Source organism: Sarcophilus harrisii, chromosome 1 (assembly GCF_902635505.1).
Source record: "Sarcophilus harrisii chromosome 1, mSarHar1.11, whole genome shotgun sequence".
Taxonomy (NCBI): Eukaryota; Metazoa; Chordata; class Mammalia; order Dasyuromorphia; family Dasyuridae; genus Sarcophilus; species Sarcophilus harrisii.
In genome coordinates, this window is record NC_045426.1 from 392863139 (window position 1) to 393007317 (window position 144179).

A 144179-nucleotide genomic window follows, 5' to 3' on the forward strand; every position below is an offset into this window, starting at 1 on the left:
AAAATAAAAAAATGAAAAAAATAGAAAAAAATGTTAAATATCTACTTGGAAAAACAACAGACCTGGAAAATAGATCTAGGAGAGATAATCTGAGGATTATTGAATTTCCTGAAAATTATAATGAAAAAAGAGCCTAGATACTATTTTACAAGAAATTACTGAATACATTGCCCAGATGTAATAGAATCAGAAGGTAAACTAGGCATTGAAAGAATTCATTGAGCACTTTCTGAAAAAGAACATAAAATAAAAACTTCAAGGAATATTGTGGCTAAATTTCAGAACTATTACACTAAGGAAAAAATATTACAAGGAGCCAGAAAAAAAATTCAAATATTGTAGTGCCACAATAAGGATCACTCAAGAGCTAGCTAGTTGTATCCACATTAAAAGATTGAAGGGCCTGGAATATGATATTCTGAAAGGCAAAAGAACTTGGAATAAAACCAAGAATAACTACCCAGCTAAGCTGAGCATTTTCTTCCAGGGAAGAAGAGGGACATCTAATGAAACAGATGAATTTCATCTGAAAAAAAAAAAAAATTGATCTCCAACTATAGGACTCAAGAGAAGCAGAAAAAGGTAAAAAAAACACCTCTAAACAATTGTATTTCTGTAGTGGATATAGATAAAGAGTACATGTATAATTTGACTTTACTGATATAACAAAAAGAGAAGTAGGAATGGAAAGGGAATAGTATCAGAAAAAGGGAAAAGGGGAAATGAAAAGAGGAAAACTACATCCTATGAAGAGGCAAAGGAAATCTATCATATCCGAAGGAATTTAGAGAGTGGGAGGAACATTGTGTGAATCTTACGCTCATCAGATTTGGCTTGAAGAGAAAATAATTTACATATTTGGTTTGCAGAGAAACTTCTCTCACCTCATTAAAGAGTGGGAGAGGAAAAGGGAAAAAGAAAAGAGTAATAAGGGAAAGGTACAAGACAGAGGAAGGGATTCAAAGGTGGTGGGAAGGATACTAAAGAGGGATAGCTGCGTGAAGTTAGTGGTGCCCATAAATTTAATACTGGGGAAGGAGGTAAGGGGGGGGCAGAAAAAGTAAAGCATACTCTGGGGATAATAAAATTGCAGGAAATACAGAATTAGTAATTTTAACCATAAATGAATGGGATGAACTGTCCCATAAAATGGAGGCAGATAGCAGACTGGATCAAAAGCCAGAACCCTACAGTGTTGTTTACAGGAAACACATTTAAAGCAGGGAGATACATACAGAGTAAAGGTAAAAGGCTGGAGCAGAATCTATTATGCTTCAAGTGGAGTCAAAAAAGCAGGGGTAGCCATCCTTATCTCAGATCAAGCAAAAGCAAAAATTGATCTAAATAAAAGAGATAAAGAAGGAAACTGTATCTTACTAAAGAGTAGCATAGACAATGAAGCAATATCAATACTAAACATATATGCACCAAGAGATATAGCATTTAACTTCCTAAAGGAGAAGTTAAGAAAGTTACAAGAAGAAATAGACAGCAAAACTATAATAGTGGGAAATTTCAATCTTGAACTCTCAGAATTAGATAAATCAAACCTCAAAACAAATAAGAACTAAATTAAAGCGGTAAATAGAATATTAGAAAAAAAATCGGTAAGATAGATCTTTAGAGAAAACTGAATGGAGACAGAAAGGAGTATACTTTCTTTTCAGCAGTTCATGGAACCCATACAAAAATTGACCATATATTAGGACATAAAGACCTCAAAATGAAATGCAGGAAGGCAGAGATAGTAAATGCATTCTTTTCAAATCATGATGCAATAAAATCAACATTCAACAAAAAGTTAGGGGTAAATAGACCAAAAAGTAATTGGAAACTAAATAATCTCATCTTAAAGAATGATTAGGTGAAACAGCAAATTTATAGACACAATTAATAATTTCATCCAAGAAAATGACAATGATGAGACATCATACCAAAATTTGTGGAATGCAGCCAAAGTGATAATAAGGGAAATTTTCTTTCTTTAGAGGCTTACTTGAATAAAATAGAGAAAGAGAAGATCAATGAATTAGGCTTGCAACTTAAAAAACTAGAAAAAAAACAAATTAAAAACCCTCAATCAAATACTAAACTTGAAATTCTAAAATTAAAAGGAGAAATTGATAAAATTGAAAGGAAAAAAACTATTGAAATAATAAATAAAACTTAAGAGTTGTTTTTATGAAAAAAAGCAATAAAATAGATAAACCTTTGGTAAATGTGATTAGATTTTAAAAAAGGAAAGTGGAAAATCAAATCATTAGTCGTAAAAATGAAAAGGGAAAATGTTATGGATTATTATTGTTCTATAAGAAATGACCAGCAGGATGATTTCAGAAAGGCCTGGAGAGACTTACATGAATTGAGGCTGAGTAAGATGAGCAGGACCAGGAGATCATTATATACTTCAACAACAATACTATATGATGATCAATTCTGATGAACCTGGCCCTCTTCAACAATGAGATGAACCAAATTAGTTCTATTTCTTCAATAATGAATAGAATTAGCTATCCCCAGCAAAAGAACTCTAGAAAATGAGTGTGAACAACTACATGGATTTCCCAATGCCTCTCTTTTTGTCCACCTGCATTTTTTATTTCCTTCACAGGTTAATTGTACACTATTTCAAAGTCTAATTCTTCTTGTTCAGCAAAATAAATGTATGGACATGTATATATAGATTGTTTTTAACATATACTTTAACATATTTAAAATGTGTTGGTCTTCCTGCCATCTGGGGTAGGTGGTGGAGGGAAGGAGAGGAAAAATTGAAACAAAAAGTTTTACAACTATCAACGCTGAAAAATTACCCATGCATATATCTTGTAAATAAAAAGCTATAATAAAAAAGAGTAGCTCTAAGGGGAGCTACAAGGTTATGGTAGGCCAAAGGGGGTGCAAAAAGTGGTGCCTAAAGAGGAACAATTTTGGCCAGGATCTCACTTTGTAGCAGGCCTACATGTGGGAAGAAAGATAGAACTCTGCTCTAGTGAGTAGAAAGTTAGGAAATGGGACAAATTATTGTGAGGATCCCAGACTAGGAGGTGCTAGGGAAAGAAGTTTATAGAATAGTAAAGCAAGAAGGATTGGAAATTTATTTTTAAAAGTGGGAGGCAGTAGGTAGTCAGATGTCTATCTATGATGAGGGAAATTCCAAGGGTTCCAGGAACAGCATCACCTCAATTATCAAGTGATTGGGGGCACTTTAAGAGGTGCAATCCGCAATCCATTAAAATTAGAAAATGAAATGCAAATGGAGAGTCATAAAACAAATAAGGGTCATAAAACAAATGAGTGTTGTAAACTGGCACTTACAGGGACCAGCTGTGCCCATAAAATGGAGCTGATGGAAGTTAGCTGTGAGAAAGAATGAGGAAGTAAACAAGAAGACAAAGGGGATGGATGTGAGAAAAAAGAAAGAGGTAGTTAGGAAGAAGTAGAAAGTGGATATGATGGAAAAGGAGGAGGCAAGGATGAGTAATGAGAAAGTAAACAGAGAGACATATGACCTTGAAGAAAAAGATGGTGATAAAATGAGGGAGGAGAAAGTTAGTAGAGGGAAGGTGGCCTCTGTCTCCAGTGCATGGCCTTCTCCATCATCCTCTGCCCTCCTTGAGGAGATATGTCTCCAGTCCGCTCCCTCTGTGCCCCTTTGTGAAGGCTTTGGAAATTCCCTGACAAGTTTAGGACAAATGATACAGAAAGCTCAAAATTATAAAAGAAATGAGGATTAAATGCAATATGATGCAGCAGTATATGCAGCTGTGTCCCAATATGCCCAATGAGAATTTAGCAAAATTCAAGCTTCTGGAAAGCAGAAGCCCTCAATGACTGGAATTATCCAGGGTTCAGATAAACCTTTTCCTGATTTTGTGGCCCGCCTACAAGCAGCTGTTGAGAGGTCAGTGGGCAGAGGAGAAGCATCCATCCTCATATAGAATTTGGCATGGGAGAAGGCTAATACTAACTGCCAGAAGGCCATGCCTATTTTAGATGGGGAAGTTGGCCTGGAAGAGATAATAAAAGAGATGTGAGAATGTTGGCTCCAGTGTCTTTCAAATGGATGTCTTTGGAGCTGCTATATCTAAAGGGGTTGCAGCAGAAGACCTGTCCTGGCAGTATGCAGACAAACAGGGGCTATTCTGACCTCTGGTGGTTGCAGGTTTCAGGTACAATCTATGGGACAGGGACATATTGAAGGTTTGTGGGACCTCAATTTATATACCACCTCCACAGAATTTTAATTGGGGTCATTTGGTGTTTGGGCACCACCTTTCATATCACACCCACACCATTAAATGAAAATCTAACACCCCGATTTGGGTGCCCCATTGGTCTTTCTCAGTTTATAAAGTCCAAGCCTTATATGAAATTATACAACAACTGTTGAAGAACCAATGTCCAGCCCATGGAATAGCCCTGAATTTATTATAAAGAAAAATCTGGAAAATTCAGAATGCTAATGGACCTTAGTGCCATTAGTGCTATTACTGAATCTGTGGTAGCCCTACAGCCTGGCAGTTGTCCAGTTACAGTAAGACATACAAGATTATTTCTTCTCCATCCCTCTGGCTCCAGAGGATAAGAAAATATTTGCTTTCACCATTCCCTCTATAAACAAGTCAGAACCTGATCTGCACTACCAATGAAAAGTTCTTCCAAGGGATGTGTTTTAGGCCCACTTTGTGTCAGGCATATGTAGCACAAGTTATAGAGCCAATTAGGAATGCGTGGCTTCATGCCATGATACTGCATTATATGAATGATATATTGTTATCATTGAGCAGTAGGAAAGATTTCTCTGCCTTGATGAAGGAAACCATAAGTGTTCTCACTCAACATGGATTGGTGGTAGCCCCAGAAAAGATCCAACATAAGTATCCCATCAATTATCTGGGACTCTGCAGGAGGACTTCTACAGTTACTAATCAGATAACTACCTTACAATTAGACAAGGTGAATACTTTGAACCAATTTCAGAAACTAGTTGGACAAATTCAGTGGTTAAGGGTTCATGATCCTATTCCTATTTCTTTGATGCAACCTCAAAAGAATGTAAGAGATACCCAGAGCCCAATAACATCATATCAGATAGCTTATATGCTGTCTGAGTGCTCAGAGGCATTGAGGATACTGTCTTACAACTTCAGAATTCTTCAATTGCTATCTTCTTGCTAAATTGCAGCTGATTTTACAGAGTAGGAAATGTCCCATTTATGTCCTGCATGTATACTTTCACCAATGCTGTGCAGGAGGCATATTTGATGGCAATGAGGTGGTGAACCATTCTCTACAATGCTCCCTTCTCATGGTCACCACACCCCCTGAACATGCCCATGAACTTCTCCCTAATTACATGCTAATTCTCTACATTGCCTTTATGGCCTCACCTGGGAACAAGCCTGACAGATAGTTAAGCAGTGTATTCAGTGTGTTCAGTTTCTCCCTCCTTTAACTAGTAAAGGAGTTAATCACCAGGCTTTATTCCCCAATGATTTGTGGCAAATGGATGTGACACATCTGTATTGACACTTTCTTTAAATTCCTTTGGATCACAGTGGCCTCCTGTGGGAATACTCCTTTGGTCATTAAACATTTGAATAGGGGCTTCTCCTCTCACAGAGATCCTAATACCATAAAGACTGACAATGATCCAGCTTATACTTCTAAGCAGATGGACACCTTCTTTGCCACATTAACCATTAAACATGTTACAAGGATTCCCTATAATCCACAGGATCAAGCTCTAGTGGAACGGGTTCTTAGTACTCTGAACCACCCTTGTTAAACAGAAAGGGGGAAAAAGTAGACAGAATCCCCAAAGACCCACACAGGTGGATGTGGCTAAGACCTTATATATTTATAAATTTTTGTGCCTGGGTAGGGATACCAGCCTCTCTCTAGGAATGATACATTTGACACAATCTTATAAACAGGACAGAAAACTAAGCTCCATGAAAACAGTGCTTCAAGTGCTGGAGAACATTCTAAAGGTCCTTTGGAAGGATGTGGAAGGACCTTGGCAAGGTCCATTCTTAATACTTTGGAAAGGGCTGGGATATTTATGTCTTACAGATCCTGATAGGGAAGACTGCTGGAGTCCAAAAAGAAGAACAAGGAAAGTTGCCCCTATTAAAACAGGGGCTGAAGAAGAAGAGAAGCAGATGACCCAAGAAACTCTTGGAACAACACCATAATGAAGAGATGACTACCCTTGCCAGACTGGCTTAGTGATTAGATACAACATACTTCCTTTTCCATCCCATTCTATTGTATCCCATAGGCTCTATGTAGCCATTTTTTATTGTTGCTTATTTTGGTTTTGTATACTTTGCTAGGATGCTTTATACATATTCTTAGAAAATTCTTTAGAGGTATTTATGGAAGAGCTTTTCATTCGTGAATATGAGAACCTTTGGTTTTATTAATAAAAGAGGGGGAGATATAAGGGTTAAAAAGCCTCTAGAAGCAAGGAATGCAGTTCAAGGCATGTAGGAGGACCTGAGGGATGAGAAGTACCTAGGCACACATGAGTCCTGTGTGGAGGTGGGGCATAGCTCCAGGAGGCAGTGTCTGACCCCAGGTACCACGTCTCCCTCCTTAGCTCTCAAAACCTAGCATACCTCCCTTCCCCTTCTCAGGCCAATCCCATTATGCCAGGTTCCTAGAAGACCTCCCCTTCCCTTTGATCCTTAGGGAGGTATAAATATGTGCTAGCTAAGCATAAAGTTCTTTTTCGCTTCACCCCTACCTCCTGGTGGTCTGTCTCTATGGGATCCAGTTTGATGCCTGAAGACGGGTAAATGTGGCCTAACCATGCTATTTATGGACAGGCATTAAGAATATCTTTAAGGGGAGCTACAAGGTTAGGGTAGCCCAAAGGGGATGCAACAGACTAGCATTGTCAAACTGGCTTTAATACCACAGAACTGAATATGATATCAGCAGCAAGCAGAATAAATAGGGTCAGAATATGACTGAGCATTGGAGCTCTGAGGCAAGAGTCTGCTCTATGTTCTTCCCTTTAGTTGCTCACATTCTGAATACCCAGGAAAAGTACATAAAGTTTATGAATGACTCCTCTTTTCTAACCTCTCTAAGCTTGGTAACTTGTTTTTGTTATAACTAATCCTTCTCCAAATTTATTTTCCTTTTTATAATCACTTCTCTTATTCCTGTTCTCACATACACATACACATAGGTATCTGTATATGTTTATATGTATGTATATGCCTATATATCTTATTGAGTTTAGAATTTTATCCCTTCTTCCCAGGCTTACAAACAATTCAGTGTTCTTTTCTTCCTTTACATACACCTTCACGTACTTCACTAATTCAGCAATTATTACATGTCTTAGCACAAACAAATGCTGTGGAAAGCTCTTTTGCCAAACTAACATAACTAGTTCGATTGCCATCAGTGACAAAGGAACTTGCTGAAACTTTTGAAGCCTAGGGCATAATTAGCTATGGTAGGCAGCTGTGCTTGCTTGCATGGCTGTCAGCTTTCCATAGGGATTCTCAGCCCTAATAAAAAAGAAAGCTCACATCGTCTACATTTTCCTTCACCTCAGGAATATTGTGGATCTCTACAACTTTCTCCTTATAAAATTAAGTGGCTAACTCATAATTGATAATATCTACTCATCAGTAGTCTTTGTCAATGGGATTTCCTGGGAAAGCTTTTCAAAGTTCTGTTTCTCTTGTTGATCTCCCTTTGACTTTCCTTAAGCTGCTATTACTTTCAATTTCTTTCCCTGCCTTTAAGCTCTTAGCCAATTAGCAAAGCTATTAGTAGAACAGTCTAAACTTACTTAACTGGATACTTGCCTTCACTAGCAATATGCCACAATGATTTGCTGGCTTCCTTTCACCTGCAGCTCATTATTATAAGAGATTACTACATTTTTAATGTTGTTTCTAGCTTATATTGTCTTTCAAGGTCCAAACGTTAGTCTTAGATCATGCTACATTCAATTTCTAATATGCAAATGTTTATTCTTGTGTTGCTGGAATGAATTATTTACTCTTGACATAGAATATAACTGACACTTAAGTCCTACTCTGATGTTCATTTTTGCATAGAGATGAATAACACCATGCTCTCCAAGACCATGCCAATGGAACACACAATCTGGTATGTCTGGCTAAGCTAGAAAGACTTCAGTATGGGCCCAGTGATGATCTGTAGACATTTTATCGGAAGGCCAGCCTAGCTAAGTTGGGAGAGGCCAGGTGGTAGAATATAGAGAGCACTGCATTAGAGCCAGGGGGACCTGAACTTGTATTCTACCTTTGATTAGGTGAATGACCCTGGATAAATCAATTTACTTCAGCCTCAGTTTTTAGCAAAATGAGGATAATAATAGCACCTACTTAACAAGGCTATTAATTGAAAGGTAAAATTTTTAGGGTACCTAGCACATAGGATGTACTATATAAATGCTTATTTCCTTTCCCTTTTCATTTCTACTCTAGCTCTATTTGTGAGGTTCAAGTGTAGTATGTAAAATGCCTTGCAAACCCACAAGTGCCATATGAAGGCCATCGTTGTTGTTTATTGTTAAACCACAGTAGTTCTCAGAAATGTCATCCTGACTGCAAGTTGCATTACTGGACAGAGTTCCTGTGCCAACCAGATCACAGATCCTTAAAATGCTGAATAGGATAAATGAGGTACAGTAGCAAATATGCTGGGTTTGGAGAGAAGATCTGGGCTAAAATCTTACCTCTGCTAGTTGCTAGTTATAGGTCCCTGAGCAAGTTACTAAACTTTTAGAGACATTGGTTCTTCTCATGTGTAAAATTTCAAGAGATGGACTAGGTTGTCTTTTAGGTCACTTCCAGTCTTAAATTCATTAGCCTATAAACAAAGTGAGATCTCAGTCAGTGTAACATTGATAGCAGTTAGAGTCTTTCTACTTTTTCCTCAAGGCTAGGCATGAGTGGAGTGAGTAGTCTTTTCATAAAAATAATGTTTGAGGAGCTTTGATTTACTAAAGGATAAATTTGTAGTGGTTACCATGACAACTCCACTACAGCACACATGGAAATTCCTGATGATTGTAAAGCCAAGTCTTTGACATTACCAGGTTAGCTTGATAATTTAATATCCGGATGTTTAAATGTTGATACTTTTCTAACTCATCTCTATGTGATCAAATAGTTTTTCTTTTTTTTTTAAATAATTATAACTTTTTATTGACAGAACCCATGCCAGGGTAATGTTTTACAACATTATCCCTTGCACTCACTTCTGTTCCAAGTTTTCCCGTTCTTCCCTCCACCCACTCCCCTAGATGGCAAGCAGTCCTATACATGTTAAATATGTCACAGTATATCCTAAATATAATATATGTGTGCAGAACCGAACAGTTCTCTTGTTGCACAGGAAGAATTGGACTCAGAAGGTAAAAATAACCTGGGAAGAAAAACAAAAATGCAAGTAGTCCACATTTATTTCCCAATGTTCTTTCTTTGGGTGTAGCTGATTCTGTCCATAATTGATCAATTGGAACTGAGTTAGATCTTCTCTTTGTCAAAGAAATCCACTTCCATCAGAATACATCCTCATACAGTATCGTTGAAGTATATAATGATCTCCTGGTTCTGCTCATTTCACTCAGCATTAGTTCATGTAAGTCTCTCCAGGCCTCTCTGTATTCATCCTGCTGGTCATTTCTTACAGAACAATAATATTCCATAACATTCATATACCACAATTTACCCAGCCATTCTCCAATTGATGGGCATCCACTTAGTTTCCAGTTCCTAGCCACTACAAACAGGGCCACCACAAACATTTTGGCACATACAGGTCCCTTTCCCTTTTTTAGTATCTCTTTGGGATATAAGCCCAGTAGTAGCACTGCTGGGTCAAAGGGTATACACAGTTTGATAACGTTTTGGGCATAATTCCAGATTGTTCTCCAGAATGGTTGGATTCATTTACAACTCCACTAACAATGTATCAGTGTCCCAGTTTTCCCGCATCCCCTCCAACATTCATCATTATTTTTTCCTGTCATCTTAGCCAATCTGACAGGTGTAGTGGTATTTCAGAGTTGTCTTAACTTGCATTTCTCTGATCAATAGTGATATCACTCTTTCATAGGACTGGAAGTAGTTTCAATTTCATCATCTGAAAATTGTCTGTTCATATCCTTTGACCATTTATTAATTGGAGAATGGCTTGATTTCTTATAAATTAGAGTCAATTCTCTCTATATTTTGGGAAATGAGGCTTTTATCAGAACCTTTAACTGTGAAAATGTTTTCCCAGTTTGTTGCATCCCTTCTAATCATGTTTCCATAAGTTTTGTTTAATTTGATATAGTCAAATTTTTCTATTTTGTGATCAATAATGATCTCTAGTTTATCTTTGGTCACAAATTCCTTCCTCTTCCACAAGTCTGAGAAGTAAACTATCCTATGCTCCTCTAATTTATTTATAATGTCATACTTTATGACAAAATCATGGACCCATTTTGATCTTATCTTGGTGTACGGTATTAAGTGTGAGTTCAGGCCTAATTTCTGCCATACTAATTTCCAATTTTCCCAGCAATTTTTGTCAAACAGTGAGTTTGTCAAACACTAAATTGCTATAGTTGACTATTTTGTCTTGTGAAACTAACCTATTCCATTGACCAACTAATTTATTTCTTAGCCAATATCAAATGGTTTTGGTGACTGCTGCTTTATAATATAGTTTTAGGTGATGAAATATTTTTTTAAAAAATTATTTGGATAACAATCTCTTTGAGAGATCAATATGGATCTCTCAAATGGAGGGGGTAAGGCTCAGTGCTGGAATCAAATGATCTGTCTTTGAATCCCATTTTTGACACTGCTTATGTCATAGTGGATAAATCACTCTTTGAGAGATTTGGTGGGATTTTTTTCTTTTTTTCTTTCTTTTTTTTTTTTTTTTTTGTTGTTTTTGACTTATAAAAGTTAAAGGATTTGCTAATTTGGTCCTGATTTCTTCAAGATCTATTGTCTAAGTGGTAATATAAATTGTTTATCTTTTTTACTCTGCATATAAATATTTAATAAAATCTTGTAAATTTTAAATGAAAGAAATGAAATCCGAGGGAAGTTATATGACTTGCAGAATTTAAAGGCAAAACTGCATTTGTGATTTTGTTAGTATAGGAAATACCTGATTTACAGTCTCTCTACTAGCTTTCATTGACATCTGCTTTGCAGATTACACATTTAGATAATGGATGACTCTTAGTAGTGTTTCTTTTTTTTTTTAAGTGAAAGAAGCAAAACTTTATTTTATTTTTTTAAATAACATTTTATTGACAGAACCCATGCCAGGGTAATTTTTTTTTGCAACATTATTCCTTGCACTCACTTCTGTTCCGATTTTTCCCCTCCCTCCCTCCACTCCTTCCCCCAGATGGCAAGCAGTCCTATACATGTTAAATAGGTTACAGTAAATCTTGGATACAATATATGTGTACAGAACTGAACAGTTCTCTTGTTGCTCAGGGAGAATGGGATTTAGAAGGTATAAATAACCTGGGAAGAAGAACAAAAATGCAAGCAGTTTACATTCATTTCCTAGTGTTCTTTCTTTGGGTGTAGCTGCTTCTGTCCATCCTTGATCAATTGAAACTAAGTTAGATCTTCTCTTTGACGAAGAAATCAACTTCCATCAGAATACATCCTTATACAGTATCGTTGTTGAGGTATATAATGATCTGGTTCTGCTCATTTCACTCAGCATCAGTTCATGTAAGTCTCACCAATCCTCTCTGTATTCATCCTGCTGGTCATTTCTTACAGAACAATAATATTCCAAAATATTCATATACCACAATTTGCTCAACCATTCTCCAATTGATGGGCATCTATTCATTTTCCAGCTTCTAGCCACTACAAACAGGGCTACCACAAACATTTTGGTGCATACAGGTCCCTTTCCCTTCTTTAGTATCTCTTTGGGATATAAGCCCAGTAGAAACATTGCTGGATCAAAGGGTATGCACAGTTTGATAACTTTTTGAGCATAGTTCCAAATTGCTCTCCAGAATGGCTGGATGTGTTCACAATTCCACCAACAATATATCAGTGTCCCCGTTTTCCCACATCCCCTCCAACATTCTGCGTTACCTTTCCCTGTCATTCTAGCCAATCTGACAAGTGTGTAGTGATATCTCAGAGTTGTCTTAATTTTCATTTCTCTGATGAATAGTGATTTGGAACACTCTTTCATATGAGTGGTAATAGTTTCAATTTTGTCATCTGAAAATTGTCTGTTCATATCCTTTGACCATTTATCAATTGGAGAATGGCTTGATATCTTATAAATTAGAGTCAATTCTCTATATATTTTGGAAATGAGCCCTTTTTCAGAACCTTTGACTGTAAGTGTTTTCCCAGTTTATTGTTTCCCTTCTAATCTTGCCTGCATTAGTTTTGTTTGTACAAAACTTTTCAATTTGATATAATCAAAATTTTCAATTTTGTAGTCAATAGTGATCTCTAGTTCTTCTTTGGTCATAAATTCCTTCCTCTTCCACAGGTCTTAGAGGTAAACTATCCTATGTTTTTCCAATTTATTTATAATCTCATTCTTTATGCCTAGATCATAACCCATTTTGACCTTATTTTGGTGTATGGTATTAGGTGGGGATCAATGCCTAGTTTTTAGTAGTGTTTCTTGACAAATTCTCCAACCTATTATTACTCTTCAGAAATGAAATTTTATTTTTTCTTATTTCATTTGTTATTTTAATATTAATTATTAATTATCTAATAATTAATTAATATTTAATATTGATAAAACTAATATTTTAATTTTGACCAATTCCATGCAAAAATAATTTAAACTCCATCTACCTCAAAAATTTGAGTTCCAAACACTCTTCCACCTTCCCCTTCTCTGTTATTGAGGTGGGAAGCAATATAATATAGGTTATACATTGCAATCTAGTAAAACATATTTCCATATTAATATTGTGAAAGAAAACACACACAAAATGAAAAATAAAGGAAATTGAGAAAACATGCTTCAATTTGTATTCAGACTCCACCAGTTCTTTCAATAGAGGTGGATAGTATTTTTCATCTTAACTCTTTGGAATTCTTTGGGATTGCTGACCATAGCTAAATCATTCACAATTGATCATGACATGAGATCTTTATCAGAGAATCTTACAGTAAAAAAAACCTGTTTTCTTCTTTCATTTGAATCTTTACTACAGTGTGTGTATGTGTGTCTTTGCGCATGTGTGCAAAATTTTTTTTAACCTTCATGTAATAAAAATGATCCATTTTATATTCCATAATTCTCTCTATTGCTCATTTGGTAATAAAATCTAGTATCAGTTTTTATGTCTAACTCATAATCCATTTTGATCTGATCTTTGTATATGGTGTATAGTGTTGGTCTATACCTAGTTTTTGTCAAACTGCTTTCCAATTTTCCCAGAAGTTTTTGTTGAAAGCTTTTATCTCAAAAGATTGTATCTTTGTAGTTATCAAAGACCATTTTAGTATGGTTGTTTCCAATTGTGTATCTGATCTATGCAACTGATCTAAACACTTACTTCTTAACCAACACCAAAACCAGATTTCTTTGAGGATTACTGCTTTTTAAAACAGTTTGAGATCTGATATGGCTAGGGCACATTTCCCCACATTTCTTTTTCATTAATTACCTTGACATTCTTGATAATTTGTTTTCTAGGTGAATTTTGTTATACTTTTTCTAGCTCTATAAAATAAATCTGATAGATTGATAGGTATGGATGGCACTGAATAAATTTATTTAGGTAGAATTATCATTTTTTTTATTAAATAGGCTTAACCTATCCATGAGCAATTAATATTTCTCCAAATGGTTAGGTCTGACTTTATTTATGTGAAAAGTGTTTTATAATTGTGTACACATAGTTACTGGGTTTATTTTAACAAATAATCTCCCAAGTATTTTAAATTGTCTACAGCTAATTTAATTCTAATTTATCTTTTTTTATGCAGCTACATATGATTTTTTTGCGTGATGATTTCATATCCTGTGATTTGGCCAAGTAAAATTGTTCATTTCAACTATTTTTTACTTGATTTCCTGGGATTCTATAAGCATAGCATCTTATTATCTGCAAAAAAGTGGTAGTTTTGCTTATTGATTATTCTAATTCTTTAAATTTCTTTTTCTTCTTTTATTGCTATGACTAGCATCTCTAATAAAATGTTGATAATGGACATCATTACTTCACTCCTGATCTTACTGGAAAAGGCTTCAAACTCCCCAGTTAAAGATAACACTTGATGCTTGTTTTAATTAAATACTATTTATCATTTTGAAGAAAGACTATTTTTTCTATCAATTCTTATAATGTTTGGGCTAGCTTTCTAAAGGTCTTCCTGAAGGGCCTTGGTCTAAGCACGATAGACTTAAGAGAATGAACAAGAATAGAGTTCAAAGTCTTTATTATTGTCTCTTACATGGTCTGTGTCTGTCTTGGTCTGACCAGTCTCCTCCAGCAGTCTGCCAGTCTGCCAGTCTGACTTCCTATCCCCAGTTCTTATATACCTTATTAAACATATATCATCACAGCATACTGATTATGTGTAAACTTAGAGAACCATTATATCACAATGCTAAATACTAAGCATATATGTGAACTAGAGAACAATCATCTCATCAATTCCACTGAGTTAACACCTTATTTCAAGTATACTTGTTTCAAGTATATTTCTCCAAAGTTCCACCCTCTACATCTCCCACTTTCTTTTGTTTTAGAACACAGTTGATTGCATCCTCCCCGTCTTCTCAGGACAGAAGGTAAAAATGCCAAAAAAAGATATTGTTAGCAGGTTTCCTCTGGATTAAAGGGTCTTACTTGAAACAGGTATACATAAATCCATCAGCATGAGAGGTATTACATAAGTACATAGTAATATAACACAGGTAGTAGTGATGTAACAAACAACATGAATCAACATAGTGATATAACAAACAATATGAATATATATGTCCATAGGTCCTAGAAGGAGGATATATAAATAACAATCACACATACACTTTCTTCAGCAGCCAAGAGATAGTCCAAAACCAATCTATTGTCCATTACTTCATGGGTCAGGGAATCCAATGATTCTTTCAAGTTTTGTAGTCCTGCAACAGGCTCATCATATGTCAAGAAATCCAATGATTCCTGCAAAATTTGAAGTATCATAATGTGTTAGGGAATCCAATGATTTCTACAGATTTTGAAGTCCTGCATCAGTTTCATTAACAATTTTTGATGTTCACTGTCATGCTTTTTTCAGTGGTGGGTACAGTCAGTGATGGAACCACCTGATGTTTCTTGAATCATCTCCTTTGTTTCAAGGGTCTTCTCTTTTTCTGTCTCTCTCTGAAAGACAAGGTGAATATGATTCATTGGCACCTATCTGATTCCTTCTCCATCTGTAGAGATGCAAGTAAACATCTTCCCCAAGCAATTAACCTATCTGGTCTCTTCCATTCACCACATTCTGGATCTCTCCACATCACCTGGCAATTATATTGAAGCTGCTCACACTGAACACTGCCCTTCTGTTGGGTTATAAAAACTGTATTCTCCTCAATTGTAATCCCTTTCTCCCATCAGATTGCTTCTCGACTGATTGATCATGTGTGAGTACTAAACTTCTTTTTAAAGACTCACTGGGGGTAACATTGGTTGCTATTATACTCCAAGTGTTTTTTGCATGGGACCCTGGAGGTGGGCCCTGCTTTCCATTTCCCTGAGTCATTCTACATTCTGATGCCCAATGGGGGCCTCTGTTGCATTTTGAATATAGGGTTTTGGGTCTTGTTCTCCCACCCTGTCTTCTCTGCAAACATTGAGCTTTCAGATGCCCTACTTTTCCACATTGAAAACATTGATTAGGCTCTCTGGAAGTCCCTTGCCATAAGGGACCTTGTCTTTGCATTTTCAGATCTTGGGAATTCTGTATCATAGCCTGAGTATAAAAGGTATTTGTGTCCACCGTGGCACAGTATTTTATGATCTCATTTAAAGGAGCATCCTTGTGTAGTCCTAGTATAATTCTTCTAAAAGCCTCATTAGTATTTTCTTTAGCAAGTTGTTTTATCATAATTTCTGTTGCTACATTTTCACCAATAGTCTGCAGACTTCCCATGAAATCAGCAAAGGGTTCATTTGGACCTTGTGTTATTTTAGTGAAGGCTTCTCCTATAGCTTGTCTTCCTGGGAGGATATCCCATGCTTTGATAGCAGCAGCAGCAATTTGCTCATATGCTATTATAGGGTAATTAATCTGTGCTAAAATGACTGCATAAAGACCTAAACTTGCTAATTGATCAGAAGTGACTAGTATACTAATTCCAGGTTGTCGATTTCATTGGGCTTGTATTCTACAGAGTTCACTATACTCAGAAACCCACAACAAGTTTTGTCAATGTTCTAAATATGTCCTTGCTATAGATTTCCAATGATTGGGGGTTAAAATTTCAAAAGCCAAATTCTCCAATAACATCTTAACATAAGACTATGTAGATCTATAAAGAGTACAAGCTTTTTTCATATCTTTGATAATTTCCAAATTAAATGGAGTGTATTTTCTTTTTTCTTGCATTGATTTTTTTTTATTTTTATATATTTTTTATTATAGCTCTTTATTTACAAGATATATATGCATGGGCAATTTTTTTTAGCACTGACCCTTGCAAAACCTTCTGTTCCAGCTTTTTCCCTCCTTCCCCCTATCCCCTCCCCTAGATGGCAGGTGGACCAATACATGTTATTAAATATGTTAAAGTATATGTTAAACTATCTATCTATCTATCTATATATATACATAAATATATACATATACATACAGTTATTTTGCTGCACAAGAAAAATTGGACTTAGAAATAAGGTAAAAATAACCTGAGAAGGAAATAAAAAATGTAAGTAGACAAAAACAGAAGGAGTTAAATGCTATGCTGTGGTTCACACTCATTTCCCATAGTTCTTTTGCTGGGTGTAGCTGGTTCTCTTCATTATTGAACAAATTGAACTGATTTAGTTCATCTCATTGTTGAAGAGAGCCACGTCTATTAGAATTGATCATCATATAGTATTGTTGAAGTTATAATGATCTCCTGGTTCTCTCCATTTCACTCAGCATCAGTTCATGTAAGTCTCTCCAGGCCTTTCTGAAATCATCCTGCTCATCATTTCTTCCAAAACAATAATATTCCATAACATTCATATACCACAGGTTATTCGGCCATTCTCTAATTGATGGACATCCCTTCAATTTCCAGTTTCTAGCCACTACAAAAAGGGCTGCCACACACATTTTTGCACATACAGGTTCCTTTCTCTTCTTTAAAATCTGTTTGGGATATAAGCCCAGTAATAATACTGCTGGATCAAAGGGTATGCACAATTTGATAACTTTTTGAGCATACTTCCAAATTGCTCTCCAGAATGGCTAAATGCATTCACAATTCCACAAAAAATGTATCAGTGTCCCAGTTTTCCCACATTCCCTTCAACATTTAGCATTATTTTTTCCTGTCATCCTAGCCAATCTGAGAGGTGTGTAAGTGGTATCTCAGAGTTGTCTTAATTTGCATTTCTCTGATCAATAATGATTTGGAGCACCTTTTCATATTACTAGAAATAGTTTCCATTTCTTCATCAGAAAATTGTTTGTTCACATCCTTTGACCATTTATCAATTGGAGAATGGCGTGATTCATAAATTAGAATCAATTCTCTATATATTTTGGAAATGAGGCCTTTATCAGAACCTTTGACTATAAAAATGTTTTCCCAGTTTATTGTTTCCCTTCTAATCTTGTCTGCATTAGTTTTGTTTTTACAAAAAAGTTTTTAATTTTATATGATCCAAATTTTCTATTTTGTGATCAATAATGAAGTCTAGTTCTTCTTTGGTCACAAATCCCTTCCTCCTCCACAGGTCTGAGAGGTAAACTATCCTATGTTCTTCTAATTTATTTATAATCTCATTCTTTACACCTAGATCATGAGCCCATTTTGATCTTATCTTGATGTATGGTGAAGTGTGGTTCAATGCCTAATTTCTGCCATACTAAGTCCCAATTTTTGTCACCAGTTTTTGTCAAACAGTGAATTCTTATCCCAAAAACTGGGGTCTTTGGGTTTGTCAAACATTAGATTATTATAGTTATTGACTATTTTGTCCTATGAACCTAATGTATTCCACTGATCAACTAGTCTATTTTGGTGACTGCTGTATAATATAGTGTTAGACCTAGTACAGCTAGGCCACCTTCCTTTAATTTTTTTCTCATTAATTCCCTTGAAAATCTTGACCTTTTGTTCTTCCAGATGAATTTTGTTATTATTTTGTCTAGGTCATTAAGAGAGTTTTTTGGGAGTCGGATTGGTATAGCACTAAATAAATAGATTAGGTAGTATTGTCATCTTTATTATATTTGCTCAATATATCTAAGAGCACTTAATATTTTTCTAATTGGTTAGATCTGACTTTATTTGTGCGGAGAGTGGTTTGTAGTTTTGCTCATATCATTCCTGACTTTCCCTTGGCAGATAGATTTCCAAATATTTTATACTATCGGCAGTTACTTTAAATGGAATTTCTCTTTGTATCTCTAGTTGTTGGATTTTGTTAGTGATATATAAGAATGCTGATAATTTATGTATACATTTCTATTTTTAAATCAGATGTATCTTGCCCTTCTTCTTTCACTTTAATTAGTGCCTTTTGTAAATGTGTCATAAGAAGTGGACAAAACTGCTGATGGATGGTGATGATTGTGTCACTGCTCCTCCCACTTCTCCTCCTCCTCCAGCCAAAAAGGGGAAATTGAGGGGAGGAGGATCATGAGATGGGTAATGCCTTAATGGCTCCTGCTGTGAAGTACCACACTCCTTAATTTCATCAGCATTGTACTTAACTTCTTTCTTGTCTAATACTTTATGTTTTTCAGCTGCTTTGCCAGTACTATCCTGCTCCTGATCTTTCTTCTTTTTCCTTATTCTAAAACATATGTAATTCCTTAAAGCCAGTTGTATTATGTTGTATATTTAGAATGTTTCTTCAGGAATTGAATCATCACCATTATCATTGTAATAGTCAATTAGTTGCTCTCCCACTAGTTCCCCCATATGTCTCTAATTTTTCTTCCTTAGATATGCCTTCTAATATATTTAAGAGTCTACTGATCTGCTTCCAGGTTACAATCAAACCTTTGCTTTTTATTAGCTTAACTATGCATTCTACACACTTTCTTTGGAGTGAAGGTTCTTTTCTAAGCATTTATCCCATTTCAGCTAAAACACTAGTTTAGCCCATACCAAAGTTTCCTGCTTGTCTATTTTTGTATATTCACCCTATTTCCAGGTCATGGGACTTCTCCACTGAACTTATGATCATGTCAGTCAAACTACTGAGTAAATCCTTACGTCCATGTTCAGTGGCCAAAATGAAATGTTCAGGACCTTTCTGGAGGTCCTCCGGAAGAGCCTTGGACTCAACAGGATAGACACCATGAGAATGGACTAGAGTTCACAGTCTTTATTATTGTCTCTTATACAGTCTGTGTCTGTCATAATCTGACCAGTCTCCTCCAGCCATCTGCCAGTCTGCCAGTCTGACTTCTATCTGACTTCCTGTCCTCAATTCTTATATTCCCTATTACAATTACATCATTACAGCACACTGATTATGTGTGAACTTAGAGAACCATTACATCACCATGCTAAGGACTAAGTTCACTAAATTCTCTGGTGAACTAGAGAACAATTATCTCATCAATTCCATTGAGTTAACACCTTGTTTCAAGTATATTTCTCCAAAGTTTGACCCTCTACAAGTTGTAAGTTTTTTTTTTTTTTTAATAGGAATGGATTCTGTGTTTTATCAAAAGATTTTTTTCTGCATCTATTGAGATAAATCATTTGATTTCTATTCTTTTTGTTACTGATATAGTCAATTATGCTGACATGGCTCCTAATATTCAACCAGTCCTACATTTCTGATATAAACCCCACCTTTTCATGATCTTTGTGATATATTGCTACAATCTATTTGCTAGCATTTTATTTAAATTTTTGCATCAACATTCATGAGAGAAATTGATGTATAATTTTCTCTCTTTCTCTGTCTCTGTCTCTCTATCTCTGTGTCTGTCTGTCTGTCTGTCTGTCTCTCTGTCTACTCCTCTTGATTTTTAAAAATCTTGTTTTCATTTCTTCCATTTCTTCCAGAAGTTCTTTTGGGGACTGAAACACATTTTTATTTTTCTTTGCAGGTTAATATCTAGCCATTTTGACACCATTATCCTCTTCTGAGTTTGTGTTTCAATATGCCTTGTCACTATAGTAACTATCTATGGTCAGGTTCTTTTCTGTTGCTTGTTCATCTTTGTAGCCTATTTCTTGATTTTTCACTTTGTGCTGTATATGGATTATATTCCTGTAGTATAATGAAAACTACAAAACTTTGTATTTTTTTCCTCCTGTTGCTTCCACAGTAAGTTCTAGAGGCTTGTGAATTTTTTATTCTTCCAAGGTTGTGTGAGGTTTTACGAAGAAATGTGGACACTGCTCTCATGGCCTGTACTGTGATCTGTAACCAATCACAAGTACTTTTTTCTTCTCTACAACTGTATCTAGGGTCCTTGCTCCCCTGTGGTTTGGACTTATAGTATGTCCCTATACCCTTGGTATAGAGCACCAAGTATAGGTAATGCAACTGACTCCTGGACCCAATGCCAATAAACAGTCCTTTGCAATCTCCTTTTGACCAGTCGTCTGACCCACTTATAGTATATGGGCTGGGGAGTTTGAAGCAGATTCAATTGCTCCCAAAGCCTGTTGCTGGCTTGTGTTGGACATGGTCCTTGTACAAGTCTAAGGAACTTTGTTGCTATTTTCTAACCACTGAATGGTACAATTTACAGTCCCTTACTTCATTGAGACAGACCTTTCCTGGTGACCTTCTAAATTGTCTTGGACTAGACTATTGTTTTACCCTCTTATTTTGTTAGTTTTGTTGTTCCTGTATTCACTTGGAGACAATACTTTAGAGTTGTTTAGAGGGGAATTTCTAAGAGATCAAATGAGTCCCTACCTTTACTTCTATATTTTGGCTCCCTTAAGACTTGGGAATCAGACTTTAATGTTAGCACTAACTTCCTGACTTCCTAATTTGTGTCTCATGCTTCCTTATTATACTGAAGTTTCATATGTGATAAATCCATTTTTAATCAAGTGTCTTAATATCCCTGTATCTTCCATTATAATTGCATAAGATTTTTTTTCATTTTTGAATGATCTTAAATTGGCAACTACACTCAAGTGTCACCTCAGTCTCTTTATTAATAACAGAATGGCAAACACCTATTAGGAGAACACCTATTTAAAATAACCTAGTGATGGATATTTATGCAATGGAAATAATTACTCTCATTCTATCAGTTAGTATATTCAACATCTTTTTAAACCAGGCCAATCTGTATGTATCTCAATGCCATATTTCTCACTACATACTTATGAGTCCTTTATGTCACCTAAGACTTTTGCAGATTCTGAATTTACCTGGTTAACATCAAGCATCTAACCTGGGACTTGTAATCTGTCAATCAATAAACATTTTCTAACCAACAAAGTAAATACTAGGCCTCTTGTTAGATGCTGAAGTATTGACCCATTTGTCTATGGAAAATTAAAAACAAATTTATGACCTGTCCAGGCAAACAAAAACTAATTGTTTTAAAAACTAATTCTAATTGGGAATTGTGACTGATTGATGAAAGTAATGAATTAGTTTATTTTTAAACAATCAGGTTAATTCATTTCTAAAGTCCTCTCAAGTTCCTTCTAGTTCTAGTAATCTGGTAATTTGGTTGACTCTCTGGCAGGATCCTATCCATCTTGACTTCTTTTTTTTAGTGTGCACAATCTCATTTCAGTTTTCTATCTATAAGTTAAATCTTTCTTTGAGCAAATGTGATTCCTATTTTAACTAATAACTTGGTTAGAGTTATCCACTTTTTCTCTGAGAATTAATATCTGGGTTCTCTTTGAGGCTTGATCTGATCCCATGCTTATCCTACATTCTATGTCCTTAACCGTGGATTAAATTTGTGTGCTCTGACTTCTCAGTAAAGATGATCTGCATATTTAATCCCCTACTGAAAATGCTGACATTAACACAACATGAAATAGATATGAATATCTCCTTAATTGAATTGGTTGTCATTTCTTTTCTTCCCTTGCGCCCTTTGGAGTATAATAGGGACCCTTGAATATAGCTTTTTTTAGAGTTAGCTTGTATGGGAGGCTTTAATATTTTGTTTATTTTTGTGATTGTATGTGTGTGAACACACATGCTATATATTACATAAATATATTTATATAATGGTATATGTTCATATTTCATAAATAAAATATATAATATATGGCATATCTTTGTGTATATGTACATATGTGTGTATATATAAGGTGTCTATATATACACATATCATACTTGTATATAAATATATGTATATATAATATATGTTAAATGCTCAAATAAATAAATACTAGAGCTTTTCTCAGATAGGGGGCATCTCCAAGGTATGTGAGCCCATGGCCTAGGAACTCCTTATAGGTGATTATGTCTTATAATCAGGCCCTTTTGGTACTTCACTGATAAACACCTTTATCTGAAGTCCAAGAAAAGTCGTCTGGTTCTGATTTATAATTTTTAGGAGACAGTGTCATAGCATTTTTTTCCCTCTCTGAAGTGAAGAACTCTGCATTTTATCATTGCCCACCTACTAATTATGAGAGGTTGGAAAGATTAGAGGAGTTGATTAGAATAAATCTGACAGAGGATGAATGTAATATTCTTTATGTGGCAAAAGATGTGAGGAATCAATCACTGGAGTGGAGACATAGTTCAGAAATAGACCTAGTAAGACATAATATAAGAATCTACTTCACAAAATACAATTTGCTTTGATTGATTTGTTAATATCATTAAGTAGAGATCTAGAATCACAGCTACATAAATACCCTTTAAATGAGCATAATACTGTTTCCTTCCTTATTTGGACATATTGAAGAAAAATAATTAACTAATTAATTGTGCTCTTATCTCCCAAGATAATATCTGCTTTTTATTTCAAGTGCTTTTAAAAATTCCATTATTCAATCATTCTAAATAAGCATTCAGATTTTTAAAATACTCCTAAACATTATCTTCATTTCATGAAAAATAATCATTTAACCATAATTTCTCATTTTAAAGTAGAATCACAAAAAAGGAAAAAATGTAATTAAGCATTATAACTGTTATTGGATTTAGCATTTTGTAAAAAATGCTAATTTATCTCTTATTCCCTCATAATACCTTCCTCACTATAACTTTTTTCTCCACCTATTTTACCATTATTATCTACTAACATTTTTTCTATTTAAAAAATATCCTTGAGTCTATAGATTAATTTATCTTAATAATATCTCTTGCTTTTTTAAAAATGTCTTATGGACAATATCCACATTTCTTTTTCAATTTTTTATAATATTATGGAAAATACTCCTTGTATAAGATATTTACATTTTTAAATAAGAGGAAAAAGTTCAAGTACCTTCAAGTTATCTTTCTTTTCTCTCATTCCTGTCTGGGATTGACATCTGGAAACAATTGGAAATAATAACAATAACTACAATAGTAACAAGAAGCATTAGCAACAACAACATCAATAAGCAATTGATAAGCAATTATCAATTAAGCAATTAAAGATTTTCAGAGTCTTTTCTATATGTTAATATATATTATATTATATATAGAATTATATTATATTATTTATATATATAATATAATTTAATATATAATATAATATAATACAAAGTTTTGTAGTTTTCATTATACTACAGGAATAGAATCCATATACAGCACAAAGTGAAAAATCAAGAAATAGGCTACAAAGATGAACAAGCAACAGAAAAGAACCTGACCATAATAATATAAATTATATATATAATATAATATATATTAATTATATATAGAAGATATATATATCAGCAGAAGATAACAATACTGTGCATGTGTTGTCCCATTTTAGAGTCCAAGTATTTTAGAAGATAATTTAGAAGAAAGATGAAATGATATTACATCATTAGATTTTTATAACAACTCTATGAGGGAGATGTTACTATTTTATAGATTAGGAAATTAAGGCTGAAAGATACTGTGACTTGTCCAGAGTCATTAAGTTAGTATCTGAAACAAGACTTCAACTTCTTAACCATAAACTCTATGCTCTATCCACTCTGCCCCCTAGCCAAGATTCCTTATTGCTTTGATTTTTAGAGTGGCCAATGCTGTGTTTTGTTTTGTTTTACTTTTCCCTGATGGGGATGAAATCTACTCTCATGAATGGATTACTATTCAACACAGAGCAAAAAAGAGAACTGAGTGGTTGTTGTTAAGTGATGAGCTGAGCTGGCATATGTCCTGTTGACATTCATGATTAAAATGGGTATCTGGGTGATAGAAAGCAATGCACTTTCAATTCACCAAGAATCACCTAATAATTCTCTTCACTATTAGGGATCAGGATTTATTTCCTGGGATTGTGGGAAACAGAATGTTTAATTGGATGTCTTGGATTGTTTTACAATATAAGAATGGTTTCACTAACTTCTTTTGAATTTCAGACAAAAAAAACAATACAACACCACTATCATAAAGTACTTCAAAATTTGAATGTCATAATTGGTTAGATTAGAACCCTAGGATGAGTGTGAAGGGCAGTTCATAACTTTTTCGCATTATGGGTTTTTTTTTTAGACATCTGGTCCATAGACTATGGACTCAGAGTAATGTTTTTAAATGCACAAAATAAAATACATAGAATTTTAAAAAAGAAACCAATTGTATTGAAGTACAAATATCAAAATATATTTTTTAAAACTTATAAGTTTATGGACCCCAGATAAAGAACCAAAATCTAAAATTTCCAGACTTGTTTTAGTGTGAAATTTTGATAGGATTGGGGAACCTTGAAGATTCAGCAAGCTTTAATTGGAAAGGAAGTCAGAGTGGACATTGTGGTGTAACAGAAAGGGAAAAACCTCAAATGCATCTTTACCAAACCCTTTCCATCTGTGTCTTGCCCTTAGAAAAAGAAACTGAGAAATATGGGAGACATCTAGTTTTGTCAAGTTGATACTTTTGCCTTTCAACTTCCTTCTCCACTAAATCTTTCCTTTGAGCTACTAAATAGACATTTTCTTTAAAAAATGAATATATATGCACACATATTCATGTATCTGTCTGCCTTTCTGTATATTGTTAAATACTTATCAATTACATGGAAAAGTTAATAATTTCTTTAAATTTTGATTTCTAAATACTGTTTCCCTCCTATCCCTCCACCCACCTCTTGGGAAGGTAAACACTATGAAATTAATTCACTTGTGGAATCACATAAAACATATTACTGATTTGATATTAAAAATATTACCTATTTTGAAAAAAAAACAAAAAAATAAACTAAAAAGGTATGCTTCATTTAGCTTTGGATTCATCTATTCTCTCTCTCTCACTTTGCTCTTTACATCTTTCTCTCTCTCAAGGTAGATACCCTTTTTCAACATAAATCATTTAGAACTCTCTTGGTTCAGAATAGATAAGTTTTTCATAATTGACTAACCATAGTAGTATGCAAAGAGCTTATTTCCATACATGCACAGTACTATGTTTTAGTATGTTTTGCACACTAAATAGGAGATAAAGTCATGACAATCCAGGTGCCTTTCTTTCATCTATTTCCTTCCAAAAATAATTTTTCAAAGCATTTAAGCAAATCAGAGATCAGTTTGCCATTGATAATGGAAACTATAAAACTAACTTCAAAAACAATCAAAAGGAAAGAAGAAATACATTTTGACACAGAAAGGAAGAATGAAAACCAGCTCTCCCAATGTGGTACTTGAACTCCTAATGAACTACTTAGGTCACCTGGTGGGTCAAGGAATGTCAACTAGAGAAGCAATGGGCAGAAGATAACAATACTGTGCATGTGTGGTCCCATTTTAGAGTCCAAGTATTTTAGAAGATAATTTAGAAGAAAGATGAAATGATATTACATCAGTTAAATTATAGTCTTCTTAGAACACTACCAGTTCAAGTTTAGCATTTTTAAGATCAATGGACCTTTGGAAATCTGGAAAAGACCACAGAGATCACCAAATCAAATTATTTCATTAGACAAAGAAACTGAGGCATAGAAAAGTCAATTGCCTCTCCCAGGCGAATATATTTAGTAAGTCTCTGAGATTTGAATCAAATTATATTCTTCCTGAATTCATATATTGTGTCCTATCCACCACACTAAACGTTCTTAACTAATTAATCATGAACTTGCTTTAAAATAGCTTCATTTCAATGTAATTGTTTTTCTTTGTAATCCTATGTGATTTTTAAAAATGTATATTTAAATGAGGTTCAGAGGCTTCACTACACTGGAAAAGGGATATATGACACAAACAATTCTTAAGAATTACTCTCTACCCTGATGACTCTCACATTAAATCACAGAATCAAAAAAAATCATAAAATTTTGAAATTGGAAAGTCATTTAAGACAAATCATATATAAAAGAGTTTCCTTTCTACAACTTCTCCAAGACTCTGCAGAATTTTAAAAAATATATTTAATAAGAAGGAACCTAAAGATGCTAGTCTATATATTATCTATATATTTATCTATAGAACAATTAATACTTGACAACATCTGACTATGTATGTCATTTTAGACCTTCAGTCCCCTACTCCTCTGGTAAAAGGATGAAGTATTATCTCATTTTTTTATGTCCAATATTGATTATGTTCAATAAATCATACATGTTCAGTTTAGTTTTAGAGCTCTCTCCATTAAAAACAATATCAGCAATAGCTAGCATTTTTGGTATTTAGGACCATTTTTTTGGTTAAATGTGGTTCTTGTTCTTATGAAAGCTTTGAAATATTTCTATTTCATTGAATGGTAATTTTACCTTGAAGTATTAGCCAGTACAAAGTTGTTTTAATAAATGCCACTTTATAATATGGTTTTATATCTAGTACACCTAGGTCATCTTTCTTTGCATTTTTCTATCAGTTCCCTGTTATCTTTGATCTTTGGTTCTTCCATATGAATTTTATCATTATTTTTAACTTTATAAAATGAACTTTGGCAGTTTGATTGGTATGCCACTGAATAAGTATATTAATGTAGGTAGAATTGGCATTTTCATTTTATTAGTTCAGCCTATCCATGAGCAATTGATGTTTTTCCAGATGTTTATATCTGATTTTATTTGTGAGAAAAGAGTTTTGTAATTTTCTTTATATAATTCCTGAATTTGTCTTGGCAGGTAGACTTCCAAATGTTTTATATTGTTTATAGTTATTCTAAATTGAATTTCTCTTTCTATCTCTTGCTCCTGGGTTTTGTTTCTAATATATGGAAATACTGATGAATTATGTAGGTGTATTTTACATTCTTCAAAGTTTCCTAAAGTTGTACATTATTTCAAATAGTTTGTAGTTCATTTTCTAGTATTCTTGAAGTATACCAACCCATCACCTGCAAATAAAAACTCAATAAAATAAAGGATAAAAACAAGACAATGAGATGTAGAACCAACTCAAAAATTGACCTACATTAAAAACCCCTTGATACAAAATGACAAATGCATAAAGGAATAGACATTGAAGTAGATTATTATTTTCTAAGGAAGTTTAACTTGAACATATCAGTCACCATAAAGAATATACCAAAAATTAAAGTCTAAAAACATAAGCCAAGAAACACTTGATCTCATATTAAATGCTCTTGTAAAATCTTGCAAAAGATCAAAAAGCTAAGTTATTTCATCTCATATAATAGTAAAAAATTGGATGGAAAATCAAATTTGCAGAAAATTTTAAGAATTATTCAGCTAAATCAGATCATATCATTTTAAAATGAAATTAGGACAATTATGAAAAAATTGAATAGAATTATATAAACTTTAATGAAAAATTCATTTTTTCTAACATAAGCAGCAAGGATAATACTTTTGGAGTAAAATCTCATAATCCTTAATATATTATATGAGGAAATAGAAAAGAAATAAGAAAACAAAACTAAGATGAATAGGGGAACTTGAAGAAGTCCAATAAATACAGTTTAAGGACATTCTGTAGATGACAGAAATTGGAAGACATTGATGAACAGGTTATCATGGTAGCAGAAAAAAATAAACATATACAAAATTCTTGGGGGGAAATTATGGACCTTACTATTACCTAAAAAGGCAACTAAAGAACTATCAAGAAAGATTGACCATACATCATTTTTTCAATCCAAACAAGTTTTAATGAGAACAATCTAAGAATGCATAAATGGCATATTTTATATTTTAGTAAAGATATGAGATGAATTTGACTTTTGTACAAGCTTTTGAAAATAATATCCCAAAGCAGACAACATTACTGCAATCATAGACAGACATAAAGGTGTAGTGAATATGATCTCATAGTATTTATTGTTTAGTAACTATCTAAAAAGTATTTGATTTGGTAGTGCAATATAGCACCCCAAAAAACTGTCCTTCAACAAGATGTCTGCTGTTCTTATATAGAAATCATATGATTCTTTTAAAAAGTAACTACAGAAATAGTATTGCTCAACCATCCTCAGATTATTGATATAGGTGAAGAATAAAAACAGATTTGTGAAAAATGTTTGCCATTATCTTGGAGGATCTTTAACTGTAAATGAAAATAATTCTTAATGAATAATGAGATATACCTTATTTATGGATACCATTGTGCTGACTGCACCAAGACATTACAGAGATTCCTAAATGAGATGCATAATCATTCAAAAGAGTTATGGAGGTATCACTGTGCAAAAGAAAGAAAATACTGGATTTGGGTTTCAAAGTCTTCAATTCTAATCTAAGACTCATCACTTAACCCTTGTATGACTTTAGGCATAACCTCCATAGGCCTCAATTTCACTATATGTAAAATGGACTAGATAACTCTAAAATTTCTTGCAATTCTAAAGCTTTAATCCTATGATCTGGTAAATTCTCATTTTTCACAGTAATTATCCATACAATGGATAGATGGCTTTTGTACAGATGATAATATACAATTAAATGGCAAAGTAGTCTGACAAAAATCTCTATCTGAAGTCTATCTGAAAATATGTCGTCCTATCACATTCTCTTCTTTTGTATAAAGACATAATGTGACTGTACCATTGATCCCATTCTTCATTTCATCCAAGTTTAGGATCCTACTCTCTTGTGAGATCTGGCTCTTCTTTGTACCTATAGGTAATTAATATCCTGAATCTATATTTCCCCTTCTCGTCATTGTTTCCTCTAAAAATGGTATCTAAAATAAAGGAATAAAGTAGTTAGTTTTTCAGTAAAAGCAATATAACTATAAATGACTGGAATAGGAAGTAGATGATCATATATTGAAAATAAAACATAACTTATCCTATTGGTATCCTTATGCTATCAAAACATCTAGAAGAAAGTCTATAGTGTTTTGTATAAATCCTTTGTGGCTGATATATAGGAGGGCATTTTTTTTAAAAAGCTGTAATAAGAAAGCTTTGATGAATTGCAATTTATGCTTTTAAAAGAAGTGTCCACGTTACTGATAGGTCCACTAAAACACTAAATTATTGCTTGATTACTTGACTATCAGTGTATAATGCACAAAATCACCTCATAACTGTAAAAAGTAATGGAAAAGAAAAGGAACCTACAAAAACTCAACCTGAAATACATTTAAACCAGTTAATACTAGGAAAAAATATGGATGAAACCAGAAGTGGGAGGGGAAAAACACACATAAAAAACATACAGATTTGCTATTGTTTTGGTAATGATTCATTCTCATAAATCTAGAATATTTGAACTCAGCATGTCCACGTGGATACTCAAAAAAGTAAAGGCTATCGTACATTAAGGTAATTGTTTTTCCCAATGTTTTTCCAACATTTGACAATTGTGTTTGTACAGGAAAACAAATTTTGTTATATCAGCAAATTATAAAAATAAGAAATTTTGAAAGACAAGAACTCTGAGTAGTCCATTGACCTATAATGACTCCAGAGGATTACTGATTAAAAAATGCTGCTACTTTGGGACAGAGAAATAATGGACTCAATATTCAAAATAAAACACAAATTTTGGTACCTGGCCAATGTTGGAATTTCTTTTTGCTTAATTACGAATTGCTTATAAGGATTTGTTTTCAATTAGTAGTTGAGATGAAGAGAGAAAATTAATGTTTATTAATTGGAAGAAAAAACATTTTAATGAAAAAAAGAAAAAGTCAGGAAAAAGACTAGCTAAACTTCATTAAACACGTATAGAAGAAATTACACAGTTTTAAAACATTTAGGGATTAAACTTTATTTAAAACTATTTTTCCAGTTACAAGTAAAAATAATTTTAATATTCTTTTTAAAATTTTAAATTCTCTCTTTCCATCCCCTAACCCCTCCCTGAAAGGCAAGCAGTTTGATGTAGCTTATTTACATGTGCACTCATGGTTGACAGATTTCTTTATTATTCACATAATGAAAGAAAACAAAAATAAGAAAAATACATAATAAAATATATAATATGCTTTGATCTGTATTTAGAGTCCACCAATTCTTTCTCTGTCAGTGAATATTTTTCATCAGGAGCCCTTAAAAATTGTCTCTGATCATTGAATTGCTGAGAATAGCTAAATCACTCATCTTCATATTTACAGGTATAAATGCAAGTTCTATATTTCCCTCAACCTAATGTTTTCTTATTTATCCTTTTTGGCTTCTGTCTGATCTATTTCTGTCTCTCTCTCTCTCTCTCTCTCTATTTCTCTCTCTCTCTCTCTCTCTCTTTCTCTTTGCCCCTTCTTTCTTTCTCCCCTTCTCCCTCTCTCTCAGCTTTCACCCTGTCCCTACTCATAAGTGTTTGCTTCTGAAGTCACTTTTCTCTACTTGATCTTTTCCTCCTCTCATTCCCTTTCCCTCTTAGGTAACATACATTTATATACCCGGTTGAGTGTGCATTTAATTTTTTCTTTGACTAATTCTGAGGAAAATAAGGTTCAAGCATTGCCCATAACCCCATAACTTTCCCTCTCTCCTTTAATACTTTGTTTATATGAGATAATTTAATTCCATTCTATCTCACTTCTCCCTTCTGCTAGAGCATCCATTTTTTCTTATTCCTTAATTTTTTTTGATAGTTTGGATAGTTGACCATAGTCAACTTATACCTTCCTTTGCTGTCTCTGTCAATGTACGCTCCTAGCTTCACTATAAAGAAAATGTTTTTAGGAGTTACAAACAGCATTTTTCCCATGTAGGAATGTAAACATTTTAATCTTATTGAATCTCTTATGATTTCTCTCTCTTATTTATCTATTTATGGTTTTTGCTTCAGAAATGCTCATAGTCATCAATTTCATTCAATATTCTTTTTCCCCTTCTGAAGGATTATACACAGCTTTGCTGAGTTGATGATTCTTGATTGCAATCCTATTTCCTTTGCACTCTCACCTATCATCTATCAAGTCCTCCACTCCTTTAATTTTTTTATTCTGAATGTGGATCCACAATATTTGAAATGTTTCTTCTTAGTCACTTGAAATATTTTCTTCATATTATGGGAACTCTGGTTTTGGCTACGATATTACTAAAAGTTTTTATTTTGAGATCTCTTTCAGGAGTTGAACAATGGATTCTTTCTACTTCTATCTTCCAGTTTTAGGATGTGACTTCTAAGCTTTTTTAAAATCATGGCTTTCAGTTATTATGTCTCCTTGATCTATTTTTAGGTCATTCATATTTTCTTCTTTTTCATTACTTTGATTTTATTTTATTGTTTCTTACTGTCTCAAAGAGTCATTAGCTTTCACTTGTTCAATTCCAATTTTTAAGAAATTGTTTTCATCAGTGAGCTTTTGTATCTCTTTTCCATTTGACCAATTCTACTTTCTAAGGAATTCTTTTCTTTAGTGAATTTATATTCCCTACTTCCATTTGGCCAATTCTGTGTTTTGAGAAATACTTTTTTCTACAGTAGATTTTTGTGTCTCTTAACTTTTTGGCTTGTTCTATTTTTAAGATATCATTTCCTTCAGGTGTGTGTGTGTGTGTGTGTGTGTGTGTGTGTGTGTGTGTTTCTTTTCTCAAGTTGTTGACTTTCTTACATCATTTTCATTCCTTCCCTCCATTTTCCCCTCTGCTTCTCTTATTTAATTTTTGAAATCCTGAACCAAATTATCACTCTTTGCTGATGATAGGATGGTATACTTAGAGAACCCCAGAGATTCTACTAAAAAGTTTTTAGAAATAATCCACAATTTTAGCAAAGTTGCTGGTTATAAAATAAACCCACATAAGTCATCAGCATTCTTATATATCACTAACAAAATCCAACAGTCAGTTACAAAGAGAAATTCCATTTAAAGAAACTACTGATAATATAAAATATTTAGGAATCTATCTACCAAGGGAAAATCACAAACTTTATGAGCAAAACTACAAAACAGTTTCCACACAAATTAAGTCTGATCTAACTAACTGGAAAAATATTAAATGCTCTTGGATTGGGCGAGCAAATATAATAAAGATGACAACACTACCTAAACTAATCTATTTATTTAGCGCTATACCAATCAGACTTCCCAAAAACTATTTTGATGACCTAGAAAAAATAACAACAAAGTTCATATGGAAAAACAAAGGTCAAAATTTCAAAGGGAATTAATGAAAAAAATTAAATAAGTGGCCTACTGTACCAGATCTAAAATTATATTATAAAAAGATTACTAAAAACTATTGGTATTGGCTAGAAATAGACTATTATCAATGGAATAGGTTAGGTTCTAAGGACAAAACCCAATAACTTTTTATCTAGTGTTTGACAAACCCAAAGTCCCCAGTTTTTGGATAAGAATGCATTATTTAAAAAATTGCTGGGAAAATTAAATTAGTATGCAGAAACTAGGCATTGACCCACTTAACACTGTACCCAAGATAAAAGGTCAAAATGGGTTCGTCTGGCATAAAGGATGAATCATAAATAAATTGGAAGACATAGGATATTTACCTCTCAGACCTGTGGAAGGAAGAATTTATAAAAAAGAACTAAATCCTTATCAAAATGAAATTTTGTTATATCAAATTGAAAATTTTGTACAAACAAAACTAATCAGGCAAATTGAAGGAAACAATAAACTGGAAAACAACAGTCAAAGGTTCTGATAAAGGACTCATTTCAAAATATAAGAAAATTATTAATTTATAAAAATCAAGCCATTCTCAATTGAGAAATGGTCAAAGGATATAACAGAAATTTTCAGATAGAAATTAAAACATTACTACTCATATGAAAGGTTTCCAAATCACTATTGATCAGAAATCAATTAAGACAACTCTGAGATACCCTATACATCTGTCAATTGGCCAGAATGACAGGGAAAAGATAATGCAGATTTGGAGGATGTGGGAAAACAGGGACATTTTGGTGGTTGAACATCCAGCCATTCTGGAAAAAATTGGAACTATGCCCAAAAGTTACAAACTTGCATCCCTTTGACACAAACAGTGTCTCTACGGCTTATACCCCAAGAATACTAAAAAGGGAAAGGGACCTTTGTTGCCAAAATGTTTTGACCCTGTTTGTAGTAGAAGCTGGAAAATAAGGATCCCATCATTTGGGAATGGTTGAAATAAATTTGTATATAATGTTATGGAATATTTGGTTCTTAAAAACCAGCAGGATAATACAGAAGGATTTGAGTTTGAACGATGCTGACGAAAAACAAACCAGAAATCATTATATACCTCACAACGTACTGTTGAGGATTATTCTGATGGAAATGGTTTCTTCAACAAAGACAAAGATCTAACTTAGTTTCAATTGATAAGGATGGACAGAAGCAGCTACACCCAAAAGAAAGAACACTAGGAAATGATTTTCCTTTTTGTTTGTTCTTCTTCGGTTATTTATACCTTCTAAATCAATTCTCCCTACAACAAGAAAACTTTTGGTTCTGCACACATATATTGTATCCAAGATCTACTGTAATCATTTTACATGTATGGCTCTTGCCATCTGGGGGAAGGGTGGAGGAGGGAAGGGAAAAATCGGAACAGAAGTGAGTGCAAGGGATAATGTTGTAAAAAATTACCCTGGCATGGGTTCTGTCAATAAAAAGTTATTTTTAAAAAATCCTGTTTAGCTTTTCTAAAGCCTGAGAGTAATTTACATTTTATTTTGAGGCTTGGAATTGTAATGCTTTGATCTCAATATCTACTTGTAAGTTTGTGCTTTGAACTTCACTCCATCATAGTAAATTTCTATGGTCAAGTTCCCAGACTTTTTCTTAATTTTTAACTCTATTTTAAGTTTGGCTCCTGTTTCTGAGTAGAGTAGGCACTGTCCGAAGCTTTAGGTTTTTCATGTTGCATTTATAGGTTATTCTGTATATAAGTTTTAGTTCTTTCAAGGTGGTATGATCAAAAGAGGCGTGTAGTAATTGCTCTCATGGACTGCATTCTCATTTGTGAGTGACATTAGCACTCTTTTCTACCACAGAACCGTGAATAAGATCCCTACTTTTGCTAGGACTTTTCTTCTCCATGAAATTGAAACCTAAAATCATGTATGGGCAGAGTCCTGCACCCAGTGCCCACAAAAAAATCTATATTTCTTTCCAAGTAGTTTTCTGACACACTGTACCATCTGTAGACTGAGATAATGGTGCTATCATTAGTAATTTATAGTGAAAATTGTTGCATTATTCCATTATTGCAGTCCATTAGAATAATTCTCTTTGCAACATTCATAATAAGAAACAAAAACAGCAGAATGGATGGTATGTGAAACAAAATTCAGAAATGAAGAGTTAGAAGGCACATTAGAGGTCATCTCATCCAATAATCTCATTTTATGGATGAGAAATCTGAGGATGAAAGAAATTAAGTCTTTAAAACCGTATTTGAATGCAGGTCCACCTGTCTCTTAGTCTATCCATTAGATGAATGGATGATAATCTCATGTAATTGAAATTTGTGTGGCATAAGACATTAGTGGCACAAGTTTAGAAAGTGAAAGTGAGAGAACTACCATTCAACTCTTTCTTGGTGATGAAGTTTTTCATCAAGAAAATGGGATTCCAGAATATTTTTGACTGATGAAAAAGAGGCAACTTAATGGTCTGGCTCAAAATTCAGAGATATTAAAAATATTTAGAAATATGGTACTACTTTGGAGAAGGGATGAGATGTAAGATGAAAGCTACAAGGTTTTTTTTTTTTTTTTTTTTTTTTTTTTTTTTTTTTTTTTTTAACCAAAACTAATATTAAGGACAGACTTTATGGATACTGCAACTTAAAATCCATTCTTCATATTCTCATACTGAATTTGCTAATTAAAATTATATGCTGGTATTTATCTAATTCCCCATTTTAAAAAGTTGTCTAGAGTGCTTTTAGAAAATGTATTCATTGTTCAGTCATGTCTGATCCTTCATGGCCTCATTTAGGATTTTCTTGGCAAAGATACTGGATTGGTTTGCCATTTCCTACCCCAGTTGATCCATTTTGTAGACAATCAGAGGTTAGATAACTTGCCCAGGGTCTTACAACTAGGAAGTGTCTGAGTCATGATTTGAACTCAGGTCTTCATGACTCCAGACCTAGTACATTATCCACAGAGCCACCTGGTGAAACTCCTATGATGTATACAAATACAATGATATTGTCATCACTCTTGATGTGGAGAATAAGAAGTAAAATGGTTTTCAGGTCCATTGGCAGTATCTTTTGGTAATAGACTACACATATCCTGTGTTCCCATATATTATACTAGTCACTTAATCTTTTAGGTTCCCTATTAAAAAGAAATGCATTTAAGAAACACAAATATTTTTCTGATATGTATGTCAATTCTGTATTTAGATCTGGAATATCACCTATTTAATTACACAAAGCTCCATGATTAATCTATTGATTGTTCCCATCTTCACCATTAAAGCAAGCATGACCATGGATGATCACTGCTGAGAAGATTAATTACTGTGCAGGCCTGGTGATATTAGGGAAGAATGATATAAAATTAGAGAAGAGATGAAATCAGATTTACATGAGAATTAGAAAGAAGAAAAACAATTGTTAGTTGTATTTACAATTTGCTAGTTCCTGGTAAAGGTCGGAAAAGTGAAATTTCATCTTTTATTATATTGCACCAACATAGGAGATATTAATAGGAGGAAAATGTTTCATAAATTGTGACATATCCAAAGCCCAGTAGGAACTCTCTGCTAATACCTTTCTAAATCACCATGGACTCTGAGAGGGAAAAAATTTAATATACAGTCCCTTTGCTCAAAAGATTAGAGAAAGATTTTCTCTGATTTAATCAATAGCCATAACCCATAGATTGAGAGATATCACTGTGTTATTTAATCTCCCATATACTGTTCCCTGGATTCTAGGTACATTTACCATAAAAAGAAGGGAAGTTATTATCAAAAAACCTCATTGAAATAAAATTAGCAGGAAGAGGATAATAAAGTATGGTTTAACCAAAAATTTTAAATGGATCTGGGACTTTAAATTGTTATTATATTAAGCAAATGTATATTTCTTTCATGACCTACCTCTGTCCCCCTCAAAAATAATATGCTTTTCTATGCTTAAGATGCTAGATTTAGAACTGAAAATATCTGAGGAATAATCCAATTAAGCCCTTTTATTTTATAAGGGTTAATCCAAAGGTGTGAAAACATTAAACAAATTGCTCAGTTTCACATAACTAATAAATGTCAAGCCACAATTTGAATGCAGGTGCCAACATTGAAGTTCAGTGTCCTTTAGACTGTATCACAATATCTGATATGGAAGAAAATTTTGTTTCACAGTCTATTTGTGTGTCACTCCTCAAAGATGTTGCGTTTTCCTAACACCTCGAAGAATTCAAGTTCCGCCCTCATAGCCTTGAAAAGTCCAGGGTCATCACCAAACTACTGAGAAACATTATTACTAACATATTATTAGGTACTAAACTTAACTTTTTATTATTTTATTAATATTTATTTGTACTTTTATCATCTTTATTTACAAACGTATCTATCCTTCCTCACATGCTTAGTGAGCCTTTCACATCCTAACCTATTCTATCTTTCTAATCTTGTAATCCAGTATACTCTTTAATCTAATAATACTAGTTTCCTTGGTGTACCTGGAATGAGATATTCTATTTCTTGTCTCAGGACATTTTTGATTTCTGACCCCTATTCCAAGAATGCTATCCTTCCTCACGTCCACGTTTCAAATTCCTTGAAGTTTCAATTAAAATATCACCTTTTATAGGCAATTCCCCCCCAAAATTCCTCTAAAATCTAGTGCCTTCCCTCTGTTGATTATCTCCTATTTATACTTTATGTAGCTTATCTGTACAGAGTTGTTTGGGGCAGCTAGGTGTCACAGTAGATAAAGTACTGGGCCTGAAATTAGAAAGACCCAGAGTTTGAAGCTGACCTAGATACTTACTGAGTGATCCTTGGCAAGTCACTTCACTCTTACCTGCATAAAACTGGAGAAGAAAAATGGCAAACCACTCCAATATCTTTCCCAAGAAAACCTCATGGACAATTATTCCACAGAGTCATGAAAATGAGCACATGATTGAAGATTTACCTTGCTGTATCCCTCATTCCATTTTAAGGTCCTTGTGGGAAAGAATTATTTTTTGCTTTTCTTTGTATCCCCAATACTTAGAACATTGCTTGGCACAGAGTAGTCATTTAAAAATGCCCACTGATCAAATGGATTATTGAGCTTATAACAAATATTTTAAAAAGAAGAAAAAGTTGAACAAAGTCAACCAAAATATCACGTGTGACATAATCCATACAATATTCCATAACTATAAGTATCCTAAAACAACAATGAAGAAAAAGAAATGCATTTTTTTCAAAGTGTTTTAGGACTAAACTTATCGTAGTCATGGAACTTTTAATTTTTCTCTTCAGAATTATAGAAACTTCACCTGAGATTCCTAGAGGTAGGAATTTTCCTGAATTCTATCCAAAATCTTTGGACAGAAGAGTTTCATGAGTAGTCCTCCTAACCCTCTAGTCCAATCATTTTATCCATAAATGTAATAATAATGATATTGAATTGATAGGGTGCTTTAAAGTTTGCAAAACTCTTAAAATATACTATCTTAATTGTGCCTCATAACAATCTAAGGAGGCAAATTCTATGGGTGGTCTTCCCTCATTTGCAGATGAAGAAACTGAAGTTTGAAAACTTTAAATGGGTTCCCCAGTCCATTATCTACAAAGTGGTAGAGGCAGGATTCAAAGTAAAGTTTCTGACTATTCACTGGGTCATTTAGACTCCATTTCTCTCTCTGATGCTGTCTCTATCTCTATCTCTTTATTTCTGTCTGTATCTGTCTCTGTCTCTGTCTTTCTTTCTCTCTCTCTTTCACACACACACACACACACACACACACACACACAACAGAGAAAGAGGAAGAGAGAGAGAGAGAGAGAGAGAGTTGTGCTTTGCTTGAAAATGATCATGCTATGATAGCACGAGCCATAAACTTGGAATTAGAAGAAGACTTAAATTTGAGCTCTATATCTGCCTCTTAATTGCTATGTGCATTTGGGCAGTTCACTTACACCCTCTAAGTTTTAGTTTCTTCTCATTTGTAATGTGAGATCATGATATTACTGATCTGACAGGGACATTATGTTAAAAATTATTTTGTATCTATAAAGTACTAGAAGAATATGTGCAATTATGATTAATACTTGAAATCTGGTCTAACTCTAAAGCCCCTAAGGAACTGTCCAGAGTACAGAAATGATTCTAGCCTGCTTTTGGACCTTTGAAAACCAATTGCCCTAGCACAAGGCAGTCTAGCCCCTGTTATCCCAAACAGATGGGATACTCTTATTTATTAATGTATTCTTTAAGATCTCCAGGGAAGGTAATTTCACAACCTCCCTCTGTAGACTTCTCTGGAAGTGTCTCACAACTCACTGCTGGGAAGTTTTTTGTTTTGTTTTGTTTTCCACCCTTTGCTCTAGACTAAATCCCTCCTGCTGCAATGTAAGCCCATTTTCTTTTGTTCTTTCCTCAGTGGAAAAGAGGAACAGCTGGTCACCATTTCTGTCTAACAGTCTCTTTTATACTTAAAAGGGGTTATTGAGTCGCTAGACTGAATTATCTTAATCCTTCTCACTTTTCCTCACAGGCTCCATTTTCTAAGCTTTCAAATCACTACTCTTTGCTGAAGCCTTTCTAAATTGTACCCCTATGGGTCTCTTTTAACTTAAAGACCCCAACTGGAAGCAAGACTTCTTAGGAGAAAAGTCTGACAAATGCTGGGGAAAACTGATTGACCTCCCTCTAGTTTTGATAGAGCCCTCACAGATATCCTTTGCCTTTCTCCTTTAAAAGGGCTGCTCCCATTTTATTCTTCCCAGTAGACCACCCAAAGCTGCTAATTAGGTAGCTTTCCTTGCTAATTAATCCCCACCTGTTTAATCTCTCTCTGTCTGACTTTCAGGCCATATGATACTGTTAGTCTTCCCTAAAGAAGTGGTACACAGAGGGAAATCAGTTGATAGCACTATGATAAGGAGTTTGTAATGATTGAAATGAAAAATTAAGGAACTTTTCTTCCAAAATGATAGTGGTAGTAATTTTTTTAAAAATCACATAATTCAAGAGTTATGTATGTATCCCCCCCAAATTGTAGAAATTCACTCATCCATTCAGGTCTTTCATAAGCCAATATATGAAAGATAACAGATTCACCAAAAAACAAAACCTGTGTTTGATCCCTTGCTAGGAAGCATATTTTTAATTTCACCAAGCATTTAATTCTCTCATTCTTTCTCCCTCCCGTTCTTTCCTTTTCTCCCTATTTATCCCTCTCTTATTTCTTCTCTTTCCCTCTTTCTCTCTTTCATCCCCTATTCCCTATGTCTGTTTCATCAGTTAAGTGTGTGTGTGTGTGTGTGTTTGGGGAGTTATACTTAATAGTATTTTATTTTTTTCAATTACATGTAAGGATAGTTTTAAGTATTCGTGTTTGTAATATTTTGAGTTCCAAATTCTTTTCTCCCCTCCCTAAGACAGTAAGCAATCTGTTATAGGTCATACACTTAGAATCATATTAAACACATTTCCACATTAGTTATGTTATGAAAGAAGAATCAAATGAAAGGGAAAAAGCAAAACAAAAAAGTGAAAATAGTATGTTTTGATCTATATTCAGACTCCATAGTTCTTTCTCTGGATGTGTATAGCATTTTCCATCACAAATACAAGACTTATTTTTGACAGAAAGTCCATTTTCCAATTTATAATCAGGAACACAGATGCCAAGTTTACTGAGAGATGGCTAGTGCACTGTTTTCCCAATAGAGAGGTCTGCTTGGTGTGGTAATATATTGCAACTTATTCTTACTCAAATTATCATTATCCACATCATTACAAATAATTACAAATGGATATAGGTTGAAATGAAATAGAATACGAAATGAACATAATTTGAATTTATTTATATTTAACAAATGATTTCTAAATTTTTTTCCCATCCAATAATGAGAAATACATTTTAGCAGAGAGAAACCATGCAAATGATCTTGTTAAGGAGTAAAGTGTTTTTTTAACCTGATATCATGAAACAAGTTTTGAACTTCAAACACATATAAAACAATCATCAGAATAATATCACCAAAGAGTATCAGAGCTAATAAGAATTACAAGGGTCATTGGATCAGTGAAAAAATGAAAAAATCTTAAAATCAAAGTCATTTTGCAGATACAAACACTAAGCTTGAATACTTTACTGACTTGCCCCAAATCACAGAACTATTAAATATCTGAAGTAGAATTTGAACCAGCATTCTATATTACTAATAAATATATTACTAATTAAGATTATTCCTAAAAAGAAGTTTCCTCTAAAACTTCCCTAACAAATTGTAATATAACCTTAACTTGAAGTCCTCCAATGAGGGAAACTTACCTCTTCCTGAAGAAAACAATTACATTTTTGGAGCCCTATTTGTCAGGAATGTTTTTCATGACATCAAGTCTGCTATTGTCTCACTAAAACTTCTACCCATTACTCCTAGTTTTCTGCTTTCTGGAATCAAATCAAAAAAGTCAAACTGACTCTTTCACATAAAATCCCTTCAAATACTTGGCAGGAAATATGCTTGCAAAATTTTCTTTTTTCTCCAAGGTTCAGGTGCCCATGTCATTCAAGTAACTATCATATGACATCATACCCCACCTTGACATTGACACTATCTTGATATCCCTCTTCTACATTATCTCTACTTTATCAATACTCTAGATATAGTCTGAGCAAGGTATATTATTATCTTTTTTTGTGTCAAGATGCTATATTTCCCTTAATTCAGCCTAATTCGATAATGAATTTTTGCCACATTACTATTCTATTGATTAATGTTGAAAATAAAACATTTTAAAATCATATTTCCTAACCATGTGAATGTACATCTTCCTGTGACTCCTCTATCATGTATTTGTAAATTTCATCTATCATGTATTTGTAAATTTCATTTTAAAATTAAATATAAGGTTAGATTTAAATTTGATTAATTAGTTTCATTTTGTTTCAATTTGGTAAAATATTTTAGTCTATCATGACTTTTTATAAAGATGTTTCTAGGAGCCAAGATGGTAGAGTAAGCAGTGAATCTTTATAACTCTCCCATGTTCACTTCTGGGAAACCATAAACTAGCCCCAAGATAGGTCCTGGAACAGTAGAAACACTAGAACAGTAGAAAAAGAAAGGAGATGGGGATAAAAAAATCTTTTATTCTAAGAAAGTTGAAAGATCAGCTGTGGGAGTCCATCTTATTCAGATAAAGAGGAGATGTAGTTGAGGACAGAAGCTTCCTAGCAAAATTCCACCTCAGCAAAAGAGCAAAAAATCTTCAGTCTAGTGTGGTGAAGCAGGGAACACCAACATCAGGACTCCATATGGGTCTTAGCACAGTCTATAGACTCTAGCTCTGGGAACCACCATGTATTTTGGCTTAGCCCCGGGAAAATAAGCATCCTCTATCAACCAGACCTCCATGTGTTTCAGCATAATCCCAGGCAAACAGGCATCCTTGAGTGGCCAGAATGCTATATTCTTTCAATGTAGATTCAGGGAAATACAGAAACACTCTACCAGGCATCAGCACATGCCAGACAGCACCACTAGGACCCCAGCTCAGCAACAGGTAAACTGCCAGATATATAAGGTCTCTGGCAGCACTGACTACTCCTGGAAACACCCCCTCAGAACAGCATTAAGCATGAGGGTAACCCAAAGGCCTCAGGGCAACATTGGAGCAGCACCAGGTAAACATCCAGGGTCCACAAGTCACTGTACAAGTCTGAAACGATATTCCTTCCATCCTGGGAGAAGAACTCAAAATTTAAAAGGAAAGAAGTAGTTTCAAGCCAAGAAAGAATTCATGGAAAGTTCAGAAAAGAGCTTAAAAATCATATGAGGCAGAAGAAAAAATTGGGAAAAGAAAAGAAAGTACAAAAATTATAAAGAAAAATAGTCAACAATTGGAAAACTGCTTAAAAAGTTAAACTGGCCAAATGGAAAAGGGGATACAAAAATCCACTGAAGAAAGCAACTCCTTAAAGAGTACAATTTGTCAAATAGAGAAATACAAAAGCTAATTGAAGAAAGCACTTTAACAGTGAATTGACTTTATGAGACACCAAGAATCAAAGAAATTCAAAAAAATGAAAAAATAGAAGAATACATAAAAATATCTCATGAGTAAAATAATTGACCTAGAAAATACATCTAGGAAAGATAACATCAGAATTACTTGTTGGAATCCTTACAAAGTGTTAACTCATTAGAGTTGATAGAGACAATAATTATCTAATTTAGCATGGTTCAGTATGATTGATCTGATCCTACGAGGAGATGTTATGGGCCAGAACTTGAAACAAGGTACTAAGTGGAATTGAGGAGACAATGTTTAAATCTAGTTTAGCATTGATTTAATCCTACAACAAATAATGGTTTCCCAGTGATATAATGATTGGTGTATACCCAGTGAACAGCATATAAATAAGAAGCTCTCAGGGCCACAGAGCCTTGTGGGAGATACAGAAGCCCACTCTTGGAGATGGAGTCAGATTCATTCCATTTTCCACCTTTGTACTGGCTAGAGGCTGAAGAAAGCAGAGGCAAAGGACAAGCTGCAAGAGCTCTTGGAACCAAGCAGAGAGATAGGCCACTAAGAAAGCTAACCGGGCCCAAGGAAAGAAATAAGACTTGGGAGGAGAAAATAAACATCTGGATTTTATCAGCTGGCTGTATTTGGGTGATTATTACTTTGAACTGAAACTAAGCCTGCCTCCAGAAAACCTCCCTGAGAAACCTGCTCCCAGAGAGAACCATTATATTATACAAAAGAAGAGAACACCACATTACTAGACTAATCAAAAGTCATAATCAGAAGAAAAAACTAGACAGGATCTTCCAAGAAATTATCAAGGAAAATTGCCTTGATATCCTCTTGGAACCAAAGGGTAAAATGAGCATTGGAAAAATTCACCAATCATCTGAGGAAAGAGGAAAAATCTGAGGAAAAAATAAAACAACCAAAAAGCATAAAACACTAATTTCAGAATTATCAGGTCAAAGAAAACAGAAAAAAATAAATCAAGAATCAGGAAGTCAAAATCAAGATTACAAAGGACTTTGTATCTGTAAAATTAAAGGATCAGGGGTTATGAAGTATGATATTTTAGAAAGCAAACTAAAAATTCCTTGCCTAGTGAAATTAAGCACAATACATCAAGCAAAAAAAGGGTCATTCAGTGAAATAGAAGAATTTCAGGCTTTTATGATGAAAAGACCAGAACTAACCCCCCCAAAAAAATTGACTTCAAGAAAAGAATAAATAGGAAAAAAAGAGATAAAAATAAAAGAAAATCAATAGAGCTGAACTGTTTATATATCTAATAGGAATATGATACTTGTAATTCTTAAAAATTGTACCACTAATAGTATAGCTAGAGGGACTATACATAGAGGGATTAGGTTTAAGGTGAATTAGAAGTTGTGACGTATGTAAGTAAAGGGATGGGAAAAAGGAGTAAACTGGATATAAAATGAAGAGAGAAGTAGAATGGCATAAATTATTTCACATCAAGAGGCATGAAAGAACTATTAGGGGAAGATGGGAAAGTGGATGATAAGCATAACAAACACAATTCTCATCTGCACTGGATCAAAGAAGGAATAATATACAATTTACTTTATTTGACAGAGAAGTACAAATGAATTTTAAATAAAGAGGGGAAGACTGACAGAAGGGAGAAAACTTCAAGAAAAGTGGTAGACAGAAGAAAAACAGTCATAAGGAGGGAAAGAGTGAAAGGAGAGAGGACAAAAAAAAAGAATGAGATGGAAAGAAATACAATTAGTAATTATAACTGTGAATGTGAATGGGATTAAAACCTTAAGAAAAAGAAATGAATGCCAAAGTAGATCAAAAACCAGAATTCTATACAAGGAGCACTTTTGAAACAGAGAGATATACACAAAATAAAGTAAAGAGAAGAGAATAGAGTCTATTATACTTCAGCTAAAGTTAAAAAAAAAAGGTAGCAATCTTGATTTCAAATAAAGCAAAAGCTAAATTAACAATAACCAACATACCAAAATTCATGGGATGCAGCCAAAGCAGTACTTAAGAGAAATTTTATTTTGCTAAATTCTTACATTCACAATGTGGGAAAAGAACAAATCAATGAATTGGGAATGCAACTAAAAATTATAAAATAAGAACAAAGTAAAAATCTCCAATTGAGCACCAAATTGGAAATCCCCAAACTAAAAGATGAGAATGATAATATTAGGAGTAAAAAAAATCAATAACCTGTTGAACTAATAAGCAAATTTAGGAATTTGTTTTAGGGGGAAAAAACTAATAATATAGATAAGCCTTTAGTTATGATGATTTTTATAAAAAGAAAGAAGAAAACCAAATATCTACTATCAAAAAGGTGAAATCACCAATAACGAAAAAGAAATTAAAGCAATCATCAGGAAATACTTTGCCTAATTGTATGCCAATAAATCTGATAATCTGATTGAAATTGATGAATATATTTCTATATCGATCTATCTTCCTATCTCTGTACTCAGATGAATAGATTAGAAAAAAAGCCCAAATAATTTGATTTAAAAAAAAAAAGAAATTAAACAAGTCATTAATGTACTCCCCAGGAAAAAAAAATTCCTAAGTAAAGAGATTCACAAGTAAATTCTTCAAAACATTTAAAGTATAATTAATTACAAGAAGAAATAAGCAAAGAAGGGAGTTCTACTAAACTCCTTTTATGACAGAAATATGGTGCTGATACCTAAACCAGAAAGAGTTAAAATATAGAGAAAGAAAATTATAGACCAATTGCCCTAATAAATATTGATCCAATATTTTAACATAATACTAGCAAGACAATTACAGCAACATATCACAAGATTATACCCCATCACTCTGTGGGATTTATGTCAGGAATGCAGGATTGGTTCAATATTACAAAAACTATGAATGTAATTGACCATTTCAATAACAAAACTAAGAGAAATCATATTGTCTCCATAGATGCTGAAAATGTTTTTTGACAAAACATAGCACCCATTTCTAATAAAAACACTAGAGTCTATAGGAATAAATGTAGCTTTTTTTGAAATGATAAGCAATATCTATATCTATATCTATATTTTTGCTGAGGCAATTGGGGTTAAGTGACTTGCTCATTATCACACAGGTAGGAAGTGTTAAGTGGATGAGACCAGATTTGAACTCAGGTTCTCCTGACTTTGGGGCTGGTGCACTATCCACTGCATCACTTAGCTGACCCAATAATAGCTATCTTAAACCATCAAACAAACATTATCTATAAAGGAGATAGTTGGGGGGCGGAGCCAAGATGGCGGAGAAGACACACGCGACTTTCTAAGCTCTTCTCTTACCCTCTTTATCAATATTATATCGAGCCTCAAAAATAGTCTTGACTGCTACAATTCGTAAAGATAAGAAGTAGAACAACTCACCAGCCGAAGAAAATCTGCAGTCTCGCCAAAAAAGGTTGGTTCCGGGGCCAGGGGGGAGATCGGCGCAGACAGGGAGAGAAATTAGGTTCCGAGGAGAGTCTCAAACCCAGGGTGAAGGCACAGATCTCAGCACAAGCGCGCAGCCCCAACCCGCAGTACGGGGCTTCTCCTTGGGGCAGTTGTGATCCTGCACAGCAGGAGGACGCAGCCCGGGTTAGCCTCCAATCTGCGCAGTGGGGAGCTCGGCTTGGGGCCATAGAGCTTTTCCAGGGCCGATTTGCATCAGGCAGAGACGCTGGGGCAGAGTTCCAGGCGGTCTGCGGTCAGCTGCTAATACTCACAGTCCCACAAGAGGCTCCGGCCTGGGGCAGTGACACTTTCACCCCTTAGTCTCTAGCCGAGGGCAATCGCTAATCCACTCAGCCCTACTAAGCAGTTTGATAGCTCTGCTGAATCCACTTCCTGTTGGGGGAAGGGAAAACTCTCACTCAGAGCACTCCCATACCTTGGAGCCGGAAATCAGTTTAAATCTTTCCCTGCTCTGCAGAGGAAGCTGGTAACCCCCTTGCCTAGGAGACCTACCCTAAAGGCTTTAAAACATGAATAAAAAGATGAAAAGAACGATCGACAGCTTCTATGCAGAAAAAGAGCAGGTCAGCAAACCTGAAGAGACCTCAAACAGCAAAAATGCATCAGACTGTCCTCCTTTACATAATGCTCTCATAGAAGAGACCATTAAAAGTCTCAAAAGAGAGTTAGAAGATAAATGGGGAAAGGAAAGAGAAGCCTTACAAGAGAGCAACAATTTCCTGAAATACGAATTGGAAAAAATAAAGAATTCACTAGAAAGTAGGATTTGTGAATTGGAAAAGACAAAGAACACGCAAGAAAGTAGGATCGGTGAATTGGAAAAAGAAAATAATTCACTAAAAAAAAAAATTAGTGAAATGGAAAAAAATTCCACAGACCAAAACAATACATTCAAAAACTCAATTGGACATATACAGAAAGAAGTAAAAAAAGCTAATGAAGAAAATAATTCTTTAAAAATTAGAACTGAACAAATTGAAACTAATGATTCATTGAGACAGCAAGAATCAGTCAAGCAAAAACAAAAAATGACAAACTGGAAAAAACCATGAATTATCTACTTGCAAAAACGACAGACTTGGAAAATAGATCTAGGAGAGATAATCTGAGGATTATTGGACTTTCTGAAAACTATGATGAAAAAAAGAGCCTAGATACTATTTTACAAGAAATCATCAAAGAGAACTGCCCAGATGTAATAGAATCAGAAGGTAAAATAGGCATTGAAAGAATTCATCGAACACCTTCTGAAAGAAACCCTAAAATAAAAACCCCAAGGAATATTGTGGCAAAATTTCAGAACTATCAGATTAAGGAAAAAATTTTACAAGCAGCCAAAAACCATTTAAATACCGAGGTGCCACAATAAGGATCACCCAAGATCTGGCTGCCTCTACATTAAAGGAAAGAAGGGCCTGGAATATGATATTCCGAAAGGCACAAGAACTTGGGATGCAGCCAAGAATAAACTACCCAGCTAAGCTGAGCATTTTCTTCAGGGAAGAAGATGGACATTTAATGAAACAAATGAATTCCATTTGTTTCTGAAGAAAAAACCAGAACTAAACAAAAATTTGATCTCCAACCATAGAACTCAAGAGATGCAGAAAAGGTAAAATAACTCTTGAGAATTGTATTTCTGTTGTGGATATACAAAAAGAATACATGTATAATTTGATTGTACTGATATAACATAAAAAGGGAAGTAGATATGGAAAAGGGAAGATGGCAGAATAAGGTGGGAAGGAGGGATAAAAAGAGGGAAACCACATCCCACAAAGAGGCTAAGGAAACTTATCATATCTGAGGGAATTTAGAGAGGGGGAGGAACATTGTGTGAATCTTACTCTCATCAGAGTTGGCTCAAAGAAAAAATAATTGACATTTGTTTTAGAGAAAATTCTCTCTCGCCTCATTAAAAACGGGGGAGAGGAAAAGGGAAAAGAAAAAGAGTAATAAGGGAAGGAAGGGGGAAAGACTCAAAGGGGGGGAGGGAGGGATTATAAAGAGGATAAGTATCGTGATACAAGAGGGGTACATAAGTTTAAAAGGGGGAAAGAGGGTTGGGGGAGGCAAGAATAAGTAAAGCACAATCTGGCGTTATTAGGATGGCAGGAAATACAGATTTAGTAATTCTAACCGTAAATGTGAATGGGATGAACTCCCCATAAAGAGGGAGGCAGATAGCAGACTGGATCAAAAGTCAGAACCCTACAATATGTTGTTTACAAGAAACACATTTAAAGCAGGGGATACATATAGAGTAGAGGTAAAAGGCTGGAGCAAAATCTATTATGCTTCAGGTGAAGTCAAAAAGCAGGGTAGCCATCCTTATCTCAGATCAAGCAAAAGTAAAATTGATCTAATTAAAAGAGATAAGGAAGGAAACTACATCCTGCTAAAGGGTACATAAACAACGAAGCAATATCAATATTAAACATATATGCACCAAGTGGTATGGCACTCAACTTCCTAAAGGAGAAGTTAAGAGAGTTGCAAGAAGAAATAGACAACAAAACTGTAATAGTAGGAGATCTCAACCTTGCACTCTCAGAATTAGACAAATCAAACCACAAAACAAATAAGAAAGAAATTAAAGAAGTAAATAGAATATTAGAAAAATTAGGTATGTTGGATCTGTGGAGAAAATTGAATGGAGATAGAAGGAATATACTTTCTTCTCAGCAGTTCATGGAACCTATTCAAAATTGACCATATATTAGGACATAAAGACCTCAAAATTAAATGCAAGAAAGCAGAAATAGTAAATGCTTTCTTTTCAGATCATGATGCAATAAAAACTACATTCAACAAAAAAATTAGGGGGAAATAGACCAAAAAGTAATTGGAAACTAAACAATCTCATCTTAAAGAATGATTGGGTGAAGCTAGGAAATTATAGATACAATTAATAATTTCACTCAAGATAATGACAATGATGAGACATCATACCAAAATTTGTGGGATGCAGCCAAAGCGGTAATAAGAGGGAATTTTATATCCTTAGAGGCTTACTTGAATAAAACAGAGAAAGAAAAGATTAATGAATTGGGCTTGCAACTAAAAACAAAAAGACCAAATTAAAACCCCCAATCAAATACTAAATTGGAAATTCTAAAATTAAAAGGAGAAATTAAAATATTGAAAGTAAAAAACTATTGAACTAATTAATAAAACTAAGAGTTGGTTCTATGAAAAGCCAATAAAATAGATAAGCCTTTGGTAAATCTGATTAGAAAAAGGAGGAGGAAAATGAAATTAGTAGTCTTAAAAATGAAAACGGAGAACTTTCCACCAATGAAGAGGAAATTAGAGAAATAATAAGGAGTTATTTTGCTCAACTTTATGCCAATAAATTTGATAACCTAAGTGAAATGGATGACTACCTCCAAAAATATAGACTTCCCAGACTAACAGAGGAGGAAGTAAATTGCTTGAATAGTCCCATTTCAGAAAAGAAATAGAACAGGCAATTAAACAACTCCCTAAGAAAAATCCCCAGGACCAGATGGCGTTACATGTGAATTTTACCAAACATTTAAAGAACAATTGGCCCCAATGCTATATAAATTATTTGATAAAATAGGGAATGAAGGAGTCCTACCAAATTCCTTCTATGACACAGACATGGTACTGATACCTAAACCAGGTAGGCTGAAAACAGAGAAAGAAAATTATAGACCAACTCCCTAATGAATATTGATGCTAAAATCTTAAATAAGATATTAGCAAAAAGACTACAGAAAATCATCTCCAAGATAATACACTATGATCAAGTAGGATTTATACCAGGAATGCAGGGCTGGTTCAATATTAGGAAAACTATCAATATAATTGGCCATGTTAATAACCAAATTAACAAAACCATATGATCATCTCAATAGATGCAGAAAAGCATTTAACAAATCCAACATCCATTCCTATTAAAAACACTTGAGAGTATAGGAATAAATGGACTTTTCCTTAAAATAATCAGCAGCATCTATTTAAAACCATCAGTAAGCATCATATGTAATGGAGACAAACTGCAACCATTCCCAATAAGATCTGGAGTGAAACAAGGTTGCCCACTATCACCGTTACTATTTAATATTGTATTAGAAACACTAGCTATAGCAGTAAGAGCTGAGAAAAAGATTAAAGGAATAAGAATAGGCAATGAGGAAGCCAAATTATCACTCTTTGCCGATGACATGATGGTATACTTAGAGAACCCCAGAGATTCTGCTAAAAAGTTATTAGAAATAATCCACAACTTTAGCAAAGTTGCTGGTTATAAAATAAACCCACATAAGTCATCAACCATTCTATATATCACTAACAAAATCCAACAGTCAGAGTTACAAGAGAAATTCCATTTAAAGTAACTACTGATAATATAAAATATTTAGGAATCTATCTGCTAAGGGAAAATCAGAAACTATATGAGCAAAATTACAGACCACTTTTCACACAAATTAAGTCTGATCTAAGCAATTGGAAAAATATTAAATGCTCTTGGATAGGGCGAGCAAATATAATAAAGATGACAATATTACTTAAACTAATCTATTTATTTAGCGCTATACCAATCAGACTCCCAAAAAACTATTTTAATGACCTAGAAAAAATAACAACAAAGTTCATATGGAAAACAAAAGGTCAAGAATTTCAAGGAATTAATGAAAAAAATCAAATGATGGTGGCTTAGCTGTACCAGATCTAAAATTATATTATAGAGCAGCAGTTACCAAAACTATTTGGTATTGGCTAAGGAATAGATTAGTTGATCAGTGGAATAGATTAGGTTCAAGGATAAAACAGTCAACAAATATAGCAACCTAGTCTTGACAAACCCAAAGTTCCCAGCTTTTGGGATAAGAACTTACTGTTTGATAAAAATTGCTGGGAAAATTGGAAACTAATATGGCAGAAACTAGGCATTGATCCATACTTAACGCCGTACACCAAGATAAGGTCAAAATGGGTTCATGACCTAGGCATAAAGAATGAAATTATTAATAAATTAGAGGAAGATAGGATAGTTTACCTCTCAGACCTGTGGAAGGGGAAGGTCTTTATGACCAAAGCAGAACTAGAGATCATTACTGATCACAAAATAGAAAATTTCGATTATACCAAACTGAAAAGTTTTTGTACAAACAAAACTAATGCAGACAAGATTAGAAGGGAAGCAATAAACTGGGAAAATATTTTTACAGTCAAAGGTTCTGATAAAGGCCTCATTTCCAAAATATATAGAGAATTAACTCTAATTTATAAAAAATCAAGCCATTCTCCAATTGAAAAATGGTCAAAGGATATGAACAGACAATTCTCAGATGAAGAAATTGAAACTATTTCTAGTCATATGAAAAGATGCTCCAAGTCATTATTAATCAGAGAAATGCAAATTAAGACAACTCTAAGATACTCACTCACACACCTGTCAGACTGGCTAAGATGACAGGAAAAATAATGATGATTGTTGGAGGGGATGCGGGAAAACTGGGACATTGATGCATTGTTGGTGGAGTTGTGAACGAATCCAACCATTTTGGAGAGTAGTTTGGAACTATGCTCAAAAAGTTATCAAACTGTGCATACCCTTTGATCCAGCAGTGTTACTACTGGGATTATATCCCAAAGAGATTATAAAGAAGGGAAAGGGACCTGTATGTGCACGAATGTTTGTGGCAGCCCTTTTTGTAGTGGCTAGAAACTGGAAACTGAATGGATGTCCATCAGTTGGAGAATGGCTGAATAAATTGTGGTATATGAAAATTATGGAATATTACTGTTATGTAAGAAATGACCAACAGGATGATTTCAGAAAGGCCTGGAGAGACTTACACGAACTGATGCTGAGTGAAATGAGCAGGACCAGGAGATCATTATATACTTCAACAACAATACTAGATGATGACCAGTTCTGATGGATCAGGCCATCCTCAGCAACGAGATCAACCAAATCATTTCTAATGGAGCAGTAATGAACTGAACTAGCTATGCCCAGAAAAATAACTCTGGGAGATGACTAAAAACCATTACATTAAATTCCCAATCCCTATATTTATGCACACATGCATTTTTGATTTCCTTCACAAGCTAATTGTACAATAATTCAGAGCCTGATTCTTTTTGTACAGCAAAATAATGTTTTGGTCATGTATACTTATTGTGTATCTAAGTTCTATTTTAATATATTTAACATCTACTGGTCATCCTGCCATCTAGGGAGGGGGTGGGGGGGGTAAGAGGTGAAAAATTGGAACAAGAGATTTGGCAATTGTTAATGCTGTAAAGTTACCCATGTATATATCCTGTAAATAAAAGGCTATTAAATTAAAAAAAATAAATAAATAAAGGAGATAGTTTAGAAGCTTTGTCAATAAGAGTGGCTTGAAAAAAGTTGCTCTATTATTCAATATAGTAATAAAATATTAGCTATAGATAAGAAAAGATAAGATAAGAAAAAAATTGAATAAATTAGAATAGACAATGAAGACACAAAATTATCACTCCTTGCAGATTATCCAATATTTGGAGAATTCTAGAACATCAATTAAAATTATTTGAAATTATTAGAATAATTAGAATTTCAGCAAAGTTGTGGGATATAAAATAAATCTACATAAATCATCATTTCTGCATATGATCAACAAAGCCAAGCAGCAAGAGAGAAAAAGAAATTCTATTTAAAGTAATTTGAAACAATATAAAATATTTAGGTGTCTACCTGTCAAGACAAACCCAGGAACCATAATGAATAAATTTACAAAATACTTTTTATACAAATTAAGTTAGATCTAAACATTGGAGGGAAAATGTCAATTGTTCAAGAAAACTGCAATTCTAACTAAATTAATTTACTTATTCAATGCTTTACAAATCAAACAATCAAAAATTTATCTAATGGTGACAAAAAATTCAATAAAATTCACCTGAAAGAACAAATGGTAAAGAATATCAAAGGAACTAATAAAAATGAAAAATAAGCTGAGCTAGGAACACCAGATCTCAACCTATATTGTAAAGCAGTAGCCATTGAAACTATTTAGTCCTGGCTAAGAATAGTGGATTTAGGGAAGAGATTTGGTACACAAGACACAGCAATGACCATAGTAACCTAGTGTTGGATAAACTCCAAACCCCCAGATTTTGAGTTGAGAACTATTTGATTAAAAACTGCTGAGAATATTGGAAAGCAATTGGACACAAAGTATAGATCAATGTCTCAGACCATATATCCAGAAATTCCAAAGTACATGTAATATTTAGACATAAAATGTGAAATCATAAATAAATTAGAAGAGCAAAGAATAGGCTGCCTGTTTAGATTAATGGAAAGGGGAAGAATTCATTATCAAACAAGAGATAGAGATCATTGCAAAATGCAAAATAATAAATTTTAATTATAACATATTAAAAAAAAAAACCATTTTGTACAAACAAAACCGATGCAACTCAGATTAGAAGAAAGCCTGGAAAAATGTTTATAGCAAGTGTCTGTCAAAATTTATAAGAAGTACAAACCATTTCTCACTTGATAAATTGTCAAACTATGAAAAGCAAGGTTTCATAGGAAGAAACTAAAGCTATAGATAGGCAAAAGAAGTGCTCTAAATCACTTTTTAATAGAGAAATGCAAATTAAAGCAACTCTAAGGTACTACCTCACATCTAACAGATAGGACAGAAAAGAAAAATGATAAATGTTGGAGAGGATATCCCCATATCCCCCTCTCCAATTTTGGAAATTGGAATACTAATTCATTGTTGGTGAAGTTGTGAATTGATCCAACCATTCCAGAGATTAATTTAGAACTATGCCCAAAGAGCATACAAACAGTGCATATCTTTGATCCAGCAAAACCACTAGTACGTCTGTATCCCGAGATCATAAAAAAGGGAAAATGATTTATATGTGCAAAAATAATTGTAGTAGCACTTTTTATGGAGCAAAAATATTATGAAAGTCCATCATCAGGGGAATGGCTGAACAAGCTGTGATATATGCATGTAATGGAATACTATTGTACAATAAGAAATAATGAAAAAAACAGATTTGAGAAAAAAAAAAAAAACCTTGAAAGATTTGTACTAACTGCTGCATAATGAAATGAGCAGAAGCAGTAAAATACTGTCCACAGCATCAGCAACATTGATTGATTATCTATTGTGATTGACCCAGCTCTTCTTAGCCACACAGTGACCTGTGGTGTTTTTAGAATATAATTGTTCTCTATGGGAGCAGGTTTTTTGGGGAGGTTTTCTGGAGGCAGTCTTAGTTTTGGTTCAAATTAATAATCATTTCAAATACAGCCAGCTGATAAAATCCAAACATTTAATTTTTTCCTTCCAAGTCTTATCTCTCTTCTTGAGCCTAGTTAGATCTTAGAGGCCTCTCTTACTCCTTGGTTCCAAGAGCTCTTGCAGCTTGTCTTTTAGCTCCTCCAGCGTCTGCCTCTAGCTCAACTCTGACTCGTGGCTTCTTCTAAACTGACTGATTGATTGAAGCTCTAAGAGCTTCTTATATATGATCTCTTAAAGGTGTGAACCCAAAGTTTGACTCCTCCTCTGAGAGAGTGGGATTGTGGGTTTCTGACTTGTGAATCTCCCGAACTTGTGAACTCTAATGTGTGAGCTGTGTGACTTCTCAAAGCATTGTTTCTACCAATTTTAGTGACTTAACACCTTGTAAGTATTTGCTCTAATGTGTGAACCAATAAGCATTGTATCAATTCTATTGAGTTAACACTAGGATTCTAACAGTGATCCAAGACAAATAAAAAGGACTCAAAGAAAGAAAATGTTATCCATAACCAGATAAAGAATTTATGAATACAGGCTGCAGGTCTCACCTGTTTTAATCTTTATTATATTTTCCCTTTTAATCTGTTTCTTCTTTCACAACTGTGACTAATATGACAATTTTTTTTCTAGACAGCACATGTATAAACTATATCAAACTGCCTGCCATCTTCAGAAGAGGAGTGAAAAAAGGAGAGAGAAAATTTAGAACTCAAAATTCTATAAAAAATGACTGATAAATTTTTGTTGACATGTAACCAGGGAAAATAAAATGCTATTTAAAAGAAGAAAAATACAAAAAATTAGAAAGTAATTTTTTCCCATTGTAATCCCTTTTTCAAAATATCTGAACTTTTTTCTACTCTATTACCTCTCCTTTGCTTCATGATTTTTCAAATATTGTGGCTATTGAGGTTTAGCAATCACATTCTTCCTGACTTTCAGTACCCTATCATTTAGTTCTGTCAACTTCAATTCATTAATGTCACTAAGTATTCTTTTACTATTTCTTTAATTATTTGGGTTATTTATTCCTAAATCTTTGGTGCATAAAGCTGGATCCATGATTTGCAACTGTATTTGTATGAAGAAACTCTTAAAGTGAAGATTGGCAAATACTTGGTAACTTATACCGTCATAAAGTTGTCTGGTGCACTATGAATACATGTATCTTGATGAAGGTTAGGTGTGAGAAGTAAGAAATAAGACCTGACACTAGATCTTCTTCACTTCAAAGCTACCTCTCTATCCTAAGCTGCCTCAAATCAATTATCAGTTACTCCTATTTATTCTTCTTCCCCAAGACCAAATATTATTCTCCTTGGAAGAGAAAATCAAAGCAAAAGTTAGTTTTGCCACCACTGTGACATTATTATCATCTTATCAATTTCAAGTAATTGTCTTATTCTTTCTTTTATCCCCTTCCCCAATAATAACTTCAAGAAACTATTTTTTTTATCCTCACCTTTCTTCAATAGCATTAGTCCACTCTGAGCTTTAGTATTCTGGACACTATATGCCTTTCCTTATAGATGGTCCTACTTGGACATAAAGCCCCAAATGTAATTGTTATTCTCATACTTCTCTTTCATAAGGGAAGTCACAACTTTACAAATAAGTAAACTGGGCACTGAGTAAAGCCACCTTACACAAAATTATCTCTTTTAGACTCCAACAAAATTTTATTCATGAGAAATTCATTTGAATTAACAAGCGTCACTAAGAGGGCTAAGATCAGTTATTTGTTAATATCCTAATATCAAGTAGCTTATATGGACAGTTTCTCTAGCTGCATTTAACTGAGATAAAGTACATTTTTATAAGGACATGGAAAGAACAAAGATAATTGTAGGGCACAGAGCATATTTAGATTATAGTGGAATTTTTCAGTCAGCCATAGACAAGAATGAAAACATTTTGTACTAGATAGAATACCCACTTATCTTCCTGCCACTTAGTGCTAGGGAATATATCACCTACATTACTCTCCAAGAACCACATTTTTATAGCTAGATATTGCTATGAATATGTTTCTATTAACTAATTAAGCATACACACCCACACATATATATACATATACTACAAGCATTTTTTCTCCCCTAAAATCCTTCCCTCACTACAAAACAAAATCCTTCTAATATTAAAAAAGCATCTAATTATTAGGCCATGTTCTTTTTTTATTATATTATAGCTTTTTATTTACAAGATATATGCATGGGTATTTTTTCAGCATTGACAGTTGCAAAACCTTTTATTCCAACTTTTCCCCTCCTTCCCGTAGATGGCAGGTTGACCAATACATGTTAAACATGTTGAAGTATAAGTTAAATACAATATATGTATACATGTCCAAACAGTTATTTTGCTGTACAAAAAAATAGGATTTTGAAATAGTGTACAATTAGCCTGTGAAGGAAATCAAAAATGCAGGTGGACAAAAATAGAGGGATTGGGAATTCTATGTAGTGATTCATAGTCATCTCCAAGAGTTCTTTCACTGGGTGTAGCTGGTTCATTTCATTACTGCTCTATTGGAACTATTTGGTTCATCTCATTGTTGAAGAGGTAGGCCATGTTCTTAAACATTATGCTTAAATTAACCTATATGCAGTTTCTACCTCTTTGTTACTGGTATTTTCCTCTGGAGTCAAGAAAAATGAGTCTAGTTTTTCTTCCATACTATACCTTCAAATACTTACACACATAGCTTTCATGTTTCCTCTAATTCAAGTATCTCAAATTTTTTCATTGTTTCACAAAAGGATCTTGACTAATACCACATAATTAAGATATGCTTTCAGCTCTTTCACAGTTAAGTTTGGGTCAATGCCTCCAAAGCAAGGTAACCCACTAAGTTCTTACACTGAAGCAATACTAGGAAGGGATAAGGAAAGAATACAATGAGAAAAATAACAATGGAACCCTGAAATCTGGAGCATAATCACCTAGAGGCCTTAGAAGAAAAAATCTATTTTAGTTTATTTCTCAAGGTACCTGCATGAATCACTGTAGCCTCCAGATGAGTTACCATGACCAATTCGGGAGGAGGGCCATTCAGTTATTCCTAAGAGAAGAAAGGGATCCTTCTTGGGTGAGTGAGATTATTTTTCCACTTTTGTGATCATAAGTGGGGAATGGCCTATGAGTGAAGAAATTAGAAGTCACTAATCTGGAAAGTTGCAAAAATAAAATTTTCCATTTTCATGACGGGGAGAAGGGAAAAAGAAAGGGTTCTAGAGGAAGAGCAAGGCAGGTATGATGAGGTACTCTAGGATAATGGATAGAATTCTGAATGTGAAATCAAAAGACCTATGTTCAAATACAGATTTAACCCACTCACTCTGTGAACATAGATAAATTATTTAAGCACTGTGGGCTTCAGATTCATCACATTTAAAATGAAGGAGTTGGACTTTAAAGTGCCTTTCAACTCTAAATTTGTGATTAATTCAAGAGTATGTTTGATGACTAAGAAACAGGCAGTTTGTTGAAGAAAAACTTGGTCAGAAAAAATTCTTAAGTTGTTATGGACCAAAATACCCTCATTTAGCACAATGCTCTTAGTAGCTAAATTCACTTGCTTTTCTTGATTGTTATCTTGTCGATAGCATTAAAGTAATAGGTCATAGAATATCAGTATTGGAAAAGGACCTTTAGAGATCATTTGGACCAACAATCAAAAAGGAGGAAAACAAGACCTAGAGAGTAATGGTATTTTCCCCTGGGTATATACCTAGTACTTGAGGGATCTCAGATCTTGAATTTAGATGTTTATATTACCAATCCAAAGGTATCTTCACTAAACCAAAGTATGTGTTGTAAAAGGAACATTTGTTTTCCAAGCAAAATATATGACTGTCCCCTAGTTGTTCTGGCTTCCATCCATATGCTAGTCAGTTTTTTAAGGGCCAAATGTATACAGGAGTTTTTAGAGCTACTCCAGTCATGCTCATTGGCAAAACTTTCATCTGGAAATAAGCTTTAATTTACATGAATTTACATCCAGAATGCAAATCACAGAGCTCCTAGAACAAGAGTAGGAGGAAGGCTAAGGGCAGCTTGTTTCTCTCTTCATCTCAAAAAAAAAAAATCAAGCTGTGTTCTGGTGTTTTTTATAGTAGGAAAGCCCCCAAAGATTTTTTTTCCTACAGTCTTTTGCCAAAAGAAATGCAAAATTCTTTATTCATGTGTACATAGCCTCCTTTATTCTCTGTGATGGGCAATTCTGAAACCCTGCCTTCTTCCATCTATACTTGATTTAGATGTCAGATACAGTTGCTGCTTTTCTAAATTGCTCTTTAATACAGGGAAAAGGGTGAAGTAGGGAGAACTGCATTCAAAATCACAGAAAACCACAGAAACTTCAGGAAAAAATCATTTGAATGGTCTAATGTTCTGATCATTCTGTTGAAAGGATGGGATACTTTTGGTCATGAATGGAGAAGCAATTGGGGGTAAGATTTTCTCTGAAATTGATGCTGAAAGAGAGAGGCAAGAATTATGTATGAATTTGAAAAGGTAAAAGGGTTATTGAAGGAAGTTGATTGCTCCAGAAAGACTGCTTTGATGTGAAGCCAGCTACTTCAGAATCAAATTGCCATAAGTAGTTTTGCCAATGAGATGTAATGACAAACCATTCACAAAAAAAGATTTACATGTTGCAGTGCAACAATTAAGAATCTGTGAAGCAATATTTTTTCCTTTAATTAAATAAGCATAAGAAAAATTTCCAGAAATAAGAATAAGGAAAATATTTATATCTTCATTTTCATAAAAAGTCCTGTTCCTGTGATCCAACCATTCTGTAGAGCAATATGGAACTATATCCAAAAAGCTACCAAACTGTGCATAACCTTTGTTATAGCATTGTCTCTAGTGTATCCCAAAGAGATTATTTTTTAAAAATTGTGAAAAGGACACACATGTGCAAAAATGTTTGAAGCAAATCTTTTTTGTAATGGCAAGGAACTAGAAACTAAATAGATGTCCATCAGTTAGAAAATGGCTGAATAAGTTATGGTATATAAATGGTATGGAATATTATTGTTCTATAAGAATGATCAGCAAGATGATTTCAGAAAGGCCTGGAGAGACATGAACTGATTCTAAGTGAAGTATGTAGAACCAGGAGAACATTGTATATAGGAAAAACAAGATTATGTAACGATCAATTGTAATTGACACAGCTCTTTTCATCAATAAGGTGATTCAAGCCAATTCAAATAGATGTGAAGGAGAGATCTGTTGAGGTGTGAGAAATGAGGGTTGAGAGATCCCTTGACAGCAATGGCATTCCCTTGGCTGGGTGCTAGGCTTTGCAAAAGAATTCATAAACCCCAATGAATACTGGCTCAAGATTTGTGGCAAGAATAGGTTTATTACACTGAGAAGAGAAGTTATCTTCATCAGTGGGCAAAATCCTGTTAGGACTTTTGCAAAGATGCGTTTACACCGAGAAGCAATTCAGTAAGCATTTCTGATTAGGAATTAGCAGAGATGAATTGACATGCCTTAATTTATATTTGGTTTGTTTTGACCCAAAGCTGGGGGACCTTTCAATAGAGGGTGGTGATCATGCACCTGGCCAAGATCTCCAATTGAATTGGAGATTACTATCTATTACTATTACTATTGCTATAATATATATTACTATAGGGTTTCCCATATGAACAGGAGGATGGGGCACATCCAGAGGCTGGGAGGGTTTGAGACCCAGGATCACCCTTGCCCCAAAGATTCCTTTCCAACCCTTCCCCGCCAAAGATCTTATCAGAGCCATCTGCATCCAAAGTAGGACTGTGAAGACTGAGTATCGATTACAAATAGTATTTTCACCCTTTTGTTGTTGTTTCCTTGCTTTTTCTTTTCTTTCTCATATTTTTTGATCTCATATTTCTTGTGCAGCATGATAAAACTGAAAATATGTACAGAAGAGTAGTACATGTTTAACATATATTGGTTTACTTGCTGCCTAAGGGAGGGGATGGGAAAAGGGAAGAAGAAAAATTTGGAACATAAGGTTTTCCAAGGGTGAATGTTGAAAACTATCATTGCATGTATTTTGAAAACAAAGTGCTGCTATTTAAAAAAAAAGTTCTGTTCCTTGGTCTACAGAGGCACAGATGTTGAAACATCTGAACACTGCTAAAGGGAATACATTGGGTCATAGATCATTCAACCTGGATGACCTTGGATATCACCTAGTCTAGTCTGTTGTGATGAATATCTATGGATTTAAAGCCTGAGAATTTAAGTTAAAAACCTGGTTCTTATGATTTTGACATTTGGTTGGTTAGTTATTAAACCTCTTTGGATCTTTCTATATATATATGTGTGTGTGTGTGTGTGTGTGTGTGTGTGTGTGTGTGTGTTTGTGTGTGTGTGTGAGTGTATACATTTACATACATACATACATACATATGTATGTATGTATAAAATGTGGCAACAGAACTAGGATATTTTAAAGAAATCCTTCTAATGATCATATTTTCTGATTCTGATTTCTATGTAGTTTTTTGAAGTCTCATTTATTGATTCTTAAGGATAAGCAAGCTGAGTGTCAAGGAAGTAAATCGTTTCAGCCAGGATCACCCAGGTAGTAGACAGAATTTGTACTCAGGTACTCTGACTCAAATTCAATTTTTTTCTACCATATCACACTGTTCTAGTTGATACTTTAAAAGATTATACTGAAATTTTGATTTATTCTTCTCTAAAAGACATACTATCTGTCATATTGACTTCTGAAGATGTTGCTGTTCCCTAAAAAGAGGGAACATTGAAAAACGAATGATCACTGTGCAACAACAAACAAAATTCACCAGATAAGAACTATTTACTTGTTTTTGCCACATCTGACTCTTTGTGTCTTCATTTGGCATTTTCTTAGCAAAGATACTGGAGTTGTTTGCCATTTCCTTTTCCAGCTCATTTTATGGATGAGGAAACCGAGGCAAACAGGGTAAATTTGTACAAGGATGACTTGTACAAGATCACACATCCAGTCAGATTTGAACTCAGGAAAATGAGTCTTTGTGGCATAGTACTGTACTAGTATGCCATCTAGCTGCCGTAAGAGTGACCTTTATCTAAACATAACATCTTGGTTTTTTCAAAGTGTGGATATTTTTCTTTCAATATTTTATAAACGGAAGCTAGAGCCATCATGAAATTATAGATTTTGAGCTAGAAGGGATGATCTTGTTGAACTTCTTCATTTTAAAAATAGGGCAGCTGAGACCTTACTTACTATCATATAAAGTAAGAGTGGCAGGGCTGGGATTTCAATCCAATCTCTTCTAATATAAATTGTTCTCTTTCTACTTTCCCATACCGCCTTCTGAGGTGCTAAAATCTGCAAAGAATATTTATCACTTGTCTAATGTTCCTCTTTTCTCCACCAAATTTCATTCATTCACCAGGATATTCAAATCTATTGTGTTCATTACTGAACTTGAATCTCAGGAGAAAGGAAGTTGTATTTAAAGGGATAGGAAGAATGATGGCAAAATGCCCCAAGATTTACAAAGTGCTCTCTTCCCAAGTACTTGTACAAAAGGCAGGTAATATCACCCCTATTTTTTAGATCAGGGAACTGAAACTTTAAAAAGGGAAAATTGTGTGCCCAGGATAATTCAAACAATAAATAAGGAACCAGGACTCCAAAAGACTGAATGCATAGTAGTCTTCTAACTGCTTTGATTCATTTTTTCTAGTGTAAGATCAATAATAATTATTGAGTTTTGAGAGGCCTTGTGAAATAATGCCTTGTCATTGGGAAGACCTGGGTTTAAGTCATGACTAATAAATGCTAGCTATATATGATTGTGGCTCTGTCATTTAACTTCTCAGAGTCCTGGGCAATTCTTTAAAGCTTCAAGAAGCCAGTTTGTACAGGAGATAGAGTGCTGGACCTGAACTCAAGAAGAACTGAGTTCAAATGCAGTTTCAGATGCTTTGTAGGTATGTGAACTTGAGAAGGATGTTTAAATTATTTTTGCCTCAATTTTCTCATCTTTAAAATAAGACTGATAATAGCCTCTATCACACAGGTTTGTTAAGAGAATCAAGTGAAATACTGTTTAAAGCACTTAGCACAGTGTCTGGCACAGAGTGAGTACTATATAAATGCTAGTTATTATACTAGTTTTTCATGTTTCTTATCATCATCAGGAAAGTTAGCAACTGGCTTAAGTGGAAGGGGTTTCTACAATAACAGTTTCCAATCCACAATCAATTCATAGTCTGAACAACAATAATAAAATATGTTAATTCTGGATATCTTTCTATTATTTAAGTTCCAAAGTAAGCCAATTTATACTTTAAAAATTTTGAGAGTATTTTATTTTTTCCAATTACATGTCAAGACAATTTTTAGCATTCTTTTTTTTCATTAAAGCCTTTTATCTACAGAGCATAGGCATGGGTAATTTTTCCAACATTGACCCTTGTATAACCTTTTGTTGCAAATTCCCCTCTTCTTCACCCCCTCCCCTATCTGGCAGGTAGTCCAATACATGTTTAATATGTTGAAATACATGTTAGATCCAACATGTGTATATAGTTACCAAGAAAAAAATCAGATCAAGAAGGAAGAAAAACAGAAAAAATGCAAGCAAATAACAGAAAGTGAAAATTAGCATTCATTTTTACAAAGTTTTGAGTTTCAAATTTTCTCCCTCTCTTCTTTTCTTCCCCCTCTCTTCCTAAAATGGTGGGCAATTTGATATAGTTATGCTTGTGCTAGCATGTAAAATATATTTCCATATTAGTCACAGTGGTGAAAGAAGAAACAGATTAAAAGGGGGAAACATGAAAAAGAAAAAAGTTAGTAAAATAAGTATGCTTTGAGCTACATTCAAAGTCTATCAGTTCTTTATCTGGATTTGGATAGCATTTTCTTTCTTGAGTTCTTTATACTTGTATTGTATCACTGTGTTGCTGAGAAGAGCTGAGTCATTCATTGATGATCATTACATAATATTGCCAATATGTTATACAATGTTCTTTTTTTCCTGGTTCTGCTTTGTACCACTTTGCGTCAATTCATAAAAGTTTTTCTAGGTTTTTCTGAAATCTACCAGTTCATCATTTATTTGCACAATGGCATTCTGTTACATCATGTACCACAATTTGTTCATGCATTCATCAATTGATATTTTGCAACAATGGAAAGGGTTGCTATAAATATTTTTGCATATGTAGACCCTTTGCCACTTTTTATAATTTCTTTGGGATACAGACCTAGTAATTGCTAAAGCAAAGGGTATGCCTAGTTTGAATGTTCTTTGGGTATAGGTGCTCATCAGCATGGTTAGATCAGTTCACAATTCCACTAACAGTGCATTAGTGACCATTTTCCCTACAGACTGTCCAACATTTATCAATTCTCTCTCTCTGATGTGTGTGTATGTTTGTGCAATATCACTTAACCTTGTATGTATTAGGTATTACTTCAGAGATGTATTTCTCTAATTAAAATCATTTAGAGCATTTATTCATATGCTTGTTCATATTCGAGCATTTATAAGTTGAAAAAATGTCTTGTATTCTTAGAAATTTAACTCAGTTCTCTCTATATTTGAGAAATTAAGCTTTTATCAGAGATAATTTTTATAAACATTTTTTCTCAACTTTCTGCTTTCCTTCTAATCTTGAATGTATTGGCTTTGTTTCATGAAACCTTTTTAAATTAATTTGATCCTTTAACTTCTCCTTTAACAATTTGGATACCATACTACTTGGTGCATATATATTTAGTATTAATATTGCTTGTCTCTAGTATTTTTTAACAAGATATAGTTTCCTTCTTGGCTCCATGATACTTGAATGATTTTTTTCTGATTGTAATATTTTCTCCTTCACTAGAGAGCTCTGAAATTTGACTATAATATTCTTGGGAGTTTTCATTTTTAGATCCCTTTTTTTAGATGATTAAATGGTGAATTTTTTCAATTTCTATTTTAATACTCTGGGTCTAGTATATAAGAGCAATTTTCCTTAATTTTTTGAAAGATGATAACTAAGCTCGTTTTAAAATAATGACCTTTAGGAGGTCCAATCATTTAAAAATTATCTGACCTGAATCTATTTTCCAAGTCACTTGCTTTTCCATTGAGATATTTCACATTGTTTTTTTGATTTCTCATAAAGTTTTTAGCTTTTATCTACTTGATTCTAATTTTTAAGGAATTATTTTCTTCAGTGCTCTTTTGTTTCTCCTTTTCAATTAGGCTAATTCTACTTTATAAGGAACTTTTTTTTTCAGCAAATTTTTTCCTCTGTCTTTGTATTTGGCCAATTTTGCTTTTTAGGAAATTATTCTCCTCTTTAGTTTTTTGTGTCTCTTTTAGTACTTGGTCTCATTTTTTAAGATGTTATTTTTCTTCAGGATTCTCTGTGTCTCCTTTATCAAGATGTTCACTTATTTTCCCCAATTTTCCCCTCTAACTCATTTACTTGTTTTTTAAAACCCTTTTTGATATCTTCCATGGCCTGAGACCAATTAATATTTTTCTTGGAAGCTTTGGATGTAAGAACTTCAATTTTTCTTTTTTTATTCTGAGTATATTTTTATCTTCCTAGTCACGATAGCAATTTTCTATGGTCAGAATATATTTTTCTGTTATTTTCTTATTTTCCCAGCTTTTTACTTGACTTTTAACTCATTGTTAAGTAGGGCCCTGCTTCCAAGTTGTAAGGTGCATTTTCCCAACCTTAATGGGTTTTGTGCAGCTATTTTCAGAAATTCTTCAATGGACCTGCAATTTTTTAGTTCTTCCAAGGTGACATGATGTAAGGAGAGTTGTCTTTACTACTCTCCCTTACTTGTGTTCTGTTCTGTGAGTGCTTGTAGTCAGTGTAGTGAGTGACTACAAGCACTCTTTTGTGCCCTGGGTCTATGAGGAGAGTACCCCCTCCACCATGGCAGCAATCTCTGGTGTGCTAGTGTTCATCCTCATCTTACTGCCACCAAGCACTGCAACCTGCATGCCAGTATAGCTAAAGCAACAGAGTACTATCTCAGTGTTAGCAAAGAAATCCCTGTAATTATTTTCTGATGAGTTGTTTAAGGTTTTTACTATCTGTGGGCTGAAAATATTTGAGTTGGTTATGCCACTTCTAATTCAGTGGCTCCCAAGGCCTGCTCTTGATTGGCTAGAGCTGGGAATATGCTGATGTGGCCTGAGCTAGACTTTCACCAGGTGCATGAGACTTTTTCTGCTGAGCTTCTAACTTATCTTGGCCTAGAAAATTATGTAATTCTGTATTTTGTTAGGGTTTTGCCACTCCAATATTTGTTTAAAGTTATTATTGAAAGATATTTGAAGAAGTTTGAGGGAGAGCTAAGGTGAATCCCTGCCTTTGCTCTGCCATCTTGGTTTCACTTCCTGGGAAAATACTTTTCAATCAATTTTTGATAATTTTTTGGTATCTAAGATATATAAACAAATATGGTTAATAATGATGACCCAATAGGTAAGAGATCAAAGCATATAAACAAACAATTCACACAAGTATTGCAAAATATTTATGATTACAAGAAAAAATACTAAAAGTCATTAATAAAAGAAATATTAGTCAAAACAATCTTGAGATTTTGCCTTACACTCTGAAAATTGACAAAGATAATAAAATGGCAATGATCAATGCTGGGGGAAATGTCAAATGATAGGTATACATTGTTGATCAAATTGTGAAGTGGTATAGCCATTTTCTATTTGATATCATTTTCAAGGAAGTTACCAATAAGAACTCCCCATATATACCAAAATACTTACAGCTGAATTTTTTTATAATAGCAAAGTTTTGGAATCCAAGGAGGTATTTCTTTATTGGCGAATATATAAAACAAATGTGGTATGTCTCTTTAAGCCTCTCTGAAATCATTCTGCAGGTCGTTTCTTACAGAACATAATGTTCCATAACATTCAAATACCATAAATTATTCAGCCATTCTCCAACTGATGGGCATCCACTCAGTTTCCAGTTTCTTGCCACTACAAAAAGGGCCACCACAAAGATTTTTGCATATGTGGGTCCCTTTTTCCTCTTTTATGATCTTTGTGGGATAGAAGCCCAGTAGAAACATGGCTGGATTAAAGGGAATGCACAGTTTGATAGCCCTTTGGGCATAGTTTCTAATTTCTCTCTAAGGCTGAATCAGTTCACAGCTCCACCAACAATGTGTTAATGTCCCAGTTCTCCTGCATCCCATCCAATACCAATCATTATTTTTTTTTCTTTTCATCTTAGCATCTGAGATGTATAGTGAGTACACACTGAGGTGTACTCTGAATTGTCATAATTTGAATTTCTCTGATGAATAGTGATTTAGAGCACCTTTTCATATGACTGGAAATAGTTTCACTTTTCTTCATCTGAAAAGTAGCTGTTCATATTCTTGTAAATTTAAGTCAATTCTCTATATGTTTTTGAAATGAGGCCTTTATCAGAACCCTTGAATATACATTTTTCCAATTGATTCACTTCTATTCTTGTCTGCATTGATTTTGTTTGTACAAAAGCTTTTTAACAATCTAATCAAAAGTATCTATTTTGTATTCAATAATGTACTCCAATTCTTTGGCCACAAATTCCTTCCTTCTCTACAGATCTGAGAGGTAAGCTATTCTTTGTTCTTCTAATTTGCTTATACTATCACGCTTTATATTTAAATCATGAATCCATTTTGACCTTATCTTGGTAGATGGTGTTAGGTATGGGTCGCCTAGTTTAATTTCCCAGCAGTTTTGCCAAGTAGTGAGATCTTATCCCAAAATTTGAGGTCTTTCGGTTTGTCAAACAGTAAGATATCTTATGGACCAGAACTCTGTACTTAAAACAAGGAGTCTTACAAGGCATTAAATCATTAGAACTGATAAAGACAATGGTTATGGTGATTAATAAATAGTGCTCTAGTTTGGTACTTAGTACTTAATATAGTTCTACAAGATTCACACCTATGATGATGTAATTATAATAGAGTATATAACAGACAGATTCATTCCATCATCCACTTTTGTAGTGGCTGGAGACTGAAGCACAAGCCCTCAGACCCAGAGCCAGATTCATTCACTTCATCTCACACCACCATGGTAGCTAGCCTCATACACTTCCCCTACTGAGACCAAGGCCAGTCTGATAGGCTCTCCAAAAAGCTGCCCAGCCCCAGACAAGGATATAATAAAGAATTTGGACTTTAACACCAGGATATTCTTGTGGGGATTTCTCTGCTGAAAAGAAGGCTGCCCCAGAGACCTCAAGAAAATCAACATTACAAGGATACTGTAGTCATTGACTGTTTTGTCCTGTAAACCTAACCTATTTTACTGATCGACATTCTATTTCTTAGCCAATACTAAATGGTTTTGATGACCACTTTTATAACGTACTTTTAAGTCTAGTACAACTAGGCCACATTCATTTGCATTTTTCTTTCATTAATTTCCTTAAAATTCTTGACCTTTTCTTCTGCCACATGGTCTTTGTTATTATTTATTGTAGATCTGTAAAATAATTTATTGGGACTTTGATTGATATGGCATTGAATAACTAGATTAATTTAGGTAGTATTGTCATCTTTATTATATTAACTCAGTCTAAACATAAGCACTAGATATATCCCCAAGATACTAAATCTGACTTTATTTGCATGGAGTGTTTTGTTATTGAATTCATATAATTCCTTACTTTGCCTTGGCAGGTAAAATCCCAAATATTTTATATTATCTACAATTATTTTGAATGGAATTTCTCTTTGTATCTCTTGCTGCTAAATTTTGCTGGTAATATATAAAAATGCTGATGATTTATGTGGATTTATTTTGTATACTGCAACTTTACAAAAGTAGTGAATTATTTCTAGTAGTTTTTTTTTTAGTTGATTATTTAGGATTCTCCAAGTATATCATATCATCTGCAAAGAATAATAATCCAGTTTCATTACCTACTCTAATTCATTTAATTTCTTTTTTCTTCTCTTAATGCCAAAGTTAACATTTCTAATACAATACTGAATAGTAATGATGATAGCGAGCAACTTCGTTTCAACCCTGATCTTTTTGGCAATGGTTCTTGTTTATTCCCCTTACATCTGATGCTTGCTGATGGCTTTAAATAGATACTATTGATCATTTTAAGGAAAACTCCAGTTATTCCTACACTCTCTAGTGTTTTTAATAGGAATGGGTGTTGAATTTGTCAAATTCTGCATCTATTGAGATAATTATATGATTTTTGTTAGTTTGGTTATTGATATAGTCAATAATGCTAATAGTTTTCCTAATATTGAACAAGCCCTGCATCCCTGGTATAAATCCTTGATCCATAAATCATGTTGTGTTATCTGTGCCTAAACTTAGCTGACTCAACAGTAGCTATCTTAAACCATCAAATAAGCATTATCTATAAAGAGGATAAGTTAAAAGCCTTATCAATAAGATGTGGCTTGAAAAAAGTTGCTCTATTATTCAATATAGTAACAAAATATTAGCTATAGCAGTAAGATAAGAAAAGAAATTGAGTAAATTAGAATAGACAATGAAGAAACAAAATCATCACTCCTTGCAGATCATCCAATACTTGGAGAATGCTAGAACATCAATTAAAATTATTTGAAATAACTTAGAATTTCAGCAAAGTTGTGGGATATAAAATAAATCTACATAAATCATCACCTTTTCTGCACATGATCAACAAAGCCAAGCAGCAAGAGATAGAAAAAGAAATTCTATTTGAAGTAATTGAAACAATATAAAATATTTGGGTGTCTATTTGTCAAGACAAACCCAGGAACCATATTGAACAAATTTACAAAACACTTTTTATACAAATAAAGTCAGATCTAAACATTGGAGGGAAAATGTCAATTGCTCAAGAAAATAGCAATTCTACCTAAATTAATTTACTTATTCCATGCTTTATCAATCAAACAACCAAAAAATTATCTAATGGAGACAAAATAAATGACAATAAAATTAATCTGAAAAAACAAATGGTAAAGAATATCAAAGGAACTAATAAAAATGAAAAATAAGGTGACCTAGGAACACCAGATATCAAACTATATTATAAAGCAGTAGCCATCAAAACTATTTAATCCTGGCTAAGAATAGTGGATTAATGGAAAAGATTTGGTACACAAGACACATCAATGACCATAGTAACCTAGTGTTGGATAAACTCCAAATCCTCAGATTTTGACCTGAGAACTATTTGATTAAAAACTGCTGAGAATATTGGAAACCAATTGGACACAAAGTATAGACTAATGTCTCAGACCATGTATCCAGAAATGCCAAAATATATGTAGCATTTAGATACAAAGTGTGAAATCATAAACAAATCAGAAGAGCAAAGAATAGTCTGCCTGTTAGATTTATGGAAAGGGGAAGAATTCATTATCCAACAAGAGGTAGAGATCATTACAAAATGCAAAATAATAAATTTTAATTATATCAAATTTAAAAAAAAGCTTTTATACAAACAAACCAATGCAACTCAGATTAGAAGAAAGCCTGGAAATAATGTTTCTAGCAAATGTCTGTCATAATTAAATGTTTGGAAGAATTTACATGTAAATCCATCTGGCCCTGTCGATTTTTTTCTTAGGGAGTTGATTAATAGCTTCTCAATTTCTTATTCTCAAATGGGACTATTTAAGTAATTTGTTTTTTCCTCTTTTAATCTGGGCAATCTATATTTTGTAAGTATCCATCTATTTTACTTAGATTATCATATTTATTGGCATCCAGCTGGGCAAAATAGCTCTTAGTTATTACTCTAATTTCCTCTTCATTGGTGGAAAGTTCACCTTTTCATTTTTAATATTAACAATTTTATTTTCTTCTTTCCTTTCTTTAATCAAATTAATGAAAGGTTTATCTATTTTGTTAGTTTTTTCATAAAAGCAGCTCTTAGTTTTGTTTATTTGTTCAACAGGTTTTTTTTTTTTACTTTCAATTTTGTTAATATTCCCTTTTATTTTCTTAATGTCAAATTTGATATTTAATTGAGGGGTTTTTTTCTTTTCCTGGCTTTTTAGCTGCATATCCAATTCATTGATATTCTCTCTCTCTCTCTCTCTCTCTCTCTCTCTCTCTCTCTCTCTCTTTTTTTTTTTTTTTTTTTTGCAAATAAGCATTTGGAGATACAAAATTCCCCTAAGATCTGTTTTAGGTGCATCCCATAAATTTTGGTATGTTGTCTCATTATTGTCATTCTCTTTGATGCAATTATTGATGGTGTCTATGATTTGCTGCTTCATCCACTCAGTCTTTAGTATCAAATTATTTAGTTTCCAATTAATTTTATTCTATTTTTCCATGACCCTTTATTACAAGTAATTTTCATTGCATCAGATCTGAAAAGGATCCATTTAATATATCTGCCTTTCTATATTTTATATTGAGGTTTTTAGGTCTTATTACATGGTCAATTTTTGTGTAGGTTCCATGAACCACTAAGAAGTGTATACTCCTTTCTGTCTCCATTCAATTTTCTCCAAACATCTATCATACTTAACTTTTCTGAAATTCTATTTACCTCCTTGACATCTTATTTATTTTGTAGTTCGATTTATCTAGTTCTGAGAGAGCAAAATTGAAATCCCCCCCCCTAGTATAGTTTTTCTGTCTATTTTTTCTTGCAGATCTCTTAATTTCTTCTCTAGGAATTTGGATGTTATACCACTTAGTGCATATATATTTAGTATTAATATTACTTTGTTATCTATGGTACCCTTTAGCACGATATAGTTTCCTTCCTTATCTCTTTTAATTCTTTAATTTGCTTGATCTGAGGTCAGGATTCCTACCTTTTTTTTTTTTTTTCTTTTCTTTTTTTTATTTCAGCAGAAGCATAATAGATTATGCTCCAGCCTTTTATCTTTACTCTGTATTTGTGGCTTTGCTTTAAATGTGTTTTTTGTAAACAACATATTATAGGATTCTGGCTTTTAATCTGCTCTGCTATCCACTTCCATTTTATGGAAGATACATCCCATTCACATTCATAATTAAAATTGCTAATTATGTATTTCTCATCAAGTTCTGTGGCAAAGTTCCATGTTATTCTGGGATTCAGAGGATCACTATTTGCCTTTTGTATTTGTGTTGTTAATCTCACAGCTAATCTACTGATCCACTGGTTTGTAACCAGGATAGATTAGTTAACAATGCTGTACTTTGACTAAGATCCTCCTGGTAGATTCCCTGGAGCATGGATGACACACCACCCTGGGTTCCTATGCTGCACCTGGGCTGGGCTACCTCACCTCCTCTCTCCCCTCTCTTGCCCAATTGAAACAGAACTTTTCTTAAGTTCTTCCAAAATATCTTTTGCTGGAAATTTGTTATGCTCCAAGTATTTGTGGGTTATGTCACTAATAAACTAGTTCAGAGGTTTGATTTTGTGTTGATCTGAGGAATGTCAGGAAGAGCTCAGATAAATATGTGTCTCCTCTCTGTCATCTTGGTTCCAACCCCCCCTCTAATATCTTGTTATGATAGAAGTCAAAGTATCCCTTTTTCTTTTCTGAAAATCAAGATACCTCCTTTATAGTATTGGAGCACCCCTCTTCCAAATCCATTAGTTCCTTTAGTTCCCTCAGATATAATCCATCATCATTTTGATATCTTGAACCCGTTGATGACAGTTAAATGCTAACCATTTTATTACCTTCTTTGGACTTCCACTGCATCTTAACAATTTTTTTTTGTCCTTTCAGATTCAAATATTAAGAAAATCAGAAACAATATAAGAATTGAGTAACAAAATTTCCTAGTTGTCAGTTATTATCACTCTTTCCTAGCAGCTATCCTGTTCATTTTTCTAGCCTTCAATTGACCTACACATATCTTTTTTTTAATAGCCTTTTATTTACAGGTTATATGTATGGGTAACTTTACAGCATTAACAATTGCCAAAACTCTTGTTCCAATTTTTCACCTCTTATCCCTCACCCCCTCCCCCAGATGGCAGAATGACCAGTAGATGTTAAATATATTAAAATATAAATTAGATACACAATAAGTATACATGACCAAACTGTTATTTTGCTGTACAAAAAGAATCAGACTCTGAAATATTATACAATTAGTTTGTGAAGGAAATCAAAAATGCAGGTGGCATAAATATAGGGATTGGGAATTCAATGTAATGGTTTTTAGTCATCACCCAGAGTTCTTTCTCTGTGCGTAGCTGGTTCAGTTCATTACTGCTCCATTGGAGATGATTTGGTTGATCTCATTGCTGAAGATGGCCAGGTCCATCAGAACTGGTCATCATATAGTATTGTTGTTAATGATCTCCTGGTCCTGCTCATTTCACTCAGCATCAGTTCGTGGACCTACACATATCTTAAAAAGCCTTTATTATCCTTAGATTTCACATCAGGCTCAGTTTATTCTGAGTTTCAGTACTTTCAATGCAATTCTTAGAAATCTCAACTATTATGTTGTATTAATTTAGATGTATTTAAAGTAGAATAATGTATTGGCTTGAGAGTTACCCTTCAACTCAGGAAGACTTGGATTCAACTTCTTTTTCTGACACAGATTGATTACATGTCCCTGGACAAGTTACTGAATTTCTCAGTGGCCCAGGGAGCTCTCCATGATCATATACTCTATTGATCCTTATTCAAATGTTTTCTGCCATGTTATTCCTCTCAGTTTCCTATAGTTTCTCACATTAGTAGGTATCCTTAACATACAACAATATCTAATTCCTTTATTCTCTTTTAAAAGAAGGTATACACGTTCAAAGCAAAATTGCAATCATAAGTTTATCTCACCCAATCTCAGTGATACATATGATAAATATACATACATAAATTTGTGTCCTTACAATAGGAATTCTATTTCACCCATTTGCTACCCACACTTTGTGAGTTTATGTTTAAAATCTAATAGTTTTTCTGCTGAGTTTATTGTGTCTATCTGCTTTGAATTACAGATCCTATTCTTCTGCTATTCCTTCTCTAGTATTTTTCCAAATTTATATCAGATCTATTTATGGACAGTTTTCTATATTCTTTTTAAATAAACACTTTTCTTAGTTTCATTTACAAGGTCCCAGGAAAAAATATTTGTATCAGTTCTTCCTAGGTATGCTCCATTACTTACCAAGATTCCATCATTCTTATGTATAAATTTATTGTCTAGAAATTCAAATACCAGTTTTCATTCACCACCTTAATCAGCTTTTTGCTTTTCTTTTTTCCTGAAGCAATTGGGGTTAAGTGACTTGTCCAGGGTCACATAGCCAGGAAATGTTAGGTGTCTGAGGCCAGATTTGAACTCAGGTTCTCCTTACTTCCGTGTCAGGGCTAGTGCTCTATCCACTATACCAACTAGGTGATCCTAGTTATTTACTTTTAAAATCTAATTTTTCTTCTGAAGACCAATAGTGGTGAAAATATTACCTATGCTTCACATTATCATCAGTTTCTCCCCCATCTTCATTAATTATATTCATTAAAATGCATAACCATGCATTTTGGATGCTTTCTGGTGTCATCATTTGTCCAGATTTTGGCTAAGGTATTCTTTTTTTTCTCTAAACAATTCTGCATATAGCTTCAGTCAATTAAAAACATCCATTAAGCACAAAATATATGTCAGACACTGTGTTAGAGCTACATATACAAAGAAAGACAAAAACAATATCTAATATCATTATTATTAATATGTAGAATCATACACTATAACTGGGGAAGATAACATATAAATAACTAGGTATATATGAGACACTACCTGCTGGAGAAACTAGACAAAGCCTCCTTTAAAAGATAAAATTTGAGCTAAGTCTTCCAGGAAGCCAAAGAAATAACAAGTTCAGAGGTGATGAGAAAGAACATTCCAGGAATGGGAAATCATGAGTGAAAATGAGTAGATGAGAGAGATGAAGTTACTTATCTGAAAACTGCAATTAGGCCAGGAAAGTACAGAAAGAAGAGAAGAAGTACAAGAAAACTGGAAAAATAGGAAGATGTCAGGTTATGATCCTATAGATTTGGTAAATTGCCAAACCTGTCATTTCTACTCTCACAATATTTTAAAATCTGCATCTTTATCTTCATTTCATAACAAGCTACCATTTTATATCAATTCTGCCTCACTTAGAATATTTCACCTAGATTATTTTAATAGCTTCCTAATTGGTCTCCCTAGACTAAGTCTTGTACCTCATGAGTCTATTATATATACTGCTAATAAAAATAATTTTCAATAAGTATAGGATTAACTGTTTGATTCCCTACTCAACAAACTCCATTTGGTTTTCTGTTCCCACTGGGATAAAATATAACCTTTTATATTTAGATTTTTAAGGTCTCTAAAAACTTTGCCCCTTCAAGCTTTTCATTCTCCTCCATTGATCTAGATACTGTACTTTTCTCTTTTCCTAACCTAATATAGTCCATCTCTCATCTCCATACTTTCCATTTGATGTTCTTCATTCCATAAATGCTTCCCTTCCTTATTTTTGCCTTATAGTTATTTTGTTTTCCTTAAGATATAGTTCAAACACCATTTTGTGAATGAAACCTTTCCTAATTTTCCAGGTTCTAGTACTCTTTTCCTAAACTAATATGTATAAATGTGAGTATGTGTGTATGTGTGTGTGTGTGTGTGTGTGTGTGTGTGTGTGTACACTTGTCATCCATTAGAAGATAAACTCACTATGATATTAGGGATTATTTCATTCTTTATATTTTATGTCAATTGTCAAGTACAGTGACTTTTACATAAAAGTTACTTAATAAATACTTGATAGATTGATTGAAATGCAAATAGGGGAGTCTATATTTGATCCAGAGGTAACAGGAAGCCACTGGAGCTCATTAAGTATGGATATTGAGAAGGATAGAGTAGAATAGTGATATGGTCAATTTATATTTTTAAAAGACATCTTGGTAGCACAATAGAGTGAATACCATGACTGAACTCAGGAAGACTCAGTTTCCTGAGTTCAAATCTTATCTCAAACTAGTTGTGTGATTTTGGATAAGTCACTTATCCCTGTTTGCCTAAGCTTTTTATCTATAAAATGAGCAAACCACTCCAATAGATTTTTTCCCAAGAAAACCTCAAAATGGGATTACAAAGAATCAGAAACAAGAGAATAATTGAACATCTTTGGAAAAGTCACCTTAATTATTGGTTAGAGAATGGAAAGAAATTGGGAGAAATTTGAGGCTGAAGAATAAAAAAATTAGAAGGTAATTTAAATGAGAACTTGATTTAGGAATATGATTAGATAAATAGAATGGAGTAATATATGGGAGATATTATAAAGGCATGAATGAAACCTAGCAATGTTTATGTAGAGTGAAAAGAACCCAAAACAACACTGAAGTTGTAACCTAGTGTACATACATATGTACATAATAATATATATATGACATACGTTTTATAATATACAAACATTAATAATATATTGAGAAATAAGATAAGGCATTTTGTTTTAAACATACTGCATTTGAGATATCTATGAGAGACCATCAAAATGTATTGTACTTTACTAGGTACGTATTAAATAGGTACAAAAAATATATTGTGAACATTAAATTAAAGATTTAATTATTTAATTAAAGATAAATGGTATTCACTTTATTTTTAATTGATTTTTATTAACATTTTACATCCTTCTAATAAAAGCTTTTTGTATATAGTGAAAAAAGTAAAGATAAACTATTAGAAGACTATGTTATAAGATAGCCCTGATGAGACAGGCCATAATTTGAAAGATAATTTCAGACTCAATCAAATAGTTTATCTGAACATGTAATCCCATCACTTCAGTCAGCACAACCAATAGAAGCAGATGCAGAGAAGGGAATGTGGAGGATACTTCTCATTGTATTACCGGTCTATCAGAGCTTAGTGAAGTAGTTCAGAATAGAAAAAAAAAAAAAAAGTTAAGCCCCTGACTGAACAGAAATCAGATAGCCAGTTTGTAAAGCAAGAAAATGAAAGAGATTATGTGTGTCTAAAAACTGCCTGGTTCCATTGTTGAAATGCTGAGCTATCCCCTCATTTCTGAGGAACCTGGAGTGGGGCAAGGAAAGGCTTTCTTGACATGTTTGAAGGAGATCTGAGACTGACTTCAAAGGAGCAACATCATTTTCAGATAATATTAGAAAGAGACTGAGACAAAGAGAGGGAGGGAGAGAGAGAGAAAGAGAGAGAGAGAGAGAGAGAGAGAGAGAGAGAGAGAGAGAGAGAGAGAGAGAGAGAAGGGGAGGGGAAGAGAATGAGATTTTCTTTGCACATTGAAAAGGAGCCCAAATTTGAGGTAGCTTTGCTTAAAATCAGCCAGTATCAACACCAGCCAGTCAGATAAGCACCACCTCCTAGATCCCTTGCAAACAAAGAACTAGTTTTCTGGGATGTGATTTTATACTTTAAAGATTTTCAAGGTCTGCAGTGCAGGTTGTGGTGTTTGTAATTATGGATTATGAGAGGACTGGGCAAGAATGAAGTTTTTTTTTTTCCTATTATTGGTGTTCATAATGGAAATCCAAAGTTATTTTCCTTTTATTCTCCGTAAAGTTTGTCTCACCCTACCCTCCACATCCCAATTTTCTTGTCTGTACAACCAGAAATAAAATTACTAGTTCCTAATTCTACCTGCCACAACTTTTGATCAAGTCTATTTGGCTCTTTCCATTTGAGGAAGAAAAATAACCACCATTATTAATGACGGCCTCTCCAGGCTTTGGTGAAGATTAGTTGCTAGGAGAGAGGGAAGGAGATGAAAGACTACACCCAGGTAAGAGATGGAAATAAAAGAAATTATAGGTTTAAATTTCTGGAAAGCCTCAGCTAAGGAAAGAATCCAGATAGAAATACCGTAAATATATAGTGAAAGAGTAGTGGTAGTTTAGGGCAAGTAGGAGCAAAATGACTAAAAACTTAAAGAATAGAGTTATAACAGAAAAATATAGCTTATGCTAATGGAAAAAAAAACACTGTATCACATGATAAATATTTTCAGTTGCCCAAAGGGATTAAAAAATGGGGGTGGCAACAAAGGATATGACAAGGAAAAACATTAAGATATATGAATATGTTGATATCAATACTAAATAAGTTTAAAACAGATTAGATATAGATAGAGACTAAAGTAGTAAAATAAAAAGTTTTTTTTTTACTTTTTTATATATACTTACTTTTTTTACTTTATTTTACTAATAAAAAGTAGGAAAAATGTTTAAAAAATAAATTCTGATATTAGAATATGCATTTCAGAATGTACAAAGTCCAACAGCCAAGCTAATAAGCATGATAAATTTTAGCATACTATATAGAACTCTTTCAAAAAATATGTCGTGATTGAATCACAAATAGATTGTAAGATAATGTTTACATTTTATGCATTCAAAACATAAACAAACAAGTTTTGGAAAATTTAACTAGGAAAAGGAAAAACATGAAAATTCACAGAATACAAAAATATCCAATAATTTTTTTACAGAAAAAATTTGCAACCTCAAAGGAAAAAAGGAACACTGACCAATAGAGATTCTATCATTCATAGTCATAAAGAGTTGACTGGGGTGTTGAATACTTAGAATTCTACAATCACTAGGTCTCAGAGGAAAGACACTGACACTAGACAGCTTTCTATCTACTGGGTTACTTTGCCTTTAAGATGTAACATAATACATTGGTCCACCTATGAAATGGTTCTTCTAGGTTCTGTAATTATAATGACAGTAATAAGAAACTAGCATTCACATAGTACTTGCATTAATCGCTTTGTTTCTCACAATAATCCCATGAGGCAGAAAGACAATTGATCTTATCCCAATTTTACAAAATGGAAATTAAAACTCAGAGAAGTTAAATTATTTGCATATAGTCACAAAGCCAGTAAGCATAAAAAGCAATATTTGACCACAAGTCTTTCTGTCTTGAGGACTAATCTCATCCCAGTAAAATTAAGGCAAGTCAAGTTAGGAACATTAGTTCATTAAATTCACAACCAAGGAAAGACCAGAGTTTGCAAAGCCATATCTAGATCTGGAAAATGTAAGCTTTTGTCTTTGTGAGTGGTTTCCCACAGCATCCATGAATAAGAGAATGGCAGCATTGAATTTTTTAATAAAACTTCCAAACAATTTTGACAAGGACAACTTCTCATTTTAGCAGCAGCAGCAACAACAACCAAAGAGAGAAATTAAAATTGCAATTTTAAAAGAGATAAGATTTGAGATAGATATGTGGTAATATATCTGGGCGGGGGAATGATCAACATTTATATAAAGTGAGACATAGCTATTTAGAAAGAATCAAACACTGAAAAAATTCTGGCAGGTATAAATAGTAATAAATTGTATGGAAGCTATAATATAACTCTGTTGCCCAAAATGATAAATTTCCTCCCACAGCTTAGGAATGGTAGAGTTTAGTACTAAAATCCAATAATATCACTTTATGAAACATTAGTTAGTCCATGATGCAATAATTCACTGTGTTAGGATCACAATATTATATGAAAGAGGCTAAGAAGTTAGTACAGAAAAGCCTTTGTCACACCAATGCTACAACAGAGACTTTCCATATGAAACCAGAGTGATGGTCAGCTTAATAAAATGTAAGCATTTATTAAGTGCCTATTTCTAAAGTAGTCCTAGGTTCTAGGAGGTAAATAGATGATAGATTAAATCCTTTTCAGCTCTAAACGCTATGTTTTGTTTTTGTTTTTGTTTTTTTGAAGACAGGGCCCCTTACCTCTAAGAGCTTTCACTTTACTAAAGGGAAATAGGACAAAGACTGAGGCAGCTGTAATGCATATTAGAGTGTGAATTGAATCAAAAAAAAAAATCCAAAGAGTATTATGAGAAATTTTAGAAGAAAGGGACAGATCACTTAAAGCTAGGCCTTTGCAAAAGAAGATTCCTGTCTTGGCAAAAGAAGATTTCTGTCTTTGCAAAAGAAGATTCCTGTTCTGGTAGCTGAGAGGGCTGCAAACAAAATCACTTAAGTCACTGGAATCTTATAGAGAATCTGTGAAATCATACATGGAAATAGTTCTAGTTATACTTGGGAAAATAATTCTTCCCTCAATCTGGTAATTAGGAAGCCAACCACACCATGTGTATTTGGAGTGGCAGCTATTTTTTGTTTAAGATATTTAAAAACTAACTTGTGTCATATTAGTGTAGAGGAAGAAAGGAAGGAAGGAAGAGAGGAAGGTAGGGAGAGAGGGAGGGAGGGAGGAAGGGAGGGGAGAGGAAGGGAGAAAGAGGGAAGGAGGAAGGGAAGGAGGGAAAGAGGGAGGAAGGAAGGAAGGAAGGAAGGAAGGAAGGAAGGAAAGAAAGAAGGGAGGGAGGGAGGGAGGAAGGAAGGAAGGAAGGAAGGAAAGAAAGAAGGGAGGGATGGAGGAAGGAAGGAAGGAAAGAAGGAAAGAAGGAAGGGAGGGAGAGAAGGAGGGAGGGGAAGGAGAGAGGGAGGAAAGGAGAGAATGAGGAGGGAAGGAGGGAGGAAGGAAGGAAGTTTTTCTTTCGATGGAAATGGCAGCAACATGTATATCTGGTAGAACCAAATTGAGGTGCTGCTCCTATGCCATAGGAATGTATTTGACAGGCTCTCTCCTACTGCTTTTCCTCTTCTTTTCTACCCATTGTTACCCCTTCCCCCTCTATAAACAATCCTCATACCTGGATTCCAGTGATTGCTAGATAGAAGCTTTCTAAGGTAAACTTCTGGGGTGTCTGCACTTCTGTTCAACCAACAGAAAACCCTGTCAAAAATGTCTCAGCTGTAACACTTTTGCACAAGTCATATCTGCCCTGACCCATGCCCACAGGAGGTTTCTTGAGGGGCCTAACTGAGAGGCCAGTGGTGCCTCTTTTGTTAATTCCCAACTCCCCTGGGGATAGAGTAGGGGAAAGATGGAATGGTTGGAAAGAACAAATAAATTCTGCCAAGGACAAATTCTGTTCTGCCATCATTCTAAGTCCACCAAATACCTATTGCTACCAACTGATTGGAAAGGGTTAAGATGTGATGGTGTGTGATATTTATTAAAGAGCATCCCACTGTACATGTATTCCTACCCCTTCCCCAGCCCCCTTCTTTAATCAAGCACCTTTAGTGACAGGAACCTTCCTTTTTCTTGTCAGGCTCCTTTTGTTTAAGCAGAGGGTAGGAGCTTTTAGTGTCTGATTAATTAACAGTCAGGACAGGATTATGCCATTTTGCAGCTTCCACATCCCCATTAGAAAATTGAAATCTGGCACTTGGGTTTTGAATGGTGTGGGACTATGAGCAATTTACATTCCTTGAAGCACCATATATTATTAGCCTGAGCCTGAAAGATAAAATGATCTCACCCTATTCCTACCGTTTAAACTCTGGTGCTGATAGCAATAATGGGCAGAGACAATAGAAAAGGTTAAAAAAAATCTGCAGGAAATGATGTTAAAGAAGTCTATGTCTGAAGGCTGCAAATATGATGAGTTTCTTTGAAATAAAAAAACAGAGTTCTAGCAGATAATGACCATATTCCATCTGGCCTTATATTTCAGCATTGGCAAATGATTGAAAATAAAAATATAAAACTATGAGGAAAACAGTGTATTTTGACCAGCATTTTATTTGGTACTACTACTCTCAGGCTTATTGATGTATTGTTTGGGGAATAAACAAAAAAGTAGAGAAGAATATTGACCAATGAACAAATTATCCACTTGGCTTCTGGAGATGGTTCATAGGTTAATGGGTTATGAAACAAGAATTAAAGCTGAATTTCCTGGATGGTTTGCAGTTTGTCAGCTCCAAAATGTGAAAACTCTGTTTCTACCAATTCTCCTTTTCCCATAAAATAGATAAACTGTCAATATTCTCTCCTCCTCTTCTACAATACCATCACTAGCTGTGTTCCTGCCTTACTAGTCATACTCCCACTTAACCCTTATGTTTTCACTATTCACTTTAACAAAACCTGGTGGGGTGCATGGGTTTGGTGCCCTTTCTTTTTTGTTCTGATTTCTTCAGCTATTTTTCTCCTGGAGTCTTCTGAAGATTCAAGATTCTCTGTTCCTGACATCTAATAGTCACAATATTTGCTTCCAGAGTTTAGGTGGGGGTTGGATGCCCTGTTTGGAGTTCTTTTACCAGACTAGAAAGTAATTCTTCTGGGACCTATACAGCAAGACTTCTTGACAATTTTTGTGTCATGGACACAACCTGTAACAAACCCTGTTGAGAATTATTCTGAATAAATAATGATTTTCCTTTTCCATTCAAAAATGTATAAATAAAATGTATATTATTACAAAAGAACTGTAGGAAAATCATTATTTAAATAATATTATGTGGAAGTTAATTTGAAAACCAAGTTCATCTACTCCAAGTTAAGAATCCCTGACCTAAAGAAAATGAGCCTAGAGGAGTAATGGGGTGGCATTAGAGGAATGTTGATTTAAGAGAATATCACTGACAATTCCAATAGACTTGGGATGGAAAATGCCATCGCATCCACATCCAAAGAAAGAATTATGGAGTTAGAATGAAGATTGACACATACTATTTTCACCTTTTTTTGTTTGCCTTTTTTTCCTGATGGTTTTTCCCTTTTGTTCTAATTTTTCTTTTACAACATGACTAATATGGAAACATATTTAAAATGATTGTAAATGTATAACCCATATCAGATTTCTTGCTGTCTTAGTGAGAAATGAGAAAAGGAGAGAGGGGAAAAAATTGAAATTCAAAATCTTACAAAAATTAATGCTCAAAACTGTTTTTAAATGTAATTGGAAAAATAAAATGTTATTGAAAGAAATAAAAAAATAAAAAGAGAATGTCATTGTCATAAATGAATAAAAAATAAAATGACTTTGAGATCAATTAGCAATAAGTAGAAATATATAGAGTTCAAACTAAACAATAGATTACCAAAGACAATAATGAAAGCTATAATTATTTAAATATTTTCTTTTAATATTTTCATTCCAACATGATTGGGAGAAGAGAAAGACAGGACAAGGCATTATATAAGCATTGGAAGGGAAGTTGAGGAGAGCTCAGACAACTTCCTGATTTCTCTCAGCCATCTTGACTCTGCCTCCCCAAATACAGCCTTTTTAAGAGTTTTCTTTCATTACCCATCATTACCTTCCATTCTCTTGGAAACAGCATTAAATCATACTTCTAAATGGGTCCAGGAGTGAAAGAACCCACAAAAAAAAGAGTTAAATAATTTTTCAGTTTAAGATAATTTAGAAGGACTTAAGGAAAGACCAATCTCACCTGAATAAATTATCAAGAAAAACTGCCTTAATATCCTACTGACTTTGATGACTTTGATGTGAAGATTTAAAAAAGAGGGGTGAAGAAGAAATAATTATTGTAAGGAAAGGAAAGGGAAGGTCAGAATGGGATAAATTATATCACATGAAGAGGCCTATCAATTAGAGGGAAAGAAGGGAAACTAAGTACATAAATAAGCCAATTTTGGAAAAAGAAATTGAACAAGTCATCAATGAATTTCTTAAGGAAAAAATAATCAGAAAAATATGGGTTTACAAGTGAATCAAGCCTTGTATTTAAAAATCTTTTACACTAGAGGGAAAGAAGGGAAGGACTGATCATTATTTGAACCTTACTTCCTTGAAATCTGGATCAAAGTTGGAATAACATACACACTTATCTGGGCATAGAAATTTATCTTATCTCATAGGAAAGTAGGAAGGGAATGAAGAGAAAAAAGTCTGATAGAAGGGACAGAAGAAGTAGAAAGAAGGAAAAGGGGGAATTGATAGAAGGGAGGTGGGGTCAGAAGCAAAACACTGATGAGGAGGAACAGGGTAAAAGGAAAGAGAAAAATAATGGGAAATAGGATGGAGAGAAATATACAGTTAGTAATCATAATTGTGAATATGAATTAAACTCTGATAAAATGGAAATAGATAGCAAGGTGGATTAAAAAAAAAAGAGTCTTATAATATGTTGTTTATAAGAAACATGCTTAAAGCACCCAGATTAAAGTAAAGGTAAAAGACTGGAGGAGAACATATTATGTTCCACTTAAGTAAAAAAAAAAAAAAAAAAGCAAAAATAGAACTAATTGAAAGAAATAAGGAAGGAAATTACAACTTGATCAAAGGTGAAATAGACAAGGAAGTAACATCAATACTAAACCAATGCTTCAAGTGGCAAAGCAATCAGATTCTTAGAGGAGAAGTTGAGTTACAGGAAGAACTAGTAACAAAACTATACTAATGGGGAACTCCTCTCAGAACTAGATAAATCTAATCACAAACTAAAGAAAAAAGAAATTAAGAAGGTGAATAGAATTTCAGAAAAAAAAATAGACATGATATACTTCTGGAGAAAACTGAATGGGGAAAAAAGGAATTATACCTTTTATCCCCCTCAGTGATACAAAACATCTGTACAAGAAGTGACTATTAATTAGGGAATAAAAAATTCATAATCAAATGCAGAAAGGAAGAAATATTAAATGTATACTTTTCAGATGATGCAATACAAACAACATGTAATAAAGGGCCATGGAAATATAAATTCAAAATTATTTGGAAACTAAATTATCTAATCCTAAAAACTGAGCAAATCAAACAGCAAATCATAGAAATAATCAATAATTTTTATCAAAGGAAATAACAATAATGAGACAATAGACCGAGACTTATGTGATGAAGCAAAAGCACTTCAGGGGAAAATTTATACTTCTAAATACTTATATCCAACAACTAGATAAAAAGATCAATGAATTGGCAGTGCAACTAAAGAAAACACTAGAAAAAAGAACAAGCAAAAAAAAAAAAACAAATATTGAATAAGTTTTGAAAATCAAAGGAGAGATTAATAAAATTGAAACTAAAAACTATTAAACAATTAAAATTAAGAGCTGATTTTATGAGGCAGAAACAAAATAGATAAACTTTGGTTAAATTGATTTTTTAAAGGAAGAAGAAAATTAAGCAAGCAATAACAAAAATGAAAAGAGTGAATTTACCATAAATGAAGAGGAAATTAAAGCAACAATTAGTAATTATTTTGCCCAACTGTATGCCAATACATCTGATAATGTAAGTGAAATGGATGAATATTTACAGAAATATAAATTGTTGATATTAGCAGAGAAGGAAATTAAGTTCTTAAATAATCCCATTTTAGAAAAAGAAATTGAACAAATTATCAATGAAGTCCCCAGAAAAAAATTTCCAGGGCCAGATAGATTTATAGGTGAATTCTATAAAACATTTGAAGAAGAATCAATTCCAAAACTATATAAGCTATTTGGGAAAAAATAGGTGAAAAAGCAGTCCTACCAGGAGCAGCTAGAAGGTGCAGTGGATATAGCACTGTCCCTGAAATCAGGACCTGAGTTCAAATCAGGACTCAGACACTTAATATTTTCTAGCTGTGTACCCTCTGCAAGTCACTTAACACCAATTGCCTCAGCAAAGGGAGAGAGAGAGAGAGAGAAAGAGAGAGAGAGAGAGAGAGAGAGAGAGAGAGAGAGAGAGAGAGGAGTCCTACCAAATTCATTTTATGACACAAATGTGGTACTTTTATCTAAACCCAAGAGCCAAACAGAGAAAGAAAATTATAGACCAACTTCCCCATCAATATTGATGCAGAAATTTTTAGTATTAACAAATAGAATCTTTTCTCATGGGAATAAAATTTTATGACTAGGTAGGATTTATACGAGGAATGCAGAGGTGGTTCAGTATTAGGGAAACCATTGGCATATCAGTAACAAAACCAATAGAAATTATATGTTTATCTCAATAGATGCAGAAAAAGCTTTTGACAAAATATATCACCCTTCTAAAATACTATAGAATATAGGATTAGATACAGTTTTTCCTAAAATGATAAGCAGTATCTATCAAAAACCGTTACCAAATGTTATATGTAATGGGGATAGGCTAGAAGCATTCCCAAAAAGATTGGATTCAAATCACTGCTTAATGCCTCAGGATCAAGAAGTTTAGTTCTTATATTTTCTCTAATAATTTATGTTCTTAAAATTTATCATTTAATATCTTTAAAATTTAGATTGCCCTGTTATAGAAAAATTTCACTTCATAGGTTTATATATTTAGAAGGAGCTTCAGAAATGATATAATCTCAAATTTTCTCTTCTCCTATTTTAGACATAAGGAAATTAAGACACAAGGATATATGTGCAGGTAGGAAGCACCAGAAGTGTTTTTTGAACCTAGGTCCTCTACTTATGGCATACTTACTTATAGTACAAAAGGCCTAAGACTTGGAGACAGTAGCAGCCTGGGTTAGAATTTCACCATCCACACTAACAAGCTCTATAGCCATAAGCAAGTTACTTAACATGGCATATAAACAGAGGAATGATACATATCTCACAGGTTTGTTGCAAAGAACCAACATCAACATGCTTTATTAATATCTGATATATATATGTAAGTGTGTATATGTATATATATATATATATACATATATGTGTATATATATATATATATATATGTACATGTGTGTGTGTGTGTGTGTGTGTGTGTGTGTGTATATAATATATTACAGAGTTCCCAGAGCTGGGAGGTGATTTGGGAAAACAAACATTAGTAATAGTTTACAGAATGGTTTTCTATCAATCTAGAAAAAGGTGAAGTCACACAGGAGTAAAAGACAGATAATTTTCTTTTTAGGATTATAAAATTAGACTATGCTTTCTCAAGGTCCAACCAAAGTCATGCTTGATAAACTAGTCCTCCATAAACTATGAAAGTACAATCCCCACTGGGATTATCATATACCAGATATGGTGTGGAAACTTTAATGGGCTTGAGTAAACATATGCACAAGCTTGATGACTATTAGAACATGAGACAATCATCTTAGCCACTGTTCCCACAGGAACCAAGAATGCTGGTGTTGTCCCCAAAGCACCTGCATTCATGGACCTGTTATGGGAACCACTTACTCAAGACCTAAGAATGACTTGTGTCATGGGTCCGTCCTTACCCCTGCCAAAAGCCACAAGCACTTTCCTAGGTTTCCTTGCTTTGAAATTAAACCTCTGTTTGATTCCCAACTCTCTAATCTCTAGCCTGCTCTGTTCAGCTCTAGCCAATCACAGGTTAGAGACCAGTTCCAGTTTGGTTGACAAATTTTAGAAGTGAAAGAAGCCATGAAACTTAATTAGCCTGTGCTTTAATTAATTTAGGAGGGAACTGATGTCTAAAGAGGTAAGGAGACTTGCCTTAAGATTATATACACTTAGTGATGGGAGGTATTAGAACACTGGAACTTTGATTTACTGATTCCTTGTCTGGTATCTATTTCATTATATTTCACAGTCTCTTTCTTGGAAAACTACCCTTTATTAAGCTGGGAATGTCTGGACTAATATACTGTGGCATTATGCATTGGTGTCTACAGGTCACTGTCAGTACTGGAGTGGAAATATTCAAAGTAAAAGATGTCAGGACAAAATCCTCTTTTGATAAAAACAGATAATACTCTTATTTTCAACAATCCTTTCTTAGATGATGGGTTCCCATTTTGATGGCCCTATCACTAAAGATCCTGAGAATATTCAACCTTCTTTCAAAGAATGGACCAAAACCCAGGACATTTTGTTGATAGAACATAGTTCAGGTGTCATATTTGAAACTCAGAATGACTCTTATTTTCAAAATATTTTTGCTCTATGAAGTCCCTTCAATTCCAAAGAGGAGTTAAGTTCAATCAATATTATAATCCCATTTTGCATAAAAAAATGTTGTAAAGTTAAATGTATCACCCATAGCGAGTGAGTAGAATGAAAGTTTTTGACACTCAGTTCTCATCCTAGACACAAGGATTAAGGTTTAAATTGCCGCAAGAATACTTGCTATTTGTCATCACAGCAGCCCCAACAAGACTTAAATCTGTGTGTCATTTTGAATAGTGTACTGGTAAATATTTAATAGCAAGATCTATCAAAATATAAACCTTCTGGCACATTTTTCAGTTTAATTTGTAGTATTAACATTTTCTTCATCCCTTTATTAAATGTAGAAACACAACAACAATTAAATATAACAAGTCTTACTTTGTAGATTTGCTGGTTTTCAAAATATAAATGTTTACCCTGAAAATTGTCCAAATGGCTTTTTGAAGACCCAGTTTAATATGGCTCCAGTATATTTCTGAGTGCTCTACTAATTGTAGCACTATGCAACAACTCTCTGTAGTAGTTTCACTGAGGTAAAATGATTTCCTTAGGATGTATAAATAATAAATATCCAAGTATGTTTTGAAAACCAGTGTGCTGATTCCAAATCCAGCAAAATTTCAAAACATCAAAAAATACTTCCATTGTGATAATAATTATGTACTCTTTTCTTAATTCAAAAGACAGTAAATAAGCAATACACAAAACATATAGTCATTTTGTATTCTGAATACATTATAATAGCATCCAACAACTGGAGTTGAAAAAGAGTTGATTTGGTTCAAATATTTCATTTTCTTTTGAGAAAATTGAGGTTCCAAGAAGTTGGAAGACTTCTATGAGATCACATAGGTATTAGGTAGCAAAGTTGGTATTTCAATTTTAATTCTAGCACTCTTTCCCCTGGACCAGACTGTCTATCTAGAAAAAAGGCTGTGAAAGAGGGTCAATTATATAACACTACCATTCTTCTTGGTTGGAGAAAATCATCCAAGCTTTTCTTCAGAAGCCCACATAAAACATAAAAGCCATGGAAGGAGGCCAACCTGCATACAATGAGTTAATCACTGCACAATGAAAGCTCTTAACATATAGATTTCCAAGAAAGGGAACTCAAGCTGAACCATGTACCACTGAATATTTATTTGCAGTTTAGACTTTAGCTGCTGGCACACCAGTTGTGAAGGATTTAATAGGCCACTGATAGAGCTGACTCTGTGTTATCATCACAGGGTTGGCTTTAAAGACTTTATCCTGTTAAGAGAGCTCTTCAATGTGGGGTCACATGTCACAAAGAATGCACAAGAAAAGGCAATAAGTAACAGGCATTTGGAACCATTAAAAGTCAGTTAGAGTCTTGGAGATCATTTTGTATTTTCTCCTTACCCCATTTCACAGATGAGTAAAGTAACATGGGTATTTATGGCAGAGAAAGAACTAAAACCTGGATTTTTTTTTTTTTTTTTTTTTGCTTCCCTGTCCATTGCTCAGGCTACCCTCATATTAGGAGCTGGAAAGAGCCCTAGAGATCATCTAGCCCATAGATTCTTAATCTGGAGATCTATGTACTTTAAAATTTTAATTTTAATTAAATTTAAAAATAATCTTGTAATTGTATTTCAATATAATTATTTTCTTTGATAATTTTGTGTTTTATTTTATGCATTTAAAAAATACTATGCTACAGCTAAATGGTTCAGTGGATAGAGATCTGATCCTAAAGTCAGGACCTAATTTCAAATACAGTCTCAGGCAATTTATTTATTAGCTATGTGATCCTGGAAAGGTCCCTTACCCTCTGTTTTTCTCAAATTTTCTTATCTATTAAGTAATAGCACCTACCTCTTATGGAGGATTAAATGAGATAATAATTATAAAAACCTTACTATAGTGCCTGGCACATAGTAAGTAATAAATCTTAGTTACATTGTCATCATAATTATTATGTTATTATTATCATAATCATTATTATTATGAGAAAGGATCTACAGATTTTAATAAAGTGTCAAAGAGATAGAGAGATTAAATGATTTGTCCAGGATAGCATGTGTAGTAAGTATTAGATTTGGAACTTAGATCCTGCCTTTCCAAATCTAGTGTCTTTCATATACCACCTGCCTCTCCTAGTTATCACTGTTCTTATATAACTGTTACAATTATTTTGAAACTAGATGATCTCTCACACCTCTTCTAGTTCTAAATTATCATCCAAAAACCTACTTTTTAATTATCCAAGATCATTGTTCTCTCTCACTGGCTGCTTGTATTTTCATTAGTACCAGCACCATAAGTAGAACTGGGAAAAATAAAGGAAAAAATTTGTCAGTTAGTTGTGCCTATTGTCAACAGTCCCTGGAAAAGATCTGATGGCAGGAGAGAGTTTATAATGAAATTAAATGAAATACGTATTTATTCATAGATTTCAGAATCCATAAAAATCATGCTACTATCATGAAAATATGATATCAGTGATGTAGATCCATGAAATACCCTGCAAATACTCTGCAAAGTGGGAGTAGGGATTATTCTACAAGTGAGGAAAAGAATAGATCAATAGTACTTTCCCCCAAAGTCACTATAAAAATTAGTGAAATGGACTTAAGTAAATTACTTAACTCTATATCATCTTGAAAATAGGGACAATAATCCTTTAAATTCCATTGTCCTTTTTTCCTTTAAACTAACTGACACCATAATTCATGGCCCATGGAAAAATGCATTTACATATATGTTTTTGTGTATACCTTCACCAAGTATAACAATTAAGCAAAATAGAAATGAGCGTGTGTACATATATCTATGTGAAGTATAGCAATTTACTTCCTCATGCCTGGTATTGGAAGAGTTTATAAAATGCCTTGAGATCTCTGGAGGAAAGGCACAAAGCTTCTCCATTGTTTTCATGGAATAGTTTGTAGTTAAGGAAATAGAAAAAGGATCTAGTCAATATGCTGCCATTCTTTAAAGTCTATGAAGAGTAATGTTCTAGCATTCAACAGAATTAACATATTTCTTTATCAACTATCATTAATATATGTTTATGTACATATGCATATATTTGTATGTATATTTTATTCCTCATGCTGCATTATAAACTCATTTGAAACAGGAAAAAAAAAGAATTAACATATTTCTGTGATTGTAATATATATGGTTTTAGCATTGATATTATGTAAGAATATGAAAGTCTTTTGCCTTGAACCACTGCAAAGTATAGCCATTTGATATTTTGAAAATTAAATTCCAATTCCCTACTCTCCCAGGATTTTTGAAAACTGGTAAAGCCATAATATAGTATAATACAACACATATAAATGATTATTACTACTGCTACTGCTATAGTGTTACACATTGAGTGAAAGATATGAAGTTCAGATAATGCCCTAGCCCTTAAGTAACTCATAATCCACTGCAAGAAATAACATAGCAATACAGATAGCCCCAACACACAATATTTCAGTATATGATAAAGTAAGTGTGATAAACAATCATACAACAAAATGCTTTAGGGTAACATAACTACCAATTGGTGAAAGAAAAGATTTTGTGGGAAATGTAACATTTGAACTGAACTTTAAAAAATAGGTATGAATCTAACAATAGAATCTAACAATCTAAAAATTGTATAGTTATTTTGGGGGATGCTATGGAGGGGAGGAAGTTACCCAACATGGGGTACAGTGTTGTTGGTTGTCCTTAGGTCTCAAAGAGGGACAATATCATCATGAAAGTGATGTCTTGACTTGCAAGTGAATTGGATTTATTTTTTTTTAATTTAATAGCCTTTTATTTACAGGTTATATGTATGGGTAACTTTATAGCATTAACAATTGCCAAACCTCTTGTTCCAATTTTTCACCTCTTACCCCCCCCACCCCCTCCCCCAGATGGCAGGATGACCAGTAGATGTTAAATATATTAAAATATAAATTAGATACACAATAAGTATACATGACCAAACTGTTATTTTGCTGTACAAAAAGAATCAATCTCTGAAATATTGTACAATTAGCTTGTGAAGGAAATCAAAAATGCAGGTGGGCATAAATATAGGGATTGGGAATTCAATGTAATGGTTTTTAGTCATCTCTCAGAGTTCTTTCTCTGGGAGTAGCTGGTTCAGTTCATTACTGCTCCATTGGAGATGATTTGGTTAATCTCCTTTCTGAGGATGGCCAGGTCCATCAGAACTGGTCATCATATAGTATTGTTGTTGAAGTATATAATGATCTCCTGGTCCTGCTCATTTCACTCACCATCAGTTCGTGTAAGTCTCTCCAGGCCTTTCTGAAATCATGCTGTTGGTCATTTCTTACAGAACAATAATATTCCATGATATTCATATACCACAATTTATTCAGCCATTCTCCAACTGATGGGCATCCACTCAGTTTCCAGTTTCTAGCCACTACAAAAGGGCTGCCACAAACATTCGTGCACATACAGGTCCCTTTCCCTTCTTTAGTATCTCTTTGGGATATAAGCCCAGTAGTAACACTGCTGGATCAAAGGGTATGCACAGTTTGATAATTTTTTGAGCATAGTTCCAAACTACTCTCCAGAATGGTTGGATTCATTCACAACTCCACCAACAATGCATCAATGTCCCAGTTTTCCCACATCCCCTCCAACAATCATCATTATTTTTTCCTGTCATCTTAGCCAATCTGACAGGTGTGTAGTGGTATCTTAGAGTTGTCTTAATTTGCATTTCTCTGATTAATAATGACTTGGAGCATCTTTTCATATGACTAGAAATAGTTTCAATTTCTTCATCTGAGAATTGTCTGTTCATATCCTTTGACCATTTTTCAATTGGAGAATGGCTTGATTTTTTATAAATTAGAGTTAATTCTCTATATATTTTGGAAATGAGGCCTTTATCAGAACCTTTGACTGTAAAAATATTTTCCCAGTTTATTGCTTCCCTTCTAATCTTGTCTGTATTAGTTTTGTTTGTACAAAAACTTTTCAGTTTGGTATAGTCGAAATTTTCTATTTTGTGATCAGTAATGATCTCTAGTTCTTCTTTGGTCATAAATTCCTTCCCCTTCCACAGGTCTGAGACATAAACTATCCTGTGTTCTTCTAATTTATTTATAATTTCATTCTTTATGCCTAGGTCATGAACCCATTTTGACCTTATCTTGGTGTACGGTGTTAAGTGTGGATCAATGCCTAGTTTCTGCCATATTACTTTCCAATTTTCCCAGCAATTTTTATCAAACAGTAAGTTCTTATCCCAAAAGCTGGGGTCTTTGGGTTTGTCAAAGACTAGGTTGCTATATTTGTTGACTGTTTTGTCCCTTGAACCTAACCTATTCCACTGGTCAACTAATCTATTCCTTAGCCCATACCAAATGGTTTTGGTAACTGCTGCTCTATAGTATAATTTTAGATCTGGTACAGCTAAGCCACCTTCATTTGATTTTTTTTCATTAATTCCCTTGAAATCTTGACCTTTTGTTTTTCCATATGAATTTTGTTGTTATTTTTTCTAGGTCATTAAAATAGTTTTTGGGAGTCTGATTGGTATAGCGCTAAATAAATAGATTAGTTTAGGTAATATTGTCATCTTTATTATATTTGCTTGCCCTATCCAAGAGCATTTAATATTTTTCCAATTGGTTAGATCAGACTTAATTTCTGTGAAAAGTGGTCTGTAATTTTGCTCATAAAGTTTCTGATTTTCCCTTGGCAGATAGATTCCTAAATATTTTATATTATCAGTAGTTACTTTAAATGGAATTTCTCTTTGTAACTCTGACTGTTGGATTTTGTTAGTGATATATAAGAATGCTGATGACTTATGTGGGTTTACTTTATAACCAGCAACTTTGCTAAAGTTGTGGATTATTTCTAATAACTTTTTAGCAGAATCTCTGGGGTTCTCTAAGTATACCATCATATCGTAGGCAAAGAGTGATAATTTGGTTTCCTCATTGCCTATTCTTATTCCTTTAATCTCTTTCTCAGTTCTTATTGCCAAAGCTAGAGTTTCTAATACAATATTAAATAGTAACGGTGATAGTGGGCAACCTTGTTAAGTGAATTGGATTTAAATAAGACAAGACTTAAACAAAATGCAGCCTCACTCTCTCCAGAGTCATCAAAGTTCAAGGCCTAAAAAGTAAAGTGCTTCAGTGATAGTTGTATGATAATAGCTGGCCATTGTGTACAGATTTAAGATTGTGAATCACTTTGTGAATATCTCATTTTATCCTCACAACAACTCTGGAAACTTCTATGGTAAAATAGGGGTACTATTTTACAGATGAGTAAACTGAGACAAAAAGAACTTAAGTAGTCTTAAATGACTTGTCAGCATCATATAACCAGAAAGTTCTTGAGAATGCCTTTAGGGCATTTATTTAACACATTTTATGTGTTTTATTTAACACAAAATTACCAAAGAAAATAATTATATTGAAATACAATTATAAAAGTAAAACCAGTACATAGGTCTCCATATTAAGAATCTCTGGGCTAGATGATCTTTAGGGCTCTTTTCTATCTGGGCCTTCTTCTTCTTCTCCCTCCAGCATCCTAGTTTCAAATCACTATCATCACCTTACAAGGAGGTTGCTGAAACAATTTCTTTAGACTATAAGTCTAAGTTTCCTAGACGATAGCCTTTCCTCTTGCCAGTCAAAGTTGGACCCCACAGCCAAATGACTTTCTTCCATTCAGTATTCACCATTTTTCTCCCATGTTCAAATATCTATAAGAGCTTCCTACTATTTCCTAGAAGTCTAAATCTCCTGCCCTCCACCTAACTCTATTTTACTCTTCCTGTTTCCACCTTCTTCCCAAGAGAATCCTTTTGATGCTATGTTCAATATTTTTTTCACTGTTCCTTGAACATGCTATGTCCATTCCTTTGTCTTCACTTATTGACTGGTTTGCTCTTTATAATATAGCTCTTTGGAGCTCGGGGGATGGAGCCAAGATGGTGGAAGTAAAGCCAGGGAGCTTCTGGAGCTCCCCCAGCTTCCCTCAAACCACACGAAACCAAGCCTCTGAACAGAGTCTAACGGAATGGAACTTCTCCGGCTCAAAAGAGACTTAAAACACTTCAAGAAAGGGGAGAAAAGCCCAGGTTAGATAGACTCTAGGAAAGCTAGTGAGAAGGTCTCAATCACAGTAAATCATCAACTAGGACCCTCAGTCTTGGCTCAGTAAAGGAGCACAGCACGGGGAGAAGGGGGGAGGGGGCATGAGGGTGGGGAGAGCAGCCTCCAGTCCCAGCCCATGAGGCTGTTTCTTGAACAGAGCAGGAAAAGCTACCCCTGCAAACACAAGGGGGTACTCAAAGCCAAGGCTGAGAGCTGCCTCTGAAGCTTGGGACAGCCCTTCCTATACTCCAGGAGCAGAGCTCCACCTTAAAGGTACTCTCTTATCTTCCTAAATCCTGACTCTAAAATAAGATCCAAATGACGTTTCATCAGCTATGACTTTTCACACCATCCTGTATAGTTCCCTTCTTTGAAAATTTACCAGAACACCCAGTTTGGTCCTGCCTTATATTATTCATCAATTTTCTTGTCAGCCTCTGCCTTAAATCAAAGGAGGTCTGAGGTTTAAGTCCAGCTCTACTATATACTGCCTGAGCTAGTCACTTTCTCTCTTCATGATCAAGGCAGCTCTCTTAAGATGCTGAGGGTAGAAAAAAGTGGCAAAACACATTTGTACAGGGAGTTTCCTCAACTAGAAGTTCCTTGTAACAGTGAAATCACAAGTGCAATGCTTTATCCCTAATTGTCTTGTGGGTGCTATTCTTATCTTCTCAACCAGCTCTTAAGCTCTGGGAGGGGAAGAAATTTGTTTTATGCAACTTTGTATCACTCATTCACAATATCTCAAAAAGAATAAAGTGATGTAATAGAATGAATTGTAAGTTTAGCTCCAGGGCACCTCAATTTGAGTTCTTGCTCTTCCAACTATGTATCCCTGAGCTAGAACCAATTCCTTCACATTTAAAATAAAGCACTTCAACTACATTATGTTAATAAAAATAGCTCATATTTTCATAGACATTAATGCTTACAAAGTGCTTTCCTCAAAACAGCATGGTGAAATTGGTGGGTAAGTAATTGAGCTTTCAGGTTCCTTCCAAATCTAAATCCTATAATCCTATGTACTAGGCACCAAGCAGGTGCTCAATAAATAATTGCTAGTTGATTAAGGAGAAGAGGCAGAGTATATTAAACATTCAATGTTTGCTTCTGTGCCTACTTGTTTTTTTTTTTCTAGGACACATTCATTTTCAAGATTGTTATAGCATTTCACTCACATAGATGCTTTTAATTAATGTTTTTAATCCACCTGTTTTGTCTCTAATTATTTTGTGAATTTTATTACTGTACTTACTTGGTATTAAATAATTGAATGTACTAAGAATTCAATAAAAAGTACTGAGAATAAAAGTCTAGCTAGATACTAATTTAAAGAAGGAACATAGAAAAGGTTTAGGCAGTTGAATTTAAAGTGGTTAGATTCATTTTGGCCATTTGATTTCAGATAAGGAAATGTTGTACTAGGAAGATTGCATGGTATACCTAGAAATGCCAAATGTCAACTACACAATTTCCCTTATTAAGGATAGAGGATTCTCAATAGCTACCCACTGTAATTCTTATAATAAGATGTTGACAGGAGTCGATCCTATAGAGAATACCTAATGAGCATCTCTGGGACACAGTAAAGGAAAGACCTATAACACATAATACCTTCCAGTGTTCTTCATCAGTGTTAAAGAGCTGCCTGTAGAAACTGGCACTAATTGCAGCTCCTAGAGAAACATTTATTTTGTCAACTGTAGTGGTAAACAGGATGTAAACAAGGTTTACTCATTTTGCTTTGAGAGAAGGCTTGTTTTTATCATCTAAAACCTGCTAGTGAGCTATGAATGCATGGTTAAAAATTGAAACTTGTTTCCAATAAAAAAAAAACAGGTTCAAATCAATATTTAAGAAAGGAACGTAGGGAAAGAAGGAATGAGAAAATTGTCTAAATCACAGTCAGCCTTGTTTACTGCCCATATATTTCTCTAATACTACTTAAGATCATGCATGGGCTCAGCTTTACTTCATACTCTGGGAACAATCCCTTAAAGGAATCCATAGGAAGGAAATTATAAAAAGACCAGTGTCAGAATTTAATTTGACCTTTGTGGGCCCTTGAAATCAGGTTCATTTCATAAATATGAAATAACTGGCTTTCTGGAAGAGAAAAGTGACACATTTTAAAATTTACTTTGGATTATTAACATTTCTTCATATCTTTCTTAAGTCTAGACATTCAACAAAATAACAAATCAAGCGATTATTTGTAGTATTTAATGATTTCCAAGGTATAAGTGATCATCTTGAAAAATGAACAATTGGCTTTCCCAAGCAGAACTGATTTGAGCTAGCTCCTAAACATTCCTGCTTTCAGTCCTGCTTTTCTACTATTATGTTTTACCTACTTGAGGGCTTTACTAAAGCAGCTTTCACAATCATATGACTCATTTCAAATTAGCACATACATTGTTTATCTTCAAATGGATGATATAAAAAAAAAACTTGGAAGAGTTTTTCCTAAGAGAAGAAACATCTCCAATATTCTTCTTATATTAATAATTTTCTTTATAAATCATTTCTACATAGTTAATAATACTAGATTATATTAATATGTTTAAAATCCTAATATATAATCACATCATGTGCTTCTATTTTCCTGCTAAAGAGAAAGTCCCTGGATAGGAAAAAATAGAATAAAAATTACTAATAGAAAAATGACCTACCAGATAAAAAGACGATAGTAATAGAATTCCCAGCAAATCTTGTGGTGAATAGGACAGTTGTACAGAACTAGAGAAGTTCAAAGATGGGCCTGATTTTCCACAAAAAGGAATAGGATAAAATCTGCAAATGATTAGCCAATGAACTTGATTTGGATTCCAAAAGTAATCTTAAAATGAATTATTTCTGTAATAGGGTAGTGAACACTTCAGAAAAAGTGGTGATTATAAAGAATAATCATGAACAGGTAACGTCAGACTAACTTTCTTTTATTTATAGTAACTTATCTGATGGACAAGGGGATCATGGATATAGTTTTTTTCCTAAAATTTAGCAAAGTATTTGAGAAAATATGTAGTGCAATTCTTGTGAGAAATGATGAAAATATAATGGGATAATTGATAGTACAATTAGTTGGAACTGGACTGAAAGAGTAGATGCTATATCAACAAGCTTTTAGCAAACCACTGTATGCCAGGCAAAGTACTTAGCAACTTAGCAACAGGAACACTAATATAAATTTAAAAGATAGTGCCTTCTGTCAGGAGCTTACATTCTAATAGAGATAACAGATGAAAGAAGGGGAAAAAAGCAGGGACCAGGTGAGAAAAAAAAGTACTCATGCTTGGATACAGTGTCAAGTCCGAGAATGGAACTTCTTGGAGGAACTCAATACGTCAGAGTGGAACCAAAGGATTAACAAGATTTTCCTCTTCCAAAGAGGAAGAGATGTCTTCCAAAATAAATGAGAAGCTGATTCTCGCTAATTACCTTCAGAGAGTTAAGAATGCAACTACAGAAGAGTGAAGGATGGCTGCCCTGGGTAATTTGGTTCTAAGAGGAACTCACCAATGAGAGGAAAGAGCTGCAATAGTGTTGATATTTTCCAGAAAGAAAAAGCAACTGAAAAAACATCAGGAGGCCTTCAATGGAAGTCCCAGAAACTTGCATTTTTTCCCTCTACTCTTCAATACTGTGACAAATGACTTTACTAAAAACATGAATGGATGGCATGCTTATCACAATTTCAGAAGTTAGAATTGAAAAAAAAAACCCTAATATTCTAGATGAGAAAAATCAAGATTCGAATATATTTTGATAGGTTCAAGTATTAAGCTGAATCCAATAAGATAAGATTTAATAGGGTTAAGTGTAAATTGTAACATAGGAATTTTTTTTAAAAGAACTTTCTCAGTAGAAAAAGACAGAGGCATTGTTTGATGATGTTTCATTTGAAAAAGATCTAAATGATTTTGGATGGCAGTCAACATTATAATATGGCAGTCCCCAAACTGATGTAATCTTTAATTTTGTTAAGAAAAGAATAGTTTATAGGAATGAAAAAGTGATTGTTCTCTACCCTGGACAGATAACATAAGGAATATTATATTTAATTTTGGTTACAGTTATTTAATAAGGACATTAATATACTGAAGAGTATTAATAGGAAGCCAACCAGAATGGAGAAAAACCTTAAATCTATTTCATATGTAAGAAACAGCTGAAGGAATTAGAAATGTTTATCCTAGGGAAGAGAAGATTTGGGTGTGAGGAAGAATATGCTCAATTAACAATTGATGAATAATCATCTAGTTGCTAGACATTGAACTAATTGCTAGAAATACAAAGATGAAAATAAAGCAGTCCCTGCTTTTGCAATCTAGCCAGAGCAGATGAGTACATACATTCAAAATTGGTTAACAAGATAATTTGGTGTATGTGGCAGCCCTTTTTGTACTGCAAAGAAAATGGAAACTGAGTGGATACCTATAAGAGAATGGCTGAATAAGTTATGGTATTTGAATGTTATGGAATATTATTGTTCTGTAAGAAACGACCAGCAGGATGATTTCAGAAAGTCCTGGAGAGACTTAGATGAACTGATGCTGAGTGAAATGAGCAGAACCGGGAGATCATTTTACACAATAACAAAAAGATTATACGATGATTAATTCTGATGGACGTGGCTCTCTTCAACAATTAGAGGACTCAGACCAGTTCCAATGATCTTGTAATGAAGAGAGCCATCTAAACGCAGAGAGAGGACTGTGGGAATTGAGTATGATATAATTCACAACATAGTATTTTCCCTTTTTTGATATTGTTTCCTTGCATTTTATTTTTTTCTCATTTTTTCCTGTTTGATTTGATTTTTCTTGTGCAGCAATATAATTGTGTAAATATGAATGCTTATATTGAATTTAATATATATTTCTACCATGTTAAAACATGGTACTGGTATATATTGGTATAAAGATGTATACATATATATGGTATATATTGGATTACCTGCGTCTAGGGGAAGGGATGAGTAAAGGGGAGGAATTGGAGCACAAGGTTTTGCAAGGGTTAACTGAAAAATTATCCATCCATGTTTTAAAAATAAAAAAGCTTTAATAAGAAAAGGAAAAAAAATTTTAAAAATAAAAAATAAAAAGGAAAAAATAAATAAAAAGAAGATTCCATAATTTCTTTAAAAAAAAAAAAAGAGATAATTTGGGTCATAGGAAGCACTAGCAGATGGATAGATAAGCAAATACTACAAGTCATTCACTCAGTCCTGAAAATGACAGATTTTAATAGGCTAAGTTGTAAAAGAAGTTAATTCCAAGCATGGAAAACAAGATAAATGCATGGAGATGAAAGATGAAGAATTGTGCATAAAGAAAATCAAAAAAGCTTTAGGGAAATAATTTTTAGTAGCTTTAGGGAAATAATTTTGGCAGTTATGTGAAAGATAAACTAGAGAGCTTTGGTGATCTATTAGGAAACTATTGCAAAAGTTTGGATCAGGACCTGAACTAGGATGTGGGTATGTTATTGGAAAAAGGGGGACAGACAAGAAAAATATTATGGAAGTAAAAAGAATATGTTGGCAACTGATATGTAGTATGAGAAAAATTGAGGAATTGAAGGTGACAATAAGGTCAAAAATTTGTGTGAGTGAAAAGATAATGCTCCCCTCAACAGTATTAGGGAAGTCTGGAAGAAAAATAGATCAACAGAGGGAAAAGAAGGATAAGAATTATACTCATGTGACTTGATGAAGTCACTGAGAATAAATATAACACAAGAAAATGAAATAAATGATGATTTCACAAAGGAAACTAAGGAGTGATCAAACAAGAGAATTAAGTAAAACCCAAAAAGGAGAACATTTCCAGTTTGGTTAATTTTAGCAGGGATGAGATCATTGGCACCTTTGGAGGGAGCGGTTTCAATTGAATAGTGAGCCCTAAAATCAGATTGCAAATGTTTGGTGAATGAGTGAAAAGTAGGAGAAATGAGTGGAGACGGTTTTGTTGTTCTTGATATCATTATTATTTCCTTCTGTGATTTTAGCTTTAAAAGAGAAATAGGGCTTTAGCTAAAAAAAGGCAGTATTATCCAATAAGATGGAAGATATTTGAATGTACTAGAGTATTATAATTTTCTGAAAGTATTTGAAATGTTAAAACATTAAAATGTTAAAAGGAATAGAATCATTTTGTTTGCCCCAGAAGACAAAGTCAGGACTAATGATTGAAAAATCACAAAGAAGAAAATTTGGACTTGAAGTCCTAACAATTGGAACTATCCAAAAGTAGAATGGGCTGCCTTGGAAGGTAGTGGGAGTCAAATAGTAATCTTCAATAAGAAGTTGAGTGACCACTTGTTAAATATAGTATGATAGGAATTTTTGCCACATATAGGTTGACTCAGAAATCTACTGAAGTCCCTTTTCAAGTCAAATTGTGTGACCTGGAGATCCTTCCAATAACTATGTAATATAAGTAATAAATATGTTGTTTTCATTTTATAGATGAGTGAACTGAGACTTAGAGACACTGTCACTTGCCCAAATTTTCCCAACTACTTAATCGCAGAGCAGAGAAACAGACCCTAGGTCCTGAATCTACGTTTTATTTTTCTGATTTTTCTGATACCTCAAATATGCCTCACTGGATGAAATAAAGATAAAATTAAGGAGAAAAAGGAGTCCAGGCCTCACATTTTAATGAAAGTTCAAATTAACAAAATTTTCCTAAATATTTTTCAGTATCTCCATTAATAAATCTGAAGCTATATTCATGTCCATATATATTCACCTCCTAAAAGAGTGAGCCACATTAATGATCTAATATTTAAACAATGTCTTGTGTTCATCATGAAAAGTGCAGCATAAGTACAAATTTTTGCTTCACCTATTTATGAATCACTCATTTTTTTCTTCATTATGTTCATTTCCCAAATGAAACATCATAAGGATTCATTGTAGGATGGAGACAGATAAGAAAAAGAAGGTAACTTTCTTCTTAATAGATGAGAGCAGCTTGTTCCCATGCCATGAATGGTGTGGAGATGGGGATAAAGAGAGTATAGGATAGAAGAAGAATCAAGAGCAGAAAAGTGGCTTTCCATAGACAGTACAACTAATGTGGTCAAACTTCCTCCTCTTGGCCAGATGTAAGTTCATTAGGAGCAAAGAATAAAAACATATTCCTATGCCCGTTTTATTCACACTTAAAATTTGGCCCTGTAGTAACAGTAGAATGCCAAAATCAGTTTAATTCATTAAAATCTTTGTATTTGTTTTAATTATGCACCCACAGAATTCCATTTGCAATAACATATTGCATACTTATGTAATTAGCAAAGTCCAGATAAGCCTGTACCATTTTCTTTTGAGGTATTGAAATATTTGGAAAACAGTACCTGGTGTCATTTTGGGTCACTACAGAAAATGAGAGATCATTTATCTTTTGCTGACAAAAGGGGAGAGTATTTCAGTAATTTAAAAAATATTAAATTAAAAAAAACAAATATGTTAAAGCTCAGGGCCATGGATTTCTCAGGAAAAAAGAGAAATGGTTTTACAACGCTAAAGATGTGAAAGCATATTGAAAACCACAAACAATTAGAACAAAAAGTTCTGCTTCAACCAGGACACAAACAGGACATTTAGAGTCCATACCACTGAAAATTTTGATTTCCCATTGATATTGCCTCAGAAAGCGGCCAAGCTGCACAGAGTACATCAAATAAGAGTGCATTCTATTTCTGACTGATTCCAGTTGTCCTCTTATTGTCATCTGTGCCAACATTTCCTATTATTTGGAGGGCAGTCATGGTATTAATTCCATCTCTTAGAGCTGCTATCCCTCTTAACTCCCCCCCCCAACCCCAAACCTCAAAATTAACAGGATTCAAGAGTCCCCAAATATAAGGCTATTAATAACTCCTTTGTCACATTTGCGGGGCAAAGACACAGAGATTTCTTGTTATTCACTAGAGTATGTGTTTCTCCTTAGCCCAGAGTGGTGATTAATCAATTTGTAAAACTAATGCTACTCTATTGGAAATATTAAGCAAGGTTTCAATAGGGGGCTGTTTACCACAGGGAAAAGATCAGTTTGCATTAGTGCGCTGGGTCCTGATGGAAGAGGACACTTGCAGATTCTCATTAGGAAAAAAAACCCCACACTCCCCCCAGCCTCACCCAGTCCTGCCATTTTTGTCTCCTCATTTAGTTCTGAAAGAGGGTAGTTATAATTTCATGGAATATTGGCAGCTGCTGCTGAACACAAAGAAATCAACATGTCAATTTACCAAATGCATCACTCCCATCAAATCTGCAGAATATGCATATGCACTCCTGATTAGCAGCAAGGGATGCCGTTCCTCATTAGCACTTGTGGGGGTTATTTTGATACATGTTCACTGAGCAACTCTATTAGACTGAGCTTGGCTGCTTTCCATTCAGAAGGGTTTCTCTCTTCGAATTTGGGGTTGACAAGTTAGGTGTAAATTCTCACCCTCCTGCTTGCCTGGTCTTTCACCTCAATACAGTGACTATATCATACAGATCTTCCACCTGAAAAACAAAATCCTCTCAATATGACATGACACCTATGATCACAAGGAAAAATGAATTATCTGCTGTGTTAGAAAATTAAATATATTTTAAATTGAATAGACTCATGAATATGCTAAGAAGGACCAAACAACATTTAATGATAATAGATCTTGTCTATCCTCTTTCCATCAGGAACCCAGTGCCTTTTGAGACATTAGTAATAAAGACTGACAGCACCTCTATGAGAGAGATGGGGAACATTATTATACGTTATTATAGTCAGACTGTATCTTTTCATGAGAAATTAACAGATTGCAACACCATCTATCCATTCATTTTGGCTCTCATCACAATTGATACCAATCTCTAAACAATAGATATAACTGCAATGAGCAGTTTTGGGATTGTGAAGACAGCCAAAATGAGCTGATGGGTTGTGCTACATACATTTTTATATCTAACTCTCCCCTGTGTTAATGGTGGAAACTACCACATGACTTTTATTTTACTGTTGATAGTGAGGTACAAAAGATAGGACACAGGGTATGCAATCATAAAATCTAGGTTTAAATTTGGACTTTGATACTCATTAGCTATTTTCTAGGCTCTTTCTAACTCTTGATTCTATGCCTGAATCAAAATATTTCTGAACCTTATATTTAATTTTTCTCTAATCCTCTGATATGCATTTATATTCCTTAGTTTGTCACAGAACACTTTCAAGGAGGAATTCATATTCATTGATAGAGGACTAATGTAGAATGGAGGTATCCGGACTGATTGAGAAGACAGAGGCTTACCTTTGAAAACTTGCTTAATTATGGTAATAGGGAAGGAGATGAAAAAAAAAGCACAGAGACAGCCATGGTGAGTTTCTGTTTATCAGTAGAAGAAAAGATGAAGTTAGATGTTGTCTTGACCTGATTATAGTTTCAGAGGATAAGGAGTAATTTGAAAAGGAGATAGAATAAGAGAAAAAGAACCGTCCCAGGAGCAATCCATTCAAAATAATGGATCTGTGGGGCTATTACCATGTATTGCTCTCAGAGCTGAAAATAGTAAGAATACAACTTATGATTTGACTCTGCTTTTAGTCTTGACAATTTGCTTTGCTTTCTTTTTTAGCTCTCCAAATTGGAAATCAAAAGAAATTAAGTTTTCAATTACAAATTCTAGAAATTCAAGATGAAAGCTTTTATAGGTATATGATATTAGATATATCGTAGATGAGTAAACAAGCTTACATGAACTTATTAATTGTATCTTGGAATTTTAACACAAGAAATTGACTCTAGGCCCATAGTAGCATGAGTTTTATTTCCATTTTTTAAAACTGTAAATCATACTACATGATGATAATAAAAATATAAATAATGTATTGCCTTGCTGGTCAAAGAAACCACTAGTGTTTTGAATCGTTCTTCAAGAATAAACAATGGAACTGATCCAAATTATGGCTGATGATATCACTTTACAAATGATTGATTGAGTTTAGATGTTCAGCCTTTGATTATGTAACAATAAAGTCTTACATCCCATTCAACCAGTACATCCATGCCTCAGCCTCATGCTCCTTGAAATTTTATGAATCAGCTCTGGGACACTCCTCAGTCCTCTGAATATTTCATTTTATTCTGCATCAGATTAACCATTTGCAGCCCCCTTTAAGAAATTGAGCTTCCTCCTTAGTCAAAGTATAAGGTGCCATATATTGGGTTTTCTGATCTAAGATCAGGATTAAATTCAGTAGAACAACTATGATGACTTCTGAAAACTGGGAACATTTTGATCTATATGGATGAAGGAGAGCTTCAAGCTATAAGATTTCTGCTGCTTTGTCCTAAAATGAAGATCTAAAATACACCTTAGGACCTATCAAATTCAAACTCTTCATTTCTTAGAGGAGAAAATTAAGGCCTAGAAATGTGAAAAGTGAATAAATAGATTCGAACTCATATTTTTTTACTCCAAATCTAATATTCTTTCCATTACAGAATCCTGTAATTCCTAATTTGATAACATATTAATTTATTTTGTTGTATTTAAAAAAGAGAGGAGAAAAATTCTTGAAGAAATGAGTAGAAGAGTCCAAAGCTAGTATAACTTCACAGTTAGTTCTATTTTACTTGCTGAATCTCTTACCTCAAGGAGCTCAATAATGTCTGAGAGATCACCAAACTGCTTTAAAAAAAAACCCATTCCTGTAGGCCCTTGTGACAGTTTTTCTGACACTGCACCCTACAGTATTTTTTGCAAATCTCAAAAACACTGTAGTTTATTATAACATAATGGATCCTAGCAGTGCTTTCTAGAAACCTGCTTTCTTTCCCCTGCTTGGAATTCAAAGAGACCACACCAAGTCATCTAGGCCCTCTGTCCATTTTTCGTAGCTGGTCAATAAGACATCATGTCTAAAGAGCTACTTCCATTATGTTTTCTTGCCTTGGTCCTCCCCTGGCACCATCACCCTGGACAATTCCTGACAAAGGAACCCATGGACAGCAATCGTTTCTTAATTATCACTTCAACCAGTAGAAAGGAGCCCATTGCCTTTTTGTGTGAAGCAGGGCACAATCATTTGAAACACCATCATAAGAAGGGTTTACCTTTTCATTTGCCTTTAGCTGGTGTCTAATTAAGATCTGGGGCCACAATGGCAAATCATGGATATTGATTAATGGCTTTCACAGAAATGGTGAGGGCAAGACTGGCATCTGGTAGACATGACAGATGCACGAGCCACTCACAATGCCCCTGCGTCAAGCAATTCAGGCCCCAGAAAGGCAGATTACATGATTAATGAGCCTCAGGCCTCCTCTTCATGTGCTCTGCGGCATCCCTATTTGATACAATTCATTAGGCGCTTATTTGGGTCACCATTAGCACACTGGCATGGGCGTGTCCAAGGGCTGTTATAATAACAGGCAAAAAGCAAATAAAATGAAAAGCTGAAGAGGGAGAGAAAGGGGCCTGAAAGGCCAAATGTGTCTTGATTCTGTTTTTGTCAATGTCTGTACTGAACATTTGCTCAGCATTTGGTTAAAAAAAAAGTAACATTTGGAAGTTGATAAGCATGTACTGTCTGCCTATAAAAAGCATTCCTACCCTATATTTTATTAAATTGAACCAATTGATGACAGCTTTATAAAGTTTTGAAAGGATCACATAAGCTGAGAGCTACCAGATACCTCCTTTTTTGTTACAGTGTTCTGTAGCCCCATGGCCCTGCTTTGACATTTCCAAATTCTTTTTCTGTTACTTCTCCCCATTTAGTCACTTTTGCATTCTCACTTAGCCTTCACTCCAGGAGATGATGAAAAGTTTTAGCCTTGAACATTGAAGGACTAGACTACCAGTTTTGCTACTGTATGACACCACTACAATTTGACTTCATCATTTTTAAAAAGCAGATCACAATACTCATGGGCTTGGTGTGAAAGCTAATGAGCTACTACTAGTATTTTTTCAGAGAAAGGGGATTCTACAAACACAAAAATCACAACATACTGCTCATAAGGATAGTTCTTTGTGAAATCTTGTCAGAAGAACTTTCCATGTAGTTTCTCTTGCCTTCTCCTTCTTATTCCTCTTCTTCTTTCTTTTCTTTTTTGTCTTACTTCTTGTTTCTGTGAGTCCTTCTTTGTCTCTAGAGATCCCTATGTCTCTGTCTCTGTCTCTTTCTCTCTGTGTATTTCTTTCTTTGTCTCTCTGTTTCTCTGTTTCTCTATTACTCTTTTTTTAACCTCTTTTCTTTTTTTTTTATTTGTATATATATGTACTTTGATCCCGATTTTAAGAGAATTGTAGTTCATATTACTTAGGAACTCACTTTTTTCCTGAGTTTAATGGAAACTCAAAAAATCACGTCAAAATGAAATTGTATTCTCTGTAATTGGAGTATATCAATTGTACTTTAAAAAATAACACAAACAAATCCCTCTGATTTTATGCAATTCTCACCAGGCCAACATGCAGATTTGGTAGTGGCTTTCAATAGCATTACACCATATTAACATTTTTATACAAAGCTAGTTTTTGTTCCAGTATTAATATTGACAAAGAAAGTGTTGTGTCTTTTATTCTGTCCCTACTGCATTGGAACATTTTACATAAACTTACAGCACAGATGTAACCAATCAGGACAACCTACTCAAGTTCCATAGAGAACATTGATAATAATAGAGCTTTCCTTACACACACACACACACACACACACACACACACACATTATCTTGCATCATACTGACACCTAGAATATATTGCCATGGCTTCCATTTTTATAAACCTGTGAAGTGTGAAGCTACAGAGGTAGAAGTATAAAATCCAAATCTGTCTCTAATTCCTTCTTGGGTTTTGAAAAGAAGGTAGATAAAGAGATAGAAAATAGGGACGTGGAGAAGAAGCCCAGATACTACATACTACTGAGTGCTCTGGTCTAAAACTCATACAAGTTTTGTTCTCTCTTCCATTGCAAAGCATTCCTTATATTGTTTATGTTTGACCACAATCAAGTATACTCATGGGAATTTGTTAAAAGTTTTTTTGTGAAGCACCTGAGTAGGTGAAGGGATTGAATTCATCTCAGGATCATCCTAGAATAAACCACTATCTCTAGTGAGATGCTTCAGTGAGTTCAAATCATGCAAGAGTCTCTCAAGGTCAGGATTCCTTGAAGATGAAATCAGATCTTTCAAACTTACTATGGGATATGTTTAACCCAATCAAACTACAAAACTGTCTGAAGCACTTCTCTGATGTCTAGAAACAGATTTTGCCTACAAGGAAATTTGATTTTATGTTCTTCCTCCTCTTCTTCTTCCTCCTTCACCTCCTTCCAAGATGTTATCTTAGTAAAAATTTTCAAGCTGTGACATTTCTTTTCCCACTTCAAATCTCTCCCCCTATCCTACTTCCATTTTAATATTTGTATTTAATATTTATATAAGTTTTGTAGTCATCTTATAGTGAATAATTATTTTCATGTCATCTGAAATGATGAAATGTCTGTGTGACATAGTCAGATTTGCATTTTAGGAAAATCGTTTTGGCAGTACAACAGATGATGAATTGAAGTGGAGAGAGATATGAGGCAGGGAGATCAACCAAAAGTCTAGGTATGAGGTGATAAGGGCCTGCATCAGTAGCAACAACAGAGGAGAGAAAGGACTGTGTGTGAGGAATATTTGGAAAGCAGAGTCAATAGGACTTATCAACAAATAGGATATAAGGATGAAGGAAAACTGAGAGGGAGGAGCTTAAGATGACAGTGATATTTTGAGCCAGACTGATTGGGAACATGCTAATGCCCCAGACTGTACTAAGGAAAGAGGACAAGAAGCCAGAGAGTGTTACTTAAATGAAGCAGCAGGGAAGAATTAATTAGGAAGAAATTACAATAGGAACAACTCCTGAAGTCCTGTGTCAAATTGTGTTGGTTTATCAGGAAAAGCCCAGCACCTAAGCAGTCCCAGAGTCTTTTGAAGGAGGGACTATGTGTTCCTTACTCTACTCTAGGCCTAGGCAGGAGCACAAACCATTCAGTGGTGGAGTCTGACTGAAAAAGAGCTTACTTAATATGAATGTTGAAGTTGCTGATGTGAGCAAATCATGAAATACTCCAAATATTATGAGGAATTACCTTGGTTTGAGTGACACTCTGAGAGTAAAAAGCACAAGGAAAAAGCAACTCCACAACAAGTCCAGATCATGTCTCAGAGGGAAAAAAATGTCGTGGCCAGTCATTTCATTCATTTCCTAGAAGAAGTGAAATAAGAGATTCATCACAGAGTAGATAAAGAAGAAAGAATGGCAAAGAGAATTGACATCTTAGGATAGAAAACCTTACTCAAGGACTAAGTGAACTGAAAATCAAAAAGGGTCAGACAGAAAATGATTCATTAAGACAAAAAGAAATATTCAAACAAAATCAAGACTGAAAAAGGAAGAAAATCTGAAAAAGTTATAACAAAAACAATTGACCTAGAAAACATGCCAAAGAGAGATAAACTATGAATTATTGAACCTAAAAACTATAACCAAAAGAAAATTTAGATATCATTTCCCAAAAAGGTGTAAAAGAAAATTACTCATAATTCCTAGAACCAAGAAAAGGGATTCAAGAAAGCTGATGAGATCACTATGAATGATGCAGACAGAAGAGCCCCTATGACAGATTTGCGGAATGTCTGAAATTGATGAGTATGATCTGTATGAAGGCACAGAAAAACGAGTCTGACAATAAATGGTTAGCCAGGCAGGGGGAAAGAGTGTCACAAAAATTTAGAAAGAAGAGTACTCAGAAGAAGAAACGGATAAGCAATGTTAAAAGCAGCAAGGAAGCTCAATAAAAGTGAAAAATGGAAAAAAAGTCATTAGATTTGTAAATTCAGTGATTATTGGCAACATTAAAGAAAGTCATTTAAGTTTAATGATTAAATTTGAAGCCTGATTGCAGAGGGTTAAGAGAGTGAAAGTTGAGGAAGAAACGTACTGACTGTAGATAGTTTTCTCAAAAAGCTTAGCCATAAAGGTGAGGAGAAATAGAGAATGACAATTATCAAGGATAATAACATCAGGTGAAGGAGTTTTTTAAGGATTGAGAAGAAATAGGCATATTTATAAGCATCAAGGAAGAAGTCTGTATATAGGGAGTAACTAGAAAAAAGAAAGACAAAGGCATTTTTGAAGGCCTTTAACTTCAGGAAATTAACCAATCTATATGGAGAATTTAAGATTAAAAAATAGTGAATATAATAATGAGAGAGCCAATCATTTGAAGATGTGATGATTTAGTATCAAGGGGAGGGATTTACTGTGGCAATAAACTTCTTTTGATATAGAGGAGAAAAAGAAATAATGAAGAAAGATATATAAATAATATGAGGAAGTGGGAAGAAGATGGACCTCTCAGGTAATGACCTCATTTTTTCAATGAAGTATGAAGTGAGGTCCTTAACTGAAAAAGTGTGTGTGGGGAGGTGTCATTTGGAATACTATTACAAAACAGGAAAGGAAACCTATCTCAGGCTACTTTTACTGTAATGCACTGAAGTATTTATTAAAGAAGTAACTCAAAATTCTTTGTTTTCCTGTTTTAGCCAAGGCATTTTTATTACTTGTGTACACAAGAGGAGAATTGTGTTATGGAAATACAAGAGGGTATCATGGACATTTTCTCTTCTCAGTGGAGTATGACTGAGTAATGTATAGGTTCAGAACTTGCTTGAGAAGAAAAAGAATAAGTTAGGGATTTTGCAAAGCTCAGAGATTGATAGGGGGTGGTACAATGTTGAGAAATAGAAGTACAAAATTAGGAGGTTAGAGCAGGATTATAATAGAGACATGAGGAAAATAATCAGTCAATAATTCAAAGGAGAAGTGGAAGCAATATTGTCAATTATTACTACAGACTACCAGGGTAGAAGAAGATGAGGAGTTTGGAAAGTAGATCATATATATATTTGGATAGCTCCTAGCATCACATTTTAGAAAGGATACAGACAAACTGACGCACATTTAGGAGAGAGTGACCAGGATTATAAGGATTAGAGATAATCCTACATTAAAAAATTTTAGTTAGAAGGTTCTATCATATGGAAAAGGATTTAGATGTGGTCCATTATTTTTATACAAGCATTCTGTTTTTAGGACTATCTTGCCTTCTCTGAGTCTGTCTGGTTAGATAAAGTAAAGCAAAGAGCTAAGACTTATCTAGAATAAAGTCTCTGAAGGGAAAGTTGGAAATTTCCCTCTATGTAGAATGGGAGGTTAAAGAACAGGGAATAGTTGGAAATATGGGCTTGAGGTGTGATGTGGTTATGGGTAATTTCTTGGATCTGTGCCTTGACTATATTGTTGATTGCTCTGCATATATAACAAAGTCAGTTAGTCCCTCCTCATCCAAAATAGCTATCTCTATAGATATTAAGATGCTTATGATTGACTGGCAGTTTGTCATATACCAAACACTGCCTGCTCTAATTTTAAGAATACAAGCTACCTCCAATACTTTATTGGTATTCAGTCAGTCAGTTTCTTTTCCAAGAAAGTGCTTTGAACCTTCAAGATAGGCAATGGGGAAAATATGTCAATTGAATAATTGAAACAAGTCATTCTTTCATGTTCCATGAACTGAGCTTGTAGAGATTTAGCATCCTGCTCTGAGGCCTCCCTGACATGCAGAGCCTAACAGCTGCAGGCTGCAAGGACAGCATACTCCTATCATTCCATTTGGTAACAACACAAGTGTTTTCCTCTTGTCCCTGAATATCCCAGCCAGACAATGTGTCCTTGAGCTGTGCAAATTCTCTGGGGAAGTTCCAGCTGTCCTGCCCTTGAAACCATATGGCTCTACTGAGGATTCTCGCACTGCCCAATGACTTTGACCTAATAGAATCCTGGACTAAGAACCATCATCCTTTCTCTGGTAAGTTGGTTCCCCCAGGTCATGGAGCTCTGCAACCTTTCAAAGAACATGTTCCTTTTTTTTAAAAAGATGTTCCAAGTACCTGTTTGTGCTTTGCTCTTTGATCTCTGAAAAAAAAAAAAAAAGCTTTTTTAGAGCACATTTACCATCTCTAAACTACCATGGTTACCTGGCAAAAACAAGCTTACTCTTGCATTAATAAATCCCAAGGAAAAATATATTGTTATATCGTTGTCATGTCTACAATGTTAGTATCTAAAAATTATGTGTTAGGAAATCTAAGCACCTCTCTTCTCTCTCTCTCTTTCTCTCTCTTTCTCTCTCTCTCTCTCTCTCTCTCTCTCTCTCTCTCTCTCTCTCTTTTTCTTCCTGTCCTTCCTTCCCCCTTTCTCCCTCCCTTTCTCAATCTTTCCTACCCTTCCTCCCTCCCTTCCTCCTTCCTTCCTTCTGTTTCTCTCTGTCTCTCTGTCTCTCTCTCTCTCTGTCTCTCTCTCTCTCTGTGTCTCTGTCTCTCTGTCTGTCTCTCTTCCTGTCCTTCCTTCCTTCCCTTTCTCCCTCCCTCTCTCAATCTTTCCCACCCTTCCTCCCTCCCTTGCTCCTTCCTTCCCTCTCTCTCTGTCTCTCTCTCTCTCTGTCTCTCTCTCTCTTTCTGTTTCTTTGTGTGTCTGTCATGTCCACAATACTGGAAATCCATTGTTGGTCTTGAACCACATATATCTATCCTGCTTCCCTTTAAAACTTAGCTTCTCAGAGGTGTGTGGCAATTTACATAAGTTTATGTGATGTTTGTGTGCAAGCACACATGCATGACAGATCACATTACCTGTGAATAGCTAAATAGCTAAAGCATTGGGAATATAAATAGTAACTAAAAGTTCCCTTGCATTCCTTTATATTTATTATTCACGTGGCATTTCTGCATCATTGTTTGAGAACTATATAAGACATATGTTATATTTGGAAGAGTATTAATAATTAGTTTTAAGGTTAAGGCTGAAGGAATATTGGGAGTAGGATGTTGGTGCACAATTTATCGTACCTTTACCCCATATCCATTCACCTATCTGGCCTATACATGACAATTTACGTTTTCACAGTACAGGGTAGAACATCAAATCTGAAATTCTTGATCATGTGCCTTAGTGACACAGTTGTATTTCACAGCAAAAATCTGTGTTATTTGGATGCATTCATCCACAGTTCCATTGTAATATGTTTCGTGTTGCTAGCTGGTAAACTCTATGCGATTACAGCTGCTCCTGCAACACGAGAAGCATCACCAGCCAAGGCTGTCCAAGCCACAGTGCCAGTTTGAAATTGGTGATATAGAGAAAGACTCTAGAGTTGTGTCCTTGAGAAAGGAATCTAGTTCTACCAAAATCCATTTGGTCCCTCTGTACACAATACCAATTGGTAACAAATTAAGATTGTCAGCAAAGAAAATATGTCTGATAAGAGCCTACAAGACTAGTATATTGTGATAATGTCAGAGATGCCTGCAGTGCAGAATTTTACATACCTTAATGATAATTGAGTAGTTTCTTTTTATGTATGTGTGTGTATATATATGTATATATATATATGTGTGTGTGTGTGTGTTTGCATGTGCATACATATATATATATATACATACACATATATAAATACACAATTATTACCTATAACCTTGAACAAGGCAATTTAACTTCTCTCTGCCTCACCTTTCTCATCTTTAAAAAAAGGAAGCTGTTTTGGACAATTGCTGAAGTCCTTTTCTGATTTAAAACTAGATGTAATTTGAAACTTTGCTCTCATCCCCATGAGCACTTGTCCCACAGCTAAATATCCATCTATGTAGTTACAACTATCATTATTCTTTGTACAATACTTGTTGGACCTCCGATCTAGTTGAATTTATAAGACTTTAAGCTTAAAGGGACTTTAGAGATCACTAAATTCCCTGTGGATGGGAAAACTGAGACCCCAAGAGGTGAAATTATTTGACCCAAGTCACATGGGTAATAAATGACAGAGCTAGAAGTAGAACCAGATTCTTTGACTCCAAATCATTACATTCTTCACTACAATGTCATATGTCTGTGACTACATATAGGAAATATATGCCAAATATGGCCGTCTCAATTTCTAGGAGAAATGAGTTGCCTCAGGACACTGTAAATGCTCTTTATCTGGAGTCCTTCCACAAGAGATCAAATTATCACTTGTAAAAGGAATATGGGCTTCAAGAAAGAATTATGACCTGCAGGCTGACTTCAAATTCTCAGAGTTTAAAAATATATAATATGATTTTACAAGAGATTAGATATTAAAAATTAGCTTGTTCCAAACCTTCAATTTGAAATACTAAGTATTTAGAAGGCAAATGTTGTATCCATCACCCTATATAAAATATAACAAAATGATATATGTGTCCAGATGTCTTCTGGCTCTGCTGTCCATGTAGCTACTCTTTTAAAGATACCTGCTAAACTGATTTGTTTTATCGACTCAGTTTAAAAGGATGAACTTTCCCAAAAAACAGTCTTGGTAATAAAACATTTAGTTCAGTGATCAGTATTGTTGAGTAAGATATGTTTTTCTAATTCATTTGAATAAAAACTGATATTTTATGATCAAGAAAACATTTTGTTATAGTCTTAGCCCTCTATATTCTTATAAAAGGGATTTTATTTTTCTATATAGCAGTTATTTCTGATTTTAGCCTTTTTTGTCAAGACAACCACCTAACAGTTGTCAAATGATATCTTTTTTGCTTCCCTTCTGCTTTTATTGCTGAGGAAAAATCATTTTAATATTATTAGTATCTGCTAAAATCAACTCATCAGCTCTCATATATTCTCTTCCTTCTCCTTCTCTTTTCGCTTCCTCCTCCTCTTCTTCCACTTCCTCCTCCAATTCTAACTGTAACTTTTTTTTCATTTCCTCCTTAGAGAATTATAGTTGAAAAATTCTGCCAATGCAAATCAATGCTTCATGCCCAGCTTCTTCTTCTTTTCCTCCTCTTCCTCCTTTTCCTCTTCCTCCTCCTCCTCCTCCTCTTCCCCCTTCTTCTTCTCCTTCTCCTTCTCCTCCTCCTCCTCCTCCTCCTCCTCCTCCTTCTTCTTCCCTCATTCCTTCCTTCTTCTAATTCTAACAATAACTTTTTCTTCATTTCTTTCTCAGAGAATTATAGTTGAAAAATTTTGGCCAATGCGAATCAATACTTCATACCCAGTTTATAGACTTACAGAGCCACCTAGACTATTTATAAAGCATAGTTCTTCCAGAAGCTAGGACTACATCTCCATCCACTATATTATGCTCCTCTATTTAATGTCTTCATTAATGGATGGGAATCATAGAGATTATCTGAATTATCTGAATAGGAGAAAAATAAGTTTAATAGCTTAAATTGATTTTAGGAAATTTATTTTACTTAGACAAATCTTAAAATATTTTTGTTTGCTGCTCCTCAACAATGGAGATAATGATTTAGGCATATTCTGTATACGGAGGAGGGTTAGTCTATAAGCCAGGTCCTTAAGTGGGAATAATATAATGATCACTGATGGTTGTTCATGTTTGTATTATATTTTTCTAAATTCAGATAAACTTTAAAAGGTCTTATGGAAATAAAAATATTAATTCAGCTCAGATATTATGTAAAAGACAGATAAAACAATAATAGTCAACATTAATATGATACTTTAAGATTTGTGAAACATTTGACCTGCAGTATCTCAGCTGATCCATCAAGTAACTGTTACATGAGGTAAATGTTTTGAGTATCCCCCACTTTCAGATGATATCAAGGCTCAGAAAAGTTGTGACTTGCTTAAAGACTTATGCCTAGTAAATATTTGAAATAGTTTCTTCTGACTCCAAGTAAAGCCCACAATCTACTATGATACATAGTTTCTCTAATTATAATCAGGAAAAGAAAGTCTACTGAATATGTGTAGTGATGAAGGAACAAACTGCATGCTATAACTAAAAAAATGCAAAGCAATACCGCAAAGATTACTGAGAAGGTGTTTTTGAATCTGAGATGCATGCCAAAAGCAAAACCATGTTCTATCTATTTTTATTCTTTCAAAATTTCAGAAATATGATCTAAATTATAGCATGAGACCATAATTGGCATTATGCTATGATTTACATACAAATCTAAACTTTTGAGTTCAAAGACTTTAAAGCAGAATTTGTCCCCTTTATTTAAAAGATGTGGTGAAAAAATGATGCATGTTTAATAGATGATTTATTAAGTGGTGTTTGTTGACTTGAAGCAAATACCATATCAAGAAAGGCAACAATATGGCAGTTTTTATCCTTATTTAAATATGTAGAAATTAACAGTAAGATTACTAAAAGCTTAATAAATTTTAAAATATTTTGTAAAATATGACATTAATAATAGTTTTTATTCTCTTTTATGTTGTACATATCAAGATCTTCTACCAATTCTAAATAGTTTTGTGGTACTAAATGAATGATAAAATACTCTTTTACTTAGGGTCTGAGTTGCTTTCTACGGTGATTATAAGCTAAAAACTTAAACTATATCATAAAATTCAAACCCAAATCCATGTAACAATTTATAGAAAAAATCTTAATGATGTGTTCTTCTAAGTTCATTGTTCAGTGTGATATATATATATATATATATATATATATATAATTTCAATCCATAAGGACTCTGTCATTTATCATTCTTCAAGGTGACATGTAGACCATACATTTTTCAAAGTTACCCTTCTTTTTACAAGAATAATAAAATTTCAAGAAGGCACTTGGATTAAAATCAAAGGATCTTGATTCACATTTTACAAATGTCACTTTCCATCTTCATCAAATCACTTTGTTGCTCTGAGTCTCAGTTTCTTCATCTATAAAATGAGAAGATTGGATTCTAAGGTTCCTTCAAACCCTAAATATGTTACCTTATAACCTGTTAAATGATTAGAAAGTATCATTTATTTCCATGTTATTAATGACATATCCATGTGTAATGGATAGTGTTGGATTTGTAGTCAGAAAGACATCCTTTTTGTCACATCCTACTACTGATCTGGAACAATTCATTTGACCTCTCATAGCCCCAGGCATCTCCCTTAAAACTGTAAATTTCAAAGCAGATGTTGATATGATCTGCAGTGGAAAAAAATCCTTATGTGAAGTACCCTCCATTGATCAAATTGAAAATGTTATAATAATACTAATAATTTATATCATTATATTTTGTTAATATTTTGCCATTCACAAACTACTTTCAATGACTACATTGAAACATCAGTGCAATAATGAGCTTATCCATGTTGGTACTCCCAACCTTGGTGCTGAACTTAACTCATCTCTGGATTTTCTTATTCTGCTACTCGTTAATTGTCCTAGAATGCACTTCCCCCTCCTCAATTTTTCATGGGTGTAGTACATAAAAAATTTCAATCTCTAAAATTAAAACATTATTTTTCCTGATGATATGTACTGTTATTTCTTTGTACATACAAAAATGCATCAAGATTTTATTTTTATTAACATCCAATACTATGCTCCATCTCTTGATTTTTCAGCTCCTTGAATTACTGATTCAGAAACACTCTGAGTAGAAGTTTCTGACTTGAGCTGGTAAAGTTCAGAATGATTGTATCAGATGGATAATACATAACTAAAAGGTAAAAAGATTGCTTTCCTTCTGAGGCTTAAAAGTTCAATCACTTTTCATTGTAGTCACAGCTCCTATGATTTTACTTTTATTGGGTTAATAAAACTAACTCTTGCTAAGAGCAGATACATTTTTAATATGTACTATTGTATAGATTTGTTAAGATTCTAATTCCTCATAACTCTAAATTTAGTATCTCAGTCTTGTGTGGCTGACAGCATATAATATAATAATGCTGTCATAATAATAGCTGAAATATATATAGTACTTTAAGGTTTAAAAGGTTCTTCACATATATCATCTCAAATGCTCCTTACAACAATTCTGCAAGGTGGTCATTGATATTATCCCACATTTAATAGAGGAAGAAAGTGAAGGTAAAAAGGTTAATTTACTAAGAACATATATCAAATAAGTTTCTAAGGCAAGATTTGAACCCATATTTTCCTGATTCAAAGCCTAATGTTTTGATCATTGTCCTGAATATGAATATAATAAAATGTAATACCTCTATAAATAATGCCATGGAATAATACAAGTAGTAGCCTCATGATTCAGAACTCTCATCATTTATCATAGATTGTTTTGCAGTTATATTACACTGTGCTTATTATGCTCTCATTTTGATATTCACATGAGTTTTATCAATTTAACATCGTATTCCTCTATACTTCCATACTAGAGATATCTATGGTGGTTTAATATGCTTATGCTCTACAATATTATAAGCAAGTCCCTATCAATTGTTATGTGGACATTTTCTTTTGGAATGATCATATCCAGAAAATTAATGTGACATCATAACATCTTGAAATCCCATGATAATGCCATGTTCAGGATTTCCATTGTATGACCACTTTCTGAAGATGTTTGTCTTTTGGCACTTTAGTAATTACGTTTAACATGGAATATGGGATTGTCATGTGTCAACAGGTATCATGCATTAATGAGGCTAGTCTAATCTGTGAGTGGAGTAAGGAGTTAGTCATCTGTGTCATGGTTAAAGAAGTACTGATAAAGTCTTTTTCAAAATAGTAGTAACAACAAAAATCACTAATATCTAATTAGAAATCAAGTATAATTATCTTTCTTTGGAGATTCATTTCTTTGAGTTAAAAATTTCCCTAAAATCTTTAAGTCATATATTATTGGAATTCATAAGAACTTCAGAAGTCATTTAGTTTAACCTTAATCCTATTTTCAAAGGCAAGCATCCTTGGAAGGAAATATGTTTTAAATTACTAATATGCTAATGTGATTTAATTTATGTGTGACTTTTCCGTGACAACTGACACCTGAGATAGCTCCAAATACTGCATACCTGCTGCAATACAGAGAATGGGAAACGAAAATGAAAACTGAAAAGGAGAGAGAAACACAGAAAGAAACAGAGAGGATACACAGCAAACTGGAATTATTTTATCATTATGTCCCAGAAATGTCCAAAAGCATTATACTGAGGTTCCCAGATATTTTCAGTCTCTCATATTCTAGGGTAATTAATCAGTAAATGTACTAGAATCCATTACCATTTTCCCAACCATCAGCCATTGAAGAGCTGTCCCACTATAGTTATAAAAATAACTAACTCTAGCCAATAGTGTGCTGGTCATTGTTTAACAACCAACCCTTTAGGGGGGGCAGAATGTATGTGGGACACATATTTAAGTTTAATCTGTATTATTAATATTTCTCCATCACTTTCTTAAGTCTAGAAAAATAATAAGTCAACCTTCATTTTGAGCCTATTCTGAAGTATAAATGCTTAGACTGAAAATTTAATAACCAGCAGCTAATTTGAATTGACTCTCACATATCGATGACGATATTTTTTGTTTGAAGTCCTCTCAGGTAGCTGGGGGAGTTCAGAGACCACTAGAGATGTTGAATCAAACATTTTAACCATTTGTGACCACTTACATGTCAATGATAAAAGTCTTTTCAGGACTAAGGAACAATTCTGTTGATATACCATTTATATACTGAAAACTTATGATTCAATGCTTCCATGTTTATGGGCCTAAAGTCAAATATATAGGAAAGAGATCGAGCTGAGAAGTCTTAAACCATTAATTGTGTAAATGTATTTATAGTCCCCAATTCTCTACAAAGAGATGGTATGTGGCTAAATACTTGTGTTGAAAATTGTCTTTGTACAACATGTCATAAGGATCATTGTTGCCCTACAATATTATTTAGAAGGAAGTATGATTTCTGTCTTCAAGGATTTAAGGAGCTGTTGCCTAGAAAAAGAATTAAATTTATTCTTTTTTGGCCCAGAGAACAATACTAGAATCAATAGGTGGGAATTGCAGAGAAATGAATCTAGTCTTCATATCAAAATCATATTTTATAATAATGAGAATGGTCCAAAAAGGTGAATGTCCTGGCCCTGGAAGTATTGGATTCTCTGTCACTGGAAGTCTTCAGTCAGAGACTGGATAATCACTTGGGTAATAAGTTGTACAGAAAATTGTCCAGGCATGGGTTGAACTGGATAATAGCTGAGGTTGTTTACAAATTTTAAAAAAATTCTCTAAAACAATTATCAATTTTGAGTGACAAAAGAAGAAAGTAAAAAATTGATGGATTCAGCTATAAAGAAATCTTCTGGGTAACAGTGATGGATAGCTACCTTGACTCAGCACTGGGATCTTCGGAATAAGATAAGACCACTGTTTTTTTAAGTTTTTCATGAGCAAGAAAAAGTATAAGTTGAGCACATATGTACTATCTTTATTGCTGTGAGCGGAGTCTTGAAAGAAGTCAAGGAAGTCAAGAGGCAAAAAAAGAAGAAAAAACATGCTAAGTATTGGGAAGAGTCATTGAAAAAACACATAGTTGGGAAAAAATAACTTTGGCATCCCAGCTGATGATGGGTTGAAGTAGGAAGAATGCTTGAGGCAGAAAGAGGCCAATCAGAAGACTATTATAATAGTGAAGATATAAGTTGATGAAAGCCTGTACAAAGGTGATAGCACTGTAAGTGGAGAAAAGGGAAAAAGGATAGAGTGTCAAAATAGAAGCAATAAGGCTTCATAATAGAAATAGATTGGATATGTAGAATGAATGAGAAAAAGGAACTGAGAATAATAATGAGATTGTGAATGGGGTAACAGGGAAGATGATAGTGTCCTCAACAACAGTAGAAAAATTTAGAAGAGAGAAGGATTTTTGGAAAAAGTTAATGAGTCTGTCTATAGCATGTTAAGTTTTGCTACGGAATAAAGTTTAAAATGTCAAAGAGATACCTCATGATACATAACACGTATAGCAGAGCAACTAGGTATGGCTATACAAAACTGGGAATTTACAAATCATAATTGAACCCATAAGTGTTGAGATCATTAAATAAAAAGAGAAAAGAAGAGAAAAGCATTCAGAATAGAACCTTGGAGAATATCCCTAGTTAATGTTTGTGTTTGAGATGGAGATACAGTAAAGGAAACAGAGAATGAGTAATTAAAAAAAAAGTGGGAGAACTGAGAAAATAATGCATGAAAAAACTAGAAAACTGAGAATATCAAGAAGAAATGGGTGATCAACACTATCAAATTCTTCAGGGAAGTCACGAAAGATGAGGATTGGAAAAAACCCATTATATTGAACAATAAATAGGTCATAACTCTGGAGAGAGAAGTTTCTCTTGAATTATAAGGTTAAATCAGACTGCAGAAGATATAGAAAAAAAGTATGAAAGTAGATGGATCAAGTAGAAACAGCTTTCTCAAGCTACAAAGGGACTAAAGAATAAATTCTGTACTACACTGGAAATGATAGCATGATCCTCATATTGCACAAACTAGATTGGTCAGTAATGGTGCAGAGGAGAGTCCACAATAAGAATAAATTCTAGTTTAGTCATGTGGGAGTTTTAGGTAGAAGAAAAAGGAGAAACTCCATCTCTACTCAAGTAGGCAAATAAGGACGGAAAACAAAATCTTTTGGGTAGACATCTGCCAGGAAGAAGATTCCTTTAAGAGAAAGATAATAGCAACAAAAATGAGCTTGAGTATTTTTTGCTCAAGCCATTCATTCAACCCACCTCAAGGGCTCACATATGCACACACACACACACACACACACACACACAGAGATCCCACACACATAATCCAACATATCCTTTATAACTCAGGTCACTAGGTCATGTGCTACATCTTCCATTCTTTCATTTTTACATCTTCCAAAGCTCTCCTACATTTTCTATATTTTCCTCAGCCTGAAGTTAATTTAATCTTTTGTTAACTTCAGCAAATGTATATTGATAGAGTGCTTATCATATTCAGGATACTGTGCTAGGCCCTGTACAAAGAGGCAAAGGTTAGGTTCCTAATTTTAAGGAGGTTATAATTTAGATGTGACTTCTTTCTTTTTTGTATTCTCAGAGCAATTTTTGTCTAGACATGTTCAGATTTATTTGATAATTAACTATGTATTGCTTTCTAGTGTATAAAAGACAGAGATCTTGAATTACTATGTCTTTTAATGTTTAACTTCACTTGTTTAGGTCTAATTTACGTAATTAAATTATAAAAGCTAGAGAATAGGAAGTCTTTTTTTTATTTCCCAAAGATCTTACATATAGATGTTATTGTTCCTCCTTCATTTTTGAAGAGGACCAGTTATATGACAAGATGATATCTTGACTTGTGCGTGAATTGGATTTAAGTGAAACAGCTGCACAGAGTCATCAATCTTACTTTCTTCTAGAGTCATCAAAGTCCAATGATAAGGCAAAAGTCAGCATAATTGGTGATGGCCTGAGATGAAATAGATGACCTTTACATTTTTGATGTCTCATCAAACTCTAAACTTTCCACAGCTCATGCTTCAGCTGCCTTCAAGGCCATTAAAACAAATTTTTCTTATCCACCCATTCCACCAGAGAATTCTTTACATACTAGGGGTAGATATCCCCCTATGCCAAAGATGAGTTTGAGGCCTAAGACCTTGACTGGTTTAGCTTATCTTTCCAAGATGGTTTTACAAGAGTGTAGCTACTGCAATGCTATAGCTGCCTGTGGGAAATATCATTGCCCAATCTTTGAGAAAAACAATTGAGGCAGAATTCTGAGCTAAAGGCACTTTACTAAAAGCTCCACAGAAGTCTCTACAGATCTTCCTCATGATCTGAGAGACCCCCTTCTTCTAGGACCTCATTTTTATAAGATTTGATACCAGACTTGAACACTCTAGAGAGGCTACAGAAAATATAGAAATCCGTTGGTTAATATGCCTTGCTTTACAAGATAAAAAAAATGATGTATCACCTAGAAATATGTCATCAGAGGAGTCTTAAATAGTGCAAAGTATGGATCATCACCACTAAATACTCATGAGATAGTCATAAGATTGTCACCTGATAATGTTGGACAAAAGAGAATGGTTTGGAGATATAAAAATAAGTTGCAGGACTTTCCATGTAATTGAGTCACTTCTGCCATGCTAGACTTGGTCATCATAACAAGAAAAACAAGGGTTAGCTTCCTATGATTAGCTTCTTATGATTTAGCAAGTGAACTTATAATTTGCATTTCACAACTTTGGGGTCTAATATACAGAACTCTAAATAACTAATCCTATGGAATCATAGCAAAGTGATTAATACTAATAGCAATACAGTAGAAAAATGAAGCATTTCTGACAATCTTGGAGTCACAAAGGAATACACAGCTCTGAAAAACTATGAGCAGCCTTGAAAAAGACTGAGCAAACCCTCACATGAGAGATGTTAGTCCTTGAACACCCCATGTTTCTTTCACACATAGTAGATGTTCAAAGAGTTTTAGACTTGGAATTAGAGAACCAGAGCTTGAAGGAAGAGCTAAGATGCAGAGTAAAGGCAGGCACTCACCCAACCTCTCCCCCAAACCACTTCAAATTGTTTTAAATAATGATTCTAAACAAATTTTAGAGCATCAGAATATCCAAAAAAAAAACAGAGTAAAACATTTTCCAGGTGAAAGCAACTTAGAAGGTCAGCAGAAAAGGTCTGTGATACCAGGGTGGCAGTCCAGCATGCAGTCCCAGTGTAGGATGGGCTAGCATAGATAGCTCTGGACCTAGCTCTAGTTACAAACCTGGATCCATCTTCAGCCATATCTCTGAATCCATGGCAGTACTGGTGACTTCCAGACCTCTCAGTTTAGAGACACCAAAGAGGACTTGAAAGGTCAGCAGAAAAGGTCTGTGGAAACAAGATGGGAGCATAGCATATAATCCCACTACAAGCTGCACCAGCGGAGCCCTAGCCCTTGCCTGGATTCCTGCATCAAAGAGTGGGCAACTTTGATCTACTGAATCAGCAGTAGCGCTGGAGGATTCTGGACCTTTCAGCCTGAGAACACCAGGGAGGACTTGGCAGGTCAGTGGAGAGGGTGTGTGGCAATGGAGTGGGAGTCGGGTGTACAGTCCCACTGCAGACCATGCCAGCATAGCTCTGACCCAAACCCTGGGACCTGAGCATCAGCAAAGCAGAGCTCTGTTGATTTAGCACACTAGATCTTACAACTACTGTAGGGACGGGACACTCCTAACAACTCCAGGGCAGGAAAGAGTACTTGTGGTTAGATTCCTAGAAAGAACTTTGAAAATTGCACAAAACCTCTGAAGCTTGGCACAGTGCACACTCCACCCAGGAAACAGAATCGTACTTTAACAAAGAATTAAAAGCTGAGTAATAAGTTAGGAAAATGAGTGGACAACAACATTGAAAGTTATTATAGTGACAAGGAAGATCAAAACACACATTCAGAAGATGATAGCAAAATCAAAGCTTCTACATCCAAAGCTTCTGTGGAAGAACTCAAACGGGGTTTTGAAAATCAAGTAAGACAGATAGGGGAAAAGAATTGAGAGTGGTGCAAAAGGAGATGCAAAAAGGTAATGAGAAAAAAAGTGCCTTAAAAAGCAAAATGGACCAATTGTGAAAGGAGATAGAAAAGCTCACTGAGGAAAATAATTCCTTAAAAAATAGAATTGAACAAAAGGAAGTTAATTAATTTGTGAGAAATCAAAATACAATAAAGTAAAACTAGAAAAGTAGAACAGGAAAAAATGTGAAATATTTTATTGGAAAAACAACTGACCTGATTCCAAGGGAAATATTTTAAAATTTCTGGGCTACCTAAAAGTCATGATAAAAAAAGATCCTGGCTATCATCTTTCAATTATCAATTATATTGAGTTATTTTCATCAAATATATATCAATTATATTCAATTATTTCAATTATCAAGGAAAACTATCCTGAGATTCTAGAACCAGAGGGTAAAAATTGAAACAATCCACTGATTATCTCCTGAAAAAGATCTGAAAATGGAAACTCCCAGGTATATTACAGCCCAATTCTGGAACTCCTAGGTGAAGGAGAAAACATAGCAGGCATCTAGAAACAATTTAAATATAGTGAAGCCACAGTCAGGATAACACAAAATTTAGCAAGTTCTACATTTAAGGACTAGAAGACTTAGTATATGATAATCCAGAGAGCAATAGAACTTCAATTGCAACTAAGAATAACTACCCAGGAAAACTAAGTATAATCCTTCAGAGGAAAAGGTGGTCATTCAAGGAAATAGAGGATTTTCAAGCATTCATGATGAAAAGACCAAAGCTGAATGGAAAATTTGCTTTTCTGACATAGGACCCTTGAGAAGCATAAGGATGTAATCAGGAATGTGATATCATAAGAGACTTATTAAGGTTTATCTGTTTATATTTCTACATTGCATGATGATGCTTGTAACTCATTAGAACTTTCTCATTATTATGGCAATTAGAAGAAGAATATGTGCAGACAGAGGGCATAGATGTGTGTTGAGCATGAAGAGATAATATATTTTATAAAAAAACGATGCAGTGAATGGGTGAGAGAGCAATGTACTTGGAAAAAGGAAAGGGAGAAAGTGGAAAGGTGCAAATCATCTGCCATAAAAAAGAGGTAAGAAAAAGTTTTTACAGTGGAGGGGAAAAGGGGGAAGTAGTGAACCTTATTCTCATCAGAATTGGCTCAGAGAGAAAATAGCTACATACTCAATAGGGGCATAAAATTCTATCTTATTCTGCAGGAAAATAGAAGGGTAGTGGGATAGGAAAAAGAGAGGATGGTGATAAAAGAGAAGGTATATTGGAGGAGGGGATGGTCAGTCCCAAAATACTTTTGAGAAAGGACTCGGTGAAAGGAGAGAGAGAATAAATGGGGGGGGGGGTTGATACAAATAGCAATAGTAATTATAAAAAGAATTTTGAAGAAAGTTACTCTGATAAGGTCTTATTTCTCAAACATAGAGGGAACTGAGTCAAATTTTTAAAAAAATAAGAGCCATGACCCAATTGGTAAATGATCAAAAGATATGATCTATGCCCAGAGGGCTATAATTTCATGCATATTCTTTGATCTAAAGAGGTTCAAAAAACAAAAGGAAAATGATTTATATGTACAAGATATTTTCATAGTAACTCTCAGGTCAAAAAAATGGAAAATTGGGGGAATGCTTATTAATTTGAAAATGGTTTAATAAACTGTGGTATATATTTATTATGGAATATTATTGTTCTGTTGGAAATGATGAGCAGGAGGCTCTCAGGAAGAAAAAAAAAACACTCTGAAAAGTCCTCCATAAAAGTGAAATGTACTGTAAACAATAGCAATGTTTGGGGGTGACCATATGTGAATTACTTTCTATTCTCAGTAGTACAATTATCTATGAGTACTCTGAAGGATATATGGCGAAAAATCCTATCCATATTCAGAGAAGGAACTAATTGTGTCCAAATACAGATTCAAGAACACTCTCTCTCTCTCTGTCTCTCTCTCTGGGTCTCTGTGTCTTTCTGTCTGTCTCTATCTCTCTCTATGTCTCTGTCTCTCTATCTCTGTCTGTCTTCTGTCTGTCTCTGTCTCTCTCTGTCTGTCTCTGTCTCTGTCTCTGTCTCTCTCTCTCTTGGGATTTTGTTTTTATTAGGGTGGGAAATCTATGTGTTTTCCCACAACTTGACTTTTATGAAAATGTTTTGCACAACTTCAGAAGTGATTTAGAATCAAAATTTCAAAAATTTAAAAAACAAATATATATATTTTTGTTTTGAATGTAACTAGAAAAAAAATTAAATAAATAAAAAATAAACAAAACCAAGGCTTGACTATCATTTCTGCCACTTAGTTCTGTATGAGTTTGAACAAAGCATGTAAATTCTCTGATTTTGTTTCCTCATCCATAAAATGGGAATAATGTTTGCACTACTTACATTAAAAGATTTTGTGAGGATCATAAGTAAGCATTTCTATCACTAAGCACCACAGAATTAAAATACCATTATTAAATATTCCCAGTATGAGAGGAACCTCATAAATATATTGCTTCCTCTTGTATTTTAATTTCATTTGACTAATTCTCATATTTAAAATACTCGATCTGGATAGTGTATTATGCAACTACATATGTGTATATATGTACACACATCTATAGTATGCATTATGCATTTCTATGCATGTATATGTGCGTGAATAATGTCAATAAATATTTATTAAGCACCTACTAGGTTCTGACCCCTTTGCTAAGCACTGGGGATATAAGGAAAGGTAGAAGATAGTTCCTGACCTTGTGTGTGTGTGTGTGTGTGTTTGTGTGTTTATGGATGTGTAAACACACATATGTACATATTTACATTAATTAATATATTACATACAATTATGTATACAAATATGTAATCACATATTACATATAAATAAATATAAATATTGAGAGAACTCATTATAATGTAGTAAGAGAATCTGAATTTACAAAATAAATAAATTGTAGATGGGTTAAGAGTGAGAACAATCTCATATAACCTTGTAAATGACTGAAATGTTCCTTTAATTAATGAGTACTTGAAATGCTTTTGATCTCATTTGTTCTGCAAAAATGTTTCCAACAACTAGTTTTTAGAATGTATGAAGTAATGAATGAACTGAGATACCTTTCCTACAATATGCATTACATATAGGTAGACTTACAGCAAGTTGGAAGGTTTCCAGTAGCCAAACAAATTGTCATTGATTAATGTTGCCCAAAACACTAGGACATTGACCCAGTGGCTTTATGTAGCCTAATGTGTACAATAAATCTGTCCAGGACATCCTATTCACACCATAAGCAAGAAAAAATTGGAGTAATTTGTCTCCTGGTTAAAAGAAATATGACTAAAAAATTCCAGAGAGAGAGAAATTATTTCAGGCAAAAATATTATGTGATTTAAAAATAAGTTAATATTTAATAATAATAATAATAACTAACATTTATGTAGTCTTCACAGGTATTATCTTATTCTCTCCACAACCTACTCAATGAAGTAGGTGAAATATAAGAATCTCCATCTTTCCAATAAGAATACTTAGAATAAAAGATTAAATGACTTTCTAAGGGTCAAACAGCTAGTAAGAAAAAGAAGCAGGATTGAAACTAAAGGTCTTCCTGATTCCAAGTCTATACTTCAACCACTGCACCTCTTAGTTGCCAAAAAGCAGTCTATAATCCTCTAAAAGTTTGGGGAAATGCTGAGTTCAGATAGTGCTATGATAACTCAGTTTCTACCAGTAAGGTATACCTTCTTTTCCAGCATAATAAGCTCAACAATATTAGCAAAATTACTGTCACTATCACCACTATTACCACTTTTTGCATTTGATCAGATTGTTTTGATGATATTTCTAAAGTGCCAATTTTAGTCATCTCTCTGAGAAATCCAATCAGGAAATTGACTCGTGTTTTTTTGGTTTATTTGTTGTTGTTGTTGTTGTTTTTGTTGTTGTTGTTGTTGTTGTTTGGGGGTAAATCTGACTCATTCTTCCTAATTAGAAAATGAGGGTATTGTTCAAAGGGTATGATTTTCTCGGGTTTTCATCTATATGGAGAGAGGAGACATATGTTGGAGAGCTTCATTTTTTTTTAAGAATTTGTTTCCTTTTAGATTTGTGAGCAACAAAGAAAAAAACAAATAAGAATAGATGCCAGTAGATATGCAGCCTATGGAATCTGTTCTTGAGGAAGGAAAATAGACTACCTACCTTCAGGATATATATATATATATATATATATATATATATATATATATATATCCAAAATGAATATATATATATATATATATATATATTATTTTTTTCATTTTGGAGCAGGATAGGCCACAACATAATACTTTTAAACTATAAGTGGCAGAAGGAATTGAAAATATCATTGGAGCAAAGAAAAAGTCTGCATTGACAAGAAGGAGATAAGATAAATTGAAGTAACAAATTTCTGATGCTGGTGCAAAATCTAAGTAGAAGAAACCATTTATCACATTTCAAGTTCAACATACCTTGGAAAAATCATTACCTTTGAGGGCTTGGTTTGTACTGAAATTAAAATCTTAATGTGTTTTTTTAAATGACAAATGTCTAGCTCTGAGGTTTTAAAGTAAGAACTTATGGTTAAGGTGTGACTGAACTGACTTATTTTACCAGAATAGGATTCCTTTACAATTGTAATATCTCAAGACCTATTTATAACAACTTTGCCCTAGTATATATTGACATGTCATTTAGTTTAGCACAACTTCACTGGTTGGGAAGTTGCATTAATTATGAAGTGAAAGTGATGACTGCTTCTATGGCTTCTTAGAGGATTCAACACTTAACTGGAAACTGAAAAATCCAGCTAGTTTAGAGATGGCTGATACATCCATTCTGATCAATGATGAATTACAGCACTTTTTTCAACCATTGTCAATCAAATAGTACTAATGATTTTTTTCTTTAAACTTGGAATGAATGATTGTTAAAATAGCTAATCTTATCAAAGGATATATATATATAGAGAGAGAGAGAGAGAGAGAGAGCTCACTGGGTCTGTAGTCTCAGTTTTATCAATTGTACAAAAAAATTTAACCTCAGGTTTGTCATAAAGATAATGTGACATAATATTTCTAAAGAAACTTAGCACTGGCTAATATAATAATAATGAGCCTGACACATAGCTGATATGACATAAATACTTATCCCTTTCCCTTCTTTCATCTGATTTTTGAGGCATGTCATCTGAGTAGTTTTATGGAATCATAAATTCTCTTTCTTGACTGGTTTCATTAATGTAGGGAATTCTCTCTCTCTCTCTCTCTCTCTCTCTCTCTCTCTCTTCTGAGAGGGACTTGCCCAGGGTCACACAGTTAGGAAGTGTTTAGGAAGTGTTAAATGTCTGAGGTCATATTTGAACTCAGGTCCTCCTGACTTCTAGGCTGGTGCTTTATCCACTGTGCCACCTAGCTGGCCTTAAATTTTTTTTTGTTATTGTTGTTCATTTGTTTGTTTGTTTTTAAGGTAGGGAACTCTTGATAAGAAATTACCCCTACTAAAGAAGAGCTGCACTTTATCTCTAATATCTAGTCTTAAAGAATTCCCTGGGAAACTAAGAGGTCCAATGACTTTCCCAAAGTCATCTAACCAGTGTGTTTCAAAGAAACAACTGCATGTGAAACAAATCTTAAAATTCATTTTTTTAAAAAAAATTAGGAGTCCCAGATTCTCACTTTCCTCTCTCAACTCACCCCTTCCTGAGATGGAAACCAATTTCATATCCATTATATATGTGCAATCAAGTAGAACATATTTCCAAATTAGTCTTGTTATGAAAGAAAACACAGAAAAAAAATATAAAAAAATAAAAGAAAATTAAAACAGTATGTTTCTATCTACATTCAGACTCCATCAGTTGTTTCTCTGGAGATGTACAGAATTTTTTTTCATGAGTCTTTTGGAATTGTCTTGGATCATTATCCAGCTGACAACAGCTAAGTCATTCAGAGTTGACCACCATTCAATACTGTTGTTATTGTATACAGTGTTTTCCTGGTATTTCTCACTTTAATTTGCAGCAGTTTATGTAAACCTTCTGAGGCTTTTCTGAAATCATTCTGCTTAGCATTTCTTATAGCGCAATAGTATTCCCTCATATACCCCAACTTGTTCAATTCTCAGTTAATGGATATTTCTCATATTTTAGTTCTTTGTCAGCATAAAAAAGCTGCCTTAAATATATTGGTATAATAGGTCCTTTCTATTTATAAAAAAATCTTGTTAGGATATAGAATTATTAGTGGTATTGATGGCTCAAAGGGCATATATAGTTTTATAGGCCTTTGGGTCAGGGGTCCTCAAACGTTTTAAATAGGAGGCCAGTTCATTGTCCCCCAGACTGTTGGAGTGTCAGACTATAGTAAAAACAAAAACTTTGTTTTGTGGGCCTTTAAATAAAGAAACTTCATAGCCCTGGGTGAAGAAGGTAAACATTCTCAGCTGCCACATCTGGCCTGCCAGCCTTAGTTTGAGGACCCCTGGTAGTTAATGTAGAATCTTTCACAACTTACCAGCAGTGCATTATGTCCCAGTGTTACTACATTCCCCTCCAATATTTATCATTTTCCATTTTGGTCATATTAGCTAACTTTATGAGTGAGAGATAATACCTTAGAGTTGTTTTAATTGGCATTTCTGGATTCAATTGTGATTTAGAACATTTTTTTTTCAAATGACTATAGATAACTTGGATTTCTGACACTGAAAAGTGCCTGTTCATATCCTTTAACTATTTATCAATTGATGAAGTATTTGTAATCTTATAAATTTGACAGCTCTCTATTAATGTGAGAAATAAGAGAAGGGGGAGAAATGATTAAAGATAAGATAGTGGGTATAATAAATAAAAAAAAAATAAAACCCTAATCTGGTACTGAAATCTAAACTGGGAAGAACCAAAACAGAGAAAGAAAATTACAGACCAATTTCCCTAATGTATATTGATGCAAAAAATTTTTAATAAAACATTAGCAAAGAGATCATGGCAACTTATTAGCATGATGATATACTATAGCCAAGGAATGCAGGCCTACTTTAATATGAGGAACATTATTGCCATAATTAATCATATCAGTAACAAAATCAACAGAAATTATCTGATGATCTCAATAGATGAAGAAAAAGCTTTTAACAAAATATAGCACCAATTCCTATTAAAAACACTAGAGAGCAGAGAGATAAAGGGAGCTTTCCTTAAAATAATAATCAGTATCTATCTAAAACCAACATCAATCATTATTTGTAATGGAAAGAAGTTGAATGATTCCCAATAAGATGAGGGGTGAACCAAGGATGCCCATTATCATTATTTTATTCAATATTGTATAGAAATATTGGCTTTAGAAATAAGAAAAAAAAAGAAATTAAAGGAATTAGAATAGCTAATGATATGATGATATATTTAGAGAATCCTAGAAAATCATCCAAAACTGGAAACAATTCACAGTTTTACCAGAGTTGCAGGATATAAAATAAACCCATACAAATCATCAGCATTTTAATATATTATATATACATAGCACACACACACATATATATGTATATTTCTATATATATTCTAAATTTCTACATCTCAGTAAGAGATAGAAAGATAAATTCCATTTAAAATAAGTGTAAACAAAATAAAATATTTGGGTGTCTAGACAAGACAAACCCAGGAACTATACGAACACAATTATAAATCACTTCTCACACAAATAAAGTCAGATCTAAAAAACTGGAAAAATATCAATTGCTTATGGGTAGCCCTAGCTAACATAATAAAAATGACAATTCTGCCAAAATTGATCTACTTGTTCAGTGGCATACCAATCAAACTGCCAAAAATATTTTACAGAACTAGAAAAAATAATAGCAAAATTCATCTGGAAGAACAAAAGGTTAAGCATATTGAGGGCATTAATTAAAAAAAAATACAAAGAATGGTGGCTTTGCCAAAAACTATACTATAAAGCAGCAGTCACCAAAATCATTTGGTACTGGCTAAGAAACAGAGTGGTGGGTCATTGGAATAGGTGACACAATGATCTAGGCATATAGTAATCTCATATTTGATAAACCCCCATACTCTAACCTTTGCAATAAGAACATACTATTGAAGAAAAATTTCTGGGAAAACTGGAAAATAATGTGTCAGAAACTCAACATGTCTCACATGCCATACCAAAATAAGGTCAAAATGGGTACATGATTTGGGCATAAAGGGCAATATCATAAGCAAATTAGGAGAGCAAGGGATAATTTACCTATCAGATTTATGGAGAAGGGAGGAGTTTATGACTAAACAACTAGAGAACTTTATGAAAGGCAAAATGGGCAACTTTAATTACATTAAATTAAAAAGCTTTTACACAAATAAAACCAACAGAAACAAGATTAAAAGAGGAGTTCAAAGCTGGAGAATATTTTTACAGCCAGTGTTTCTAATAAAAGTATCATTTCTAAAATATATAAAGAACTGTGCCAAATCTATAAGAATATAATTCATTCCTCAATTGATGAATGGTCAAAGGATACGAATAGGCAATTTTCAGATGATGTAATTAACATTATGAAAAAATGTTCTAAATCTCTATTGATCAAAGAAATGCAAATTAAAACAATTCTGAAGTACTACCTCACATTTCTCAGATTGACTAAGGTGACAGGAAAAGATAATGATAAATGTTTGAAGGCATGTGGGAAAATAGGGATACTAATACATTGTTGATGGAATTGTGAAACCATTTTGGAGAGCAGTTTGCTACTATGCCCAAAAGGTTATAATATTGTCCATGTCCTTTGATCCAGTAGTGCTATATTTCAAGGAAATCATAGAGAAAGGGATTCACATGTGCAAAAATGTTTGTAGCAACTCTTTATATTAGGAAAGAATTGGAAAATAAGTAGATGCACATTAATTCGGGCATGACTGAGTAAGTTGTGGTATATGAAGGTAATGGAATTTGTTTGTTCTATAAAAATAATGAACAAGCTTATTTTAGAAAGGCCTATAAAGATTTACATGAAGTGATGTTGAGTGAAACAAGTAGAACCAGAAATACATTGTACACAATAACAGCAAGAATGTGTGATGATCACCTATGAAATATTTGGTTCTTCTCAGTGTTTCAGTGATCCAAGGCAATCCCACTATACTTTGGATATAAAATGCCATCTGTATTCTGAAAAAAGAACTATGGAGACTGAATATAAATCAACATGTGCTATGTTCACTTTTCTTTTTTTTTCCTCTCTCTCATGGTTTTTGCCTTTATTCTGATTTTTCTCTCCCAACATGATTCATAAAGTAATGAGTACTAAAAATAAATAAAAAATAAAAGACGATAGATCTGTTAAAATAAATAAATAATGTAACCATTTTAAACTTACCTTAGAATACTCTATAGGATATTGATCTATACCTCATTTCTATCATATGATTTTCCAGTTTTCTAGCAGTTTTTGTTAAACAGTGAGTTTTTGTCCCCAAAACTTTGTTCTTTGTGTTCATTAAGCACTAGATTACTATAATCATTTACTATGTGTATGTATTTTAATCCAATGATCCACTACTTTTTTTTGACTCATTTTTGATAAAGCTATCTTGACTCTTTATAATCACCATTTCCTTTTCTAGATGATTTTTAGAGACATAAAGGCAAAATATATAAAAATTTTAAAAAATTAGATAGTATGTGAATTATGCAATCAAGTGTTTACTCATAATTCATTCATTTATTCTTTCATTCTTTCCACACAATTATTGTATCTACTATATACAAGAAACTATTTTCTGAAATTTTAATAAGAGATTGAGAAACATAAATAAGAGCATCTGTAATACAATATATTATATCATGAATATATTCAAGATATAGACACACAGGAAGCCTCAAAAGAAGATCATTACTTTGAGTGTCTTTCAACGAAGGCTTCATGGAAAATGCTTTATTTGAACTTGACTTTAAAGAATATATAGCAGTTGAGCAGGTAAAAGGAGGAAGGAACAACTTTCTTGTTAGAGAGAACCAAATGAGCAAAAGCACATGAGTAGAAAAGTATCAGTGGATAGAAAGAATAGTCCTGTTTTGTAGAATCAGAGATAATGTAAATTACAGAAATATGAGATCAGGTTGCCAAGATCAGATGAGCCTTAGCTAAGGGTCATGAGGTTAGGAAAAAGAAATTTAAACTCTAAAGTTAAATAAATTCCCTGAGTTGATAATGAAGAAAAAGCATAGAGGTAGCTTATTAGTATCATGGAAGGAAATGCATTGCTTTCTTGTCGAACTGCCTTAGAAGACCAAATTTGAAACATAGGTCCTTGTCAACACCATCTAAATTAGAATCACAAATAATAGAAAAAGATCAGAAATTAGCATTCAAGTATAAATATATTAAAAATACAGATTTCCAGGACCTCTGACTAATGAAAGGAGATTACCAGAGATTCAAGAGTAGTTGGACTGGAGCAGGCAATATATGCTAAAAAAAAAAGCTCATGCCAGTCTTTAAAACTCACTTACTACATTTTCAGGATGAGAAGTTTGACTTCAAAAGTCTGCAGATAATATAAATCAGTTCTAAATTTATTGTTTTGTTGATTGTCTAGCCTTAAGGAAGTTATTTTTTAAAATTTCAGGTTAATCTTTAAAGTATATTGTGAATATATTTTTCCTTTTACCTACACATCTCTGATTCCAAGATATGAGAAAGCAACTCCAAAGTGGAAATTTGATCAGATATTTTCTTTGGAGTGGGGCAAAAGAGAGGAAGTTAGGGAATTAGAGGAAAGTGAGATAGCTTACAAGATACTTATTGAAGAGTCTGAATAATTGAGTATCTCAAGTCGACTTGTTGTTTATAATGAGAAGCAAACTACCAAATTATTTTGGTATCTGAATTTGATTCCAGATCATGACTGAATTGACCTTAAATGGATTTCCTTAAAATTCAAATAATTTTAATCAAACAGAATTCACTTTATTTTAAATTCTAAAATGATTCTTAGAGTCAATAATGAAATTATTTTGAACAAAGAACACACAATGGTCACTTCTGAGATGATAGCCAGAAAATGATGTAAACACATCTTTCTTTAATACTAAAAATGACATTAGATTCAGAACATTAATTAAAATACTAGATGGGTTTAAGCAGGGCAGGGATCATTAAATCTATTGCCTCCTTCACTATGATTCTCCCTAGTACTGTAGAAGTTTTTTAGATTGTTATGTCATCTCTTTAAAGTCAATTAACCGGTCGGGCTTCAGCATCTTCATCTATAAAAGTCTGGGGCTGAAGTCAATGAGTCTACTGTATTTTCCAGTTCTAAATATTATAGTTCTTCTTTGGAGCTTAACCTGAGTCATTTTGTAATTTAGTCTTGTTTTTTTTAAACTTTTTTTCGTAATGTTGCTTAAAATTGATGTCTTGAGGCCTGGGGGATGCAATTTAGTTTGGCTTTGTAGATAGAAGACAAATCTGTTGGATTTTTAATAATGTTAAAATACTACTTTGGCCTCAATGCATTCATCTGAGCTTATTTTTTCCCTAAAAACATCCCGAAAGCCCAGGTCCTTAGATATGAGCAGAAAGAGGATTTATTGTGTTTACTTGAATGTGTTGTGAGCCCATTATAATGCAGTGGTGAGCACAACCTCTATGCAAGCAGGTGACTTGGCAATTTTTCACTAACTCACTAATATTGGCAAGGAAAATGAGGGGGAAGGAGGCAACACTGAGAACTACCAGGGATTTAGAAGGATAATCACTATGAACTAAATTCAATAGGGCTTACAGTTGTGATGAAAATAAAAGTATAGATGAGTCTTAAGAGTGAACAGTGGCGAGGAAAATATATGTTACAAAGGAGACATAATAATATGAATGTTTATGTGGCGAGAGTAGAAAGGCCAAATTTCTATTCTATTCTATTTTTTCTGATAGTCACTGAAAAATCTTTTACAATAAGCCCATTCAAGTATCAGACATCCAAACTGCCATATAGACCCTGCCTAATTAGCAAAAGTTCATGATCACTAGAGTGTAGCAGATTAGAAGTCAAGGTAAGGCAGAATGGCAGATATTATGTTTGCCTTTCATCATAGAATCATGCTATTCGTCCTTCATTTTCAAAGAGAACCAATGACATCACAACGTGATGAGTGCTGATATGTGCATGAATTGGAATTAAATGAGACAGAGTTTCACAAAATCATCAGCTACACTGTCTCTTCGAGAGAAACTAAGGTCCAATAGCAGGACAAAAGTCGAAATGAGTAATGACAGTTTGGGATGTAATGGATAATGCTGGAATTTTTTTTTTTTATACTTGACCAAGCTCTGAGTGCACCACTGCATGTGCTTCAGTTGTCTCCATACCTGTGGGAATAAATTGTTCTCATCTGTCCATTCTGCCAGAAAAAGCCTTCACATGCTGGATGTAGACATTCCCCCCATCTTAGCTATAAATTTAAGATCTATCAACTCTCAACCTGGTTTGGTTCATCTGCTAAGATGGTTTATGAGTGGCCACCATGCATTTTATAGCTTTTTGGATCATATAATCTGAGAGTAGTAATGGATAGGAGAGGTCCTCTGATCGGACCCCTCACCACCATTCTCCAATCCTTTCTGTAGTATCCTTCATAAGAACTTGCTGCTTTAAGAAACAAATATTCTTAAAGCAATGGTATTTAAGTTTTATAGGAATCAAACTCATTCCTTTTGAGGCACTAGAATGTGTTTCTGAGGCTTTTGACCATTTCTCTTACTTCTACCCTTAAAGGTGAGTCCCCCAAAAGTCAATATTCTTTGTCACATCATGATCTTTACATAACATCTACCACATAAATCATTTCTTCTCAAGGTCAAACATCCCTAGTTTCTTTAACCAATCCTTAAACAACATGTTTTCAATATCCCTGTCACCTTCTTTTGTGTTAACTCTAGGTTGCTGATGTGGCATAAAAGATTGTCCTCCTTGGAATACTAAAAAGCAACAGGATAGAACCTGAATCCACTTCATCTTTACCTCCTACAACATCTAGCTGTAGTGTACCCTGTGTTCTATTCCACTAATATATCAATTATTAGTGGATACACCTCTATTTTGAGGTGTATACACTCACCTCAAATTTGAATGGCATAAACCAGAAGCAGTCTTATGAGGGCAGAATGCAGTAGAATTTTCTATGGATATTATGTATCTCTACATGTGGTAGTAATTTGGGGAGTGCTGTGTTAAGGAGCAATTTATTTTGAGTTTTCATCAACCAAAACTAAGTTTTTTTTTTAACCTGAACTATACTTAGATATTCCTCCCTCATTCTATATTTGTACATTTTTTTAAATTAAAGGAATATAGAACTTTACATCTATCTCAATCACATTTTATGTTATATATTTATCTTAAAGAATATTTGCTCATATTATATTTGGTTAATCAAGAATTTGTTTTAAATCCTGATAATCACTAAACATATTTAGTGTTTAGTTAGGATTTAAAACACATTTAAAAGATATGATTGTCAGTATTTAAAACAAATTTCCCTCCAGCTTTGTGTCAACTGTAGATTTGACAAGCATGTTATCCATGCATCTATCTAATTCACTGATGAAAACACTGGATAGCACAAGGCCACAGAAAGATTCCCTGAGGCCCTCTAATTAAGATAACTATGTGATAGGCCACACAGGAGTCCAGTTCTTTCTTATACTTCAGTAATGACTTGAAAGGAGCAACAGTTTGAATAATGACTCCCACAAAAAATCTGGAGAAAACTAAGTAAGCTCTTTCATCCAGCCCAGAGCTACATAAAATCACAGTCAGAAGTTGGAAACACTGAAGGAGGAATGTACCAAAATAACCAGAGGGAGAAAAGAACTCAGGGAGTGCAGAGATTTCCCAGAGACCTGGTAGAGAAACCTCTGGAGAAAACAAACAAACAAAAAATTGTGGGAAGTTCCAGGGGCAAATAAGAGACCACCTAGCTTCTTAATGAAGAAAACCCCAGGAATAACAGAGGAGTACCCAAGTGCCTTATAGAGAAAAGTCCAAGATGTTGGAACCATACAGTACCCTGGTCAATGAATCCACATTATGTACAGTGACTACCCACTACCATGAACATGGAATCACCAGGTAGAACAAAAGAGCCACTAAGCATTCCTATGAAGATAAAGTCAGGTGGGGTAGAGAATACTCAGTACCTTAATCAAAAAAGCCTTAAAGAGAACAGAAGACTATCTTGTTCCCTGATCAGCAGTAGTATAAGCTGCAGTCTACCAACATATATAAACATCGACACAGCAAATTGAAGTCAGCAAAAGAAAGACAAAAAATGAGGTGAGAACTAAACAAAGCCTGACCACCCCTTTTAGTAATGAGAGAGAGGGTAACGTACAGATCTCACACTGTCTTATATATGTATATACATGTGTGTGTATGTGTATATACAGATAGATATGCATGTATGTGTATAAATATGCAAATACAGTACATATACAAATGACCAAAAATCTATAAAAATATGTATATATATATACATATATATATATATATATATATATATGAAAAAATATCAGAAACTATAAAGCATCTCGTCTTAAAAATAAAAAAAAATTACTGACCAGGAAAAAAATCTAGAAGAGATAATCTGTGACTATCTAAAAATCTTCATCACAAAGTTCTAGATAATATATTTAAAGAAATGACAAAAGAAAATTGCCCAGAGTTTTTGCAGAGGACAAGTGTAAATAAAAGTAATCAACAGCTCATCTCTTGAAAGAAACCCCAATATGAAAACTCCCAGAAACACCATAACTAGAATCTATACTTATGAGGAGAAAGAAAACATACTGAAAGAAAAAACAAAGTTCAAGTACCAAAGAGCCATCTTCAAGATCACATGATCTAAAGAGAGGAAAAGAAATGTGACATTATAAAGATAAAAACAATAAACAAGACAGAAGATATGAATGTATTTTGTAATATTTTGACAATCAAGAAAATATGTAATAATAAGTTAAGATTTTTAATATGGTAAATATTATCTATCTGAAATTAAGATGCAACATATGCAATTGAAAGTAAAGAGAACCTCTTTAATAAGATCAGGAACAAAATGTCCATTTTGACTACTATTATTTTTAACATTGTGTGAGAAATTTTGGCTATAGGAATAAGAAAGAGAAAATGAAGCAATAAGCACACAGAAACAAAAATCTTGCTTTTTTTTTTAAAGTTGTTATGATGGTATTTATAATGAAGCCTAGGGATTAAATTTAAATTATTTAAAATAACTCAACTTCAATTTAGTCTAGTAAATCTATAGACCGCAACTAAGGACTCCCACTTTGGTGGTGACTTACATCAAATTACCACTACCTTGGAGCCTTTTAGATCTGAGAGAACTGTCTTCTTGAGAATAATTCTATCTTTGGAGCAGAAACAAGTTGGAACAACTATTGTACCCAAGGCTTTAATTTTTTAAGGAATTTAATGCTAAAGGAACTGTATGTTGCATAATAGAGGAAGAACTTCCCTTCCATAACACATCATTCTGAAGAATATGCACTATGCCTACTCAAAGAGAGAGAGCAATCAGGTACCATACCTCTTCCTTTGTCCTTCCCCAATGTCCAAAAATGTTATTCTAAATTCTGGGGCCTGTTTATTTCAAAGGAATTCAGAGATTCTTTGAGGTATCATTTTGACTTATATCACTTTCAATTCAATCTGATTCAATCCAATTCAGTTTCCTAACTGAAACAGATTGATCCCATTTTGGGTTTCACCATTCTTTTGGGGGTAGCCTACTGGTCTTTTTGTTCAAAATATTTTAGCATAATTTCGAATAGCTTCCACATTCTAGCCAACTCTTGCTTCACAGTATTCACAAATGAGACATTTTATGGAAATCTATTGAAAATTACATTATATGTCACAACAAAGAAAAGAAATAAAGTGACTAAGGGTCCAGGAAATTGGCCCTATGAGGAAAGACTAATAAGATAAAGTCTAATACTGTCACTGTATGACCTTGAAGTAAGTCACTTCTGAGTATCAGTTTCTCCATAATACAGATTGGAGGTGAGGGAGGAGGCATGGAAGGATGCTATTCTAAATGATTTCTAAGGTTCCCTTCAGCCCTAAGACAGACTGGAAAACTAAGAGTGTTGGGTAAATAAAACCTTGATAAAGGCTACCTATATATGAAGAGATACAATAGAGCAAGAAAGTATAGAAAGGAAATTAAGCATTACAAACAATTATCTGAATAGCATTAAAATCATGATAAAAGGTTGTGTGTAGAATCATCAGAATAAAGAGAGAAGACTTTTAGAGATAGTATATTATCCTGTAAACACACACACACACACACACACATGGATGGAAGAGAGAGAGAGAGAGAGAGAGAGAGAGAGAGAGAGAAGAGAAATATGGGAAATTTATGTTTATTATGTTTGTTAAAAATACCTAATATATCACTTCTTTGATTATGAAATTTGATTTTAGATGAAAATTGTATTTGTGTAAATATATATATATATATATATATATATATATATATGATTGTGAATTCCCTTTACAATAAAAAAAATTCCTCTATAATATCTTGAGATATTTTAAATATAGTATCTGGTAGAATTTGCGCACACCTACCATGAGTAAAAAATGATCTTAATGACCTCTCATGTTAATTTCATCTCTAAAGTATCCAAAATAAAGAATTTATGTTTTTTGACCACCCTTTTCAATGCAAAACCAAACTTGAAGATGCAGTGATTATATGCAACTGCTTTTTATCTTTTATGAACTCATTTAAATGTATTGCCAACTTGAAATGTGCATTCTGTAACAAATTAAGGTTTGTGAGTTTTGTTGTTTCTAAATTGAAAATAGGAAAAGAAAGCGTTTGTTTCTTATTAGCATGCTTTTTGTGGCTTACTGTAAATTTGTATACATGTATCCTGGGAATATTGTACTTTCTTTTTTCTAGTTTTCATATTCTCAAACTAGTAAAAATGAGAAGAACTTTCATTTGGCATTACAAAATCAGCAAAAACAAATTCTACATGTTTGGAAACAAAACATAAGTCTGAACAACCTTTGACCTGTCCTTTCACCCAAAACAACCCATCTGGAAAATCCAAGAATGCTCACATTCTCCCTGAAAAATGACAGTCTGTTTGGAATTTTCTCCATTAACTAAATGGCCTTTGGAAAAAACAAAAATGATTTTCTACTAGGAAAAGGATTCTAACATCATTCACTAATTTCTACTCTCTCACCACCTTCCCTGCCTTTCACCAGATCTATGTACATCATTTCTATTTAATCCTTATACCTTACCAAACTCAAGTGGTATTTTTTCTAATTTAAATTTTGATTATGAGCTCTCATGGACACACATGTGCAAGCTAGAGAAATGTGTTTAATTTTGCTTATATTTGATGACCTGTCTCAAACAATTCTTACTTTCATTTCCCTTATTCTGTTTTTCATAGCATCTTTTAGCCCAGAATCTGCATCCTGATGACAATTCCTTACTTAGAATTAAAAAAGAAAAGAAATTACTGGACTATTCAGTTTTCTGAGTAGATATAGTATGTAACTGAAGTGCCACTTTTTAAACCCAAGTGTGCCAGGCTGTCCTCCCTAACTTTATGTCTTGCTCTTGATATTTTGGGGAAATTTTTACAGAAAACATTTCAAACCCTCATTCTTCCACTTCAGTTTTACCATTTACTATGGGCATGATATTGTTTCTGTGAAGGTTATAAGAGTTTTATACATTGATTTCTCAAAATCTTCATTGAGTAGATTATACTGATGAATCAGATACTTGGGCTATAATATTTTGTTCTGTGTAAGGTGGGCACAAATATTCTTTTAAACTAAGAGAATGTAACATGATCAATAGCTCCCCTGGACCTGCTACTTTTAGATTTGCTTTTTATCTCTACTTCTAGCTATCACCAGCCCTGATGTTGAACTTTATATTTATTGATGATTAAATATGTTCCTCTTTAAATAATTATTCTATATTCTTCCCCTCTTTAGTTTTGTTTTTCAATTGTTTCAAAGATAGAGGCTATGAAATACAGGTAAGATTACTGGAATACGTTTCAAATCCTGCTTCCTATATTTTTATGTTAGTTGTACGGTTCTGGATGAGTCACATAGCATCTCTGGGGTCTCAACATGATTGTTTAATAAAATTGGCTAAATATCTTTATTAGATCATGTTTAGTCAACTCTCACTGCTCAGCCAGATACATTATATAAATATATATTTATTGTCTATACATATAATTATAATAAAATTATCAGAATCCAAACCATTAACCCCTTTCAACTGAATTTAAAAAAAAAACCAACTTTTCTAAGTATCTCTTTGGTACAAAGCAATGTAACAGATAGAGGACAACTCATTGTTATAAATTCATATATATATACATATACATATATATATATATATATATAGTGCAAAGTCTAATTCTGACATTTATTAGCTATGTGATCAAAGGAAAATCATTTAACCACTGTTGCCAGAGCCAGCATAGTGTTTGGGAGGCTCTGAAAGAAAGTATCGGAGAGGAAACTGGCTGGTTAGAATGACTACCAAACAGAAGATCCACAGAGCCATTATTCTGACTTCATTATTGTATGTCTGTGAAACCTGGACACTATACAAGTAATATGCTAGGAAGCTGAATCATTTCCATTTGAATTATTTTAGAAAGAATCTGAAGATCACCTGGCAGGGTAAGATTCCAGGTACTGAGATTCTTTCTCAAACTAAACTGTCAAACATTTCAACTCTATGTGGAGAGCACAACTCCATTGGGCTGGCCATGCTGTTTGAATGCCAAATGTATGCTTGCCAAAAATATTTTTACGGAGAACTCACACAGAGCAAGAACTCACAAGGTGGTCAAAAAAGTGATATAAGGACACTCTCAAAGTCTCTCTTAAAAACTTTAGAATTGATTGTATGACATGGGAGGCACTGGCACAGGACCATGCCAGTATGTATGGTATACTCTAATCAGAGAAGGTCTTGTGCTCATCGAGCACAAGAATTGAATCAGTTCAGAAGAAACTCAATATGCACAAAGTAAGACTAGCCACACCAAATGTTCATAGATTCTATTTCTGTCTGACCTGTGACAGAGCATTCTGAGCTCATTTTAGTCTAATCAGCCATTTTCAGACACACTGTAACTCGACTCTAACATAATGATGTCATTGTGATCCTCTTTGAAAACAAAGGAGAAAACATCCAAGAGAAATCCTTGAGACAATATACTAAATTTTTAATTGGCTTTCAATGGTGGGAGAGGTTCTCACATCAATGAAATAAACATCTTTAGCATATTACATGGGGTGCAAGGGATATACAAGATGAGGTCCTACAGATTTTCATATGTACTTAATATTATGCTTGTGGCATCAAACATAGAGATGTTGCAGAGTGTGAGAGTCATAATTACTCAAAAGACTTCAATATAACTACTTCTATAAGAGAAACAAAGACATTGGGGAAGATTTATTGCCCAGGTCATGGTAGGTAGCTGGATGGACAGCATAGAGATCTGGCCCATCAGTACCTTAGACAGAAACCAAAACTGGATGATGAGCTTGGCTCAAAACTTAATACAAAGTAAATAAGTTTATGGATTGCATCTGGGAAATAGCATTGTACTTTTAAAGACTTCAAGCTTCTTCTTGAAGAAAAATTATACTTTCAATATAAATAATTTTTGGTCCTTTATAATTAAAAGCCTACTAGTCACCACACAATTAAAATTGTATGCTGTACAAAGACCAAAAAGAGGTATATATGGCTAAAGAATTACACAGGGAAAAACCATAAATGTCATCAGTGGGTTATATGACCAGAAAGTAATGAGTCATTCTTTATTCTTCATTCATCCTTGCTTTTCATATACACTCAGTTGACAGAATATATACATACATATATATATTCTACCACCACAGCATTTCTCAAATCCTTCTCTCCACTCACACAGCTATCATCCTAGCTTGAATCCTGATCATCTGAACTATTATAATTACTATAACCTCCTTGTTGGTCTCCCTATAATTACCCGCTTCTCTCTTCTACCCATTTTCCATGCAGTTTTGTTCTGGAAATAGCATGCTTTTTCTCAAAAAAAAAAAAGTTCAGTGGTTCTTTATTGCCTTTAGGATAAAAAAAATACTTGTTTGACATTTCAATTCTTTCACATTCTGGCTCTGCCTAACTTTGGTATGAGTAATTCTTAATGAAAAAAAAATTACCATGGTAGATTAGTTAATACTGTGCATTTCATAGTGTTAGAGTTCCATAGGGTACCAGGAGGACAAATGATTTACCCAGGATCACAT